The sequence below is a fragment of the Azolla caroliniana genome, unplaced genomic scaffold (genome assembly GCF_043228905.1).
Source record: "Azolla caroliniana isolate FFs.n. ecotype wild unplaced genomic scaffold, voAzoCaro1.0.p SCAF_20, whole genome shotgun sequence".
Taxonomy (NCBI): Eukaryota; Viridiplantae; Streptophyta; class Polypodiopsida; order Salviniales; family Salviniaceae; genus Azolla; species Azolla caroliniana.
In genome coordinates, this window is record NW_028230455.1 from 13,133,210 (window position 1) to 13,277,388 (window position 144,179).

The 144,179-nt window shown below is 38.3% G+C and overlaps 9 protein-coding genes, 1 long non-coding RNA gene and 1 pseudogene across 12 annotated transcripts; 6 read left to right on the plus strand and 5 right to left on the minus strand.

Moving 5' to 3' along the window:
* The first annotated feature begins 16,377 nt into the window (after positions 1-16,377).
* LOC147851104 (autophagy-related protein 18h-like) lies at positions 16,378-25,506 on the plus strand. 2 transcript variants are annotated; one of them, XM_087335929.1, is made up of 10 exons: positions 16,378-17,660; positions 18,637-19,101; positions 19,191-19,601; positions 19,697-19,942; positions 22,711-23,505; positions 23,586-23,749; positions 23,830-24,014; positions 24,194-24,694; positions 24,731-24,751; positions 24,956-25,506. In XM_087335929.1, the coding sequence occupies exons 1-10, from the start codon at positions 17,481-17,483 to the stop codon at positions 24,961-24,963; spliced, it is 2,976 nt and encodes a 991-aa protein (XP_087192055.1). In that variant the 5' UTR covers positions 16,378-17,480; the 3' UTR covers positions 24,964-25,506. The 2 variants fall into 2 exon arrangements, with proteins under 2 accessions (XP_087192055.1, XP_087192054.1); XM_087335928.1 differs by having other exon boundaries at positions 24,194-24,751.
* A 729-nt stretch (positions 25,507-26,235) lies between these two features.
* On the minus strand, positions 26,236-33,468 carry LOC147851105 (oxysterol-binding protein-related protein 1A-like). 2 transcript variants are annotated; one of them, XM_087335990.1, is made up of 10 exons: positions 32,295-33,468; positions 31,008-31,367; positions 30,158-30,251; positions 29,642-30,078; positions 29,396-29,551; positions 28,131-28,298; positions 27,816-27,956; positions 27,122-27,352; positions 26,879-26,992; positions 26,236-26,585 (listed from the first exon to the last, which is right to left on the minus strand). In XM_087335990.1, the coding sequence occupies exons 1-10, from the start codon at positions 32,985-32,987 to the stop codon at positions 26,412-26,414; spliced, it is 2,568 nt and encodes an 855-aa protein (XP_087192116.1). In that variant the 5' UTR covers positions 32,988-33,468; the 3' UTR covers positions 26,236-26,411. The 2 variants fall into 2 exon arrangements, with proteins under 2 accessions (XP_087192116.1, XP_087192115.1); XM_087335989.1 differs by having other exon boundaries at positions 29,642-30,081.
* Positions 33,469-47,715: 14,247 nt separating this feature from the next.
* On the minus strand, positions 47,716-51,644 carry LOC147851106 (pentatricopeptide repeat-containing protein At3g09040, mitochondrial-like). Its single transcript, XM_087335915.1, has one exon. The coding sequence runs from the start codon at positions 51,246-51,248 to the stop codon at positions 48,603-48,605; it is 2,646 nt and encodes an 881-aa protein (XP_087192041.1). The 5' UTR covers positions 51,249-51,644; the 3' UTR covers positions 47,716-48,602.
* A 1,614-nt stretch (positions 51,645-53,258) lies between these two features.
* On the plus strand, positions 53,259-59,890 carry LOC147851107 (large ribosomal subunit protein eL20z-like). The gene is made up of 4 exons (XM_087335778.1): positions 53,259-53,531; positions 54,664-54,739; positions 59,201-59,315; positions 59,431-59,890. The coding sequence occupies exons 1-4, from the start codon at positions 53,342-53,344 to the stop codon at positions 59,482-59,484; spliced, it is 435 nt and encodes a 144-aa protein (XP_087191904.1). The 5' UTR covers positions 53,259-53,341; the 3' UTR covers positions 59,485-59,890.
* Positions 59,891-61,626: 1,736 nt separating this feature from the next.
* LOC147851108 (UPF0481 protein At3g47200-like) lies at positions 61,627-63,436 on the plus strand. Its single transcript, XM_087336047.1, has one exon. It carries the CDS (start codon positions 61,908-61,910, stop codon positions 63,351-63,353), a length of 1,446 nt encoding a protein of 481 aa, XP_087192173.1. The 5' UTR covers positions 61,627-61,907; the 3' UTR covers positions 63,354-63,436.
* A 1,170-nt stretch (positions 63,437-64,606) lies between these two features.
* On the plus strand, positions 64,607-66,727 carry LOC147851109 (pentatricopeptide repeat-containing protein At2g13600 pseudogene; annotated as a pseudogene).
* A 3,586-nt stretch (positions 66,728-70,313) lies between these two features.
* LOC147851110 (putative protein S-acyltransferase 22) lies at positions 70,314-75,011 on the minus strand. Its single transcript, XM_087335709.1, has 10 exons — positions 74,880-75,011; positions 74,623-74,736; positions 73,371-73,556; positions 73,096-73,152; positions 72,932-73,000; positions 72,785-72,856; positions 72,350-72,478; positions 72,069-72,149; positions 71,789-71,980; positions 70,314-71,514 (listed from the first exon to the last, which is right to left on the minus strand). The coding sequence occupies exons 1-10, from the start codon at positions 74,919-74,921 to the stop codon at positions 70,465-70,467; spliced, it is 1,992 nt and encodes a 663-aa protein (XP_087191835.1). The 5' UTR covers positions 74,922-75,011; the 3' UTR covers positions 70,314-70,464.
* Positions 75,012-86,482: 11,471 nt separating this feature from the next.
* On the minus strand, positions 86,483-102,781 carry LOC147851111 (ADP-ribosylation factor GTPase-activating protein AGD3-like). Its single transcript, XM_087335423.1, has 19 exons — positions 102,666-102,781; positions 100,528-100,604; positions 99,250-99,350; positions 98,479-98,549; positions 96,281-96,343; positions 95,045-95,089; positions 94,872-94,937; positions 94,733-94,780; positions 94,560-94,655; positions 94,441-94,482; positions 94,146-94,361; positions 91,161-91,292; positions 90,787-91,005; positions 90,619-90,705; positions 90,183-90,536; positions 88,332-88,486; positions 87,669-87,747; positions 87,096-87,595; positions 86,483-86,795 (listed from the first exon to the last, which is right to left on the minus strand). The coding sequence occupies exons 1-19, from the start codon at positions 102,708-102,710 to the stop codon at positions 86,693-86,695; spliced, it is 2,499 nt and encodes an 832-aa protein (XP_087191549.1). The 5' UTR covers positions 102,711-102,781; the 3' UTR covers positions 86,483-86,692.
* Positions 87,899-88,179, plus strand: LOC147851112 (uncharacterized). Its single transcript, XR_015531579.1, has 2 exons — positions 87,899-87,975; positions 88,031-88,179. It is a non-coding gene; the product is annotated as an uncharacterized LOC147851112 (long non-coding RNA).
* An 8,095-nt stretch (positions 102,782-110,876) lies between the features above and the next one.
* On the minus strand, positions 110,877-121,708 carry LOC147851113 (chorismate mutase 1, chloroplastic-like). The gene is made up of 6 exons (XM_087335763.1): positions 121,580-121,708; positions 117,064-117,277; positions 112,599-112,685; positions 112,317-112,460; positions 111,481-111,573; positions 110,877-111,366 (listed from the first exon to the last, which is right to left on the minus strand). The coding sequence occupies exons 1-6, from the start codon at positions 121,654-121,656 to the stop codon at positions 111,133-111,135; spliced, it is 849 nt and encodes a 282-aa protein (XP_087191889.1). The 5' UTR covers positions 121,657-121,708; the 3' UTR covers positions 110,877-111,132.
* A 20,088-nt stretch (positions 121,709-141,796) lies between these two features.
* Positions 141,797-143,114, plus strand: LOC147851114 (uncharacterized). The gene is made up of 3 exons (XM_087335860.1): positions 141,797-142,201; positions 142,297-142,402; positions 142,513-143,114. The coding sequence occupies exons 1-3, from the start codon at positions 142,148-142,150 to the stop codon at positions 142,653-142,655; spliced, it is 303 nt and encodes a 100-aa protein (XP_087191986.1). The 5' UTR covers positions 141,797-142,147; the 3' UTR covers positions 142,656-143,114.
* Positions 143,115-144,179: the final 1,065 nt, after the last annotated feature.

The window sequence follows — 144,179 nt, forward strand, 5'->3', positions numbered from 1 at the left end:
TTTCTTCCATTTGGCTCGGCTCTGGTTTCGATAGCCGGTCTGGCCAACGAGGACCCCCTTACTTCTTTGACGGTCGCCAAGTCAGTTGTGAGACCGCGGTTGGTTTCAAGAAGAAGACCCATGCTTTCCCGGACGCGCGAGTCGAATGACGTGACGAAAAATAGGACTTTGCTCATTTTGAGCACGGTTCCGTCCAATCTAGAGAGCTGTGTGAACCGTGACTCGAACTCCTGGAAGAGCGCCGAAGCGTTCTAACCCTTGTCGGGACTGTTGACCCAATCCATAAAGTCCGTTCTCGATAGCCGGAGCGAGTCGTCATAGTTGTACCTTTCGAGAACTTCCTTCGCGAATTCCGCCCAATCGCGACAACCTGCTTGTATTTCGGCCATCTCCGTATGGATGTGTAGTGTCATGACCCGGGGAAACCCTGTCAGTCGTCTATCCTCATCTGCATTTCAGATTTGTAGGCCTCTAAGTAACTCGTGGCGTCTTTTCCATTGAACCGGCCTATCTTGTCGACCGTTGCTTCTATGGCCCTGTCGAGGGCACTCGCGCCCTCGCGAGCACTAACCAGGCATTCTACCGCCACCGCCATTGCTTCTGCAAGTTCGGTCCCTCTCATTTCCAGATTCCTTTGCCGCCCTTATTCACATCGGGTTCACCAAAGATGTCGAGGAAATCCTCGCGGATGCGTAGAAGTTGGGCAGGACCACGGGGGTCTTGTACCAAGGAATCAAGAAGCAAGGAGGAAGGGTCTGTGGTTTATGTAAGCCTTGAAGCCACGGTCAAACAGAGAAGGTTAGCGAGACGAGAGGAAGAGTGTAATAGGATCGTGTGTAGACACAGGCGTAGACAGAGATGTTGGGCACAACTTGCGCTAGGAAGGTATTTTTTTATTACTCAACACATGCGCGTGGTGTTGTGGGTGATTACAACCGAATCAGTGCCGGTGATGGAGCGTAGAGCTCTACAGTAGTTAAACACAAAGACACGGGCACGCAGAAGGTCGATCCCCTGGCTGGGAGCACTCGGGTGTCTAATGCGAGTAGGGGAAGCGCCTTCCGGTGTTCTGTCGTAGGACTCCCTGTATTCTTCTTTTTTCTTCTCCGTTTTCCTTCTCCTCTCTAAAATGACATCCTAGCAAACAGTCAAAGGTCGCCCCTTTTATAGCACAAGGAGCGACCGTTACAAAGCATTCATGACTTGTCGCTTTCCCTTCCTAGATTCTCCCCCCTGATTCGCTCTCCTCTTAACTCTCCCTACTTACGTGATGTCTGAATCCCTATTAATGCCTCAACTACCTAGTACACCTCCTTTTACCTATGCCTAGTACTTACACTATTTAATTCACTAGGGGTGTGCACTCGTGCACACTAGTGCTCCCACGCGTTTCACATTGTTTCCACCTATGGCCCGGAATCTTCACGACAACGAGCTCAAGACTCGGCTAAAGAACGACAGATGAGCGCAAGACTGAGATGCGTATACTCATTACAGAGAGAGAAATCGGATACAATGAAGACAAAATTAGATTTAACAAGAGAAGAATACAACGACTTCACCTTCCTATTCGGATCCGTATAGGGCGCACGGCCAAAACAGAGATAGATAGATTATATTATCGTCTTCAAAGGTCAAATATAACCTATGAGACCAAAAATATTATATTTCACGTGATATGTGTGAAGGTGAGTAGCGACTCTCGATGTTCAAGAACTTTACCAATGAATGTTGCAATCGAGAGTGCACATCGTGGTTGTGAGAGAGAGAGAGCAAAATAAAATGATGTGTTCGTAATAAAGGGTGCTTTATATATTTCTTGAGCATCATGACCATAAATTGTAGCACATTCAATGATCACCCAAGTAGTAGTTGCCAAGTGTTGGCCATGATCGTATAGTCGTATCGTCTATGTGATTGACTACTCAAGGCTATGGCATATGATGAGTGCAAGGGTGATCACAAGCCCAATTAGTCGACTATGCCATGCTAGTTGTTGGGGCTAAATGATAGGGACATGTCCATCCCATCATCTAGGGGTCATAGTGTTACGGGCATGACCATATAATATCCACGTGTATAGAATACTACGGTAAATTCTCACCACAGGATATTATATGGTCATGCACGTAACACTGTTAGAGACATGAACTAATGTAAGCATTAGATAAGGATAGAATATAGATCTAGATAGAAAGGAGAGAGAGAAAGAAGGGTGTCGATCCACCCGACCAAAGACGGACTCAAGCCTCGATTGGTGTCCCATACCACCGTCGTGGCGTCGAGTCGTACCTGGTGTTGGCGCACTCGCTACAAGAGTTGACCCACCACAAGACAGAGTCTCGACGTAGTCAACAAGATGATCAAATGAGGGTAGTTAGGCCTCTTATTTATAGCGATACCCAAGGCCCCCAACCATGTTCACACTTGGCCTAATGGGTTGTCTCAATCCTAAGGATTAAAAGCAATCCTTCCCTTCTTTACACTCTCGTTTAACTCTCACACTTATCCACGTGTATAGAATACTATGATAAATTCTCACCACGGGATATTATATGGTCATGCCCGTAACATACTCCCCCTCTTTAAAACATTGCACTCTTGCAATGGAAAGTTAGGGAAGTTAGTTCTGAGAGTATTTTCGCATTCCCATGTGGCATCTTTTATTGATTTATCCATCCATTTTATTTTAAATTCTTGGATTTTATTAGTACGTAATTTTTTTGTTTTAACATCGAAAATTCTTTCTAGTACATGTGGTTTAGAAGATAATTCTTCAGAAGTAACCAGAGTTTCAGTTGTAATTGTATTGTCGCCAGAACCTAGAAGTTCTTTTAGACGATTCACATGAAAAACCGGATGAATTTCAACACCATCGGGAAGAGCAAGACGATAGGCTGATGACCCAATGCATTTGAGGATTGTAAATGGTCCACAAAACCGTGGGGCTAACTTAGCGCACTTACCCGTAGACAATGTCTTAGAATTGTGAGGTACACGTAAAAATACCTTCTGTCCAGGGTTGTATACACGAGGTTGCCTATGATGATCAGCATAAAAACGCGCTCTATCTTGAGCTGTTTTTATATTATCTCGTGCAATATGCAACATATCTTGCATATCCCGAAAAAAGTTTTGCGTACTTTGCAACTCATCATGATGTATATTAACATCAATCGGGGCTCGTGGCTGAAAACCATACATCAACATAAAAGGACTATATCCCGTCGACGTATGCTTGGAGCTGTTATAAGCAAACTCCAAAATTGGGAGATAACGTTCCCATTTTGTTGGTTTTGCACCAACGTATGCTCGAAGCATGTCCTCAATAATTTGATTTACTCGTTCTGTCTGTCCATTAGACTGAGGATGATCCGTGGAGCTCATGCTCAATGTAGTTTCTAACTTCTTAAGGACTTGCGTCCAGAAGTCACTAGTAAACTTTGGATCTCAATCACTCACGATATCCATCGGTAACCCATAAAAACAAAATAACTCGTCAACGAATTGGTAAGCCAATTCAAAAGTTGTTACCGTGGTTTTAGTTGCAATAAATCTGGCCATTTTAGTTAGTCTGTCAACCACTACCCAGATGGCATCATGACCTTTTTGGGTGCAAGGAAGGCTAACAATAAAATCCATGGATATACTTTCCCACTTATTATTGGGAATGTCCAAGGGATGTAAAAGTCCTGCGGCTTTAAGTCGCTCGGCTTTGTTAACCTGACATTGGTGACATTTAGTCACATAGTTATGTATGTCATGACGCATCTTAGGCCAATAAAATTGAGTGGAGATGAGAACGAGTGTACAATGTATTCCAGGGTGCCCTGCTAAGGGTGCATCATGGCATTCAAAAAGAATTCTCTTTTTGACCTCAGGCAAATCTGGAACACAAACCTTCCCATTACAGTAGAGCAAACTGTTAGCAATGTGGAAGTATTCCTTCGAGGATGTGGTGGTGTCTATTCCAGACTCAACTCTTGCCCAATATTTTGCAAAATAACTGTCATCAGGATACTTTCCTCGAAGGTGATCATAAAGATCTGAGGATATTTCAGTGAAGCTAAGCATGTTAACTTCACGAATGCGACTTAGTGCATCAGCGACAGTGTTCATGGAACCTTTACGATATCGTATGGAAAAATCAAAGTCCTGGATGAGATCAGCCCATCGTGCCTTACGACCTTTCAGGTCTTGCCGGTCACAAAAATATTTCAAGGACTCGTGGTCCGTAGTTACCACAAAGCGATTTCCATAAAGATAATGGCGCCATATTTTGAGCGCATGTATAACTGCAAATAATTCCTTTTCTTGAACAGTATACCGACATTGAGCAGAATCAAGTTTCTTACTCTCGAATGCTATTGGTTTACCATCTTGATATAAGACAACACCTATAGCATAATTGCTTGCATCGGTTTCAACCTCAAAAGGTTTTGAAGGATCGGGTAAAAGAAGTGAAGGAGCCTTGCATACCGGGTCCTTGAGTTCCTTAAACGCGAGGTCTAGTGTAGCATTCCAGACAATAGGTTTTGTAGACTTACGCGTTTGACCTTTTAAAAGATCAGTAAACGACGTCGTCAATTGGGAGTAATTACGAAGGGATTTTCGCAAAAACCCGACAAAACCAAGGAATGATCGAACTTCTTGAATATTCCGAAGAGTGGGCCAAAGCTTGATTTTCTCGATGCGAGAAGGATCAATTTCAACTCTTCGTTTGGTTATGAGATGTCCAAGATAAGTAATTGATTTCTTAAAGAACTCACATTTTGAGATCTTCGCGTAAAACTGTTTGTCATGCAATGTTTGTAAAACAAAGCAAACATGTTTAGCATGTTCTTGTAATGTACGGCTATAAACTAAAAAAGAAAATAACGACAAATTTTCCAAGTTGTTCTCGAAAAATGTCATTCATTTCTTGTTGAAATGTAGCCGGAGCATTGGTCAAACCAAAAGGCATAACCAAAAACTCATAATGGCCATAGCGCGTACAAAATGTTGTTTTAGGAACATCATCCTCACTTATACGAATTTGATGGTAGCCAGTACGGAGATCAAGTTTCGTAAAATACCGAGCTCCCTGGAGACGGTGAATTAGATCGTCAACTCGGGGCAATGGATATGAATTCTTGATCGTCACTTTATTCAAGCGTCGGTAATTAATACACATACACCATGTGCCCTCTTTCTTTTTAACCAAGAGAACTGGTGCACCCCATGGAGATTTACTATAACGTATATAACCCATTCGTAAATAGTCCTTGAGTTGCTTAGATACCTCATCCTCTTCGGATCGACTTAAGCGATAAGGAGGTATACTTATTGATGCAACGCCAGGTACAATATCCATACAATGGTCTATATTACGTTTAGGAGGTAACCCATATGGTAGTTCACTCGGAAAAACATCACGAAAATCATTTAAGATTTCATCAAGTTGTTGTTGTTCAAAATATGTTAATTGAACCGAGACATTATCGATATTGTAAACGTGAATGTCTGGATCAAGTACACAATAAAATAGAGTAGAACAAGACAACTCGAATATTGATGGACACGAGGAAACAATCGAGAGGGATTGTTTTTTTACACATTGAATAAAATGAGTACAATCGTTCAGTACAAATGTAATTGAATGATGAACCCAATCAATAGATAAAGAAGAGTTTTTATTATAAAACCAGGGATAACCCAATATTACATCGGTGGTACAAAGATTCATTGCATGGAAGTCTACTTCCTCTATATAAGTATCAATAGAAATTCCTAATGAATGAATCACCCCGTTGATGTATTGTACTCTTCCATCAGCCAAGTGCATTGTTGTCGCGTTGTTACGCGCGTGCGTGGAGAAAGGCGGGACCACGGGGGTCTTGGACTAGGGAGTGATGGAGCGTAGGAAGTCGTGCTTCACTATTTCTGGGGCATCCCAGGAACACCCCGGAAGCAACCGAAGGGAGAGAGAGAGAGAGAGAGAGAGAGAGAGAGAGAGAGAGAGATGCTTAACACCGACTCGCGCGCACACATACGCACACACACGCACGCACGCACGCGCAGCTCACGCCCTCATGTACAGGAAACGCAGGAAAGGGGGGGAGCACCCGACACAAACAAAGACGCCAATATACACAGACAAACGCAAACATATATGTATATATATATAAGAAGAATACACTCCCGGCTTCGAGCCGGACTGAGGTAGGTTACAGTAGTCATCTGCTGCCAAGCCGCCGTCGGGGAGCTCACGGCCTCGTCGCGCCGAGCGGGGTCTTGCGCAGGAGATGAGCTGAAGCAAACCCTAAACAAACACGAAGGGGGGGAGAAGAAGAAGAAGAAACCTAACTCTAAACCTAACGGTATACCCTCGAATGCAAAATGGGCAACCCTTTTACAAAGGGCGCTCCCTTCCTTTTATAGAACAAGGAAAGGGAGGCATTACAATGCGGGACAAATCCCGACTTACATGGGATCGTCTGTCCCGACTTGACTACTCTTCGGCGCCATAAAGGCTCCCTCGACATTCACACTAAATGTACACGGGTGCGTACACACGCTGCACCCCGCCGATGTAGCCAATGTTTCCTGGTTTCCACCTTTGGCCGAAATTCTTCACGACACCGTGTAGGTGTGATCACTTACGCTGGGTTGGATTCCCCATATCTGAACCAAACGATCATTCACAAAGTTGTGAGAGCTTCCTGAATCAAACAAAAATTGTACGGGAGATCCATTGATATACTCATTTGCACGTAGTAAATCATTGGGACCCAATACATAGTGAGGGAAAGAACATTGACAATTACTTAAATGGTGTATAGACCTGAAGGACATTAGGAATCTTATCTTTATGGTCTGCAACTTTAGCTTTGTTGTCGTGCTCTTTCCGTTGGAGCTTTCGACATTGCTCTTTTGTATGACCCTTCTTTTTGCAGAATATGCAAAAAGGATGTTGTCGCTTACAATCGCGATCCATGAATTCGTTGGGTGTCTTGCGTTTCCTAACGAATTGCAACTGCTTAGTCTCGGGCGCTTCGTTGGGTTTATTGTGGTTCTTCTTCGAAGTGCGTTGATAGCGAAGAATTATTTCAACGGCCTCTTCGAAGGATTTTGGATCCTTATCGTGCACTATCCAGTGATAGTCCGAATTGGGGATGCCATTGACAAAACAAGCTATTAACCAGTTGTCCCCTTCTAGACCCGATTTTTGGATTTGGGTTCTAGCATGGTGGACATAATCTTCTAGCGAGGAAAATTTCCGACTAGAGAGGTTCATTAAAGCTTGTGTTGCCTCGGTTCGAGAGGGAGGTTGTAGAAATTGGTCCTTGAAAACTGTGACAAAATCTGTCCAGGTATCGGGCAATTTCCCCAAAGTACGGAGCCCACGGCACCAGGCGGCGGTCTTATCCCCTAGTTCTCGGCCGACATATGCAATCTTCGTGTCACGGACACAACAAGCGCAGACTAAGACAAAGCACGGATGATGAGGCTACGACGGAGCAATGATAGAATGACACAAGAGCATAAAGATAGAGATGAAGATTAAGGAGAGAAGATGGGTGAAACGATAATACTAGATTGATATGTCCATGACTGGCGTTGTTCACCTTGAATTCCTTCAAGGTGAACTCAACGATTTATACTAAGTGGCATGCATACCTATTGCATGCATGTGATACAATAGAGCATGTAGGCAGTAGGTACGCATGCATGTGCCAAGTGTAAATAATACAAGGGAGAAATTATGCACATGATGCTAGCTAAAACCTACAATGATGAAGTATATACATGATTATATGTTAGATGTGTGGTTAACACATAACACTCGATTATAACTTGGTCATGTCAAGAGTTCGAATCTTGACACTTCGTACTATCTGGCGTGGGATAGAGCTCAAAATGAGACTCCCATCGGCCCAACCACGCGCAAATTGCTTCTTCGGTTCTTTCCTTTCTTTCTCCCGTAAATGGCTTAACGACAAACGATGGTTCACCTTGTCACTCATCAGGTCTATTAGTCTCACGTTGTAAACAAATGACACGTGCCTCGAGAGCACTTTGAGATTGCCAAGTTCGGTCATTTGTTGAGCGATGAAACTAAGGTATTGGGTTATTTGCGAAAAGTACATCTCAATGGACATTTGTCCAAGAGGATTTCCTTGAGTTCCTTCCGCCTGAACGGATGACATCAAGTCATTATTTTGAGCCATTGAATGGTTATTTCTGGCAAAGAAATAGGATAAGGTCAGACAAATAGTCATAACATCATGTCGTGATGTAAACATATCATGGGCAAACATTAATCGATATCATGATCTCACGTCAATACCCCTCTAGACGTATGAGATGAAGTTCAAGATCAGGTTACTATGGTAACACAAAGGTGTTTTAAAAACCATGGGGGTGACAAATAAATGTCTTTCCCTGATCTCTATATCGATTTTTTCGTGGCGGCTCCCCAAGGCTCAACCATGTATGTTCGCGTCATGAATAGTTTATACACGAAAAAACTATGTTTCGGTGCCCACATATGTGGTTTCGGCTCTTTAAGTGCTATTACGAGGACCCGGAAGTGCACTTAGACCTTAAGTTTAAACATGTGTTATAGTCATATGTATCAATGATGTTGTATGGTCTTGGTCATATTTGAACTCGAGACCTCGAGAACAAATGCAATAAACACTTGAGCCAACCAAGTAGGTTGCTCTTCTTGAATGTTTAATGTTTCATGCATATAAGAGATATACAAGGCATGTGCCCATATATGTTTTTTTAAAAGAAACATATATGTCAAGAGTCTTTATTTCGCCCTCATTTACTACAACTATGTTGGTACGTTACCTAACCTCAAGTCTCGTAATTACGATGGCATACGCCAAAATGCAACCTAATGGTCAAGCCAAATGAGCCCTCTTTTTGTAGTAGGCCCACGTGGCCCATCACATGGTCACTTCATTACAAATGCCTCTTGTAAGAATGATCTCATGGTGGCATCGTATCCATGTAATGAGGGAAGGATGTTGGATATGTGTGTCATAGGAGCGACCTCACATGAAGTGGGTTAAGCCCTACGTACTCAACATCATTATGGCTATTGGCGTTTCTTTACGTAACGAAATATCGAAGTCACCAATGGGGATTTCAACAATAAAAAATTGTTGAAAAAAGGGATGGTGACAACGTTATTCTCACATAAATGTGAGGACGGCCACCGAGATCCTTTCCCCGAAAAGGAAAACATTCGATTTAAAATCATGTAATAACTTATATACGCATATGTATATTATCACATATATACGATCAACTACGTATACACGTGACAACATATACCTATATTAACAAATCGTTATATTTAATAGCAAAAAATGACATAATCGAGATACGTAATCGAGGCATATACCTCTACGCACACGAGACATCCAAAAATAAGGGTTAATCATAATACGCAATTGAGGTATTGACCTCTTACGCATACGAGACTAAACACATATCATTTACAACGAATCGAGGTATTGACCTCATACGCAAACGTAACATATGTTTGTGAACGTAATACGCAATTTGACGGGAACTCAACGCTCGTTATGCGCAACGCTCGGCCACAACCGAGCTTAGAATCATACACAAAAAACGGAAGATAAAACACGACACAAAGAAGAGGAAGATACATAGGACGTTTACGTGGAAAACCCCAAACTAGGGGGAAAAACCACGGCAGCCCACAGGCTGCAAACTGTCACTATGTAAGAATGTACAACAGTGAGTTCACTGAGGCACCGACCTCGTGCTCACGGATTTTCGCCACAGGCGGCGGTTACAACAGAGGCAACGACCTCTTTCTCTCTCTCTCTCTCTCTCTGTACAGTTACGCACACTAATCTCGTGCAAAAACCAAAAACAGACAACAACAACAGTGAGTATAAGTTTGCCCTAAGTCATATTTATACTAATATGACTTTTTGGCTATTTACAAATATAGCCTCGATGGACTCTCAGAAACATATTTACGAATATGTCTCTTCATCCGGTTCATACCGGGTCTGCACCATCCGGCTCTCCGTAGCCGGGTACTCCTCATCCGGTTCATACCGGGTCTGCACCATCCGGCTCTCCGTAGCCGGGTACTCCTCATCCGGTTCATACCGGGTCTGCACCATCCGGCTCTCCGTAGCCGGGTCCTCCTCATACGGTTTCGGCCTCGGCCGAGTTTGTTCATCGGCACTGTTCTTCTCCCTTCCCATCCGGAGGGACCTGTCTCCCAACACAATTGAGGTATTAACCTCGTGCACATACGACAGTCATCACATATTCAATATACGTCAAATGAGGTATTGACCTCGTGGACATATGTAAATGTTTTATATAACCAATTAATTACCACCACAACATCATTGAATCTATAAAAAAAATTACATATTAACCATACACATGATTAAATTAGGAGAAGAAAGAATAGAAAAAGAAAAATATTACCAAAGTTGTTTTGTTGATCGTTGTCTGGATCAAGGCCGACCGCACATCGATCGATCGCCATCATTCAAGAACACAAAAGACAACAAAAGAAACATTAGAAAATGAGCTCTGATACCAACTATTAGAGACATGAACTAATGTAAGCATTAGATAAGGATAGAATATAGATCTAGATAGAAAGGAGAGAGAGAAAGAAGGGTGTCGATCCACCCGACCACCCTCAAGCAAAGGGATCGAGACGGACTCGAGCCTCGATCGGAGTCCCATACCCCCGTCGTGGCGTTGAGTCGTACGTGGTGCTGACGCGCTCGCTACAAGAGTTGACCCACCACAAGACAGTCTCGACGTAGTCAACAAGATGATGAAATGAGGGTAGTTAGGCCCCTTATTTATAGCGATACCCAAGGCCCCCAGGCAAGTTTACACTTGGCCTAATGGGTTGTCTCAATCCCGAGGATTAAAAGTAATCCTTCCCTTCTTTACACTCTCGTTTAACCCTCACACTTATCCACGTGTATAGAATACTACGGTAAATTCTCACCACGGGATATTATATGGTCATGCTTGTAACACATAGGCTCTAGGTCATTAGGTAGTAGTGAATGGTTATCAAGGTAGTCACCAAATGTTAATAGGAAGTTTTTTACTCGGATGCCACAATTTGACATAGACTAAGAAATATATTTAGGAGTGATATTCATTTAATTCCTAAGAAAAGAATTAAGTAACCCCCTACTTATATGTTATTACAAATACTTGATTTATAGCCAACCCACCAAATGTAATGAAATAAGTGGTATTGTGTTAGATGTATGACAGAAAGTAGCCAAATCTTCCTACATTGATGTGATACAAGTGGAAATATCAACTTTGTTGATCATTCTCTTATTTAGGATGTGAACATGTGTTCTAGTTTATTGTTACAAAGATTACTTGGATCTAATGTTAGCTTCACAATATGTAAGGTCTTAATAACCTTGACAATTGGGATTGTTTTGGAGTTGAATTACTCTACATAAGCTAATATAGTTTGTTCAAGGACACAAACAACTTGAGTTTTGTATCAATTGACAATTCACAAGCCCAAATTATTAATTATTATAAAGCATGAGCTTAACCCATTGTCAACATACAACAATAGTTTGGGGATGATTCTTCAATGTACAATTAATGGTGTTATCTTTGAGTTTGGGAGGATTTATGCCCTCTATTGATTCATGTGTCAATGCTCTACAAGGGTATATGGTAGGACATGTTCATCCTACCCTTTGAAAATGCCCTTGTATGGGGATTTTAATAAGTCACCCAATATAAGTGATAATACAATTGACCTTTCACATACATTGTTAGAGTATTAATGTAATTGGGATATTATACCCAATCAGTTGGCTTGTGTAGACTTGTGGAAGGATTTGGGTATAAATGTACCAAGTATTACATTCCATCCATATACTCATTTGAACTACTATGCTCAATTGGATAAATGATATATAATATGTGCTAATCAGTTGGATGATGTCATATATAAAAGGTATGTGGATGATGCTTTTCAACTATCTTGATTATGTTTCCTTATGACTATAACTATATTATATCCCTCATTTTATTGATGTCCATCTTCCTCAAAAGCAAGTATTGGTCATCGAATATAGTTATCTCAAACATGTGCTATTCGTAGATATGGTATATTCAATCAAGCTCATGTAATACACGGAGATGCACTTTGATATTGATTTAACTTGGACAACACTCATTGGCGTATTACAAATACCATTCAAGAGTATGGTTGATTGGGTGTCTAATTCAACGTATAATTCTTTATGAAGAAAAATTAGGTTGTTAGTCATTGATATAAATATCACATAGTAGACCGATCTGTTGGAGAAGAGGATGTGTTTTGTAGGGCAAAACACACATTGTTAACTAGTTTGCAAAGAGTTTAGCAAAAGCTAGCCTTATTGGAAAATAACCACTTGGACATTACATGTCTCCTTTAAAGTAGTGCAATCAATATTGATGGCTTGCCTACAAAACTATTCACGCCCTATTAATTGGACCATTTACTCATGTCACTGCTTTTGTCGTCACAACAACAATTTGATTGGTAGTAAAATAGTGGTAACATAACTATCCCCATGAATGCAATATCAACTTGGTTTCAAGGGCATGGGAATTCTCCCTAGGAAATCACAAGATGAGAGAATGATGGAAGGCTAGCTTTGTCACACTTTGGAAACCAAGTTTTCCAATTAAAGCAAAGGTGTTATCGTGGCGATGCTCAATGGGTATACCTTTTGCTAGATCTACTTAGTGGATAAGTTGCACCTAAAATCATCCATAGTGCTAATTGATGTGGGCATTAATCTAGTTCCTTAAGAAACTCCTAACATAATATAATTCCTAAAGGAATTTGCTATTGTAAAATCTTATTAGCTAATAATTTATCATTGTCTACATTGACCTAAATTCAGTCTTGATGTTCAATACTTGGTTTTGAAAGGGCAAAGCATGTGATTTGAAACAAAATTCCGTGGCAAGAGACAAGTTAGAGTGTACTTGCCAATCCTTTAAGAGATCCCTTTGTTGGTTCCATCTTAATCATAGTTCTTGACAATGATGAACAATGGATTGTGTGACTATTTCTAGGAGAAACAAGCACAAGCTTGATTCATGGGTTTGCCACAAACAAGTGGTGGATCGTAGATGCAACCCTACATATACAAATTTCAATAAAATTATTTTTCTTATGTATTGGAATCTTGTGGAATGTGACCCTTATTTTTCTTGCCAATTTTGTGGAATGTAGGCCAAGCCTATGTATTTTGAAAATCAAAATATCTTTGGTGTTCTTCTTTAGTTAGCTAATTCTTTAATTTGATAGTTCAATTGCTTGGATTAATTTGATTGTGGATAAACACTTCTTTACCTATAACCATATGGATGCCAAATATATGCACGTATATGCTCTAATTGTGTTTTTAGGGAATGAGAAATCGGTTCTAGTATAAAATGTGGTATACATGTATGATGTAACCATAAACTTTAATTATTATGGATATATTGGATCAAGCTATTCAATGTGACCCTTATTCTCGTAATGACATAACTTTGAACTTCATTTCTCTCAATTGATTCTAGATTTAAATCATTATGTAAATGGGTGTCCATCTCATTAGAAATGATGATGGTATTCTATTTTAATTATTCTTATTTTTCTTGATTTCAGTTTTAGGCTAGTAAACTATCTTGGTTCATATAACTCCTTTGTAAAAACATACAAACTTCATATATGTTGACCAAGTTATATGCCAATCTTTGGGGGATCACATTTTTATTGATTTATAACAATTACATGCTTGAGCTACAATACATAATGTGCAATTTAGGATGCATTGGCAATTTAGGATCACACAATAGGAGCCATATTCTAAGGCTACATGATACTTAAACCACAATAATTGTTATGCCATTAATTGCTTAGTATCCTATTGTGAAATGCACATAAAAGGGATCCAAACCAACGTACTTACCTTATTACTTCTTGCTCAATTTATAGTCGATACAAAGGTACCCATTTGGGTTGGCTTAGCTACATGCATGCTACAAAGGGTGTGCTAAAAGGGTGGCACAAATTAACACATGCACACCACATTTCCCCCTAGAGAGAAACAAGGAGGTTTACGACATGGGGAAAGGATGAAGATCAGAAGATGGGCCTGGGGTGGCATAGGGCTTGATGCGCACGACATGGACGGAGGTGAATCGACCGTTGAAATTGCGTCGGAGCAAGTACGTAGTCGATTTGATGGCACGAATTATGGTGAATGAGTCGATCCATTGGTGCATGAGGGATTCACGGAGACTGCGTCGTTAGACTAGGAAGTAAACAAGGACTTTGGTACCATCAACATAAGTTGGGGTAATTCAACCTCGTAGTGCTGCTTCTGGCGCTGCTCTGCAACTTGTAGGTTTCAGGAGCTGGCTTGTCGAAGGAGGGGGAGCATCTGTTGGAGATAGAGCCCCCAAGCGGCACTATCCATGTTGGCAATTTTGCAATGGACATAAATGGACGATTTTGGTGGGAGGCGAGGGTCGCGCCCATAGAGTGCTTGAAAAAGGGTTGATCCAAGTTTACGCATGACGGATGTATTGTAGGCATGGGCGACGAAAGGTGAGATTTGATCCCAAGTTTAATGGCATGGATCGATGTAAGCGGGAATCTCCTGCTTGAGGGTCTTGTTGAGACGTTCGGTGAGGCCATTTGTTTGAGGATGGTATGGGGACGTAAACACTTGTTGGACACCTAGTCGAGCTGCAACGACGTTGAGGACATCCCCGGGGAACTGGAGGCCCTGATCAGATAATAGTTGGACGGGGTTAGTGATGGAAAACGAGCTATCAATTGGCGGATGGAGATCAATCGCTCCTGTGGACTGAGGGCACCTGGACTTGGCTAAGGTGGGGAACAGGGGGGCTACCGTGTAGGAGGGGGATCAAGGGAGCTAGTGGGACAAGAAGTTAGTGGGCAACAAAATCAATTATAGCATGATGCTTGAGGAACCAATTGCAACCTAAGGTGAGGGGGAAGAGTTGGTGGGGCAAGACATAAAAGTGGTGTGAGAAAGTGAGATTGCTTAAGGTAAGAGTGGTATAGATGTTGGTGTTCACAAAAAAGGACTTGGATGGAGTGTTGGATGTCAAGGGTCCTAATTGGTGAACAAAGGTGGCGCTAATGGAAGAGATACTACTACTAGAGTCTAACAAGCTGGTGTGGGTGGAGTGACTAATGGTGGCGAGAGCGGTGCATACATGCGAAGCGGAAGAGACGAACGGTTGGACGTGGGGGGAATTGGAGGCGAAGGGAGGGAATTGGGACACCATGAGCGAGGTGGTGGTGGCTAAAATTTTATCCCACTTCTCCACCAATTACGTGCAATGCACATAAAAGGAATCCAACCTAGCTTACTTAGCTTCTTACTTTTTATAGTCGATACAAAGGTATCCATTTGGGTTGGTTTAGCTACATGCATGCTAAAAGGGTGGCACAAAGGAACACATGCACACCACACTATTGAGGCCATTGATGTCTAAAACTTTTCCACCTCTATTTTGAGCCTATTGTTGATCTCAATATCCGAAAGCTTGCTAAGAATTATGCTTCTATCATGCTAGTTTCAAACTAATGTGATGACACAAACCAGAGTTAGTCATTACAAAGAGTACGGGGGCTTGTTTAGATTGGACAAAAGTTAGATCTAATGGGAAATTGAGCCATGTACCACCAACCAACCAATAGAGAGAGAGTTTGAATTTTTTACTTGTGGGAGAGGCATGAGGAGGAATGAGTAGCGTGTGGTGCCTTATAGGAATCGACAACGGCTCGGCTCAAGCCTGAACCGAATCGTTAAACCGTTTTAAATGATTTGGTGGTTTGGTTTAGGCTCGAGCTTCCTTAACCGGTTTGAGCTCGGTTTGAGGGGTGGCTCAAGCCGAACTGAACCGATTTGGGTGAGACCTGTTTCCAAACCGTTCAAGACTTAATCGGCTTGGCCAAACCTGTTCCAAGGCAAACCGGTTTAGGAACCAGTTCGGCTCCAAGTTTGGAAAATCCAAAATTGGTGAAGGGCTACCAAACCGGTTAAGCCAAAACCGAACCGTTGCCGATTCCTAGTGCCTCGGGTCGAGTCGAGTCTCTTTCTGCAGAAGAGAAAAGAGAAGTTTTGGTTGTGTGGAAAAGAGAGAGAAGAATTTGATACCAAGACGTCTGGTTTTTTCCTTCTTCTTTTTTTTGCGTGTGGCCCGTCTACCTGCGAAGCGGTTTGTGAAAACCGCTGGTTTTCCGAAACAGCGGTTTTCCTATTAACAGCCCTCTGTCTCTCTCTGTCTCTGTCTCTCTGTGTGTGTGTGTGGCGCCTCATCCTCATCCTCATCATCGCGTATCCTCTGCGTTACGTTTTCTCTGCGTTTTCCTTCTTCTTCCTAACCCTAACCCTAACCCTAACCCTAAGACTATCCCTATCGCTGTCCCTGAACCTGACCTAATTTTGTACCGCATCAGGATCACATCTGCGTATCTGCTCTTACGTATATTCTTCTTCTTCTTCTTCTTCGACGACGACGACGACCCTTCGCCGCAGGTTTTTCTGTACACCCTAATACGATCGCGAGTCCGTGTGCAGAGTAAGAGACATCCTACTCCCATCCGATGTTAATTTGTTATCTTCTTTCACACATCTACGCTACGCGATCTGAGCAGGAGAAAGCCACTAGGGTGTCTGCCGAAACCCATACTTATGAACAGGACACAAAGCTTAATACGTATAATTCTATTTTGTTGATTGGGTTCGGAAGTTCGGAAGAAGCTGTTGGGTGAGACAGAATAGCATCTATTTTGGAAGTTCGATTTCGTTTGTTCCGAAATGACAAATTAAGGCTGCTAATCCGCTTCGTAAAGATCCTATACAGATAATAGAACATGGAAAACTACTTTCCCTAATTGAATCTGTGAAGGGCTGTTTCTGGTATTAAAACGAAAGAAACAGCCTGAGTATGCAAAAGGGTTGTCATTGTAATCCATATATAAATTTAGTGGATTTTTCCGAGCTCGAGGTATAAATTCCCTGGTTTTCATCCTGGCTCGAAACGACATTCCTTTATGCTCAACACTGACTACCTGGCTTTGGTCGCACAAAGCAACCCTGATCAATGGCCTCTTTGTTGTTGGCAAAAGAAAAACAAATGGGTTTTGATGACACAAAGTGAGTGTCACTGTACATGACAAAACAACCCCGCCTTTTCAAGAAATTCAGTTTCTGGCTCCTGTTGGAACACGAAATAAGTCTTGTTCCTGGATGACAAAGACGACCATATTTTCTGATCAACAAACAACTCTTTTTTTCTGATTGGTTAACCATCTCTGTTTTCTGGTTGAAAAATATCCCTGTTCTCCGTCCAACAAAACAACCCTGATTTCGGGTTAAGAAAATAATCTAAGTTTTGGGTTGATCATGAATGATGGTGGTTTGCAAGCCTGTTCTCCTAGAGCAGGAAAAAGTGGCCGGTTCTTTCCTAGGTCTTTTAAAGCCATAATTCGAAGTGCTAGTAGCTTGGCTTCTACAGTGCGATCTGCTAGCTCTTCTGTTGTTTCCACCATTGCTTCTAATGATAAAGATCGACAATGTGAGCAGGTAATTCCCTACATATCGGAATTTATTACATCTAGCATTTTTTCTCTAGTTCTGTATTCAGTTTTTGAGTTCATGCTAGCAAACTGGTGTGTATGGTAATCATGATAGATGATTAGAATGTGTTTAATACCAAACTAGGGTGTAGGGTTGACCTTGTAGTGTGAAACCGCTACAGCTAACAGCCTAAATATGATCAAGAGCAGTGAAAGTTACAGGCTACCCTACTATTGTCGTGGGGCAATCTATGTAAGTCCATGTTTGTGAGGTGAAAGTTAGACATTTAACTGGCAATTCCATAACTCACTGTACAACCATTCTTTTTACGTTCTGATACATATTTATCTTTAATCAATGTGAAGAGAGCTAGTTGCAATAAGCAGGCAATCGTGAATGAAGATTGTTTGTTACATTGAGAGGTGTACCTAATTGTAAGCATTTGAAAAGCTTTAATTTGGACATTTAAACATACCTCTTAAGGTCATCTAACTTGCTCCACATTGGATTAACAATGTCTCCAAAAATAAAATGTATAGCCCATAGACAGCATCCGTTTTACTTCATTTATATTGTTTGTATATCGAGCCAATGTGAAGCAAGTTAAATTTATGTAAAGGAACAATGCTGAGTTAAGACTGTTTGGAACTGTATGAAACACTTTGAAATGAAGGCTTGTCTTACTTTAAAAAAGAGTCTCCATGTGATTGACGTTTTCAATCCTAATTTTTTTATCTCAGGCCATGGGATTAAGGATGCTTTCTAATTCATTCAGTTTGTCATTGACCTAGGGAAATTGAAATATTTGGCTTTTGAGCCATATATTTTTATGTAGTTTAGTGAGATATGTCAATTAAAACATTTCCTTTCAAGGCATCTGCTATAATGTGCTAGACAGTGCTAAGTCATTCAATTTATCATTTTTTTCCGCTGTACTGTTTAACTTGTTCCAGTCATTGAGAGTTTTTCGTTATGGTTACAGTTGCAATGGGCAGGATTTGATAGAATAGAATTAGGGCAAACAAACATTCGGCGTGTCCTATTGCTAACGTATCCTAATGGATTTCAAGTGTGGGATGTTGAAGATGCTGATGATGTATGGGAGCTTGTTTCCAAGAGAGATGGTCCAGTTGCTTTTTTACGGGTCCAACCACAGCCCTTTCCAGAAACATCGGATGGAAGCTTAAAGGCATCCAGACCCCTGCTACTAGTTGTGACTACAGAGGCCACACCTTGTCGGGGCAATGTTGTTCAGGGTGGACTTGCTAATGGATATGGGGCTGTTGTAGGGAGTTCCCTTACGCCGGGGGAGAATGATTTTGTTCCAACTCTGGTCAAATTCTACTCTTTAAGGAGCCATGCATATGTACATACTTTGAGATTTCGAACTGCTATATATGCTGTCCGATGCAGTTCTCGAGTTGTCGCAGTTGCACTTGTTGCTCAAGTATGTTTCCAGAAATTTTGAGTTCCATATATAGAGTTTAATCCAGGAGTTTCAGTAACAATGTGGTATTTTACATTTTTTTCTTGTAGCTATATTGTTTTGATGCAGCAACACTTCAGAGTACCTTCAGTGTGCTTACATATCCTTCCCCTCAGCCTGCACTCAATGGCCTGAATTTTGGGTATGGTGCTGTGGCTGTTGGGCCAAGGTGGTTGGCCTATGCTGCAAATCAACCTCTTGTCTCTAATACTGGACGAGTTTCTCCCCAACATCTCAATCCATCTCCTGTTGTTAGTCCATCCACTTCCCCTGCCAATGGAAGCTTTGTTACACATTATGCAAAGGAATCAAGCAAGCAAATTGCTGCTGGAATTGTGACATTGGGAGATCTTGGGTATAAAGCAATTTCAAAATATTACTCGGATGGTGTTGGATCACCAGTGCCAGGAAGTCCATTCCTTAAGGGAACTTCAAATGGCCACCCTGAACATGCAGGGACTGTAAGTCACACAAACTACATGCAGTTTTTACTTTTTTTAGCATATCATAGAATACAGAAATCGAATGGTTGACCCACTAAACTCATTTGCTATAGGTGACTGTACGTGATTTTGTTACCAAAGTCGTGATTGCACAATTCAGAGCTCACACGAGCCCCCTTTCTGCGCTGTGCTTCGATCCCACTGGCACTCTTTTAGTCACTGCCTCGATTCATGGGCATAACATAAATGTCTTCCGGATAATGCCAGCTACAAATATGAATGGAGCAAACACAGGCTTATATGATGCAAGCGCTTCACATGTACACCTCTACAAGCTTTCTCGTGGAATGACTAATGCGGTAAGATCCTCTACCTGAATACCTATCTGGGGGAATGTCTTAGATGATATGGTCCTCTAGGTGAGTGTCAGTAAGGTTTCTATTTATCCAGTTTAATAAAATTGTTTAGCTGGTTTCGACAATGTTGTTTCTGATTTTTGTAATATTTATTCATATACTTAACCGTAAGTTAACAAGAATGCTGAAAAAGGATCTTAAATTCATGTGTTTTCTGCTGCCTTAGTACAGTGTCTATTCCCTACCTAACCCAGGCTTTTGAAGTTTTTGAGTTCCATGTAGGCCTCTCACTAGCTTTATATTTTCTTCTTATTCACAGCTTAACTAGTTCTGTTCAACTTTGATTTGCATGAACTTAATGAAGAACCAAGGACGTACAGCTTGCAATGGCACATTTTTATCGTCATGCTGCTGCATGAAAATAGACACTACTGTTTCCTTGTGTAGGGAAAACCTCTTATCTGGACTTGTTTTATTTTCCTTTTGTCAAAGTAGCCTACTTGTCTATTTCAATTATGCATGAAAGATTGTGAGAAAAATGTAAGCTTTTTGGCGCATTGGACATCATTAGTGCAAGATCAAATAGACTGCTTTTTCAGGATTATCAGATAGATAGCTTTATAGTGGCTTCATTGTACTGGATTCTACATTTTGAGTACATATATGAAGTCTATTGTTTCCCCTTAAAACAGCCAGTGACCTTTTTTAAAAAAAATCCTGTAGATGAAGAGGAGTTGCTGATTTCTCCAATCCGTCCAGTGTTATTTCAGATAAATCATTGGGTACTAATAGAGCTATCGAAGGTTGTCTATTGAAGAAGCCACTCGCCTCTTAAGAGCAATGAGCATATCTTCTATATAGTGAATGAAAACTAAGGTTTTGCAGAATTATAATGAATATGTATTATGCATTCAGCATATAATGATGAAGCGAGAATACAAATTATTACTGTTTCAGTAGGATGTATCTAGCTTTCAAGTGGGAGCTTCTGAATGTCGTCTACTATTGTGGTCCTCCCATTGCTAATTGCCCATTTTCTAGCTCATGAAACGTAATTAGTCATCAAGAGGCGGAAATGCATTACTGAAGTTGCAAGGAGCAAAGTTCATTATGCTATGTCAACTTATCTTGTAACTTGTCTGATAACTCAATTCATATCCTTATTGGTATAGCACTCAAGAATGATGTGTTTCCTCTCTTCTCAGTGGAACATGGGTTTCCTAGATCAATGTGAGGAAGGACCTTTTCAATATTTGGGAAATAATCATCTTTTTTCTGAAGAGTCCACCTACCAGAAGATATTTACTATTGTATGTTATGTTCCATATGATCTCTTCAATGAGCTGTTGCTCCATTTATTCTCCAATTGCAATGAATTCTGCCTTTGCTACATGGATTTGTTCCTGAACTTATTGAATTGAGCTGACTAGCCTTCAAAGGAAGACAATCAACTTTGCCTCATATCTTTATGCTTATCCTTCTCCTCTGCTTTTGCTACATGGATTTGTTCTTGAATAGCCATTGAAGGAAGGCAATCAACTTTTAAGTTTATTGCTCTCCTCTGATAGTTTGATTTATATCAAATTGAAAATGGTCTCAAGCTTTGACTCAACATTAATTTGGTTGTTGTAGTGTGAGTGAACCTAAGAAACTCACTCATGGTGACTAAGGACGGTTAAGTTGCAAATGAGTTCATACACGTCAACATTGGTATGATGAGAGCACAGCATAAGATGTATTGTCATTTTAGTTAAAGAATGTTAAGTTGCAGAATGGTTCATGTCTATAAATGACTATGAAGATAAAACAGGCTCACTTCCACTGACCACTGATGGTGGTAAAGGCTTAGGTAATGCTCAACAAAGAAGGGTTAATGTGCAAAGGCAAATGGATTTACTTAAATATTAAGGATGACGTGATTGAAAAATGCAGAGGAAGAGGGAGTGCATGTGGAAAAGTAAGAACTGTGACTTACACCCACCCCCTCATTATTCATGTCGACAACCAATTATCATTCAAAAGTAGGCAATGGATGTTAAAGCCGTACTCAAGCATCAGTGTTGTGTAATTGCCTGGAGGGCAATGCTGTGCATGTCCATCTGGATATAACACCAACATGGGTATCCATTGGCGGTATTGAACTCAGGACTTCAGGATTTGGAGAAACGTGCTCTTTATAACTGAGAGGATCTCAATTATACTTGAGACGATCAAAGAAGCAAGCTCTGCCTCTTGGAAGACAAACCAAACATATATATTTTTCTCAACAGGACCAATATATTAAAAAAGATGCTATTCAATTTAAAAGATAGGGAAATGAGTCACTCTCCAAATTTAATCTGCACACCCTCCTTCGAGAAGAAAAACAAGTATTATCGAAATAAATGATGAGAATATTCTACTTGAGTTTGCAAATATGAAACAGTTTTCAGTAAAGTTATGCATAAAATGTGTTTTGAAGAGTATTGGATAAGCAACCAACAGTGTAAAGCATTTTTTTGAAATCTTATAAATGTTATACTCATTATTTGATGTGTCGTTTAATCTGTTTTTTAAATTTATTAAGTTATATATTTGTATCTATAAAATAGAAACAGTTGTGTATGCTTTTTTTTTGGGTAGTCTATTCACCTTTCATATTATCAACACTCAAGACATTAAAAGTATTCATAAACACTATAATTATATCTTATCTTAGGAAAGTAATTATGTTTATGCAAAAATCAAATCCCTTTTTCACATCAACATGTTGTATGGTGTGTTTTGAACAGGTCATACAGGACATAGCTTTCAGTGAGGATAGTCATTGGCTTGCAGTAAGCTCATCTAGGGGTACAAATCACTTGTTTGCTATATCACCTTTTGGGGGTACAGCAAAGCCATCCACAAATGGAACTGATCATGTATTCGGAGCAATGACACCATGGTGGTCAAATGTGGGTCTGATAAAATCTAGTCAGCAGGCTTCTTCACTTCCACCTCCAGCTACAGTAAATTCATCTGTCATTAGTAGAATAAAGAATGGGAATAATGGTTGGCGGGGTACAATGATGGATGCTGCTTCTACCACCTCCACAAGTGGGAGGACAACATCTTTTGGGGCAGCCGTTGCTGTCTCATTTCATGATGGGCAAGTTTACAAACTGGAAGTGGATGGTGTTCAAAATGGTTTAAAGGAACAGCTTTGGGTCCTTTCTCCTTCTGGGCACCTTATTCGGTATGGCCTTCGTTTTTTAGCTGATTCTGAAGGCTATACCGATAGTGCTCCATCGCAAATAACAACTGTAGAGGCATTGGATGTGAGAGTGGTGGTAGAACCATTGCAGAAATGGGATGTGTGCCGTCGACCAACCTGGGTTGAACGAGAAGAGAAAATAAATAACTCAGTCACTCATGATATTTGTCATGATGCCTCAAACTGTGGTAGCTTGGAATCCTGCTATAACAATGGTGGATCACTTGTTGACAGAGATGATCTAGCTTCAGGCGGGATGCATCAGTTGTTCCTCTCCAATGCTGAAGTGTATATGCACCATTTTCGGCCTCCTATATGGGCAAAATGTCAGGTATTGGTGCAATGAAGATTTGCATTTATGGACACAGATTTCATGTTGTATTCCTCACTTCTCTGCATTCTTGCTTTCAGATCTCCTTCCATATTTTTATGGATAATGGAATATCCGGGAAAGATAATTCTGGAGGAGAGGTTGAAATTGAAAAATTTGATACTCGAGTAGTGGAAGTGCGAAAGAGGGATCTGGTGCCTGTTTTGGACAGATTCAAGAACTACCAATTTGATGAGGATCTCAGGTAAAAGACTTCAGATAATATGCTGGAAAAGCCTTTATTTGCAATTCCTGTGATGCTTATTTTTCTTACATTTTTCTTAGAGACGACAATGTAACAAGTGTGAACAGTGTCCCTCTTCCACAAAGATTTTATTCAGGTATGCCGAATGGAACTGGTATAGATATCGGAGGGTTACAGATTCAACGTTCTTTTAGTGGAAGTAGTTGTGGCTCAAATGGAAGTGTGTATAGTTCGTCCAATGTCAATGCCCCTCTACATTATCCAGGTGCAGAGATTGTGTTTTTGCATTTGTTGAGACTTCTCATGCCTGAAGTATTTCAGCTTCCTCTTTATCATTGCTTTTATGTTCCTGGAATATTTCCCTTTTGTCTAGGCTTAGAGATTTGATCAAGATCTAGCTGCAAGGGCTAATAATAATTATGCTTGATTTAACTGTTTAAACAGATATTCCTTCAGAGGAAAGGACACAGCCTGTGCCAACTTCCCTTCAGCTGTCCCAGAAGAATCATTCCCATCCAGAGAATACCACATTACAGGATCCATATTTTCCAAGCCTCAACAATGGGAAAGAAAATTCCAAAGTATACCTCAATGGAGAGATGCATGACAACCAACTAAAAAGAGAACATGCAGTATTGACTTCTGAAGGAGATGGAGAGAGCAACACCCCTTTTCCTTCTACAAATCAGATAACAAGCAATGGAAATATTGCTGCTAACCAATACCTAACCAAAATGTCCAAGTCAACTGATAGCAATCAATTGGAGAAGAGTAGCCGTGGCGGCGCACCCAATGATGATGTCATGCTGAATTATGCTGATAGATTTGGCTTGCATGAATACAAGGCTCCAGCAGAGGAGGTTGAAAGTAATGATGGTAATAGCAAGAGTGAAGATTTTGGTGGAGAAGAAGAGGAAGAACATGGAGAGGATGGATGGGAAGGAGGTATAGGAGAACCTGGAGAGGATGGGTGGGAAGGAGCTCTGTTTCCTTTTGCTGAAGGTATGTGAATGAAAAGTTTCTGATTTTCTTTAGAGGAAAATTGAGTGGATCAAACAGCTGATTGGATACTTATTTTGCTTAAGAAGAATAATTAATTCAATGGATAGTGAATTTGCATAAGGATAGTTGAATGGGTACTTGGTTAAGGATCGTTGAATGAATACTGATTTGCGTTTTTCTTTCCTATTATATGAAAATGCACAGATTGCTGAAAGTTTTAGCTACATCAAATAGCAATGTAGTGAAGGCAGCGAAGAAAAGTTGGTTTTTGACTTGTTTCTGGTTTTTTAGTGCTCTTTCCGAATTTGGTTAAAACTACCATATCCGTTTTGCATCCTCTTGGTGGTTTTATCAGTAGTAGAATGCACGATGCCAAGATCTGATATACAAAATCTGAGCCGTATTACAAGCTACAGATTTCTGATCAATGAAAAAAGTCTTATGTGCTTTGCTCATATGGTATGATTCAATTTCGAGGGTGTACTGATTATACAAGATATCTGATAAAAAAGACATTTAGAAAGATTTAAAGAACGACGTATACTGTCAATTCATATGGCTATGTTAATCAATGTATATATATATCTGTATATCATTTGTAAATATTCCGGGAAAAAAGGCCGATATTTGGCTTCGATTGGCGTGTGTAGATTGGATCCGAAGGCTAGGGTCCTTGATTTGATTCTACAATAATATTTGTATCTTGTTCCCAATTGTTGTTTCAAACGTGTAATAAAATTAATCCATTTTTATTATGTGCAATTTAATTTTCTTCCTTTTTGCCTAAATTTACATATTTTTTTAAATTGACTTGTCTTATGTATTTAGTTGGAATTGTATCACATTATTGTGTGACCAATATTATTTAATAAATGCATTTGCTCAACAGGTTTGATATTAGATGGGCTCATTTCTATTTACGTTTCATTTTACAAATTCCATCAAAAAACAATTGTATATTCAACACTGTTGTGTTTAAAGAAATCAACTATGGGTCCCAACATCCAAAAGTTATTGAATAAAAATGACTATCTATGACCTATCAGCATAGAGGACTAGTTATTCTGTTGAACCACCTTGCAAAGTTTCATAACAGAAACATAGCAGAAATAACCAGAAAGTGTTCATCTACTAAAATACCAAAAATACTTATCAAAGAAAGATTTCTCTTTCCTAAACTGGCGTTATGTTCCAGTTCATACCTACAGGCTACAAGATTGTAGCAACATGCAGGTTCGTAGATAGTAAGGCACCATCGTGATGTTAAGGAACAAATATATGGAAAGTGTGTTTGAAGTACAATATTATAAGCATTACAAGCATTCCAACACTAGTGCACTATCCCATGTGGATAAAACTAATAGCATACATAACTTATCCTCAGCAAATAGTTTGTAGATTAAAATCTTTGGAAGTTCCTTTAGCATGAAAAAAAGGAAAAATAGATACCAAAATTAACCATTTGAAAGGGGCAACACAATTGATGTGGTATGCCACATGCACGGGTTCAATCCCGGACAGATTTATTAATGTAAAAATTATCATGTATTGGAATACAATGAAAGAGAGCATATATTTCCGACTTCCCTCAATGATTAACTGAAATTAACCAATGGAATTCAACTGTCGGTAATACAAATGATCATTTCTACCTTTTAATCTATTGTTTATCTTGTGGTATTTCAGGCAAGCCAGGGCCAAAAATATCTGGACAAAGAGACCAATTTCCTTCATTCCTTGCCTCCCAATAACCACCCACATATCTATAGGTGTCTTCGCCCTTGCCCTTGTGAAACCAGCGAGGTTGCCATCCTGTTTCTTGCAGTTTCCGAGCCTACAAAAAGAAAGACGAAACTTTTGCTCATGGACTCAACACAACCTGCTATGAGTATTCACGTAATCATACACTGAATAACTGATCAATTCATAAATTGCTCATAACACATACCAATAAAAAAGTCAAAACTAAATATTTTTTCCATTTTCCTAACCATGCGTTGTTTCTCTTCTAGCCGTAACTTCTCTTCATGCATGTAATCATACACTGAATAACTACTCATATCATAAACTTCTCATTACACGAACCCATAAGAAAGTCAAAAGCTAAATATTTTCTATTTTTCTAACCATGCGTTGTTTCTCTTCTAGCCGTAACTTCTCTTTATACGCCTCTTCATATTCACCATTTTCTAAATGACGTTGATCAGGTCGCAGCCTTGAATCTGTTGGAGGCAATTTCTCCTGGAAGGACGTTCATTCATTTATTCAGCATTCTAGGATAATTCTATAGGTATGATATTTCCAAAATGCATGACAAAGCATTACAGAAAAAACTATATGTAGTATACGAAAGAAAATTCCATGATGTACCTTTAGTCCTGGAGTAAGTTCGTTAAGTGTTATCGCAAAAGATGTCAAATTGTATCGTGTGGCAAACTGTGATGCCACATTACGCTCCCATAGTAGGACTGCTTCACCCATGGGATCGTAACCTTTGGGTTTTGTAGCTAGATCACCATTTATATAATACATGCTTTCATCCCACTTTCCAATCAGTGATGCTAGCTTTTGTCCACTCTTATCATGAACGAAGCCCTGAACCTGTCAAAACAACCAATAACATATTTGTTCATTCTTCCGACATGGACCAGTGTGGACTGTGTTAAATCGCTATGGTTGAGAGAAAGAATTTAGAAATATAAGATAATAAAATTCAGATGTTTTATGTTATCTATTGGGTTTTTATAGATGGTCATTACTGTACCATAAAGAAAGGTTTACCTGCAAAGATGACAGAATTGACTCATAACAGCAATACCCATTTTAGAAGATCTTAAGAGGACAGATACCTCCATCATACATCTTAACATTCCAAACATACAATAATTCGCTTTTGGGCATGTTCACTACTTTGCATTGCTTAGCAATATAACAAGCTATAACTATTTATCTTTCCATTGCATAAACAAGCATACTCGGATATTTATCACATACAAGTCATGGAGTTCGCACAATGTCAATTAACAAATAAATTAATTTTAAGTGATGGATTATCAGGAAGCACCTGGTGAGGATTTCGGTCAATGATTGACTGCTCTTTAAACTTAAGCTTACAACTAAGTTCCCGATTCCCCTGGATGCGCATTGTGCCATAATGATCACAGTATAGCTTGCCGAGAATAAGATTGTAGATTGTTGTGGTCACCTGCAGCCACAAATGTTCATGTTCCACAGTGTTACTGTTTCGTACATGATGCTAGCAATCATGAGCTTGACATACCCTTTTCATTTTTTAAAATATACTTAGGATCAAAAAATTATACTAATATTTCAAAAACAAACTTAATCTAGAATGAGGGGACAAGAATTTCACGCAAACCTTGCTCCATTGGAAGATTTCACCATCATCAAACTCCAATGTCAGAACGCCAACCGGATCCAATTGTATAGATTGACCCCAAAACTTACTTTTCACAGTGCTGTCACCACAAAATTTCCAGCCTCTTCCCTCACAGTAGCAAGCAACAATCATTGGATGATGGCTCACCTATAAAATTATGTATGAAAGAGAATGGAGATGCCCTCAAATTTGTCCAGAATTATAGAGAACATCTACCAATTATCATATTCAATGACCAACATTTTACACCAAACATGCATAACTCAGAAATGGCATTGATCATAAATAAATTGGACCCAATTGAAGTCAGTTATGTATTTTTTGAGGTTTCACGGGAATTTGGACGATCAATTACAGAATAGAGTGGGTTCAATTGTACTATTTACATCTTTACTGTTTCCCCCTTCTTGCCAATTGAATGGATAAATACTTCCCAAACATGGGGAGTATGACGAATTGACTTCATAATTAGGTCCTTCCTCACTTATCTAGGAGATGTATGTTGCATCCACTAGAAAGGTAAATATGTCACTCTCCACCAAGAGAGGTAAATATGCCAAAAATCAGAATAAATGACATTACAGTTATAGAGCCCTCCTCTTACATGGATGTGGCCATATACATTTTTCATAGAGGTGAGTCAAATCATCCACAGCTCCTATTCATCTGTCATGGCTGATGGATTGTTGAAGATGGATTGGCATCAAAACACATACATATGGGTATGGAAGTATGTTACCAGGCATTAGATTCAAACATATGTGACCGCATATACCATATGTAGTTTTGGGCAGGCATAATTACCATATAGTAAGCAATGATTCCTGAGGTTCCAATAATATCACTCTTCCTTCCGTGATAAAAGAATCTGCTTGACCAGCAGTCATCCAGCATTTCTTAACAATACTTGGTTTACTATCTCTGTATCACAAGTGAATGTTTCTCTACTTGACCCTAGAGTTAAGATTATTCCATACTCCAACATAAATAAGTCTCTACTTCAACATCTTGTGAATCAAGATTAAGAACTCTAGAAAATTAAATGTCAATGGCATAATCCTGCACGAATTTCTCAAACAATGTTTGTATATCAGAAACATGCCCTGAATACAATTGTTTATTATAAGTTTGAAGCAATTATTCTCCTACAACTAAGTATTCAACCATCATAACAAAAGTTTTAAAAAAAAAGATTTTCATTATCTGAAAACCTAGGAATCTTGAAATATGTAAATCAATCATACCTTCTCTGAACAAAAGCGTAAACCCTTATCCGGAAACTCTGCCTCATATGTCTCACCCAGAAGTGGATTAAAAGGCTTACAAATCCTTCCTTCAGTAGATGAATATCCAGAGACTGCAAATGCAGCAACATGCAGCAACCTCATTAGAGAATTACCCTGCAATGATGAGAACAAACGCAAAAGGATGAGCTTTACCAAGCTGTCGTACCTCTTTATTTTAAAATATAAAAGAGGGTGTAGAAATACCCGCTTTCCCCATTCAGAAGCTCGATCAAGAAGGTAAGAATACTCAAGATCTTCAAAGCATTTTTGCAAAGAGGAAATTGGTTCGTTAAAGCACACAGGAAGACACACTTTGGTTAGATCCGTACCAATATTGCCTTTGATCAATGACCACAAACTGGCTCGTTTTTCCACTTCCTTTGGCTCGGGTAAGCTTTTACGCCTCTTAACATGAGGATAGTTAAAACCAATAAGATCCATCCCAGGGTCCGTGCTGGCCTTTTTAGCCTTTGGAGATGTCTCTTCAGACTCGGATGTACTTGCAAAAGAATCTCCAAGGTTGTTGTGCCTGCGATATGCAAGGAATTCCTTTGTGTCAAAGAATACATCATCCTCCTCATCAGACTCTCCATCGACACCGTCATGCTTCTCGATGTCTTCATCCGATTCACTTGCACTTCCTTCTGTAATAGTAAAACTGATTGTTAACAATCTAAACAACACATATTTCAAGAAGATATTTCTAATTCCATAACCTACCACAATCTTTTGCTTGCAATTCCCTCGAGTAGTCGCTTTGCCCATGCTTTTGGCTTTCATCAACAACAGTATTCTCCAGCTCTACCTTCTCAGCCTGTACCAGATAACAATATATGTATATATTATTACCATATGAACTTACAAATATAGAACAAAATTAGTTCAAAACACAAAATACACAAAAAAAATCATCCCAAAGAGTATACATTGCATCAACAATGGCATCCATATCATGGATAAGATGCCATGGCATCCCTAGGCATATTTACAGATCCAAGGATAAGGCCAGAGTTTACATGTCAACATTCATATCAAATACATAGTGAGCGCCCTTATGGTAATGGATATAACAACATTCATATCACATCCTTATGGTAATGGATATAGATAAAATGCGAAAAATCATCATAATAATAAAAGTATCTGTGATGTACACAATTATGTATAAGCAAACTATATGCATATGTCCACAAACAAAAAAGAGTCAATATAGGAAAAGAAAGGTAAAAACAATGCAAATTGAACACTCAACTCAGTTGCATGCTAGTTCTAACTTCCACTTGTTTTTAAGCACCTTTGAAACTATTTGAATCTTTCAAATGTAAATGAAAACAGGATGGTTTGTTATACATGAAGCATTTAGATAAAATGGAGCAGCCAAAAAGAAGAGAACCATGATGTTATTTTGAGATATTAGACCAATTTTCTTATACTTTTTACAGTTCCATAACATACAAATTTCCCCATCCATTTATATTTAGGAAGTTCATAAGGATCCTTATATTTTTACCCTGGAGGGAAGCACAGCATGACAAAAAGAAAAGTGAGAAGAATGAGGCAGTATCTGCACCTCAAGCAACCTTAACCGGTCAATCAATGTGATGTGATTTTGTTGCAAGGCTTTTAATTGTTCCTGAAGCTCCATAAACTCGGACATCATTATCTCTTCGCAATCTTCCACCAACTTTCTACTTAAACCCACTTCTGTTAGATGAGATCTCAACTTGGTAGTGGAAATGGTGATTTCCTCAAATGGTAATATCAAGCCATGGGCAATAGGTATCTTCGGAAAGAGATCCTTTGCTGCCTGAAGAGAATCTAACCACACACTCCGATCTTCTCTATTCTCTGCTCGAAGATGCAATGTTTTTGTGCCAGTGAATATATATAACTTCTTATCATCTGATTTGCTTTTACGAATGGAAGAAATCTGAAAAAGCAGAATAAGTAAAGCTTCATAGAAGATGAACCAAGAAAACGACTACTCCATGGAAGATGCTATTTATTAATGAGCTGGATACAGTTCTGTCTAATTTGATATGGAAAAAGAAATTCGGTTGCATTGCTGATAAGGTTAACTTAAAGCGAGAAATGACTACTTTCTTACTACATGAATCCAGTCACAATGAGTTGCTTCAGTTGAATAAGATGGCATCCCAATGCATCAGTTACTTTAATTTATGAATCATAATGTTAAGTCGCGTCAAGTCATTGATTGACTTATTTAATGCAGAAGCAGAAGATTTAAAACAATAAAGAGTCAAGCTTAACAAAAGAGAGAACAAGAGAAGATGTGTCCAAAGAAAATACTCGTGTATTGAATCAAAATGTTCTGTACAGAGCTGAGACATGTTATGAGAAGAATTCACTTAAAGGGCAGAATGAGCAAGCGACTGAAAGAGGGGAGCCCCTGTCTATAGGAGCAGCACAGAATAGAGGGAACACAAAAAGACAACGGGTAAACATAACACCCAGCAAACATTTGATTATGCAAAACATGGGAAGGCAATCTCATATGACTTGTGAAAGAATTAAGAAATACAGAACTTAGAATCAGGCCATACGCCGGGCCAGCAAGAAACCAAAATCTACCATTATATGTTTACATTGGCTAGTCCCCCATCTAAGGATATGCACTCATTTAATGCAATGACGTTAATTCAAGTGACATTGTTTGTTTGAAATACTAAGTGAATTAGGTTAAGTCACAAGGCATTGTTTGCTTGAGTACATGAATGTTGAAGTTACATCACAAAAAGGCATTAGTTGTTTTATCTAACACATTAATCATGCGGTTAAAATTGAAAGGACAAAATGAATGTTATTAAGCAATAATACATGAATCTGGCTTACACACCTTCAAATGCAGCTCCCCAGATATCTTTGGATGTGAATCGTCATTGTTAGCATTCCTACACTTTTTCATATACCGAAGAGACTCATCTCCAACGACCCGGAATCCTTTTTGCCCTTCCTTCACCATGATCTTACCATGCCCATGTACCTTATAATAGGATAAGACTCCATCCTGCAAGACAAACCATCTTGGCCTCCATCCTTTGCCGAAATTAACCCATTTATACAAAAGTCCAGCTGCATTCGACCCAACAGTACATGTCATTGCGATCAAGGAGGAATCCCTCCGACTCTCCTTGCTTTCATGGAAGTGAGAAGAAGGCAAGGAAGCTCGAACTGAAGCATCAATTGTGTGGGTAGATTTCAATTCTTTAACTTCTTTGAGATCTTTAAGCTTTCCATTAGAGGATGAGTGGCTAGGGGAACGACGAAGAGTGAAATGATCGACAACTGAGGTCCTTGGGAAAACCTTGGTAATGGATCCTCCTTCAGATGATGAGTCAGTGACTGTGTGAATCCGAGACACGAATGATCGTGAAGGCAAGGAGGAGGAGGAGGAGGATGTCAAAGGTGATGTTTTTGAATGTGAGGCTGGAGGCAGAGGAGGAGGAGAATGGCTTATATTAGATTCTTCACCTCCTCCTCCGCCTCCTCCATCCCTAGGTATGGGAGCAATGCAACAAAGAGGATGCATTCAATCTGGAACGATATCTCGCCCAAAAGCAAATCAAACCAAAAAATCCTTTCAGCTTACTGTTACAGATGTTTCAAATCTTCCCTATTCCTGAACCTTCGTAGATTCATTCGAAGGTTCGCCCAAATCTTCGACAATCTACATGAAGATCCACTCGTATGCACCCCATCCAAGGGTTCAGGGACCCCGCCGACAGGAGGTGTAAAAATGTTTTAGCAGAGGAAAGATGGATTCCTCGAAAGAGAAAAAAAAATCATTCTGGGAGTTCATAAGACGTGATTCTTTATAGATATGGTCTCCTTTCTAACACCTTCTTCTTCTTCTTCTTCTTCTTCTTCTTCTTGTTACTCTTCTTCTTCTTCTTCTTCTTCTTCTTTGAAATGAAAACGAAGAAAAAGCAACAAATAGAGAAATACCTCAGAATCAGAGGATGTGGATCTGCAGAGAGAAATTGATGGGTTCTGCTTTCGTTCTTCCTTCCTGAAGAAGACGAGCAGAAGAAGAGTTTTTCCTTCTGTTTTCTTACTTTTCCTTTTTTTCCTTTTTTCTTTTTCTTTCTTTTCTTTTTTTCTTTTTCTTTTTTTTTTCCTTTTTCCTGTCTCATTTTTTCCATTTACACATTAATTCCATATATTTATTTCTTAATTAACTTTTCTGTACATATATATGTATTTCTTTACTGATTAATTTCTATATATTTATTTATTAATCGACATATATACATATGTATGTGTGTTATTGATTGATTAATTAGCTTCTTCTTTTTTCTTATTTATTTATTTATTTATTTATTTCTATACCTTTATTAATTAGTAGCTGATGCATTTATTTATCAGTTAATTTTCACATATTTATCTATTAATTAGTTTCTATTCACCTTCCTATCTAATTAATTTCTGTAATATTTTGTTTTATTTTTTTGTTTATTAATTTTAACACTTAATTCCATACATATATCTGTGCTTGTGTGTTTGTTTTTTACCCAAAAAATATTCTTCTTTGTTTTTTAATCTTTTGTTTATTGTTTTGTTTTTTTTAAATCTCATCTCTACAAAGCTTAGCTTTCCTAAACATGTATTAAGAGAAATTTACAAAAATAGCCTATAGTATTTCTTTTCATTCATCTTTATTATTTTTTACTACCCCATCACCCAATGTCAAAACAGTTTCTAGAGAATTCCTATCAAAATAGCTTTCATCGTATCGATGTCTTCAGCAGTTATGATCGTGACATGCTCATATTTCCCTCCGCTTATAAGCTATCTACGGAATCGGTACCGATCATATGACTTCATTAGCATGTATTCTAGAAGCATGGCATCTGACAATATACCGTATCGTGTGTTGCAGTTAGTGAATACCTTGTGTTGTGTTGAGCTACCCGACAGTTCCTTCTAGGCATGTCTTTTTTTAACATCTGAGCAGGTGAGGAGTGTTGTTAACAAAGACATAGGACAAAACATTCCCCCCTTGTGTAACCAAAATACTCCTTATGCCAACAATTGAGAAGCCAACCTTGGGTGCTCGATGGTTCACGTGGATTCATTTGGGGTTGCATTATTAGTCACGTGTCTTTCTTCCTAGATTTCAGTTTCTATTACAATGAATTCGTAATAGTATGGAAATGTTGAACTATCTCGATATCACATAACCACATACGTCATTCTTTGCATGATTGGCCTTTAGCCCCATGACCTTCCTCTAAACTAACCTTGCTTTAACCGATTCGTTTGAATTTGAATGTTGTTTATTTGCAACATGTTTAGGTTTTCTACCATTAGTAATAATCACTCATTTGTTCAAGATATTGTAAGTCTACTTCTCCGTCTTCCTTGCATGTATAAACCTCATCAAGTATACAACGTGGTAACAATTGTACATCGCACTTCTTGATTGAATATGTGTGTGCAAGGAATATTTCTCCCACCTACTTTCTAACGCACTACTTTTCTCCATGAGGCATTTTGTATGTCAACATTCATTGCGGGTTTTCACCCATGAATTGTATACAGCCAACCTAATAGTCCCATAGCTCAAAGAATTAAGGTGAACCATGATGAGGCGCACTCCACGAATGTCGTGTGAGAGAGAATGATCCTAAATCACCCCTTTGAGATTTCTCCACAAACTCTCTCTCGTGTTTGTTCCTATCCCTAATTGTCAAGGCTCTTCATCATCGCAGGTAAGTGTTTCAAGGATACGAGACTTTAGAATGTTGTCATGAATATTGTCTTTCACTACGGATCCTCACGTGCTCGGGTGAAACCATCAGTATTCTTGACAAAGGGATCATTGAATCAAGGAAATACATACATGAATTCATAAGCGAGAACGTGGACAATGGAAGAAATATATAGGTTGTAAATAGTATTAGAATTGTTTATATACAAATAGTGATAGTAGGGTAGTTACTAGAACCCAAATAGTATATTCTAATAATTGCAAACCCCCCCCCCCAAACATTAATTGCCCATATTCATACTTTTCTCCCATTGCTTAAGCTAGTATTGTTTTCTTTTCTCTCTAGCACTTTAAGTATTTTGCTTGAGAGTCCATTACAAGAAGTCAAGTAATACACTCAACACACATGGCGATCTAAAAGAGTAATGTTTTCATGGTGTTTTTTTATCCTAGGTCAACGAGGTCATATTAATATATTGTAATGTTTACAATTGTGGGTAATGTGCACACATGAGGTCTACTTAGAATGTCATATGTGACCTTAAACCACATTGTTTTAGTACTAGTTCACATTGTGTGTCTATAGAAACATGGCAACTTTAATGCCAAGAGGGAATAACAATTTCAAGTAGTTCCAACAATTTCATGATGGCAGATTTCACCATTTCTTCGAGTGTTGGCGTACATTGGGCATCCCTAATGAGGTGCTCATTCCCTTTTGGAAGGGTCTCTGGCGTCTCCACATGCCGGAAAAGATAAAGTTTTTTTGGTGGCAAATCGGTCATAATGTGGTTCCCGTTGGCGAATGGCTAGGTAAACCTGGCGGCCCGTTAGGCTGCCCACTTTGCCATTCACCTATTGAGACTCAAAGGCATTGTCTATGGGATTACCCTCAAACTCAAAAGGTATGGGATAGAGTGACTCGCCTCCTTGCGGCATGTGAAGTGGAAGGAACAACATCGTGGAGTGTTGTGGCATGGCTTGATCACTTCGTTGATAGGTGGACGGACGCCTTCAATGCGGATAGTTGGTGCTACGTATGCATGAGAGGCAAAATCGCCAAGATTAGATTTGAGAGAGCCTTGCAGTCTGCATCCCCTAGGTTCCCGGACATTTGGATGTTGATTGCAGGCTTCACCTTGTGGTATGTATGGAAAGCGCATTGCTTAAAGGTCTTTCCGGATCTGGTGTGGCCCTTGGAGGAAGTGATCATGGACATATGGTTTGCGCTTATCAAATGCAGTCCGCATCCCCTAGGTTCCCGAACATTTGGATGTTGATTACAGGCTTCACCTTGTGGTATGTATGGAAAGCGCGTTGCCTAAAGGTCTTTCCGGATCTGGTGCAGCCCCTGGAGGAAGTGATCATGGACATATGGTTTGCGCTTATCAGATGCCTGCGAGGGCAATTGGATGAGGTTTGCAGCCATTCCACTGACCGTTTGCGCTTTTGGCAGGAATGGCGGAACACGCCTATGGTGACACAAGGAGGAAGTGGCCCGAGGTGGAACTACCAGCCCCCACATTGGTTGTTTCCGTCTCACTTACCACCCTCCCTTCGCTGTCGACCCCAGGAGTTGTCTCGTACTAGCCATCTCTGAAGGGCATCGTTTTTAGCTATAGGTACTTACATTAAGTAGTTAGTTTGAAAGGCGATGTAACTAGTCTCATTTTCTTAAACTTGATCGGAGGGAGATTCCCCAATCTATGTATAAGCCTCCTTTGTATAGTCTCTTTGTAATAATCCTTCCTAACTAATGGGAAAGTAGCTTCATTTTGGAAGAAAAAAAAAAGTAGTTCCAACAAATGTGCAAATTATGGCATTCATCTTATTCAATATGGGTTGTAACTAAATAATTTGTTCTTTTTAAGGAATTTCTTACTTATACCGCACATGTTTAATGTTTCCATAAACCCATGTCAAGTTTTAGAAGGTATTGATTAGTAAGCAGAAGCACGACATGGAACATGAGCCTAGATGGACTCTATCTTATCTATCTCAAGACTTTGAATTTCAAGAAATATGGTTTAATTTATCTTTGGCGGCCCATGAATTCTTGGCCCAAACTAGTTTTCAATCATTTCTCTATTTATGATATATTATGATTGTCCAAGTTTTACGAACATGAATCTCTCCCCTAGGGCTTTGTATTGTCATTTTGTTTTAATATAGACATACTTTTATGATAATTTAGATAAACTAATTCAACTATTGTAATGGCAGGGTAAGCTGACTCATGTGAGAGCAAGGTGCATGTAAAAATCTTGGAGATATGGTGTACAAACATGTGTAGTTCTTGTATAGACACATCAAATCAACTATGGATGTGCGCACAATGGAGTCGGTTGGTATACTCCTTTATCCAACACAACTTTTGGATTTCTTATGATTTTATAATACCAAGGTGTATCTCTTTTAAAAAAAAAAAAAGGTTCCTATAAAGCAAAATTGTGAAAGTTGCCAAATCAACCTTCATGTTAGCCTATGTATTTGTTACAGTACTCGATGACGTTCATGAAACAAAAATATCTCTCTCAAGATGGAAGTACACCATATAACCCAATATTGAAGATAGTTAAACACAACCTTACATGGTGGGGAGAGTAGAGTTGTAACACCCTCAATGAAAACTCATGAAAAAGGTGATAATATGATCCCAACTAATGATGTACAATATTGGGACATAACCACCCAATTTGTTACGAGCATAATTGTATAAACCCCAGTCCTCTAACTTTAAGGTTAGAAGGAATATTCTAATTCATAAGGAATGAAGGCTAAAGATTGAGTTATTCCAATGCTTGACCACTCAGAATAAAGTAGTCAAGTGTGAAATAGACAAGGGCTTAGGGTTTAAGCATAAATAAGAAGGTTTGCTACCTTCATGAAGGGGATCATCTTTATTGCTTTTTATAGAGACTTTGAATGAGTGGCAAAGCTTTAGCTACAAACGCTTGCTCCTCTTGCTTCAAAGGAAGGTACATTCCACGTCGGAACTCGGTAGTATGGGACAATGATGGATATTTCTATCACATTCGTTAGGGGTGGTCAGGTGGTCTAGCACCAGTTTTCGTTATTTTCTCCTTAATTTTGCTAAATGTCAATTAAGATTCTTACACAAATGGCTCTAGCAATTAGGCATGTAATGAACATGTGTTTGGCACCTACATCAACCAATATACAAAAAAACATAAACCATCTAAATCATGTCTTCATTTTTAAGTCATTATCAAACACAATCCCCCACCATTGCACACTAAACAAACACCTTCAAATGGAATTGAGGATGAGATTACCATCATGCATAAAAAACTAAGCACCTCCATATTACACATTGGGTAATGTGCCATGTATCTGAGATTGTCTTCACTAACCAAGCTATGCCCTCAACCAACTTATGGTACATATCATTGGCGTGCATTATAAATTTCAAATTTTAACTATCAAGTGACCAGTTCCATGGCTCCTCTACCACCAACTTTAGAATAAGTGTCGCTAGAATAGGTAATCACAATATGGATTGCCAAATATATCGACCATGTCCAAGAGGTATATGAAATCTAGTTCACACTGTATGGGACAACTACAATTTGTTTGCATGACCCTAAATGAGTATTTTCCATAGTTACCAAGCCAAAATTTGTTATTCAATAGAACATTGACTTTACACCTTCTTTTCCATCCCAATGAATGTAATAGTTCCGACATGATTACCTATAGTGGTGATGTTATATTTTTTGCACATAGGGGGTTTGCTAGTTGAACAATTTCAAATTCTGTTGCCAAGAGAACAATAATTGTTGAGCCATAATATATATTGACCAAGAATTATTCAGAACATGCCACCACAAAGTTGTAATTCTCATTTTCCCATGGTACTATCAACCTTTTCCACAAACTCATAATTTATCTCTACCAAGGTTGACATACCAATACACATCATTTTATGGAATCTTTGAGCAACCATATGATCCTCCAAGTTTAATAGGATTGCTTCTCCTAAAGGCTTTGGGGTACATATATGGCTCCATGAAATGTAACTCGTGCCAACTAGTTTTGCCTCTTCCTTCCATAATGCATATTTTAGCGATGTGCCAAACGATAAAGTGAATTCGTTGTCCATGGTAACAACACACAAAAAATAAGAAATCATTTTATTGTTATTCCTTGTACCACTTTGAAACAAGTACCAAACGATCATGCTTAGGACTTCTAATGTACAATTGCACCCAATATCCAATTCAAACTTCAAGAGGGTGAGATGTTAACACTAATAAGGTAACTTACTTGGTGGCAAATCTTACATTGATCATGTCATCCAAGATAATAAAAATCTCTCTTAATGCATCATGTAAGCACAAACTTCCACATATTAATATATGATATTCGTGCCAATGCAAATACATTTCGCACTTTCGTGGGTTTAGCTATATTATCATGTAGATGATTGAGGAGCACAATGGACATATACCAATGCACAAGCTTTCACTTCTTCGTCTAGTTGTAGAGCAAGACCAACTATTTCCCACATTCTATGAATTCATGTATTTTAATCGAGTGTATAACACTATCAAAAAATAATGGGCTCAAGGGTCGTCCTTGTCAATGGTATTGCCTTAGCGAATCCAACCATTTAACATAACATGTGATACTACACCTAACCACAACATAAAAGTGAGACGAGAAATCGTTGTGCGAAAAAAACCCATATAAGACATAAGTTGGGCAACAAGGAACCAACTTACATGATCATAGGCCTTCTCTATACTTGTATCATTACAATTTCTTGCTTTCATTCCTTTGCATAATATACACGCATTTTCACATGTAAAATAGTATGAAGGATGTCCCTTTCCACAACAAACCCATATTGCATTAGATGGACAATAGACAATAACACCTATTGAAGCTAATTTGTTGCTAATTTGGCAAAAAATGTGTACAACCCATTAATAGTATTGAACTTTGACCAATGGACATGAAGGAGACCATTTTTGGGAGAAGCTTAATAAGACCAAATTTCCATGAATCAGGCATCTTACGAAAACTCCACTCTTCTTGTAACAATATTGCAAGAATGCCTTTAAGCTTTTCAACAAAAGCATTAAAAATATTATGTGATTACATTCTACAATTCAGGATTTCATCATTTGAAAGATGTGAAAGTACAAACTCGTCTTCCTTCATATCTTCCTCCGAGGTCATCATGACATGTCGCCCAAACTTGTCCTTGATTGATTCAACTAACATTTATTGTGATTGTCTAATCTCATAATTTCAGAAACATTCTTGATATAAATGAGTCTCGAAAGGTTGAATACAATGATCAATAATTACTCAAGGATTTGTTCTCAAATCACCGTCGATCTTTAGACGTGCCATTTTTAATCTAGCATGTGGGCCATGTGACTATTGAAAATATTGATGTGATTGACAATTTTGATCATATAATTATTGTTTCATGCCCATCATAGGGCAAACCTACTAGTTTGACTTATTCAAAATGAATTAGTGAGTTAAATTTGTTGTTGAAGGCAACCGATTCATATTTGCTTGCCAAAGAAACTCTCACAAATATGTAATTGAAGTTTGAAGTTATCATTTCGTATCCAATGTTAGACACCACCATGGACAGAATGAGTAAAATGTTATGCTCTATTTTAATTAGTAACCAATCTCTATATTCAATTAACTTATAATGGATATCATTGATGTGTGATTCATCATTTTGAAGTAATCCCAAGGAGTATTGTTTGTTATTATCAAATATACAATCTCTCCATGGTTCCTCTGCCACCAATGCCACGATAAAGCCCACAAAGTTAGGTGAACCAAATAGTCATAGTGAAATATATTCATGTTGAGAATGTATATGGAAGCTAGTTAACATAGTTACAAATCCAAGGATTTTTCTACTAGAGTTAAATAGCATTTTGTATGGTCATTGCCATACAATTCAATTCAACTTGAGAATTTCTTTTCCATGCCGCGCACACACACGCACTCTCTCTCTCTCTCTCTCTCTCTCTCTCTCTCTCTCTCTCTATCATGTCCAGCGAGGTTGAAAGCACATCTCACTCCAAAATTGACCATAATTTTATGGTTCCTCAAAATTTTAAGGTATGTAAGAACCCTTATTTAGAATCATCAAGGGAGTGTAAAAACAGTTGGTGGTTTAGACAGTATCATGCAATAACTTCCTAACCATCCTAACCAAAAACTTGGAGATTCATATGGTACAAGTTACAACATCCATATGATGCATTGGGACTACTATTATAGTCAATTAGGACTTAATGTAAAATAATCAATGACGTTCTTGAAGTAATGTTTTTTTGGTAAAAAAAAAACAATGACATTCTTTTTACAAGACCCATGAATAAAAAGCCTAAAGTTGTAGTTTCATGTAATTTGTTATTAATGAAATTGGTTTAAAATTTCATGTCCAAAATCAATTGAATTTCTCAAATTTGTGATGCAAGATAGGCTTACTATATATATCTCAAATAAATTTCACAATCATGGTGCCTTCATCTACCACATTCCACCCTTCCAATCAATGACATATATAACTCCAACTTCTAATGGTTCGCTCTATTGTACGTGTCCTTTTGGTTGGCAATTGACTTGTCTTTATATGTATGGGTCCCATGCACAATTACATTGCATTTTGGTCCTTCCTCACTATATGATGTATTTCCTTATAATCCAATCAAAACCGACACATGCATCAATATAGACAAGAACAAAGAGGAGGTTAGGTACACAAATTTCACGTGTTATGATTTGTTTCAAAATAAAATTCTTATGGAAATGAAACAAGATAGAGGCAATAACTTATTGTGGAGTGTACAATTATCTCCTCATGTTTTAATTTGCATTTGAGCAATATCTAGAACAACTATAAAGGGAAATAACTAACAAAAATATAGTGCATATGTGATTAATAATTTTGTTCTTATGTAGAGGTGCAAAGGTGCTTATTAATTCTAAAGTCAATGTTCATAATATTTTATGGTAGCTTCTCGAGGGCAAATTCCCAAGGAACAGGTATGACAATATATATTCATGAAAAGTTATGGCTTGATACCAATTCACAAACATTGAACAAAACCCCTTTAATTTTCAAAGATTCAAAGAGGCTTGTGTTTATATTGCAATCTCTAAAATACTCGGGCTATTTTTTGAGTATCTAAAATTCAATAGTTTCACGTTACTAATGTTTGATTGCCGACATGCTATGGTTGTCATTAGATGTGTCATATCGTGGTACAATACAAAAATAAAAAAGTTCTAAAGTCATTGGTGGTTCCTCATTTTCCTTTTTATGGTATGTACAATAAAACACTTTAGATGCTTCACAAGTACATGATCAAGGGCCCATGCATGTATTCAAAGATGGTCAAGACAACATTGAGTTCAAAGGTATGGATGTTGACAAAATCATTATGCAAAAGATAATCTTGACATGATATGTTGAAAAGGCTAAATGATATGAATAAAAACACCTTGCAATTAGGTTTTTTTTCCCTAAAAAATATCCTCCATTGGTATTAAAAGAGTCCACTATTACAATCATAGTATGAACCATACGTAGCATACGTGCATTCGCATTCATGAATGTTTCAATAATTCGCGCAAGAAAAACACCCTCAAAGAATGATAAATACCATACTTTTGGATTAACTATTTATTATGAGGTAAATAAGCCTAAAATTTGGAAAAAACAAAAAAAAACATTAAAAAAATGAGAAAAAAACAAAAAAAAAACACAAGAATGTTTGAATAACATTCACATTCGTTATCCAATGTAGGAAAACGAATGTTATGTTAGACGAACACGAATTTTACGTGTTATGATTACAATGAATATTGCATGTGAATGTGGTTGCATAAAGGCTTAGACTTTATTTCAGGATACATTTGGTTTAACATTGGACAACCATATATCCATCGTGGTTAATATTAAACCCTTTTATCATTGCATTCCAAGATGCAATGTCCCTTGTAGGCTACACAACATTTTGCATATAAGTCGACCAAACTGCGTCCAACAAAAAGATATTGCAAATAGGTTTTCTTATAGTGTCACTCAATAATGCTTGAAAATTACGCAAAGATGTCAAGGATGGCGGTCCTAAGGATGCATATGATCGAATGATATGCAATGACACAGGGTTAGTATATGATAATATAAGATGATTGTGCACATATATAGAAGTTAGGACCACTTTAAAACTACATATTCTCGAAATAGTTTGGGAGATGTATCACATCTCAATGACGTATGATTACTTGATACATAGGGAGAAAATGGCAAGGTCCATGGAGATTTATTGAACAAATCTTTCATCGATTAAAAAGGGTTTGTAATAAATTCTACTCCAAAAGGGATAAAATTTATGAAGGATATATCACATACAAGTTGGGAACCCATTAACACAATTCAAAACATTGCAAAGGGGTTATTCACATGTCCAAATGTATGTGTGTATTGTGTTAATATGATGGTACATCAAAATAACGTAATCCAAGGATTGAGAACTTCTGTAATATCGAATGAAAAGTTGTGTTTCATCTTTCTTTCCTTTGGTTTGAATAAAGGGCAACTATTCTTGTTACATATATTGTGTTGCAAATTTATTCTCATTATTTTTAGATGGACAATCATGAGATTGTTCGGTGCCGCATTGGAGGGTAGAAATTTGTGTTCCTCAACCGTGGTACTTAAACAATGTTGCTTTTCTCCATTGAAGGACAAAATAATGTGATGGTTTTGGTGACATGGAAGGCATTTATAATCCATACTTGGGCCCATCCGTTCTAAGCATAAATGCACATACAAACATAAATGCGTACCAACTACAAGTTGTCTCACACCAAGGATATTATCGACATTTGTTGCGTTTATCGAAGAAAATATGTTTCTAGGCACAATAACGTTTTAATCTCTATAAGCTCTTTATAATTATTTGATCAATCAGAAAGAGAGGAAGGGATTACAACTTTTTTAATAATTTATGCAACAATAATGTGCTTCTTGGTAGACATTAATGTACGACTCACGAGTAAGATCACTGGGTATTCAATTATGGTCATTTTGATAGTGAAAGCTTTCTAATCACTCATAGATTGTGAATTGTGTGCATCAAAAGAGTTTGCTTTGCTAGCTAATGCGAAGTAGTGTTTATTTGGAAAAAAAAAAGAGTTTGCAAATAAAGTCTAATTGTATCAAACAAGATTGGCAATATAATAAATATAATATAGTGAGTGTGTGTGACGAAAACTATTTCCTAACAATTACTACTCGATGGTCTATAGTGAGGCCATCCATAAAGAAGATGGAAAAACATTAATGAAGTGATGTTTTTTACACACCATACAAATATGGTAGATTACATCACATTTTTTCGATGTTTACTTTGTCTGCTTATAATTAATTTGATGACATTTAAGTCTTAATGAAAAACTGCAATTTGACACTAGATGTATTTGTATGTAGAGAAGCTCTTGAATGCCCTTTCACGATGCTACTTTCACCATACAAAGCAAAACATATATCCAGATCTTGCTCCTATATAAAAAACACTATATCGTACATAGCAAAATATATGCATTGATAAAACCAGAAATGCTTTAAATTTCAAGCATGGATGACGAGAAGGGCATTCTCAATTCTATTTTACTCGATCTTATTAAGTTGGACATAGTAATTCCTTGCTTTGGTATTTAATGGAAGCTCCAATGACATTTTATCCTCATACTAGTCCATATGTGTTATCCTGGGGAATGATTTTGTTTGGCCCATCAACATTGTTCTTGGTGCACTCTCTAGTGCTTCATCCAAGCTTTGTTCCAACACTCTATTTGTAGCCGAGCTTCTTATTTGAGTATTGGCATGAATATTGAACTTTTAGTTTGTGATTCTCTCTTTCCTCGAAAGCGGTGTTTTTGCCTGTTTGATTATTATTCGTTCCCTTCAAAAATGGGGATTTATTCTTTTGTCTTTGTTTTGCCGTCATGCCCGAGTTTGGTTATGCATGAGTAGGCCAACCTATTTTTGTAATTGCCAAGCCTTTTTGTCCTCGCACGAGCATTATTATTTCCTAGTACAATTCCTAAATCCTAAATTTTATTGATGTCTCTCCCTTACTATCTCAAACCTTCATGATTGTACCATGACCTCTTTATTAACTACAAAAACCTGAAAATTCAGCCATATTTAGCTTTGCTCTTTAGTTTATTTTCCCCCTTTGTGTTTATAGATGCTTTATCTAATTCTTTGTGGGCGTCTTGGTTTCCCTCGATACCTTTGTTTTGCCCTAAGGTTGGAACAGATAACAACATGTTATGCATGTAATAGATTAGTGATATTTGGTGTTTAACTTATGGCCGAAACTCCACAAATAGCGAACATGTGTTATGCTTAAGATCATTCTTTGGCTCTCTTTCTCTCTCTTGACAATATGCAATGGATGAGTATACAATCTCATTGCCAATAAGAGTATTGATTCTTGTAGCACACTCCTTCACACTCAATCATACAAACTAGGTATCAAAGTTGTGTCATGGCATCAAAATGTTTCAAATTTGTTTACGACATGTAAAGTATGTGGCGAAAGCCTACTAGAGGATGAATATCACTTTCTTTTTAAATGCTCAACATAAATTGTGATTGATGAAAGCTACAATGACATATTAAGAGGGGGTGGTCGCGTGAGTATCAAACATATCGTGTTAATTCATGAACTCTATGTTAGGGCCATTAGTATATGAGGACGAGAGATTGTGTTTTATTCTTCTTGATTTATGAATTGTCGGTCTTGTGGTTCTTGCACACCCTAGGTAGCTAATAACTATGTTTATGAAGACGATGGTTCACACCATGCTATCATGTTTCTTACATAATTATACTAAAAATGTTGTTCCCTTTCATTTTTATTAGATTCTTATTTTAAGTGACATTATGGTCATATAAGTTAATGATTGTGCTTTGCCATGTGTAGGGTATAAGTTCAAGTCTATCAACGAGGTTCAATGGTTTAGTCATGACTCATTATATAAATCATTATAATTCTAGTTTTCCATCGTGCACACTAACAATTTGCTTCTAGAAGTAGGGCTTCACAAATTTGTTCTCCAAAACGCAATCATAATGAATGACATCATCTGATTGATCAGATGTACTAGATTTTGTATCTTACAATAAGAAGTGAGATGAAATGTCTCCTTCTGCTTTTTCTAGGTAGAGTTTTCAAGTAATATACTAAGGTGCATCTTTCTTTTAATAAAAAACATTAAGAATGACATTGTGTTAATGAATTTAATGGCATCTATAAACAATTGTATATATTGGGGTGTGAACCATGCATAGAAAGCATGCTTCACATGGGAATTCTATTATACATGTAAAACATTTAAAGATTCATATCTTTGTTCAATTAAAATTTTGATTTTGGTTTGTGATAACCATTTTGGGGCAATGGATGTAGTATGTGATGAATGAGAAATTTAGAAAAACAACATTAAAATATATCACACTTCTTGTATGTGAAATCCAGAGTTCGTGCTACAATAACGGTTTTTTGTTTTTGAAGGGGGGGAGTAAAGAAATAATGACCCTACATTTACATTTCCAATTTTTCCATCTACATAAATTCTATTCAACTCAAAGTGCATGTTTTTTGTCAAACGAGGTAAAGGAATAATCATCCTATTTGTCAAGTAGCCTAATCATTGATTTGCACATGCAAAGGGCATCAAGCATTCGCGAAATTCATTTTTATTCCAATCTGTCATTTTATAATCTGGTCATTTAAAAAATAATCTACATTTTGAATATTTGAAAAACAGGTTTAGTTCATATCGCATAATGTCTTCAATTGATCAACGAGTGATGATATAAATCCTCATATATATAATACTATTTTCATGTAGACCCTCACTATGGGTTTACTTACGAAGTCTCATTGTGTAAAAGTGCCCTTTTATATACCTTCTAAAGCCATTATATATGTACCATTTTAAAACACAAGGTTCATTTTCTAATAGCATACTCGGCAATGTCAAACATAAAATCTTTCTTGTACAATTATTAAATGAGAAAATTCCAATCTAATGGGTAACATCATGTAAGCAAGATAATCTTAGGCTTTATTGGTGGACAATATCATTTTTATGTGCAAAGTAAGTAGAACTATAGGTGCAAGCTCATGTGTATTCAGTTTCTTTTATTTCTATTTGTGTTTAGTCTAATTGTGTGACCGTAACATGTCAAAGTTTCATTTGGAAATGGATGGCCTAGAATGTGTACTATCCTTGACCTTTTCCTAAAGCAATCAACACTTTTCATGACAAGAATGATGTATTCCATCAGCTAACAATGAATAATTGTTCCATGCAACCTAGCTGGACATGTCAAAGCATCCACAAATGATGATTTTAGGCTGAGATAGAAGAAGTTAATGGACAAACATGCATAAATGGCTATATGCCAAGAGAGAATTGTGTCCACAATGACTAATATTGAAGGAAGTTTTGTGGCTAACATAACTCCACATAATTGTATCATAGTGTCTTGTGTACATCATCTCATACATGGACTTGTGGCTATCGTAACTCGACTGAAAGAGTAAGCAACTACTATTGAGAATGGCAAGAACTGCTGCAATGAGATTATCGTATCCTCAAAGAGTGCAAATCATGCACAACTAAGAAAAGAATGAAAACAAACACAACCACTTCAACACTTGTATTTTGCTTGTGTAGTCACATGTTTTAAAATATGTGGCAATAATGAGAAAATGAATGGCAACAAGCAACAATCGTTTTCATACTCCTATAGAGGTTGGTAACACATCAAAGTTGTTTTCTTTATGAAGGAATATGTTGGCTCTCTTCCTTGAAATATATTGCCTCATTGCTATGTTATACAACATTGGGCATATGTGATGTCGATACTTTCAAAGTATATACATGGTTTTCCACAAAGGACTGTAAGAAGATGATTCTTACTATTGAAAGAGGCCAATCACTACAAAGGCAATCTATATTGTCATATTAATCACATGGCTACAGTTCACAGCTGCAAGGAATACCATATGATGTACATCATAGAATGATCTTCGTCATAGTGTTTATTTTAATTCTCAGAACCAATCTCAATATAGATTTCCCCTCCCCTCAATCTTTGAATTCTCCAAAGCCAATATGATCTTGGTTATGCATTAAATCTTGATCCTTAATAGCTTTCTATCTGAATCCTAATTTCAGTCTCAATCTGGATCTTGTATTTTCTCAAGCTTTGTATCCTTGAAGATTGCAATAGTTTGGTCTTGTCTCCAAATCTTGATCTTTAATGTTTGTCCAACCATTATGTGGAAATCAATGAAAAAAAAATTCAACTCCGTATTGAAACAATTGCTATACTTCCCCTCAAATTTCTTCCTCCATCACAACATTTTGTATGTCAAAATAAAGTTTCGACAAGCAAAGATATGCAGCCACTGCATCATTACCATCGACATGAATTGCATGTGCAAATGCTTGTCTTCCCAGTTCAATATCACCCCATTTTGTACAGGCAGTTAGTATACTATGCCACATTACATGATTAGGATGGAATGGCATCCCCTTGACCATAGCTATTGCATTCTGTAGTTGGCCAGCACGACCAAAGATATCAGCGAAGCAAACATGATGTTCTATACATGGCACGAAGCCATAGACTTCATGTATAGCCTGAAATATAAGAGCACCTGTATCTACTAAGCCTGCATGGCTACACACATTAAGAGCACTAATCAAAGTCACTTTGTCAAGCTCTTGATCATTTTGTAGCATTTCCTCTATGAGCCTAATAACTACTTCACTTGCCCCTAGTTGGGCATATCCCGAAATGAGTGCATTCCATGACACTAAATCTTGATTTGGAAGTTTATCTGACACTTCATGGGCTTCTGGCATGAAACCGCACTTAGCATACATATCGATGATTGAATTCCCAATGGATGGGTGTTTTTCTAGCATCCCTTTTTTTACAATTTCTATATGTAGATATTGGCCTTTCTGTGAAATACCCATGTTTCCACAAGCTTTTAAGACACAAACAAATGTTACTGAATTTGGAACTACGCCTTCAAATCGCATACATTCAAAATAGTTGGTTACATCATTAAAACATTCACATTTGATATATCCTGCCATTAATGACGTCCATGAAACCACATCTCTTACCCTTACATTATCAAACACTTCTAAGGCTTTGACGAGGACTCCACATGTCACATACATATCGACCAACATATTCCCGAGAATAAGATCAGTCTCAAGCAACCTTTCTTTCTCAATTTCGGCATGAATTCTTTGGCCCTTATCCACCCTTCCTATGGTTGCACAAGCTTGCAATACACAACCATATGAGATAGCATCAGGAGTAACGCCATCAAATTTCATTTGGAGAAAAATTGTCCATGTTTCCTCACCATATCCATGTCTAGCATATCCTCCCATCAAGGTGTTCCAAGATACTATACTGGGCTCTATAAGTCGACTGAATGCTTCATGCGCTCTTTTGAGTAGGCCACATTTAGCATACATATCAATTAACACATTTGTCAAGACATGATCGGCAGCCAATAAAGCCTGTGATTCAATCTCAAGATGTATCTTTTCACCTTTGTCCCTTGCCCTTATGTTACCACTTGCTTTCAAAATGGACGCATATGTGAAAGTGTTAGGAGAAACACCCTCAATTTGCATCTGTTGAAAACAATCTAAGGCTTCTTGATCAAGACCATATTTGACATATCCTCCAATTAATGCAGTCCATGACACAACGTTTCGAATATGAAGGGCATCAGACATATTTTGTGCTTCAGCAAGGAATCCACAATTTGCATACATATCAACTAATGTGTAGGCTACGAAAGGCTCCATTTCCATTCCTTTTATCGTGACATCTACAAGTAATTCTTTGCCATTATCTAAATCTTCTAGCTCACCACAAGCCTTGAGGATGCAAACGTATGTGATAGGATTTGGAGAAAACCCATCAACTTCCATTCTGACAAGGCAGCCTAGAGCTGCCAAATTATCACCACATTTAGCATATGCTCCAATTAAGGTATTCCAAGTTACAACATTCCTAACTGGAAGCCTTTCAAAGACTACACAGGCTTCTGAAAGCCAGCCACAATTAGCATACATATCAACCAGGGCGGTTCCGATGAAAATATCACATTCAAACCCTTTTCTCGTAATCTTAGAATGTAGTTCTTGACCCTTCTCTATGTTTGATGTTATGCCACAAGCTTTCACAACACAAGAAAATGTCGTGGGATTCTCCGAGATGCCATCAAGATGCAACTTCTCATAGAAATCTAATGCTTCATGACTGAGACCATGGTTCACATACCCGGTCATAAGTACATTCCAAGTGACCACATTCCGAACTGAAGAAAGTTTTTCAAAGACTTCTCGGGCTTTTCCAAACAACACAAAATTTGAATACATATCTACAAGATTAGTGCCAATGTGTACATCTTCTTCAAGTCTCCTTCTACATATTTCAGCATGTATTTCTCTACCCTTATCTATGGCTCCTATGCTTCCACAGGCTTTTAATCCACATAGAAAACTAGCTTGACTTGGGATTATACCTTCTGATACCATCTTCATATAGCAATCAATTGCCTCGATATCATACCCAAGGCTCATGTAACCACCCATTAACACATTCCATGAGACTACATCTTTCAAAGGTAGTTTATCGAAGGTTTCTCTTGCTTTGACAAGCAAACCACATTTAGCATACATGTCAATCAATGAGCTTCCAAGAAATTGGTCAGTTTCTAACCCTCTTTTTGCCATGTGAATGTGGAGTTCTGATCCTGCTTTGGCATCTTGTATCTCACTACAACCTTTGATCAAGACAAGGAATGTGCATTTACTGGCATAACGCCAACTGTCTCTCATTTCAAAGTATGTAATGAGAGCTCGTTTAGGATCACTATTCTTAACATACCCAATGATCATAGAATTCCATCGCTGAATAAGGTTTATTGAACACATGGTTATCATAGTATTTCATATCTTCTATGACGAATGGATAAAGATGGATATGCCGTCCACACCATCTTAACATATATAACATATATGAATGCATGTAGAAATATGCAATAAATAGGGTGTTTTTTACTCGCTACATCAATGCCAAATGTAGGAAAAGCTCTCAATTGAATGGAAAGATGCCATACAGACATACACATATATACATATATGTATATAAGTATGTGTATATATCTTAACACATTTAAGTGTATGAATAAAATACAGTAATACCCACAATAAACTCGAAAGGATCTTCTTGTTCTTCTCTCTTTGCTCTTTGGGTGCAGAGGATACCATCTCTGCACAAAGAGAGCTTTCATGGTGGGTGCTCTGTTTCTTTCGATATCTTTGTATCAAGAAAACTTAATAAAATGGTCTAATCATATTTCCGAAAATGATATATATATGGGTCTTGGATCAAAACTGTGACTCTCCTTGTCATATGCAAATATGCACATGTTTTTTTGAATTGCAGTCATAGTAGATGAAGATTAAGTACTCGTAATTAACCCTAATCCTGGCATTTGCGGTTACATACAATAACAATTTTCATTAATGAGAGATTCATTTTTTAATACTTGTGATATGATGTCTCATTAATAAACAATTAGCGATGATTTACTACCCAAGTTGATACGAGCATTATCGTGACCATAGTTTGGGCAAATTCATAAGGAATGAAGGGTGATACACACACTTCATTCGTTATCCCAAATCACAATTTGGCACACCTCCATTGTTGTTTCCTAGGTGCCTAATGGTGACAAGCTAGAAATAATTGTTTTTACTAAATGTTAAATTTACAAGAGTTTTTGTATGAATTGAACTCTCCACGGGTGTCTCAAATATTCTATACAATCCATTAACCTCCTTTCACTTAAAGGATGCATCGAGAAGCTATGTGTATGTTCTCTTGACTTGATCCTTTCCCACTAAGTCAAAAAAACAATGTACAAACGTCCATCCCTCATTAAGTGCATTTACACACTGCAAAAGGTTTGATGATGATACTTGAGGTGTAGTCATTGTTGATGTACACCCATCCCAACATATCTTAGGTTCTATTTTAGCATTTCAATTGATAGGGATTGGGGGGGGGGGAGATAAGAAGAGCAAAGAGAGTATGCATGAAATACTTATTTAATTGAATGTATTATTATTCATTTGTTTTTCCAATTAAATTTATCTACATGGTTAGGTTTAAAATAATCGTGGTTCAATGGTTTTGGTTGGGTTTCGACTTTTTCCTAAATGGTTTGGTTAAAATGGCTTGGGAGTTCATAAACAGTCTGGTTCCGTTTTTGTTTTCTATAAATGGTTTGGTTTGAGTCAGTTCAAATTTAAGGCAAAGGAAATGAACCGGGCCCATAGGTAGCACCCATATTGTAATGCATCTCATGCATGTTGTCCACGGTTTCTATCCAAAGCATGTCAATGTATCTCATTTTTGTAGTGCCACTAGAAGGGCCACCCGCCCGCAGACAAGAAGACCTAGGCAAGAAGAAAACACACATGATTTTATGTAGGGAATCCATGGCTAAATGTAGTGAAGGAGATGCCTCACCCCCAAACTAACAATTGGCAACAGTTCAGTTCAGTTTGAGAAGGTCAAAACCGAACCATTTAAAATTTTCGAAACTTGAACCGAACCAAACCGATAAACCGAACTGTTAAAACCTTGGTTCGGTTTCGGTTTTCAACTTAGGTCAAAATTTAAAATTCAAAATTTTCAAATTTTCAAATTTTCATTATTTTAAGTTTTCAAAATTTTTAAAGTGTTCCTAAAATGTAAGAATAAGGCCTGAAAACAAAAAGATTGTTTAAAAACAATTTAAAAGAAACAACACTTTTATAGTTTAAACCGTGGTTTCTAGCTGTTGAAACCGAACCGAACTATTAAAAAAACCCTGAACCGAACCGAACCGAACCGTTTAAACCGTTGAGCATTGCCCATTGTTACCCCAAACCCTTGTACCATGCTCATTTTTTTATCATATAAGAAAAGCCATGGAAAGCAGGTCCTCAAAGAGAGTCCTAGAAGAAGGAGAGGAAGGGAAGAAACCATGAAACAAGAGGATCAACCGCAGGTATATCCACCTCCACAATACTATTATCATAAGCAACAACAGCAGCAGCAGCACGAGGAAGGCCCACACCAACACTATGGAACCTTCCCACAACAAGGCTACCCTGCTCCCACTCGCCCTCAATACACTCAACAACCACAACTACCTTCCTACCATGCTGTCCCAGGTATTAGCGTGTTATCATTTGCAATTTCTTTTCTCTTTCTTTTTATACCATCAATGTGCATGTTGTATTTAATGTGTAATCTTGTGTATATATTGTTGGTTTATTGCATACAAGTATAGATAGATGTATCTATGTGCACTTCTTGATTGGTTACAACCTCACATGTATGTATAGATAGATGTATCTATGTGCACTTCTTGATTGGTTACAACCTCACATGTATGTATAGATAGATGTATGCATAAATTTTGGTGATTGGTTACCACATGTATAGTGGATTTATATACTTGGTTACCACATAACACATATTGATATATGTATGCATATGTTTGTTGGTTGATTACCACACGCAGATGTAACTAGATGTATGCATCTGTTAATTATTAATTGATCACCATGTAGCTAGATGTAGGCATATGTTAACTATTGTTTGATTATCATGTACGCATACAGAGAGGTGTGTACACATGTTTGTTCGTTGGTTACTGCACATATGTTGATTGTTGACAACGTACAGATGTATGCTCATGTTGATTGGTTACACCATACATGTGTAGATGTACGCACATGCTGATAGATTACAACATGTTGCTTGTTTTACCACATGCATCTAGGTGTATGCTCATGTTAATAGTATGCCACATGTATCTAGGTGTATGCTCATGTTGATTGGTCACCACATGTATCAAGATGTATGCCCATGTTTTATGTCAACGTGTTTAGGCTAGTGGTATCATGATGGCAGATATCTAGTGCACGGTATGCTTTTTTTGCATGCTGCTGTCCTTAATTTAGAGATTGAATGATGGCAATCTGCAAGAGATTTGGTTCAGATATATATGCATATATGAAATAGCTGGATGATTGATATTTGGAATAGATGTTGTTTAGATACATATGCATGGTCGAGAGTTTTTGATGATGGAATGCACATCAAGAGATGTGAAGTATATTGAACGTAGATTTCTATTTTCTCTTCATAGAGTGGCTTATTTGAATATTTTGCAAATGGACCTTCATTGCCCTATTCTTATTTTTCTATATTATATCTAGATTAGGACAACATATCATTATGTATAGTTATACCTTGCTATTCACAGTATGTCTCACTATGTGCTGTTATGTCATCTAGTATATCCCGTCTTGGAACCAAGCTCAGAAGACTATCCACCGCTACCATGTTGCGGATTTGGAATTGGCTGGTTTTTGTAAGTGATCAGAACTTTATCTTTCCGTTTATGTGAAAGTAACAAGGACGAAAGCAACGCAATATTTCATTTTGAACCTTCTCATGTTTTCAATTCCATATTTATTCATAAATGCCTTGCCTTGTATGTCCCATAAAGATTTCCATAATTGTCTGGTTTTTGTAAGTGATTAGAACTTTGACTTTCCTTTTATATAAAGGGGAAGAGGATGAAAGAAACATGATACTTACTTTCGAGCCTTGTTATATGTTCAATTCCACTTTATTCATGAATGCATTACCTTGTATTTTCAATGAAGGTGTCTATGATTCTCGTGTTGTACCACCTCAAATAAGAGCTATAAATATTATTGAGCATGAATTTTCATGTTTTTTGTCATATCCATCACTGGCATTCTAGACATTTTGACTAAGTTTCTATAACATAGCCAAAAATTCAGAGGGAGACAGTCACCCTAGAGCAATAACAAACATTAACGTGGATTTATCCAAACTTGGCACGATGATATAGAAAATGTTAGCCAATTTAAAGTTTCCCACTTTGAAAGAAATATTGACATAAAGTGAACTGTAAAAGCAAACTTTGTCCCTCCTAGTTTAGCTGACATTTTTCACTGTTGTCTGAATGCAGTCTAAGCCCCAATTTATTGTCCTCATTCAGATTCAGTTGATTTGTGGATTTCCATAAGAGTGTTCGACATTGTATTGCATGCTTGGCTCATGTGCCAACTATTAGTTATTGGAGTTAAAAGTAGATATGCAGTGGAGGATCTATGCACTATATCAGTTAGCGTTAGGAAAAATGTGAACACTAATTGGGTTTTCGGAGATTGTTGCTAGCATGATTGAAGCATAGTATGAACCATACGTACCATACGTGCATTCGCATTCGCGAATGATTAAATCATTCGCGAAAGAAAAACACCCTCAAAGAATGATAAATATCATACTTTTGGATTAACTATTTATTATGAGGTAGATAAGCGTAAAAATGAAAAAAAAACAAAAAAAAACATTAAAAAAATGGGAAAAAAACAAAAAAAAAACACAAGAATGTTAGGATAACATTCGCATTCGTTTTCCAACGTAGGAAAACGAATGTTATACTAGACGAACACGAATTTTACGTACTATGGATTGAAGTAAAACAAGGATGGCTACTATTTCCCAGTCTATTCAGTTTTTATATAGAGGAGATATCTAATTACATTGAGAAATTGGGTGGTTTTCAAGCATGGTTAGCAAGGGTAGCCATACTGATATTACTGTATGTCGATGACATCATGTTGATCTCTGATACTTTGGGTGGACTATAAAGGTTTCTAAATGCTTAAAGTCATTTTGTACAGATAAAGATTTGTCAGTAAACCTTCATAGTAGGTGATGGTGTATAACATCACTCAAACATGGGTAATGAGATCAGAATCGGAATGCTTGGGAGAGGAAAAGGTGGCATATATATGATCTTACACATATGGAAGGAGAATTCACATTGCCATGGTTCTTCCTACAGGTGGCTGCCTGTGCCCAATTTTCTTGTGAATATGCAGCCATTGGTGCCATTGAAGGATAAAATGCACATATACAGTTCCAAGAACCACAAACTAAATTGTGGTTGTTTGATATACGTTTAAAGTCAACTCTTTTCTACGGAGTAGAGATTTGGGAACCAAGCTTTCATAGGACACATAACTGGACAGATTTGGTAAGACTTTAGTCTTGATGTTCCCTCTAATCCAGTCACTTCCTGCTGGAGGTCTTCTATGATTGTCACAAGCAACCAGACTTTGAACTTCGGGCATAGATTCCTCAACCATGGTAATCAGAGTAATATCTTTTATACTCCTTCCTTGCTACTAGTCCTGCCATTACACTAGAATCCCTTTAGAAACCACTGTGGATGCTAGCATTCTGCTGTTCCCTCTAATCCACTTACTTGCTGCTAGATGTCTTTTATGATTGTCACAAGCAACCAGACTTTTAACATGGGGCATAGATCCAACATCTCTTATATTGCTAATGTACTCAATGTTGTTGGGCTCGTGGTAGTGATTCTTTATACACAGAGTGACTTGTTTAGGACTCCCTGCTGGAGGTCTTCTATGATTGTCATAAGCACGATAATCCTTGAGATAATTGGGGTAGAGATGGGAACAACCCCAATAATGACTGAAGCACTATTCTGATGAATGCCTAGTATCCAATGAAATCTGGAAGCTCCCAAAGCAAAGGTACTCAAGACTTGCACTTCTGTCATCAAAACTGTTGGCAGAACATGGAAATAATCATTGTTGACATGTTGAAATGCTAGAACGGTTCAAATCATATGGCACAAATATAAATGCACTACCCCACTTCCAATGTAGTTTGGATTCCCTGCTCTTGGACAGGACTGAAAGGAAAAAGAATAGAGTGATCTGAACTGATGTCGTTAAATTGGATAATGAAAGAACATGCTGGGAAGATGGCCTATTCTAAGGATGGCCTATTCTAAGGATCTCTTCTTATACATGCTGCAGGATGAATTTATCATTAGGCCATCTTATATGGATACACATCTATCTCTATGCAATGTAGTATGATAGGGTAACTTAGGACCCCTTCACATCAGTTAGCACTTGATACAGGCAGATATGCATGCAAAAATCTACTGAAGAACAGATTTGCCAATTGTGACATTGTGATGTAGAATTTGGCCTTTGTGTCTTTTCTTATCAAGTTATGGGATTTGAACAAGGCTTTAGCCCATTCCCGTAGATAATAGATTAGGTAGATGAGTGATTCTCGTAACCATCTCGCTAAGTATCAAGGGATTGAGAGAGTAGTGATCAGACAAAAGTATAACCACAAAACCTTATCAATGAAGCACCATCACAAATTTCTTTAACTCCAGAAGTTAATCAAGGGCTACACAAGTAGGGTCCTACTACAACATTTACAATTAGTTTTGTTTATTTTGGTTCCTTCTCAAAAATGAGACAACATTTTAAGATATAGTTTCTCATTTATTCTCACATGTCATTTTAGCCCTGTAAATTTGGGAAGTTATTGAGGGCTGTTGGTTGTTCCCCAAGTTCATGTCTGGTCACTCATGCCAAAGTGAACCAGTTCAGCCATAAACCTGAGGATGCTGTACGCGTTGCTTGTGTGCTTCTTCCCCAATGGGTGGATGCTCGGTTGCTGACCTGCAAGACTGGGCTGACCAAGGCTCAGAGTTAAGTTTTTGCTACTTGGTTATCAGACTTGATCCTGGGTCTTTCAATCTGAGGTGTCACTACCTCTTCACTGGGTGCCTCAAACTTGATCTTGTGCCCTTTCCCATACTCTGATGCCCTTGACTTGGTCCTGGCCATACTTGATCATGCGTCCTTCTGTAATTGCCCATCCAGTCCTGCCTAGATCCTGTCCTATCTTTTCTCTTTTGTTGGTGATCTTTCTTTTGCAACATCCTCAGTTGCCTACAGTAGAAGTATATCAGTTGTTGCTCTGCTCATTTGATCACAAGGCTCTTTTGTGCCAGCGTCTGCCTTGTACACGACCCAACCATCCTCAGCTGTGTAAAGGAAAATTTAACTTGCATGCATACACTGAAAGAAAGATAAGAAAGGAAAGAAAGAAAGACTCATGCCCCAAAACTTGATACAAGACTCTACACATGACTCCATTCTATTATCTATATTTCATCAATGGCCAAAATACAGGTAAATATGTGTATACATTGTCATGCTCATCCCTAGCTGTTAAGTCAGGATGTTGCCATATAATGCTTACAATTTCGAACAGGCAACACAATTTGAATATTAGCTGTGAGGGAATCGAGGGAGACTGTGTTAAAGAGTGACCCCAGCTGATTGCATGTGGACTTGTAAGCAAGTGCCAGTTTCTCTGGTGACTCAAAATGTGTTGATGGTAGATGGCCATACAACTGAGTGTTGAAGTTACCATTAGATATGATGATGATGAAGCACATATTTGTTTCAGGCGCTGACTTCAAAATGATAGTAAAAACTCGGGAAAGCATTGGTTGTGATCCTGATGAAATTACCTTTGGTCATTTTTTAAATTAATTGTCATCAGCTATGATATTTGAGAGTAGACTACAAAGTGAGAATGGCACGTAACTGTAACAGACCCAACTATAAACAGTCAGGAGATAATTACTGAAGCATCAAAGACAATAAATCCGTGCTTGTTCCTTGTTTACCTAAATGTCATCTTCCTCCTGCATCAAAAGTAACAATGAAAAATAATAATGGCTTACATACTAATATTCATTGTTTAGCCTAAATGATGAGCGTTGACTCTATTAAGCTACATATTTGCTCTAATATTTGTTCGTAGTTAACCTAATCGCCATCTTCTAGCAGTCTTTAGCTTGGGCTTTGTGTTTTCAAGTCAACTGGTTAACGATAGCACATGGAATTTGTTTTGGGTATTCATGTAATGACTTCTGATGTGACAGATTCATACTTGGGTTCTTTATTGCTTCTGTTCCGTGGTATGCTGGAGCCTTTCTACTTCTGTGTACGACTCCTGATCCTCGTGAACGTATTGGTCTTACCTGTTGTGCAATAGCTGTAAGTACTTCATTTTCATTCAGAAATTGAAATTTTCATATACAAACTTGAATTTCATAGAAAAACTTGCATTCTTTTTTTACTCTGAATATTTTGCTTATTCTTGATTTTTCAGGCAATTCTCTCCCTTATTGCAGCTATTGTCGGTGGTACGACTGCAGTCTTCTGAATGAATACATATGTACCCACAATATGCTATGTAAAAAACATATTTTGCCAAGAGAGTGTGTCTAGATTGAGTATTTGTATATATGCCACTTAGTGAAGGGCGAAAATCAGGTTGGTTTAGAATGGGAAGATGGATGAGACTAATAAGCAGGTGCATGCATTCCAATTTGTTCTTCAGTGGAATAGTTGATAAGAATATGGGTAGAAATCCACCATTAGTGTCTGAGTTTGTGGATGTATATTGCATCTGAGTGAGCCGTACAACAAATATCTTTGGATTTTAAGCTGACCTTAAAGAAGATCCACCATGAGTGCCAGATTTTGTGGATGTGTATTGCATCTTTGGATAAGCTGACTATACAGAAGTTCACCTCATGTTATTTAGGTTTGAAAGAGCATGTGAAGGTTCTGAGTAGTGTTCATTTTATTATGTGCCAAGTAAAAATTAGCAGAATATCTGAAGAAGATGCAGTTCAGTATGCTGTGTTTATTATTACTGAGTATTTTAAATTTAAAAAACTCCCATGTGTTCTACATGATGCTTAGCACTAGAAGTTGATGATGAAATGAAGTGTGCCTTCCTTGATATAACATCTATGTAATTAGAGCTAAATTTTGGTTAATGCTTCATGCTTTAAAATGGTACATTGTTATGATACTTCGATTATGTAGGAGCACTTTTGACATTGTTATGATACATTGTTATTTCTTTTATGCAGCTTTTGGAACTTTTTGGTTGTTTACCATGCTATTCTAAGAAGTCAATGCGAATGACTTTTTGGAATGTTAGTCATGTATTCAACAACAAACTCCATGACACTTCATTTAGATGTTTGCTAAGAGAACCCCCTATAAACAGCTCAAGGAGTTGGATCAAAAAAATGGGTTTCTGCTTAATCAAGGAATACTTAGTTAGGGCCCTTAATACTCAAACCATCTGAAAAGTACAATGAATTCTGTCTAATTGTGTAGTAGGCATAATTTTAGCTCAATCAAGAGACCAAAACCTCAAATTTCGTATCATGTTTGCTAATAGACGACATAACTATTTACTAATTATCATGCTTACTACTTGAAAGATTGATTTGAATTAATTGGATAATTGTATATATGTTTTTTGCATACTTTATGTAGAATAACATTCATCAATCATCATGAGAATGAGAGGAATAAATAGATCCTTAAACGTAGATTCTAATTTCTCACTCATTACGTAGTATAATAAATGCACAGCAAATCTCAAACTACATAGTATTTCCATGGTTGTATCTAACCAATACTAATGACCATTAGATCACTATTGGCCAACCTAACTAATCCTCATAGCAACCCTCATCATCATATCAAGTAGAGTTTAGATAACTTAGATATTGAGGTCTGTTACATTTGGAACATAAGAAATGGGTTCATGTTTGTTATATCCACAAATAACCACAATGGGTATGTAAGTTGAATGAACCATTGATTTGGCAATAATTGTGATTGAGCTCTTTGGCATTTTATCCTTAAGGGGTTACCATTGTTCTGCTTTAGTCGTTTACCTTGCAAGGAAAGTGTGTGAATTGAAGGCGAGGATTAGATAAAGCTTGATTAATAATGATGTGATTGTCATTAGCTACACTAGTTACATTGCTATGCTACTAGAACATCTTTTCAAAATAAAAAGGGGTGGATTTGATCTTATCCTTGATATGATAAGTATTTTTAATATTTTCTCCATTTTTTTATTAGAAAATTAGGCATAATAATCCTTAGACATCACGTGTATATGCCTATGTTTGCAAGAGATGTACATTAAAAGAATTTTAAATATATGAGTGGTTTATTCTCTTACAAACTATTATGTCCAAGGACCAAGATATGCATGAGGTGTGCACAAGGGGTAAAGTCTTCTTCAATACAATAAAATTTGTGCACTCAAAAAAACGCGCTATGTTAGTATTGGGAATTTTCCAATGTGTTGATTTAACAACAAAAATGCAAAACATTGAAGGTATTCGCTATTTAGTTTAATGCATTCATAGAGAATGTTTTGAAAAGTCACGGTGCACCGATCAACTAGACACCGACATGCACAAACATATAAAATTGACAAGTTAATATAAGGAAACAAGTATGTATAAAGGAATGCATCATATTATGATTGGTTTGGAAGGCATGCATTGATATTACCACTTAGTGTTGTTTATACTCAAAGTAGAAAGGACATTTAGAATCTATGATGTAAGCAAACCACTCTTCAAAATACTACACACATGTTTCATTATCTTATTGGTAGGTTTTGAGTAAGAGAGGGAGAAAGAGATGTAATAGACAAGCAAATAAGAAGTGGGTAAGGTTAATATAAGAGAGCTAAAATGGATGGAAAGTGTGAGGTTAGTATAGAAAGGCAAACTTCCAAGTGGGGAGTGGAGAGAGAGAAGTATGGATGGCTATGGTGATACAAAGCTTTTGATCTCAGAAGAAAGACATGATGGTCTTACACAAGAGGGGAGGAATTACCCTATCTTTAGAGTGCCCTCTATCTTGAGAAACAATGCTCCACACATGTTCTCCCCTAGAGTTGTGCCCATGGGCCCCCTCCATGACCCCGAATTTAACACAATCTTTTCATCAACTATCGCTCCCAATCTTATCTCAACGTACGATGAAATGAACACCCTCAAGCACCTCGCGGAGCAAGCCATCTTCCATGAAAATCCATCCGCAAAGCGCGATTTCAAAGCATTCTTGAATGAAAACAAAGAATCCATGATCTCTCATAGCTATGGAATATTCCTTGACCCCGAATATGTAGAGACAAAGTTTGTCCCCCGACTCGCCTCCGATGCGTGCTTTGTCGCGGCCATCCTTAACTCGTTATTCCTAGAGAATTTACAGTTCCTAAAGAGTAGTATGAATGAAACCGACCTCAGACTCCTAGAGCTCGCGAAATGTGCGCACACCGCGTCTTTTTTCCATCCTTTGTTCATTAAGAAAGTCTCTCGACCCGAGCAGAAGGCCATCCTAGAAGACATCGTGATGCTCGTCGAGAACCAAATCCCATTGGTCGCCGTCCGTTGTGTTGTCCGCATCGATTGCAAGTGTGGAAAGGATGAAGATGCGGAACGCCTCATCGAGCTCTATGTTGCCTCCTTGGCCCATCGAATCTTGCCCTTTAGCAAGTCTAAGAAAAATGTGTTTGGAAGTTTAAGAGATGTCACTCTAGGGGGTGAACACCTCCTTGACATCATGTATTCAATTGTTTGTATGCATACTAATTATTTACATCTTGCCCATGATGACCATGAGTCTACTTATGACCCCCATATTCGGGATATGCCCGGGGCAACTAGACTTTACATGAGTGGTGTGAGGTTTCACGGACATTGGGGTGGTTTGAATGAAATCACATTCAAGCGCGGACAATTGTCCTTACCCAAAGTCCATGTTGGCGATGACACTGAAATGTATTTCCGAAACCTCATCGCCTATGAGAGTGGATTCAAGATGGATCGCCTTGAAATCATCTCCTACCTTCATTTTATGGACTTCCTCATCGATTCTCCCAATGATGTCGAGTTATTGGTCGAGAACAAGATCATTACAGAGACAATCGGTAGCAATGAGAAGGTTGCGGAGATGTGGAACCGGCTTTGTAGGAATACAATGTGTGTGTTTTCGATCCAATACAAGGCCGTTGCCGAGGATTTGAAGAAGTATTGCAAGTCTCCTTTGAGGGTCATGTGGGCCGAGTTTTACCGTTCAAAGCTCTCGAGGCCATGGCTAGTCATTTCACTCCTTTCCGCCGCAGCTTTGCTCATTATGACCTTCTTCATCTTGTGGTACACCATCTTGCTTTATCGACATGACACCAATTCCCGTGAATGAACAAATCCTATTAAGTTATTATAAGTTGTCCTCTTTTAAGTTTCCTTTATACATGTTGGCATTACACTTACTCATTTACATTATAGTTTCTTCTTCATGTATTGATCAATTTAATTCTTCAATCATCCACGAAGCGATGATTTATTTATTATGTACATATGCAAGAACATAAATTACTATCCAAAATCCCCCTTTCCCATCTTGATAAGCATGAGTTTTAGTGATTGAAAAGGTAAACCAAACCGTTTAGGGAAAAAATTGGAACCAAACTGAACCATTTAATAAACAAATTGAACCTAATTATTTAAGTCAAACTAATTAAAAATCTAAATAAACAAAAATATATTAAATTAAATAAACTTTTTGATTAAAATTATTAAAACAATATAACGAACATTAATTAAACCATTAAATTAAATAAAAATTTAAGTTAAATTAATTAAATCAATAAAAAAACCATTTAATTAATAAACCATTAAGGGGGGGAAAAAAGTTAACCAAAATCCAATCAATCTTTAAACCGAACCATACGTACCATACGTGCAAACATCCGAGAATGGTAAACACCCTCGACGTATGGTAAATACCATACTTTTGTATTTGTTATATATTATGGGATAAAAAAAAAATTTATGGTGAGAAATTTAAGGTAAAAAGTGTAAACAAAAAAACATGAGAATGTTTTGCTAACATACACATTCTTTTGCATTCGTATGAACAAAGAATGTCTTTTTTTTTTCCAAAAAAATTCTACTTCCATTAGTTAAGAAAAAGTACATAGAATAATATACAACTCATATGTTACAAGCCACTTTGGAATGGCTACAAGAAAACATCATGTATAAATGAAGCAACAACGCCTCGTCACATAAATTACTCGACAGACTCCCATCAACATGAGCCTCACACAACCCACAACCCACCTGGAAAAAGAATGTTTTGCCAATGCATTTCAAGTATATGATGTGCTATGAACCGAACCATTTAACCTATAAACCGATAATGCCAAGTTTTGGAACCGAACCGAACCATTTATTAAAAATACAAACCATTAAATTTTTTGGAACCAAAATAAAATAGAGTGTTCAACCATGGCTTAATGGTTCGGTTCGGTTCGGTTTGAGCCGAAGCAGGGGCCCATAGAGCTCCTTTAAATAACTCATTTGGATCATGTTTAGAAAAAGAGATAGGACATTATAGAAAAGATTTTATTATACCTTTCCCTTGCCTTCAAAATTAGCATTTGGCCAGTCTTTTGGGGAGCCATTAGATAATCAAGAAGGAACAGATGATGCCAATGGCGATGGCGATGGCGATGGCGATGGCGATGATGATGATTGGCTCGCAGAAACTTGCCACAAAAGGACCGACCATTATCACATGAAGAAGCCTCATCATGGTAACCCTGCTCTTCTAGCTTTGCTTAAGTCTTGTGGAAAGAAAAAAGATCTAGTTAAGATTGATAGGATTCGAGCAGATCTTCTCCATAAGGGCTTGATCGAGAAAGACATATACATAGCCAACACTCTGATTAGTCTTTATGGGAAATGTGGTGAACTCAGAAAAGCAAAAGAAGTTTTCGATCGAATTCCAGCCCGAGATGTGGTCTCGTGGACTGCTCTTATCGCAGGATATGCTCAAAACGAATGCGATGAAGATGCATTAGAATGTTATAGGAGTATGAGAGCAGAAGGTCTCTCTCCGAATGTGGTGACTTTCGTTTGTACATTAAAATCTTGTGGTAGAATAAGGGCGATCGATAAAGGCCAAGAAATTCATCTTGAGGCCGAACGAGAAGGTTTTGTTGAGAACAATGTCTCACTTGGGACTGCATTGGTCGATATGTATGCTAGATGTGGTGCTATTTTGAAGGCACAAGAAGTGTTCGATGTGCTTCCAATTAGAAATGTGGTCTCGTGGACAGTTCTTATTGCAGGATACATCCAGTGCCAGAATGGAGAGGAAGCATTGAAATGTTTCGAAAGGATGAAATATGAGGGTCTCTCTCCAGATGCAGTTACTTTTCTGTCACTCTTGAAAGCATGTGGCACCATCGGCGCCGTTGATAAAGGTGAAGAAATACATGCCATGATTGTTAGAAATGGTTTGTCGCTTCATAAGAATGCGTTAATCGGCACTGCTTTGGTGGATATGTATGCAAAATGTGGAGCACTTGTGAAAGCTCAAGGAGTGTTTGATCGGATTAAAATCCGGAATATAGTCGCTTGGAATGCGCTAATTGCAGGATATGCTCAAGTAGGGAAAGATAACTCTGTCATTGACCTATTCAACAGAATGAGGGAAGATGGCATCAAACCTGACCTAGTTACATTCACAGTAGTTCTTAATGCATGTAGTCATTCGGGTCTAGTAGAGCAAGGGCAAATTTACTTTGACACAATGAGCTCATGTTATGGTATTGTTCCCACACTAGAGCATCGAACATGCATGGTTGATCTATTTGGCAGAGCTGGCCATTTTGATAGAGTAGTTTCAATGATCAAGAAGATGCCATCCTCAGATTACCTTCCAATATGGGCATCTCTATTGGGTTCCTGTCGAACATGGGGAAATGTAAAGCTTGGGAAACTAGCATTTGAACATGCTATACGATTAGACCCTAAACATGCACCAGCTTATGTGTCGATGAGAAATATCTACGCTGCTGCTGGCATGCAAGAAGAGGCGGATATGATCGATGATTTGAGGTTACGAAATGAAGCATGGCTTATTCCAATGGTGGATTCACATTAATAATGAATGTTCATTATTTTTCCAGATATATCATTTCCTGAAATCCAAGATGTTGTCACATCACGTAGAGAGACACAAGAACAATATTGGGATACCCAATGATAGAGCCTCTTTAGATGGTATTTCTTATAGAATATTCTATACCACATTGTTGCTGTCATAATGAGAGGTGGCCCCATCACATTTGTTTTGATCGATACACCTGAGGGACACATATTTATGTTGTCAAGAACACACGGGCTTGTCTTGATTGGCATTTGGCTCCTTTGCTTGCATCAAAACCATACTTGCCATCCAAGATGCTAGGCATTTCCATGGTTGGAAATTTCCAACCATGATTAATTGATCACGCATATAATAATGGGGTGTGCATTATAACCCTACATGTGACTCAATTTGATGAAGCCAAAGATATACTCCTATGAAGCATAATCCCAAATATTGATATAATTCCAATTTCCTTCTCTTTGTAATTTCACCACCATACCTTGCTAGAGCTGACATGGTTCTAGGAACAACTCTTCAAAAAGTTGTGACCTTAAGGTGCCTAGTGTTGGCTCATGCAAAAGCAATGAAACAATGTATAAGATTGTGGTTGGTTTGCAAAACACACATTCTTCGTGTTGCCATTTTCGTTATGTCAATATTGCATGTAAGATCAAATTGCAAAATTGAGTTGAAGTTGTCAAGATGATATAAACAAGTAATGCAAAATTGTAGCTTACAGCCATTTTTTTCCGTAACACTTTTATTACTAGTGGGAAACCTCAAAGTGAGGTGAAAACCCACAAAGAATAAATATATATATATATACAAGTGTCGATTAGACACTAAAGAACTTAAAAGCACTCAAAGTAAAGATTGTAAATTTGCAGTGTGATGTCTCTAAGTTGCAAACAATCAAATGGAGATTACCTGAGAGATTGCTTAAAGGCGCTAACTTCATGTAGTTGGATTCAAGCACATACCTTATTATTGCGGGTTGTCCAAATGGTCCAAAATGCCCAAAATTGTGTCCATGGGAGAAAATAGGTATTGTTGGATAGGGCGCACGGAATTTGGCCAAATAGCCAAAAGTGTTTCCCAAACCTTCGGCTAGGAAATCTGTGCGATAAAGAGACGCACTTAGTCTTTGTACAAATGTTGTAGTGAATGAGCAAGTCCATAATAAGTGTGGGACTGTTTCCAATCGTCCACCACATCTTGCACAATGCGGTAAGGCTATCGATCTCTTTTGAATATTTGACCCAGTTGGGAGCACACCCAATAGACATCTCCATAGGAATACATGTTGCTTAACTGGAAGACCAGAGCTCCATAAGCTTGTAAGCATGTTTTCCCACCAAGATTGTGTTTTGTGTACGTTACATAATGCATTTGCATGTTTGTGAAACTATGGGACAGGTTGCAACAATATATACACTAAATGTGTTGTAATGACAATATTCCCTTTTTGAAACATCCAATCCTAAATCTTGCGATCTCCATCTAGAGGTGGCACAGGTACTAAGGAAAGTACCAACTCTATGACTTGATTCCAGATAACACGATAATGTGGCCCAAGACTATAACAACATGTCATGGCATTGAAGTGCAATAAGTGACCTTGGTCATTTACCACATCTGCAATTTATTTCAACCCCTTCTTTGCTAAAAAGTTAGCTTTCCTAAGCCCTTGTTTAGCTAGTGACCGAGGGAATATAGCACTCCAATGTAAGCTTTCGAGGTATAAAAAGTTCCGTGATTCTGAATTCCTACCTCTCCATTTTATGTGGTGCAATGCTTCCTTCAAGTGCTTCAAAAGCTTTGAGCTAAACGAACAGTCTTTGATGTGCCCGTCAAGCTTTCCAAACACTACATCCCAATGGTTAGTATCCCATGAGCCAAATGACTTGGTTTTCAAATTATCAAACATATCAGATAGCATTATTGCCCAAGGCAATGTTTTTTCAACAAATTTTTGTAGTTAAGTAGCTTTTCTAGCCAACATATGCAACTGCAAATTAAGAATATTTAGCCCTCCACTCAATCGTGGAGTGCATATCTTCTCTAGTCATATGAGTCGTACCTCTATGTGACTGCTTAGAGCACCAAAAGTTGCTTATGATTTCTAAGTTAATCTTTTGTAGCATGTGTTTCGGGCAATCAATCATAATTGAGTAATATTGCATGTAAGCCATTAATATAGATTGCACTATCCTCAATCTGACATTGAGCGACCATGTTGCAATCTTCTAATAGCTCAGCTTTTGTCTCACTTTTTGCAGAACCCATGCAGCCTTTCTTTTCCGTGTTGCATTCCATCCCAATGGGTAGCCAAGATGTCTAACCATTTCATTTGGGCTAACAACTTGACCTGGCCACAAAAGTTGATGCCAACTATATGGTGTCAAGGGTAGGAGTTTGGACTTGTTGAAGTTAACATGCAATCCAACATGTAATCCATACAATTTATGCCATTGCATGCATATCAAAGAAACGAGAATGCAACAAAATAATCAATGCAACGAGGAACACCTTTTTATACTTCCAAAGCATGTGCATATTGTTTAATAAGTTAAAATGATTCTTCTTGTACGTCCACATTATTGTGGTCTTATAATGGTTTAAAATTCAGTGTGCAAACCTCCCTCGATAATAAGGATGGATTAACAGACAATCAAAGATTCCACCTATGAAATTTGTGGATTGACGGAGCATAAGTTCTACTCTCTATCTTACTCCATCTTGGTCTGTTATATCTAACTAAGTTTCGATTTGTTTCAATTGACATCCATCCCGCCTCATGTGAATATCATTATTGGTCTAAAGGTAAGTTGAATGTTGACAAAGAGTTTAAATCAATTAAATGGCCATGGGATACCTCCAGTACCTTTATTGTGTCCAGCAATGGCATGCTCACTAATGTTTATTGAGAAAAACCAATTTAGGTGTTTCCTAAGGGTCTATAAATTTGTTATTGAACTGATAAAAAAAACATGCCTACATGCTTGCTACATGGGTCATGAGTGGAACTAAGCTTCCGTTTGGGTATGCATTCTTGGATTGTTGTTAATACTCAGCTCCCATCGCAAGTGCTACCTCTACTTTCTTGACCCTAGAAGCAATAGTCTTATTATCTTATTAGGAGTTCATCCTAGGCAAACCCTTCGTGCATTACCAACCTGAGTTGAAACTAATAGATTTTCATGACATACTACAAATCAACAAGCTTACCAGCCTGGGGACCAAGTTGCGCACACAATTTGGCCATCAGATGGAAAACTCACAAGTATATTTTATTATTTTGTACTAGAGATATGCAATATGATGCAAATGTACAAACAAACTTATATCCAAGCTAAAAGAAAATGCAATAACAACCACCAATACATGTAGTTGAGATAGATGAGGTTCTTGGGTGCATAGAATATCAATTGTGTTCATCAACTATCTCCACAATAGCTTCCCACAAAGGTGCATTACATACATGCATTGTCATGACTCATCACCAATAACTACATATCATGTGTTCACCCAAAAAAAATAGGAATTCCAATTTGAAATGGGTTCCCCCAATGCCTTATCATCACCAATAAATACATACCATCAGTTCACCCAACCAAAAATACAAATCCCAATTTGAAATGGGTTCCCCCAACCACCCCCTTGTGTGTGTGTGTGTGTGTGTGTGGGAGAGAGAGAGAGAACCACTATGCTTTTAAAATCCACATATACATATATCCCATTGTAGGAATAAGAGGATAATTGTGACAAGATCAAATACTTATAAAACCAAGTTGCAAGCAACTAGATTCCAGTAATATATCAAAATGAATACCTTCAAACAGCATGAATTGATGGGCCCTCACTACAGAGAAAGCGGTATCATCATCTACAACTATATACAAATAGCTCTTGATCAATCATAAACTCCATCAAAGTTATTTCTTCTTTGGGCATATATCACATACACAAGACTGGAGCTGTCGTTATCTTTAACTATATATATATACAAGGTACTTGATCAATCATAAAATCCATTAGTTAATGTCTTCTTCTAATTTGTTAAGAAGTTACCATTCAGATATTTACATAGCACTAAAACGTTGTTCTTATGCATTTGCAAATATATTTGACAAAACACCTCTGGACTGAACAAGAAAATGAGAAGACATAAAGACCTTGATCATGCCAAAATATTGATGTAGAGAGCAACAAAGGAGCTTGAAATAACATTTCAACTTCATAATAATGGACAATAATATATACATGAACAGTTACCTCATCTACTAACATATAACCTCTGGATGAGCCAATGAACCAATCAATATTTTGTTTCTTTTTTAATCAAAATTTTTTTGAGTTAGTAGATTGTTCAAGGCAGCCTGCCCTCAGATTCAGTAGATGCAGAACTAGGGAGATCATATGAGTGATTAGTACCTACGGAGACAAGTTTTAAATCAGGAATACCAATCTCACCATAATCTATGTGGCTTCCTTCAAGTTTAGTCCCACCCACCGAGCTATTAGAGTCCATTGATTCATTGAGGATCATCGGATTCATCACCATCATGGCCGAAGACAGCATGCTTCCCCCAAGGATAGCATTCGGATTTCCATAGCCCTTCTCTGATACATCCGTTTTGTAAAGTCCACTATCACCCACACTGTAGTGAATCCTCTTTTCCATCTTCACGTGACCACCATGGAAGGATTGCAATCTCGGATAAGATGATTGCCTATCACTATCATCAGCACTTTCACCCCCTGAGGCTTCATATCCATCACTAGTACATCTTCTGAACCAAGCACCAGTTCCCACGCCATTTTCATTGTAACAGGGGACCTCCCGAGTTGTCTTTGAGTCATCACATGACAGCCTTATATCTGGAGACTCTGAACTACTCCTTGAAGATGAGCTACTTTGCGAGACCATATTGCTATTTCCACAAAAAGCATTGCGAGCTTCTAATTGCAAAGGAACCAATGATGCTGAAACTCGAGAAGGAGAGACTTGAGTTTGCACTAACCGTTTATTTCCATGTGAGGGCATTGTAAGTGGCATCAATGGAGCCTTACATTTGACTGGCCATGGAAACCCATCGTGGGCCTTGGGTGGGGACACAACACATGATGTAGTTCTGATGCTAGGAGATCCTCTCGTAACTTCATTGCTTGTATAATCATCACTGCTATCTGTCTCAACAATAGCACAACGTTCTGCCCTCCTCGGAATAGGTCTCAGCACAGATGAATTCTTCCTAGCTTCAGCGACAGCTCGAAAAGCATCTTCAGGGTTCAATCGGGCTAAAGCCCATGGGCTTATCTTCGCAGGAAACTTCTTCACTTTGTTATCTAAGTGTGGCTTCTTAAAAGTAGATTCAGAATTTATGCTTTTAATCCGTTCCAATTCGATGGGAGCTTGCTGTACATAAGAGAAGAACTTTGTCAAATTCTGAACATACAACTTTTGACTTTCGAAGGATAGAAAAGTTTTCGCTCAGAATTCCACGCTTAAATACTTTCAATCAGATTCCAGACTTACACACAAGATAAGTAGTAACGTCACTGAAATAGCCCACATAGAGATCTTCACTCAAATTCCAAGCTAGAAGTTTTTATTGAATTTCCCAGTTGAAACATATAATGAGGGTAATGGTCATTTTCATAACAAAATGAGTTAGAGTATGTATGTTTACCTCATGATCCACAAAGAGTCGAGGGGGAGTACACCAAGGAGCAGGGTGAAGTGTTCCCATTGAACTAGCACCGCTCATGGCTGTAGCAACAGAGCTTGCTGGCGATGCATATGGACTATGCAACCTCTCACCAGCCCCATTTAGTTGATCGCGTTCTCGCATGGCTAGTATATAGTCATATGTACTGATTCCCTTCATTTTTATGTGGTATTGAGCTGTCTTAATATGAAAGCCTCGATAAAAGCAATATGAGAGAAGACCAAATAATTGCATGCATTACCTTTTGTATAAGAAGGGCATGGAATAAACAGAGCTGACCCAATGGAAGAGTTGCAAAGGCAGCAAGAACAGTACACACCGCCTACAAGGAAAAGAAAAATTTCAGAGTGGAATAATTCAAAGTAGAGAAAAGAGAATATTGTATGGCTACTTCAGAAAATACAGGAATACAAAGCTATGTATGAACACATATTTATGCTTCAGGGATATGCTCCAAAATACAAAGCTATGTGCAATCATTAGAGGACACCACACTCAAATAGAAACATCAAAGAAACATACCACTACACAAAGAAAAGGAGCCACAGAGAAGCTGCTGCCAAGCTTTGACGATATATCCTCTTCAAATTGTCTCCGATCCAAGAAGCATCGCGCAATCACCCATACACCAACCGCCCACTGCACAATAAGCTGCCATAGCAAGCCCAGAATGTAAAACCCATGATGGATACCTGTCAATAATACAACAGAAATATCTTTATGTGCCTTCGAGGTTGACACACTTTCGCATCTACGGTTTTCTCATGATACATAGCACAATGCTATGCCTATCTCTACATCTTTGACTGTGTCTGCATCTGTGTGTAGGTCTTCTTCTAGGAGTAGGTCTATCTATTCTCCATCTACGCGTTCGCCTCTACATGTATGTTCATAGCTACCACTGTGTATGTTAACACGGTCCCAGCATGACCAAGAGGGGAAGGGGGGAGAACTCACCATGCATAATCCTGATATCATCAACGAAATGAATATCCTGTAGTTCCTTTTGCCAATGCAATTATTGAGCCACTATACAGAATCAAGTAAATGTAGTTAGTTGATGCACAGTGATACAGGCATATTAACACGTAGAGAAGCACATACCCTGCAATGATGATCGAAACAATCGACACATTTGTCACAAACCCTGCAATGTTTGCTACGCTTGTGGATCTGAATTACAAGAAAAAATAAACACCCATAAATAGGATCATCATTATGAAAACAAATACCACAAAGAAACAATTTCCAGTAACACTAGGATATACCTCCACTTCACACAAGCTACAATATAGCATGTCTTCTTCGCAATGAGCATGCTCAGACTACACGTAAAACAAAGAGAAGAGAACCCACATCAAAGGAACGTAAGTATAGCCATAAGAATCAAACCAGTATTCAAGAAACGCATTTCAAACAAATCTAAAACTGTTGTGCTCAAATCAGACTATATACCAATTAAAAGAATCAAGCAAGGATTAGCAGGTCCAACAAGCATTTTTTCTAATTTCTCCAAATTGTATTGTAAGGAACAAAAACTAACCTTAGAATGAGTCGAAGAAGGTTGTGTTGGTTCAGTGCTAGTTCTATCCTTTTCACCAGTGAAGCAAACTGATGGGGAAGTCGTTTTTGAAGCAGAAGACGCAAGATTCCTCTTCATTCTTAAGATTGCAGGGTCTGAAGGATCACAAGATGCACACCATATGTAGAGAATAAAGACAGACGCTATCTGCCAACCAATAGATAGTGACAAAATCTCCATTAGCCCCTAATTCTATTTCCATATGGATGTAAAACATTGTAAGCAGGGAATGCACGAAGGTACAACAACATGCATATTGTGTCAAAGAAGATACTATTACACTAGATGGATGGCAGAGTGAGAACCTATACAATGGCATATACAAACATATATGTGTATCAGAGTGTATGAGTGTGTATGATTGGAGGTCTTGTGGGGAAGTAAAGGATAACTCAGAGTGTGCGGAAGACTGTTCCCTACTATCAAGGATTGATCTTATAGTGTTTCATACATTGAACCATAGCTCATCAGACCAAGACTCAATTTTCATGTGCTTTGGATTTAAATGGAACTTGCGTTCAACTAATTCAATTTGTTCTTGTTACGGTTTCCTAGAATGAGCAAGATTCATTTAGTACCTCCATTAATTTGAGTTTGTGGTGTATAAATCTCGTTTCATCAGACTTGCTCTAGTTCGGGTTTGATGGAATTGACCACAACAAGTTAGCATTTATCAATGGGATCAACTCGAACTTATCCTAGCTAGAATATTAATAATCAGTTAGGGTCGATGAAATGTGATCAACCAATCTTGGTCTAGCTATAGATGAATGAGGAACATTTTACTGAAGCTAGCTAGTTCTGTGTAAATTAAGGTTTCATAGAAAAAGTATTTCTTACAAGAGGTAAAGTTTGTTTCGAAAAACCAAGAGTTCTTTCATGTTATGGGTTTCTTGATTGGATGAGTTAAGACTTGGTTGTAGGATTGTGAAAGACTGGGCATCAGCTCATTCACAACTGGATAGACCTGTATAAATTAGGGTTTCGGAGATAGAGAAGATTCCTTACCGTGAGAGTTAGGGTTGGATTGGAGGAACCACTAACGCTTTCCAGATAAGGTTTCATGATGGATTGAATCAAACATACTCTAATTAGGGTTTCGCGTAAATGAAAACCGGTTATTTAGCTTATCCTGGCTATGTTTTTGTGAGTCTACCTGTCATTACCGTGTAAATTTAGGGTTTCAGAGAGAGAGAGAGAGAAGATTTCTTACCAGAGGAGCATAGACTGAGCTAACGACGATCTCCATGACATGGCTTCCCACGAAAGGAAGGAAGAAAACAAAGAAAGCGAAGCCGAGGGCCAAGAAGACAGCGATGGCGACCACCTACGAGCACAGAAGAAAGGGATCAGGATATAAAGAGAAAGAAAAACAAATGAATAACTTCGGGGATAATAAGAGGTGAACAGGACCGAGAAGAATGCTAAAGAGAGAGAGATTATGAGAAGAAGGAAAGAAAGAAAACATGCCTGCAGAGGATGGTATGGAAGCTCCCAGCCATGGCGACGCATTTCTGAGCAACAGAAAGAAGATGAAGAAGCAGAATTGAAGAATGAAGGAAACGAGATAAGAAGAAGAATTGAAGAAGGAATGAAGAAAAAAGGAATAAGGTAATAAAAAAGATTATAGCAGGTTTTCTCCCAGAGAAAGGAAACAAAGAAAGATGGAGAAGAAGAAGAAGAAGAAGAAGAAGAAATTACTGTGACTAGATGACAGAGGCAACTGCATTTACTGTTAGGGTTTGTCTTTTTGAAGTACTATTTCCCTCTCTCAATCTCTCTCTCTCTCTCTCTCTCTCTGTCTTTATCTCTCTGAGTCATGTCGCCATATCGCCATAGCCAGAAGCTCGCTCAGGCGTCAGGCGGACCCATCATCATCATCATGACCCCTCCTCCATCACCTTGATGGATGGCTATGGATGTGGATGTGGATGTATGTATGTGCATCATCCATGCATGCATGCACACATACATACATACATACATACATTCAATACAATACATACATACATACATACATACATTCATCCAATACAATACATGTATGTATGTATGTGGATGTGGATGTGGATGTGGATGTGGATGTATGTATGTGTACGTATGTGCATCATCCATGCATACATGCACACATACATACATACATACATACATACATTCAATACAATACATACATACCTTCATTCATTCAATACAATACATGCATGTATGTGGAAGTGGATGTGGATGTATGTATGTGCATCATCCATGCATGCATGCACACATACATATTTACATACATTCATTCATTCAATAATATATGTACATTGCAATACATATATACTTACAAGTTACATACATACATACATTGCAATCCGTACATACCTACTATACATGTATTACATACACTATACATGCGTTGCATGCATACTATACATGTTATAATTTATATGTAAATACTATTACATACTATTCTTACATACATGCTGGATATATATCAATATGTATATTGTATACTATACCCTATACATACACGAGATACAAAATACACACATACAATACCTACATACATAGCCACCGCATTTACCAGACTTCTCCTTGTATCTATCGGTTGCAACTTGCTCCCCCCGTGTGTGCACGTTAAATATATATCTATCTAACTATCCTTGGCATGCTCTGCCACGCAAATGTCGACTGGAAGGTGCCCATTTCGTCTTCGTACTGCTTCTTGATGTGACTTTGCCCGCTCCAATGCTTCATGTCCCAATAAAGTCGTCGAGTCACGGGATCTGATCGTCTCTACTTGTGGCGATCGCCGTTCCCTCAGCGTACCCAACTTGGTCGTAATATTTTCAACAAGCGTGAGGTCATGATCAACACATGCACGATTCCTTGAGTAGTTACTATGCATGGATGTGTTGTATATAAATTCTTTACATCACTTCCATTCAATGACCAGTTGAGAGAGCCCCTTATGTGTGCCCTTTAGCAAACATTACCACTCCTAGCTTCCATCAATGAATACAATCTTTGAAAACCATATTAGGAATTATGGGTATGTCAAAGTTATATGTTCTCAGGAATTATGAGTATGTCAAAGTTATATGCTTTCGATGCATATACATACTATTACATTTACACGTATATCTGCAAAATGTCATGACAAATGATCAATGTCAATAGAAGCATTGACTACATTCAAGGCTCGAGTTAATCTATTGCCACTTAAAATACACAAGTTCGTTGAACCCTTTTCCTTTTCTCGACTCGGCTTTGTAGTTTAATGAGTTATAGGGCCCATAACATAGTAGATGTACAAACTAGGATGGCCCATTCAATTTCAATGATAGTGCGATTAGGTTTGTAGAAGTTATGATTTGTACAGTATATGCAAGTGGGTGTCTTACAAATTTGATTGCTTTTGTTCTATCATTCAGAACCACTACTACATAAAACTACTATTTTACCTGACATGAAAAGCTTACGATTTTTTTGTATCAACACATGCTTTAGGATCCTTAAATACTGGGTGTCAACATTTCCTTATTCGTGACTTTCCTTACTATATAGGCCAAATATGGGCATGCCATCCCGCCCACCTCTTAGTCTTCGCCTCTCGAGTGAATGACTATCGATAAATTCACATGGGTAACTTTCTCATGGTTTGCGTTTTGCTACCCAGTAGAAAATATTATTTACGCGAGGAGTGATAGAGAACGTGACATCAACGTCGAAACTCTTGATTCAAAAAACTAAACACGCCCAGTATCAGACAACGTATAAATCACATATAGTGAGCAATAATCGTAGAAGTATTAAATTTTCACAGTTGCATACCTCTCAAGCATTACCATCAGTTGAAGAATGTAAGCAATTTGCTTGACTGGAAATGTGATGTCCTTTTTCCCCTTTGTAACTCTACGTCAAACGAGATCCTCCACAAGATATTTATCACTCACATGCGTACGTGATGCATACATATACTCCATATGTAGTGCTCTCAAATGTTACATCATTATGACGAAAACATAGGGAACACCATATTGAGAGGAAAGCAAATATCCAAGACTTTCCGTGAAGAAAAATATACACATACATATCGGCGCAAACCAAAATGTTGAAAAGCCAATAAAATACCCAAGACTTCGGCAAAAGTGAAATATGACCCCACACACACAAATACAAATCATATTGTTTTGATTAGAAAGATTGTGGTCACAATGATGAGATGCCCCGACAACATGGGCAACAAACGTGGAAACTCACATAGCCAAGTAGACATGTGTGGACGGATGATGCACAAGAGATGTTATTTTTTTTGCCTTTCATGAATAAACTCTATGCACGGCATCAAAGAGATTGAGGAGAATGAACTAGCCAATGCCACGACAATGTTCAACATGTGTTCGTGTATGTCTGTACACATGTAAATACACACAAACATTCGCATGGACATACACATAGGCATAGACATAAACATAGACATAGAAAGAATGATATATTAACGTCTTCTACGACCAAAATTGGCCCATGAGACAATTGGTTTACAACAAAAATGGGGTATTTACCCGTTCATCAAACGTAAAAAAATAAAATAAAATAAAATAGAGCTTAACCTAAATACACATACACATACACATACACATACACATACACATACACATACACATACACATACACATACACATACACATACACATACACATACACATACACATACACATACACATACACATACACATACACATACACATACACATACACATACACATGCACATACACATTACACATCCACAAGCACATGCACATGCACATGCACATACACATACACATACATGCATGTGTTTGGACTGATGGTACATGTGACATGATGGTACAATTTGTTGTCCTCTTCCCTTTTTTTTTTTAATACAAAAGAAAAAGGAAAAGGAAAAAAACCAACAAAAGTATGCGGGTACGCATTAAATGCACCCTTCCCACATTAAAGGCTCCTCTTTTTTCGCATTAAATGCTTCGTTTTTTTTTTATCTATATATTTATATGGTTATTTGTTGTCCCAATAAAATATAAACATTGATTAATTTCATTAGTCTCCGAAATTAGTTTTGGTTTTTTAAATAAAAACAAGATTAGTGGAAATTCCCAATAATAGCCTTGACTCACACGTTTGGATAATCTCAGTGCTACCCCTACCCCTCCTCGCCTAAACACTAAGTAATTAGTTAACTACCTATTCGTCAATCACATCCTTACAATTTACTCATGAAACATGGACTAATAAAGCAATGAATGATCGGGGTCATTTACCCCGACAATATCATTCATGAACGTTATTTGTTTTCAATTTGGTTTGATTCTAGTTTCTGATAATGAAGCATCAAACTACTCATCCATTTCTTGACCACGTCCGACTCTGATTAATTATATAGGGAACTACAATCAATCAAAAGTTACGTTGAAAACATGTTCACGTCGATGACATAACATACATGGTACTTGTAATCTTTATCACGGTAGACTTTGTAGTGACATTGGTATATATTTTCGTTCATTCTTTCTTCTTTCATCTCGCTCTCTGTCTAGTTCTCTATCTCTAAAGTCACACAATCTTTCTAATGTGACAAGTCTCTCGCTTTCCACGATGTCGTCCTCTCCTTTACTCGCTAAAGTCAGAGTTGTCTTTCTCTCGTGAATGTCAAGCATGTAAATTGACGGTGAAGTAGACATAGTTGTGATCAAACTAAATTAATGTTGCTACCTTTTTTTCACAAGGGTAAATATGATCATTTGAATCTCTCAAGATAGGGGTAGAACTTGTGTGTCCCATTCATGCGAAGGGTATGCATGTTTTGATCTTTTCCACATTTCTACAGTAAAAATTTAAAACCAAAATTTCATGTTTGATAGTCAACTTTGTGTATACATGTCTCTAATTTAGTTTGCCACGTGTTCTTGTGCATCGACACTATTGCATATTCTATTCAACAATATATCGAATCGGCCTAAGGGCCTAATAGTAAGTAGTTTATTGATGCCTCTTCATAATGAACTAGTAAACTATTGAGACAATGGATGATCCAATAATCAACTTATTGTTTGACATAATTTTATTCGTAATTCATTTATCAAATTATCTAGTAAAAAAAGGAATCACAATCAAATCTACAAGAACCATGTCCAATGTCCCACTCCATCGTGATTATTTTGTTTCTTTAACGACATTTAAAATCTATTGAAACATTGCATGTTTTTATAATCTTGGAAGGTCTAAACCTTAGATTTTCATGAGTTTTTGGAAGGATTCTAAGATCATCCAATAAAGTTTCTCCCTGTTTTAGGCAAAAAAAGCATCTTTTACTATTTTAATTATTTTTCAATTATATAACTAGATGTAAAGAACCAAGTTTCAATATCTTCTTTCATAATGTTATTAAATCTTAGTGGGACGTGTAACTTTGTAAGATGCTCCAAATTCAACTCCTTAGCCAATGGAGGTAGCTAAAACTAGGCTGAAATACAAAGTGTTGATGAGCTTATAACGTCTCGTAAATTTAACCTGCACAAACATGTTACATAATGCTTGTTAGTAACAAAATGGCATGCAATCAATATCATCCATCGACTTATGAATATATGTAATATTTTACAAGCCAATATGAAATGAGCTTCGTGTGCATGTTACGGGAAAATATCGTGGTTTCGAAATTTATTTTCTATGTCTTGCGGTTTAGGGTTAGCGAGCCAACTCGAGTTTGAGAGTTGTTTATGAGGAGCATAGAAGTGCCAACTCTCATTCTGTCATACACACATTAAGTTGAAGCCAATTCACCACTTGATCAAGGAATGTTGTTTGCCCAAAAAATCATTTGGGAATTGAATTATTTCTCACATCCATTAGATAGATTATAGTTTTCCCGAGGTGATCTCCAAAAAGCTCATGATAATTACGAGGTCATGAAACCAAGAAATCCATTTCATTAGTTCCTACATAAGGACTTTGTCCATTTCCAATGACAAAGAAGTCCTCAAACTTGGGTGAAAACATATATGAAATATGTATATTTAAACTTTTTCAAACATGTCATCATTGATACATTGCTTGCACCATGTTCTCTTAGACTTTTGTCCTTGAATTCCTTTTCAAGTTATGTTAAAGGAGACTTTGCTTACATTGCAAACTTTTAGGGCTTAAATGTTTCCTAAGTGCGTTCAAAACGCCCTTTCCCATAAATCTATAAGCATGTGTTTTATCTATGTGCATTCTTTTAGCTACCATATGCTAGACGATCGATCACACACATATATCACACCTCTTCCCTTATTTACCTTCTTGCACCATTTTCACTTCAGTAAAAGAAAAAGAAAGCTCTTGAACTTATTGATATCAATGGCTAAGTTAATTTATGAGCCATGAAACCTTGAAAGTGTAAAGAATAATTTTCTTAAAGGATGTTCATCATCTAACTCCATTTGCTGCCAACAATTGGATATGGTTCTTCCTTCAAACTCAACCATCAAAAGTCCCCACATTAGACTACTCTAATAGGCACATTATTGCTATGTCAGTCACTTAATACCATACATATACTTATCAATTGAAATAAACCCTTGAAACTATAGAGAAAACAAATTTAAATTGTGATGGAAGGTGGAGCATTCCAATAAAGTTGCATATATGCAATCTCATAAACCTATTCAAGGCCAAATATGCACGGTTTATAGGTCTCATCATAACTTGTGCCTTGGCCCTCAATCTCACATCGAAGAGAATACAAACTAACTTTTATGGAAGCAATGGCATGGATAACGAACAAGGGGATAGACTCAACTATGTATGTGTGTATTGTATGGCAAAGAAGAATATGGTTTCGTTGTTGACATGTGTTTTCTCATGATTTTATGAATATCAATGCATACATATTGTGTACATGCATATTTTTTTTATAATGCTACTTTAAAAATGTTATCCGGAATCCCACTAATGCCCTAAAATTACTTGGGCTTGATGTCATGGGTTTAGATCTAATGAGTTCATTATTTGATGAGTTTCTATACGCATGTTCTAGATGAGTCCTTAACAAGTTATATCTTTTGTGGGACCCATACTACATCTTTGAATATATGTTCATAACATCGTATTTCACTTCCAAAGTTTGAAAGTAAGTAAACAATGCCTTCCTCAACACAATGCTTGTAAATTGTATGACACATGAGACATATGGACCATTGTAGATCTTCTAGTTGTTTCATTCAAGTAATATTGATGGATGTTGATGAGGAATAATAAAATCACGTAAACGCCACAAATCAACCAAGCGAACAAACTAATGATTTTAGAACTCCAATTTTTATGAGCAAGGGTTTAACACTCCCTTTGCTTGGGCAATGCAAATAGCCAAAATGGACTTGTTAAAAAGTGGTGGATCTTGTTGACATTACAATAAGGGTTACTTATGTCAAACAAAAGTCCAATACATACATGCACCCCTCAATTTTAGCACCTTGGGGTTTTTTATATTTGGGATATGTTAAAATAGGATCCGTGATCAAAATTTTAGCTTTGTTATGTTGTTCCTTTTAGGCGAAGCCTAAGAAGGCACGACTCTTACCACGATTACAATGTTGCAAAATCAAGACACTTATCTTTATTGGTTGCAATATATAAACAATTTCGTATACTTTTAAGGCCATCCAACATATGACTAAGGGGAACAAGCTCCAACATGTGCATTGCAATACGGGCCCCACTAAGTGCAACGCAAGTATGGCCATGCATGTCCATACACCATGTTCTTCAAGTGGTCAAGGGAAATTGGCCCCAATAGAATATTTTGGCAAAAATCCCTGACCTCCTTTTTGGTTGGTTGTTGAGGATACTTGTGAAGTACATATTTGTTTCGAAGTGAAAACCAATGGGAGAAGAGTACAACAATTATGAAGTTCATCAAGATGCAATGCATGTTTATGTTTAGGTGTTCATGTGTGTGCACATTCAATGTATAGAAAGCCTCAATAACCAATTGCATACAATACATCAAATATTAAAATCTACCATAAGGTAGATATGACAAAAATCTCCTCATGCGTTGCCTCCCCCTCTTGCCATCATAGTCCATTGAGAATGCTACCATGAGGGTGGGTGGGACCATGCACCGTCACGATCTTGAATTTTATACCACCACACACTCCACAATTGCTCATTTTTTATTAGTTTGAGTTGTCAACTTTTTCTCGTTACATATACTCAAAGAGGTTGGACGATTTGGCATTTATAAAACATAATGTCCTCGTCACTTCCCATATAAACATATATGGGATTTGAGTTCAAGTTGAGAGATCATGGTAGAAATACAAAAGCAAAGTTTTCATATCACAACATGTGTGAACAAGTATTGGTCAAGTTAAATTCGAGTTTACTTTTTTATCTATAAAGAGGTTTGAAGAGAATGAGATTTTAGAGATATTTGAAGGTCTTATTAAAAAAAATCCTAAGATAACTATGGAGAGATGGAAAGAACAGAGGTATAGGAAGATTTTATTGTGAATGAAGATATTGATAGTGAGTTAGATACCAAAAGAAGTTGAGATGTTGCATACGAACATTACAAGAGAGTTTTTTGAAGATAACACACAACTAAGTCATATTAGGGTGATTCTTTTAGAGTCATTATGCTTTAGTAAACATAGGTTGTCTATTTCTCGTAGTCTTTGTGAAATCCACCTTAAGATTGTAACTTAGTTTTAGACTTTCCCCCAACGACACAAACCTCTCATAAGCTAGGGGAAGTCAATCACAACAATGATGAACCTCAAACCTAGAGATGTGATTTTTTCAACTCCGAAAGGTTAAAACCCATAAAGGTTCTACTAATCTAATTTCCTAAGATTCACTATGTCGGAGGTTATTTGGCACATCCCTAATGATTTTTCTCAAGATAATGAGTGATTTGAATTTTATGGACATTTCTAGCTAGTCCATTGGTTTACTAATTTTCTTCTACCTCTATTTCACTTCCCTTTATTTGTCATTCCGAGAGGTATGTTGCTAATATTGCAAGTTTTGTGAACTTTATGAACATTTCTAAGTGGTTGTTTAGTAAAGTTACTTCTTTACAACTATATTTTAAATCCCTTTATCCCCCTTCCCCTAAAGTATGGTGTCAAGATAATGGATATTGTGAGCTTTATCACCATATATGCATTATTTGCTAATAAAGCAACCAACCATTGATAATGATGCCTTTCTAACTTCCTAAGGTTCAATACATCATGATGTTCTAGCTCACATTCCTATAAGGTGTGATCTCTTCACTCTACTCCTTCCATGGCACAATGTGTTCTCCATTATCTTTTTTGAAGGCACAACATTCCTTTGAGTGCTCCATTACACATATTCATATATTGATCAAGGCATCTATTTACTTGTTCGTCGCCAATGAGATTTGGAACCATTTTGGCAAGCATTTGAAACACATTCTCTATGCATTGGGTGGTGATCCATATATTACTCATGTGATATATATATATAATGACAACATCCATGGCCCATGCTCGACCAATGCATGTAATCTTGAATGTTGTCCCATTAAGATGGAAGGGAGAATAGATTTGTTGCATATAGGCCGTATCATGGAAAAATGTTGCCCAATAAGATGAGAGAGAGTTGATTTATTGCCCTTTTTTTTGTGGAATGAGAGAATTAGGGTATTGCCTATGTGATCCATCATGGGTTATGTTGTGATAAAGAGAAAAAGTTAGTTAGACTTAGATAGATATGTTGAATCTAAGGGGATTCAATATACAAGACTTTTAAGGGCTCCTAGTTACATGGAAGTTCATAACAAACTCATAACTAAGGAATTTAAAGTATGGACAACCTCAATCAACCTAAATATCATAACCACACGAACTCTAATAATATCAATTCATTTAACATCTAATCAACGTTGCTTCTTTAAACAACTATAAATTAATCCTTGTTTCTTGAACATTCATAATTAGTGCAAGAAAATTCTAATATTAAAAGAGTAGTTAATAAACAAATCTAACTTCTAATTCTTCTAGTTAGAGCAAGTTTATTTCTATGTAAAAACACAACCAACATATTAAACTTCTAAATTTGACCAACTAAGAGAGATCTAATTTATAGTTAGGAGCAATTGGTAAATATGATATTTGTAATGAACAAGATAACTTATTTATTCATTACGCACAATTATGTGCTCGACGGTTCACTTCTATGTGACAAATGTCAAAAGCTCACGCTGGTTTTAAATAGTCTTGTCAAAAGTTCTTTTACGATCAATATGTGATATTGTTGATAGGATAGATGCATAATAAATCATGTCATATACTTGGAAGTATGGGCTCGGTGGGGCTCAATTTCTTTGCCTGGAAACCAAACCAAACCAAACTAGATTGAACCATTTATAAATGAAAAAGGTCCAAACTGAACCGTTTATGAGCTCCCAAGCCATTTAACCAAACTGTTTAGACTTAAGCCATTAAAAAACCAAACCATTAAAGAAAAGGTGAACTGAACAAGTTAAAGAAAAGTTGAAACCCAACCAAGCCATTTAATTATGGATTTAAGACAAAACCATTTAAATCAAACTAATTAAATATTTAAATAACCAAAAATACATTTATTAAACCATTAAGTTATTAGGAAAATAAAAAGAGTTAACCAAAAACCAATAAACCAAGTCACATAAACCGATAAACTTGAGTTTTAGACTCAATAAACTGTTAAACCATGGCTAAATAATTCAGTTTGGTTTGAGCCGAAAGCGGACCCATAACGACACACACACACTTTTTTTTCTTCTTAACTCGTAATTAGCTCACCCTAGTGAAAATTAATCTACTAGATGCCATTGGGGAATGTAGGTTTGAACCCATGACCTTCTAGTCTCCATTAACCTTACCAATTCTCTTTTCTATCAAGATAGGTTCCATGTATGTGTCAATATTGGCCTCTATATGGTCGCTAAAAATATCTATCTATCTATCTCTATCCCTGTATAAATCTCTCTCTCTCTCTATCACTCTGTCTTTGCAAAGAGTAATATATTAGTTACAAAAGTCAAACTACAATAATAGATGAACTATGATATCCTATTAACTCAACACAAAATCAATAAAGGTTCTCATGATACCCCGCATCTCTATTTAAATACATCCTTACTTTTGGGGCTATGTAGTCACATGTGATAAAGAAGGCCAATGCAAATGACGGACATGATCCCTTGCCAACCTACATACATTGAGTATTAAAAGCAAACTCATTCCTTATCTGACAATCATGCATAATACCAACACCTTAGATACTGAAATAACACCTCTAGATGTGGAGAAGGCATTCTTAGCTGCATACAACCAGGAAACCCATTCGAAATAGAGATTTCACCACCCACTAATAGATAGAAGCTCATATTGTAGATATAAATTTCTACATAGCTCTTACCATTGACAACTGTTAAATCAATGGCAACTATGTTCCTCTAAATTTATGCAAAAGAAACAAATTCTAGATGCGATACTTTGCTTCCAAATAAATACCTTAGCTTTGAAAGGAAGATGAAATTGCCACCCCATTTGCTCTCTCTCTCTCGCTCTCAATCAACTAATTCAGTTCTTGACACATCAAACTACTACCATTGATTTAATATCACCCATAGACTAAGGCAACCATACGAGTAGATTAGCATGTTGCTCTACTGTTATTGTCCTTCAAACAATCAAGTCACATCATTATTTAGATTTTGTTCACAGTTTTGTTAGTATGTCTTAGTTTGCATCTTTTTTTTATAGACATAGGCATAAGATGCACTCAGTGGTTTCACCAAATTCGAGAGGAAATCAGACTGTTATTGATAACACTGAAATACCTAAGACTCCATCGGACTGTTTGATCTGTAAAACATGCAAAACCCATTTCCCCATTCATGATGAATGTCAGACATCTACTCAGTGAGATCTTGTGAGATTATCTTGACACTAATTCTAAATACATATTTGGAACTCGAAAGGGATGAAAATGATATTTTGACTAGACAAATTTAGTAACATGAGGGAATTACCAATGTCAATCACCTACACAAGGAAAATTGAATTTGACAAAATATTTAAATGAACAAGAGTCTCAGAACTTTACAATAATGCAGCTTTTATGATGGACAATCCACCAAATCGCATCATCCCCGGATATATTTTTATGAATCAGTCCTTTTCAGTGGCCACTTAGCTACACAATTCCCTTATGAAATGATAAAACTTTGGCAACAGATTTTGCTTTAGCATGATTGCTATGATAGTAGGGCAAGGAGTTCATTATCTCTGTTAGAATCCTCCATTGCTGCTTGAAGTGCTGTTTTACCCAGCTTATCTACAATTGTACTAGCTGCACCTCTGTAAAATCAACCAAAATTTTTAACCATCAGAAAACATTACCAGTGACTACTTTTAAGCACACAGATCATGGCTCTGAAACAGTAAACCCTAAAAATAACGGAGCAGTAAGCATAAAATTCAAACTTAAAATTGAAACTCATTAAGTGAAAAGGCTTGTGGTCAAGAAGAGTGAATCCCACTATTCAATCATTTACAATGTTAGAACGATCTTTGAAAACACTTTTCTAAAGTACACGCATTAGTTGAAAGAGATCTGAAAGCATGTGCATCAACATAACCAAGCTCAGAGTAACAGACCTTGAAAGCAGAAGCTTTGCACATGCAGTTCTTGCATGCAAAGCACATCGATGTAAGGGTGTTTGACCTGAACTATCAACAGCATTTACATGAGCTCCGTACTGAATTAGAAGTTCAACCATGGCTATATCGCCACTTTGGCATGCTAAATGAAGTAAAGTTGATCCGTCAACATCAGGGCTTGAGCTGTGATCTAATTTTAAAGAAGGGACTATTTCACCAGAATGAAATGACTTCTCATCTCTTATAGCAGCACTGGATGAACTGGAAAAACCTGATATTATTATTTCTTGAGTTCTTGAGATATTGTTAGACATATGAGCTGATGCATTTCCTTCCATTGCTCGGTCATATGTAGTATTTGCATCGGCACCAGAACATACAAGCAGGCGGTATACAAGCTTCTTGTTACACGTTTTAACTGCATTCCATATCTTACAAGGAGCTGCAGATAGATCAAATTCATTGTCTGATTTTGAAGTAAACAGTTTCTCCACATACTGCATGAAAATATAGTAATGTTCTTAATAATGCAGATATAGAGAATTTTGAAGGGAACAAACAATTTCGTACCTTGGATTGGATATATCGTTCCTTGACCACAAAGGAATCTCGTGGTACTGGCTTCCTTTTTAATATCAATGACTCAAATCTGCAGACATTGGACACTTCAAAAGCTAAATTTTCTACATCAAAGAGAATAGATATATGGCAGCACCATGTATTTCAATGATGCATTTCACAACATGTAAAGCATCACACAAACATGGTTTTCACATGAACAGGAATAGACAAATACACCAGCAAGTCTCAACCATGGACTTTTGCCAGTTATGTATGCAAGAGACATTTTGCGAAGTTCTCATTGGGATTTAGGAATGTGGTTTCGAGAAAACCCTGAAAGAGAATATGTTTCTTCATATATTATGGATCAGTCATTGCATGGAAAAGGACATTATACGCACTGCCCAGCTTGGGCTAAACCTGTGATACATTCAAGAAATAAGAATAAGAAAGTTCACAGATTTGTTCTAGACATCAGGCAACACCATGTCACTGTGATTCTTGTAAAAGTACAACTTGAGGGTTTACCTAAAATATAGGTACAAAAGGACTAAGAAAATATGAAAGAACCAAGTTTGCAAAAGGTATGCATCATTATTAATCTATTCTCATACGAAATTTTAGAATTGAATCTGTGTTTGTTGTTACCAATATTAGAATTTTGGAACTTACTCCACATCACCACAGTCATTCAGCGTTCTTGATTCATCTTGATGTTCAGAAATCAGCTCCTCCCAGACGGAATTGCAAAAATTGTTTCCAAGAGATTGAAAGAGGGATATGACTGATGACTCCCAAACCTTCACATCCAGAGTCAATGAGCGCACCTATAAACCATATGTTAACAAACAGAATTCAATTTATATATAATGTCAGTAAATCAGTAAGTGTTGAATGACCATACATTAATAAAAGGACATCTCTCACCAATAATCATCTTCATTAATGCAGTTATTCAAAGGCTGACCTAAATATGCACTAAACAAAGTTTCAGAATCTTAGGAGCATTTGCGTTTTTACATGATAAAAATAACGATCAAGATACACAAAGACTGATCGATCTCAACATGCACTAAATAAGGTTTCAGATCTTAGAAGTGTTTGCATTTTGTTGGAATAAAAATAATAATCTAGAAGTTTGTAAAAGGATATAATCCATCAAATATGAAGCTACAAGATTACAACATCAGCCTATAACTTCATTAACCATAAAAACATCATGAATACAAATTAGCAACCTCTGAAATTCTTGAAGTAGGTTATCTACAAAAATAAAATTCATGTAAAAAGTAAGCAACACCAAAACTGTCTGGCATGCTGCTTAGAGCTAGGAGGCAAGGTGACTTATGACACCAAAAGTTCCATCCATGTGAATATAAAAGAATGTATAGTAAAATAAAAATAAATTAAATTGTACCTAAACCATATAACTGCCCTACGTAACTAGGTAGTGGTTAAAGTACATTAAGAGGCCCACAACCTTCTCATAAATCATCAGAGATTTTATCAATATTTTTGTTGCCACAAAATTTACATCTTATAGAGATTCTCATTTCTAGGCTTGAGTGCACTAAAACCAGACCATTTTCCTTTATACATTGTTTCAGTTTTGGGCAGCCCCATCAGAGAATTACCACACCTTCCAAAGAGGTAGTTCCCATGCTCATCACACTCAAGCCTCTTACAGAAGCCAGCAACTAAGAAACGCTCCTTCAATGCTTTACATTCATTTTCCAGGCAAAATCTGGTCTCATCTTACGACCTTCTAGGCATTGTGTTAGATTTTACTAGCCTCTGTTTGGTCTATAAGGTCAACTTGTGCATGTAACTCGAGCACCAAACTTTGAATCCGGAATAGTTCAAATCTCTCCAGGTATGGACATATCAATGAGTCATCAAAGTCTCAAGTCAATAGTTCCACGGGAACCGCAATGAAGTCTTATTTGTGGTTTTTCCTCCAAAAGCTATAGTGCTTTCCCTATGGGGGAAGAACTGCACTCGGCTCTGGTTCCGCTGGAGAAAATATCGTAATGGTAGAGTATATCCTTGCCAAGGATGAAGTTGAGGGTTCGAGTCCATATTTCTGCTTGCAGAATTCCATTATCAGTCAAATTCCTAGCTTTGTCCTTGCTTCCAAATACAGCAGTCCATGAACCTCACCTACTCATAGGCTTCGGTCAAGTTACACATGCCTGCAGGCTGACCCATGTTATTCGACCCTATCCCATAAATCGTGTGGACTTTGAATGGACATGGAGGTAGCTACAAGATCCCAAATGTAACTTTTTTAGCCTCACACGCAACCAGTAGGTCTTTACCGCGGGATTAGGTTTTGACCAATCTGAGGCAAGCAATCTACAGAAGAACAGGTTATATCCAGTTAATAATAATTACTGGACAGTTACTTTTAAGTGGAGAAAAAACATTACCAGGATTAACATCTTCAGTTCATTATAATTTAGAGACCAAATTTCACATGTATCTTTCCATCATATCAATAATAAAAGGAGGATATAAATTTACCTTGGAAATATGAACCCCCAAATTACGATGAACACCAGAACACTCGATGCATAATAATATCCCCAGATTGAGGGATGCCCAATCTGGGTCAGATGAATTACAATCAGCACAAACTTCATTGCCGGGAACACATCTCAGTACATCTATGGGTCGTTCCACCTGTTCACCTGATGGGGGAAAAAGACCTCGTGTAGGCCTGTCACGGGGATTTCGAAAGTGAGGTCTAGGACCTCGTGATTCATCCCAAAATGTTGGATCTAATTCACATGAGCTACTAAGAGAACTGCAGTCACTCCCTGTACAGCGATAACTGCTTCTTACAGGACTATCTAGCAGCCTATTACTGTAACTTGTCTGCATAAATGTTCCTTCTTTATAAGATAGAAATAAATAAGAAAATATAGAATAATCAACATGGATAAAACTGTATTTGAACCTGGTCAGAACTCTGAGAATTCAATAAGGATGCAATGACTCCAGTTATTTTGTCTATCCAATCCATTCGATCAATAGCACTCTCAGCCTATTGTGTTGAGAAGTGATTGAAATTAGGAAAGATTAGTGCAAAATAATCAACTTACAAAAAACCAACAGGATAAAGTACCTGAAGGGAATAGTTCTTTGAAGGGGAAATAATTCTAAAGCAGAATCGTAAGTCTGTTTGTTCAGCATCAAGCTTGATGGTTGCAGTAAGCAAGTTGACAGTGTGATGTAACACAACCTTATCTGCCTGTGGGGACACGTGATGGGAAGAACGAAACCGACTCAGTATGCCGTTATGCTCAGGGCCGCGACTATGGCCTTTCTCTTGGGCTGCACCCCCCTGTAAAACATCTTTGATATCAGGAGACCACTCGTGAGTAAGTAAAACAGATAATCTCAAAAATGCATTCAAGGCCTATTTCCATTTTTCCTCTCAAAGAAAATCGTTTTTTTTTTATATTGGCAGAAATATTACAGAAGGAAATATTTACTCACCATCGAACTTCCCCAATGTTTGTGGTAGTAGTATAATCTTCCTCGACTGTCCAACACGAAAAACCTTCGCTTCCAGTCTCCACGCAAACTTGAAGAACGTTTCAAGAGGTAACCCTGCTTAATAGTTTGAACCTGTATTGCAGAGATCATAGATGTAATTTCTATCTGTTGAACAAGAGATCTTGTAAATCTACAGACCAAATGTTTTTAATATTTCTAAAAGAAAGAAACAGAGATTATAACAGTTTATTTAACGGAGAGAAAACATATTTGTACTCTAGCTTCCTGAAACTTAACAGTTTGAAAATGTGAGCATGAGTAACCGGCACCAATCAGGTTGGTGGTGCCTGAGTACAGGAATTTAAATTGTTGTGCTCTGAAATATTCATCATGGAATGATCCAATATGGAAAGGTTGATGTGAAGGAAGAGTGTCTATGATAATTAAATCATTAATTATGGTGTTACTTAGGTACACATATCTACATCAAAAAATCTGGAATTGTGGGAAGTACTTTTAACACTACAAAATCCAAAATCACATATCAGCACAATGCAGTCTAGAAGTTCTCATTCACCATAGCCTCTTTGAACAACCTCATTCAATTATGTGCTTTCGGAGAGTATTATCCAGCCACTCAGAAACACAATAATCTTAAATTTTATATAAAATAAAAGAAATGCAGCCGTCGCTTCAATTGTTCCTGAAAGAAGACTGTTTGGTTGTTTACAGTGAGGTCCAGAGCTAAAATAGGAAACACAATATCATTATGCATGGAAGGAATTCCATTTCAAGTGTGGTGTTATGCACGCATACATAGGTTACATGAATTGTATTAGTAGTTCACAGAAATTAACCATAAACAAGTTTTAAAAAATGGACATCCTGTATTTCACACAAACCCGAAACCTGAAGACACTAAAGGTGCTTCCGTTGCTTCGGAGACCTCTCTATTTCAGATCAGCTCATGTTGAAGATGTTTTGAAGGAAAATGTTTTAGTTCATTTTGAGTGCAGAATGCTAGGTGCCTATCTAACAACATTATCTGGTACCTTGGAAAGTTTCTTGTTCTCATAGGCCATTTTGTCCTCACAAAAAATGTTACTATCTGATTATATTGTGCTAATCTCTGATACTTCAGAAGGATTACAAAGACACCTAAATGCCTTAATAGTATTCACTACAGACAAAGGTTTTGTGACATAAACGTAAGCTAAAGTGATGGTGTTTAGCACCACACAAGCATGGTAAAAGAGATTAGAACCAGAGTTCTACTTGGAAGAGGAAAAGGAGGCATACAAATGATCCTACACATACCTACATACCTAAATGTAACATATCAGAGGATGGATTGATCAGGCCCTCTTACATGAACATACATCTATTGTACACATTGCGCAGTGTGATATCGCAGCTGCAAACTTCTTTACATCTGTTAGAGATTGAAGCTGGCAGATATGCACAAATACCTCTGGAAGGAAGAATTTGCCAATTGTGTCATCAAGGAGAGGAACCTGAAGAATACTATGTTGTTACTGTACTGCTTTTATGAAATAAGAGGGAGATACCATTGCCTCTTTGAGCAAGGATTTGTCTACCACACAAGGTAATGAAATGACGACCAAGGATGCATTGGGCTTTTCTTTCTAGAACTCTAAGAGACACTGGGAGAAGTTGTTGAAGGACAACAATACAGCCACACAAACTCATCAACAAAAAACAATCAGATGATTCCTTTGCCCCATTACTCCTAGTCATGCTACAAGTCAAGCAAGGGCTACACAAATGGGCTCTCAACCAGGACACTGCATAGCGGTTACAATAGATAGGGCAATAGTAATTTCCCATTCATGTATTCCCTGGCCTTGTGAACCACGTTCTCACCACCCTTCTCATTGACCAATAAAGGTCAGTATCTCCTGCCATTACAGATGCTTTCTTAGATTTGGAGACATCTCTATTCTCCATCAACCTATGCTAGAGAACTTTCGACGACAAAAAATTACAATCTATCTGACTTGAGAGTATCTTACATGTATAGATGACGAGACTCTTTAATCAAGTCTTATTCTATTTCTGTTTATACTTCTACTTACTTTTTTACTTAGTTACATTTATTTTGGAGACATCTCCATTCTCCATCAGAACTTTCGACGACAAAAAATTACAATCTATCTGACTTGAGAGTATCTTATATGTATAGATGATGAGATTCTTTAATCAAGTCTTATTCTATTTCTATTTATACTTCTAGTTACTTTTTTACTTGGTTCCATTTATTGTGGACACATCTCCATTCTCCATCAAGCTATGCTAGAGTATCTTACATGTATAGATGACAAGATTCTTTAATCAAGTCTTATTCTATTTCTATTTATACTTCTAGTACTTTTTTACTTAGTTACATTTATTTTGGTTGGTTGTTCTCAGAGACAAGAAAACATTTTAAGATGTACTCTCTTGTTTGGTCTTAGAGGCCATTTTGGCCTCTTAAAGACGCTAATATATTTGTTCTTGTATGTGTGCCTATATACAGACACACATGTACATCTGAAGGATGGCTGCAAACAATATTCCTGAATGTTATAAATATCCCAATTTTTATAGAGCATGGTTTGAAACAGTAGAACCTTTATCTATCATCTCTGTTATTTCCTTTGTGCATATAAGCCATATGTAATGGCAACCTATAGTTCAATAGTTGAGTGATCAATAAGTATAGCTTGACATAAATCCTACATCAATGAACCAAACAGACCATCAGCTATTACTGCAGATTGAATATTAGTTGATGATGGAAATGGTCAGATATATTTGCAATCTATAGAAAAACAGTTTAATGTAGATCTATAACTACCTCATACTGTAAGCCAAAATAAGGGGTACTAGACAAAAGAAACAGTCCTTCACTGGCTTTCAATATGAATTCTCCAGTTCAAATCAAAATTAACAAACGTGAATATGCCCTGTCAACAGAAGTATAACCTTTCCGTTGGATGTTGATTGCATTATAGCTTCAATCATTTTGTGGGAGCTTCTCCCAACTGCATGTATACCATCTCCACTAGGTGAAGCTTCTATGTCACTAAAAGACCTTTGATTGTCCCGTTCCATCTGCTGCCTAAAATCTTGCATTCGTTCTGCCAATGCTGCTTGCTCATATGTAGCTTGTTCTCGGCACTGTTGGGCATATGTTGAAACCTGTGGCCTAAAAGGATGAGTTGGTGCATTATGGAAGCACATTTATACAGTTCCATATACAACAAACATACCTACTGACCTCATGAATATACGGTTCCATCTGATGAAGTAGTTCATAGCCCTAACATATGACATTCACAAGATCATCATACTTGTGGAATAAAATGCTGAAAACTAATTAGCATGGGGGATCATAACCTGCTTAAAGTAACGTAGGTGAGCATCCATAGCTCCACTCACAGACTCCAAAAATTCAAACTTCTTTTTGGCTTCAATGTTTGATAAGCAAGTAACCTGCAGTTATTTAGTGAAGGAGAAATTAAACACAATTGATAAGTTCATGCATCGAAAAGCATAAAGGACCATCTTACTAGGTTGAATCTTGCTTGTTCAAATGCTGACCTAGAATTTCGGAGTTCCTAATTAAAAGATCATTATTAGGAAAATAGCACAAGGAAACTACACCAGAAACCATCCCAAGTTTAGGGCTTAAAATAACAATTGCACTACCTCCTCAATCTCTGAAACCACATCAACTTTTGTCCCTTTCTTCAGAGAGAGAAACTTCTCTCTTGACTGCAACAATTCAGGTATTCGTTTTCAATTATGGCATGTTAGTATTAGTTTTCTCAATATCAGACCATCCAAAGGTTTTGACTTGCACACATTTAGCATAGACAAACCTGATCATAATGCAAACTTGCTTTGTCAAATCGTTTACGAACTTCCTGTGAATTTCAAGTCCAGGCTTGAAAGCATGTTAAAAAGCAAAGTGAAATAATGACAAATTACGCTTGGAAGTCAAGTAAATGAGTTCATATCCATTGGCGCTTCAGGCCCATGTAAACAAAAGAAAGACAGAAAATATTTTGGACATAGCAATCATGCACACCCTGGAAAGGGACCCTCACACACACAATGTAAGTCCTGACAAGTGGCATGAGATTAATTCAAGATGTTGAAAAGATAAATACCAACGTTAAGAATAATATCGACATTAAGAATAAATCGCATTTTTAAGCCTTTGTTAAGTTCTAAATCCATAAAACACACTAGATGTTAAATTAAACAGCAAATATTGAGATAATTCTTGCAAATTACAGGAATACAACCACCAAAAAAGAAGGATGGAATATTTACATACAGCACCTCACAAATATCCTAGCATAATGTTTTCTGGAACCGTTTCTAGTATTTGAAACAAAATCACTAAGAGGGAGGCAACCTTTTCTGTTCTTGCTTCTCAAATCTATAAAAAATGGGATAGCCTACCAAGAAAACCTTTTACAGCATACTATAGCAGAGCAACTAGAAAACACCATTATCTATGAGTTCATTTTCAGTTTCAAATTATTTGAAGATAAAATATTGCTTTAATGACAAAACTTGTACTCCAAGTTGACAAGATAAATATCACCCATTCAAATAGTAGATCATACGTATTGGAAAAAAATGAGTAAGGTATGACAAATAAGTCACAGGTTGTCTTCTGTGGACACTTCAAACACATTCTTTGCACAACGAATAGGGGCTTTGCTCAACCTAATTTGTAAAAGCTAGTGATACTGTAGCAAATGGATACATAAGTTATGATTTTCCAGCATTATAACAACAAAATGTAACTGCTGGAGAAGAGAGGTAGAACTGTTCCATTGATGAAGCAGTCTAGGTGATTGTACCTCTCACCTCATTCATTAAATCAAATTTCAATGATGCAAATTCTAATAAAAGAGCAGCATTCATATTTAATAACTATGATAAGCAGCAGCAACATTATATACCCTTGATATTTAGGTCAGTTTACAAATTGATGAAGCAGTCCAGGTAATTGTAATTCTCAAAAATTCAATGATGCAAATACCAAAAAAGAGTTGCATTCATATTTAATGACTATTATTAGCAGAAACAACATGATATACCTTGATATCTTGAAGATCGATGCTTGCGAATTGAATCAACTGCTCATTAAGATTAAGCTCCACCTAAAAGTTGAGTCGTGTAAGTTGAAAGAATCATTTTGGCTTCATATGCCATGTAGTTTATAAAGCTATGATGGGTTAAACAAGAGATTTATAAATGCATCAACTTTTAGGCTCCATTTTCTATGGAACATAATAGTCTACTAGTAGAATAATAAACTTCACAAAACATTGGCTACGCCTATTGTTAGGACTTATCATGAAACACCCTAAAAAGCCATACACCATATGGATTGGAGATTAACTTTTCATGCCAATATGTGTCTCTTGTATCTTTTTACTGAGACCCTGGCTCTAGCTTTGCCCAGAAATCCAAAAGATTTGAGACACTAGCAGACAAAAAGTCTGTCATAATCAATTTCAACCTCTAGCATTAACATGATAGGTACGCTCAACAAATCTACTCTACATATCATGTTGTTGAAGATTTGATGTAGTGAAACACTCTATGATACTCTAGAAACCAATCTGAAACTTTTCCGACATCTCTGTCTACCATTTCAATTTCAAAACAAGCATTTCCATTTTCCAAGTTCATAACAACAGAAGTGAGGAAATTTTTTAAATGAACCAGACATAAAGTAGTTTTTGACACACTTCATGATGTGCACTAGAAAGCTCATTGCATTCTCTGCCCTCAATCTTTCTCTACAGATCCTTATATAGTTGTGACCACATTCCCATCCCACCAGCCCATTCATAAAGGGAGAACTCTAAACTCACTCTGCTTGTTGGTTTCCTGTCTACTTCTCTGAAATTCTTTCCCAGCCTCAACAGAAGCTGTACCTATCTACCTTCTCTGACCTTCTACGAATTAATTGTGCTCCATCTGATAAGTCTTCACATGTCCATCACAAGCAACTTTACAACTTACTGACTCCCTCAATAGTTCACAAACCGAAAAAACTAAAAGAAACAGGAGTGTCAAGGACTCTAAGAGACAACTAAAAGGATGAATCATAGACAACTAATGTCAAGGACTCTAAGAAACAACTCAAAGGAGCCAACATAGATGGAGGGAAACTCTTCCAGCAGCTGTACCTATCTACCTTCTCTGACCTTCTACGAATTAATTGTGCTCCATCTGATAAGTCTTCACATGTCCATCACAAGCAACTTTACAACTTACTGACTCCCTCAATAGTTCACAAACCGAAAAAACTAAAAGAAACAGGAGTGTCAAGGACTCTAAGAGACAACTAAAAGGATGAATCATAGACAACTAATGTCAAGGACTCTAAGAAACAACTCAAAGGAGCCAACATAGATGGAGGGAAACTCTTCCAGCAGCTGTACCTATCTACCTTCTCTGACCTTCTACGAATTAATTGTGCTCCATCTGATAAGTCTTCACATGTCCATCACAAGCAACTTTACAACTTACTGACTCCCTCAATAGTTCACAAACCGAAAAAACTAAAAGAAACAGGAGTGTCAAGGACTCTAAGAGACAACTAAAAGGATGAATCATAGACAACTAATGTCAAGGACTCTAAGAAACAACTCAAAGGAGCCAACATAGATGGAGGGAAACTCTTCCAGCACCAACAATCTTAGGGTGAGAATTGACAAAATTGAGTGTTCCACAAAATGAGCTCATTAAAATGACCTTTGAGAGCCAAGAAGAGACTGTGCATCTAAAAACGTTGTCTAGTCTACGAGAAAAATGAAATTCATCAATACGAACAAAAGACATATGTGGTGATCCCATTGGCCACCAAATACTGTGCTGATGTCCTAGTTGATGGGTCACAATGCTGGTAAGTAGGCTGACAAACTGAGCACTAGGTATAAGAATCAATGCACTCAGTGACAATGAATTTTCCATGGAGCTGATGGAGGACTAAGTTAAAAATAATTGTGTGACTGATTTGATAGTGTTTGAAATACTCGCGGGGAAATGTTGCATTCTAATGATTTGAAATCCATCCTCAAATTGCAATTGAATATCCTAAATGCATATCTCCATACAAAGAAGCCTCAACTAAAGTCTTCAATAGCATGATTATTTTAATTTCATCACACACTTTCTTAGCTAAAGGCTCAATAGGCTCATATAGGACATACCAACCAGATTTTAGTTTTGTTTATTCACATAACAAGTGATAAGTTTATGGTCATTAAATCTAGAACTGCACCTGTGAACGGAGAATTTCTTTGTACGTTGATATCTCCCTCAATGCAATAGCAAATTTTGTCGTCACGGACCCTGAGAGATGTTCCATTTCATTACAAACAGGAAACAATATGATATATAAAAATAAACTAATGGCAAGAACCAGAAAAATAGAAAAGAAAAGCAAATGCATCCCAGGCCCAACAAGGAGTTCAAATTTTTTATAAGCAACAACATAATTTCATGAAAGGATGGGTAGGTTAAGGAATAATAATAGACAATATAAGACTGCATTCAGCATCAGCAACTAGCATCATTATATTGAAAGGACAAGTGAAAACATTGATCATTCAACAAGCATACGGAATGCACACTCTAGAGACATCCATAACTCTGACCAATATCACCTCACTATGATAAGCATGTTTCCCCAAGTCTGGAACAAAAGGAATAGTTTCAAACGATTGCAGACATCAGTTGTCCACAATCTTAAACTCACAAGAATAATTCTCTAATACAGAATGATATCCACTCCACAATGTGATTACTGCTGCAAAAACATTTCTGCCATTCTCTTGCAAAAATGAACTGATAAACAACACTACTATCAACTATCTAACAAATCACACAAATCATGATAAGCTACATTGTTTCTAATATATAAGCCATGTAATGGTTTATGTGATCAAAGATGCACAGAAAATCTGAGACCTTCGACAAATAATTACAATAAAATTTTTAGAATGCATCAGTAATATGGAGATAAATTTGAAACTAACAACGAAATAGTTACCTCCAACAGCCGTGTATATAGGATCATCAAAACCTCCTCCAAAACTCTCCAAAGAACTTGCAAAGCCAATGTCCCCATCATAGGCTTCACCGAGACCCTCTCTGTGTAAGGCCAAAAAAGAACAATCTTTAGAAAAAAGATACAATGCATAGACTAAAACATTTCCCATAGATTTGTAATGCATGGTAAAGTTCAATTTAATTTACTTGCCAAAGAAGCAGCCAAGATTCACTTGCGAGAAACAACACTGAGTGAAATACAGGGATGTAAATAGTTCCCCTGTTTACAAAGGATTATTATGATTGCCATTATTCCCAAATTTTACTCAAGCCCAATCACATGACCAAGATAAAGGTGAATTCATGGATGCACATTTTGTAGTCATCCAACTTTCGAACAAAGCTACATAAGTGGTACCCCATCAATGTAATAATTTTGTTCGTAAGCTGTTGAAATCACTCTCATGTATACACAGAGGTCGTGACAGATTTGCTAGTATAATAGGAAACAGGGGAAACACATTCCAAGTTTGCAAGCTTAAGAAATGGTTCTAGTGGTAATTGCATAAAAATATATATCCATGATCACCTAAGATGCATATAAAACACATTACGAGTTAATTACTTCAAAGTAGTTTCCATTTAAGATGAAGCATGTATAAAATCTGACGATGAACGAAAAAGTGAAGAAGATAAGATAAATAACTACATGTCGAGTTAATTACTTCAAAGTAGTTTCCGTTAAAGATAAAGCATATATAAAGTATGATAATGAAAGACAAATAGCTACATGTCATCAAGAAACAATAGACATAAATAGTGGGAGGACTAGGTGATCAATAACAAAAGTGTATTAGAAATTTTACAGCCCATTTACAACAATATCTCATGTGCAAGCAGGTTTTATTTCCTTCTAAGATTCAAATGATTACGGAAAGCTTTAGCCTCATGCCCCATGAAACAAAAGTATGTAAGTGATACGGTGTCCTAGAAGCCAAGAAGTTATAAGGGGCTTGAGACAACATTAGAGTGTAGAGGTCTGTTCTCACGTGCTCATTTTAATAGCACCAACATACACTAGGCTAAATACACATTTTTGAGCCTTCAGAAGAGAGATGTATTTTTGGCATGGCCAGGTTAGGGTGGTCTTCAGACAGAAATGCCTGCATAAGATCATAGTTGACATGGGAATAGTTTGAAAATTAAACTTCCTACATAGAATAACACAGTACTTCATGAATTGGAGCTAATCAATAAAGTTTACAAGGTGTGCACATACGTATATTTCCGGCAACCTTTATAGAACTTCAGGCAGCGATCCTTCAATGAATCTGCAGTTTCCTCTAGAGCTTGAAGCTGAATATAAAGAAAACAAATCAATTCATGAAAAATGTAGTCTTTCTTGATCAAACGTACTGTAATAGTAAGCATAGAAAAGAAGTTGTGGAAACCTCTACTCATAATCTAACAAACAGCATGAGCCATGAGCTTCAGTCTTCAAGGCGTGAGTTTCCTTTATTATAAATGTGATGCAGTGAGGTCATTTTATTCAGATACAGCATTTTAATTTACGATGTTTGATCCAATTAACAACATTTTAAGAGTTTATTTATTAAAGATATTAATAATTTCCTCCTAAAATGAGTCTTTTGGGATCTCAATGACAAATGTATGCCTACTGCAATGGGCCTTCAGTGAGAGTGACGCCTCTACAGAAGATTGCCACCTAGAAGTAGAGTTGGGTCTATTTATTCTTTGAGTATTCCCAAAGTTGGAGGGGATGGCTTTGACAAACATGCTGAAGAAAAAAATCACTAGAAAGCCTACTGAACCTCGGAATTATTAAGTTCCTAGAGCTGAAGGCCGTACAATTAATTAAGGTTTGCACAATGGGTTAAGATATTTCAAAGTTTGGGCCACACTGAGTCATTGTAGACATGCAGACTGATTTTTAATGAATTTGGGATGATTGCATTCTATCATAATTACTGCTCTTCCTTTGTCACTTGACTTCCTATCACTGTTAACATGATACAAAATCCAGCTTCTTGGAGGCCTTGAACATTTCAAATTTTGTTTTCAATCTTTCATGCATCAGTGGATTCCGATTCATTCAGACGTGTAGTCATTTTGATGTCAGAGAATTCATCATCACAAATGACACACACATGGAAGTCTTGGCATAAGGTAGATGAAGGAATGAATTTCCCATTCCACATGCCATTAACCAAGCTGAATTAGGTAGAATGTTCCATAATCACACGAATGGAACAACCATCAAATGTGTCAGAATTCACTCTATCATGTTCTATACCTTGAAAGTCGTCACTGCAGTCATACAAATGCTAGAAGATGGATCTATCAAAATTTATCATACTCAGATGTGATGTTTAGTGGAGTTAAGATGCACTTCGATTAGAATGATAATTGTTCAATGTTTGCAAGGTCTAGCATTTGTGCATTTATGAAAAATGTTCCAAAATGAAGTGTGATTAGATACATTTCGGTGATGAATAACATAACAACAGAGTCTTTTATATGGCTAATTTGTATCTTCATCAAGAATGATAGAGAATGCAAAGCACACTTTGATGAGGAATAACAACAATTTTCCGACATTTGATAGGTCTAGTTTTTTTTTTTATAAAATAGCACATTCTGATAAAAATACAAACAAATTTTCAGATTTTCGATAAGCCTAGTATTTTTGTAAAAGTGACAACTTGTTGTGAGGATGACAAAGTCCGATGAATATTAACAGCAATGTTCTGCACCTTTCTGACGCTTGATTGGTCTAATCTTTATTAAAAGCACGCGTTATGATGGAAAATACCAACAATTTTGTAATATTTGATGAGTCTAGGATAAGCGACACTGTATGAGATGTTCCAAGTTTCTCCTCTGCCAACGAGGAATCCCATCAGAATCGTAGTACTGCATATAATACACATTCTGATGAAGAACAAATACAGTTTTCTGACATTTGAAAGGCCTGATATTCGTGAGAAGGACAAATTCTAACAAAGAATAACAATTTCACAACAATTTTATAGGGAAGACACGTTCTGACGAAGAATAACAACAATTCTCTGACGTTTGATAGGCCTAGCATTCATGGAATGGAGACATTCTGATCTAACAACAATTTGCGTGATACTTGATAGGTCTAGCATTCATGCAAAAGACACATTCTGGTGAAGAATGGCAACATTTGTCCCTGACATTTGATAGGTCATAGTATTTATGCAGAAAAAAACACATTCTGAAAAATAAAATAGCAGCAATTCGATGAAGTTCGACAGGTCTAGCAGCGTTCGTAACAAACAACTACGCATTCTGATGAAGAGCATAACAAAAGTCTCTCGCTCGCTCAAATTTTCCGAGGTACCAAATGAGAGGGGGAGAAGCAGATTGCACCTGTTTCCTGAACATGGGCGAGTCATCGAGCTTGGAGAAATGCATGGTGAGAAAGAAGTAGGGCAGCAGCAGCAGAAGAAGAAGAAGTGTAGATAGTCTAAGAGAAAAAAATGGCAATGTGAAGAAACGGTGAGAGAGAATCTGGTGATAAAGTTTAGAGGAGTGTTGTTCTGATTTTCCCCCTTTGTTTTCTTCTGCAGATTTTTTTTTTTGGGGGGGGGGGGGGGAAGTGAAGGCAGATCTGAATGAATGAAGTGAAGAAGAGCAAGGAAAAACACAGAGAAAGAGAGAGAGAGAGAGAGAGAGAGGGGAAGGAGACTTTCACATGGCCATGTTTAGAAACAGAGGAGAAGAGAGAGAGAAGAGAGAGAGGCAGGGGAGGCAGGGGAGCTCTTTCTTGTCTTTTTTGGCGCCTAGATTTTTGATGTTCTTTTGGGGGGTGAGGGGAATGATGTAGTAGTAGTAGTAGTAGTAGTAGTAGTAGAGGCCCCCATTCACATGCCTGCCTCTCTCGATCAATTCAATTCGCTAACTCATCTCAAGCTCGCGGATACGTATCTGTATCTGTATATGTATCTCTATCTCTATCTGTGTATCTTTATCTCTATCTCTATCTATCTGTATATGTATCTGTATCTGTGTATCTATGTATTTGTATTTGTATTTGCATCTGTGTATCTATATATGTATCTGTATCTATGTGTCTGTATCTATATTTGCATCTGTGTATGTGTATATGTATCTTGTATCTATGTATTTGTATCATTGTATATGTATGTAGATCGTTTTACATCTCATCCATTCGGGTCCTCTGGTTGGGTCTCGATAGATGCCTGCATACACTGAATTGCGTGTTGTAGACCTCATACATCTCAGAACGGGTTTTAACATATGGGTGGATCGATGTAACACTGGTTGTATGTATAATCAGGCATATGGTTGTGTGTATAATCAAGCATATGGTTGTGTGTATAATCAGGCATATGGTTGTATGTATAATCTGGCATATGGTTGTATGTATAATCTGGCATATGGTTGTTTGTATAATCTAGCTTTGCGCACAAGTTCCACTAGATGGATGGATGTAACACTAGTTGCATGTATATATTGGGAGATTGTTGTATGTATATCTAGCTCTGCGCAAGATTTCTACTAGATGCATTCACATGTATATATTGTTGGTTGTGTATTTACTGGCCTTTTTCAGTGGACATTCTGAACAATGCATCTCTATCTGGACTGCATTCCTTACATTGGATCTTGATGGATGGATCACATTGTCTCGTCCATTTTGGTCATTTTGGTTGGGTCTTAATGCTTGCATCCGTTGCATTGATTTGTTCATCTTAGGATGGGTTCTAACATATAGATGGATGGATGTAACATTGGTTGTTTGTATATTTGGCTCTCAGCACAATTTCTAGTAGATGCATTCGCATATATATCATGGATTGTGCATTTACTATTACTAGCCTTTTTCGGTGGGCATTCGAACAATGCATGCATGTTTCGTTGCTTCTACATCGGATCTATCTTTGAGCTAAAATTTAGATGGATGGATCTATTGTGGTTTCTATGTATTTCGGTCCTTTGTTGGGTTCTAATGGACGTGTTTCACAAATCATGTGTATATCTAGTTTTTGCTTGGGTTTTGTTGGATGGGCATATCACTTAGTTGCATCTATATTTGGTATTGAAATTGGTTTTGATGGATGGATGTATCATAGTCATATATGTAATTGGTCTTCGATTGGGTTATGATGGATGGGTGTACCATATATTGTATTTATATGCGGTCATTGGTTAAGTTTTGACAAATGGATGTATCACGAGTTGTATTTATATTTGGTCTTGAGGTGTATGCCTCATCTTAGGTAGGATTTGATGGATTTGTAACCACCAACTCGTGTTCACCTCGAACAAACATTCACAACTTACACATTTGAGCTAGATAGATATTAACATTCAATGTTAACATCTTACACCTATATTTCAATACCAATCATTCACATGGACGATTGAGATGAAGCATTGTGTATAAAAAAGACATTGTTTTGGATCTCCTAATTTTGCCTCTCAAGGCTTGCTACAAATTATTTTGAGTTTAGTCTTAAGGTAGATTGACGGATGAGGTGCAAATGTCCATGCTTCCCCATCGAGAATGAGCATCTTGCAATATTAATATTTTGAGACAAAAAAGTGTTTTGTTTTTTCCACCCAAGTTTCTTTCTTTGCATCATAATTGTGTCACGAATATCTATAGCCTTATTTTCTCTCAAGTTTGGTTACAAACTTACATGGATAGGGAATGAGAATGTATGCTTGTGTCTCAAACGTGCTTCTTTGAGTTTCAAAACAAATGTTGATATGGTTTTTGGGCCTTTTATCATCAAAATATTGTAATCATGTTTGTGGTTGTATCTTGGATGCCTAGTGTGTGCATTACACCTCACTCTAATCGATAGACTTACCCTTAAACTATGTGATTACCCACTTGTATTGGCCCTTTGCCCATAGGACATTTGAAGGTGTGGGCCAGGGCACATCACATGCATTGAACTCCTTTGTCTTTAAAGTTGGTTCGTTTTCCAATGCCTTGTGTGTCACAATTATGACATTGATGTGACGGTTGATTGGCATATTCTTAGTTGGGCCAATATGGATGGACGATATACATACATGTGGAGTTTTGACTCTTCCCTCTTGAATATGAACCTTGCAATCCTAGTAATTACTTGATACTCAAGAGGACTAATTTTATTTCCTAAGATTTCCCACATCATGTAACCTACTCTCGGAGTGGGTATTAGGGTTGGTTGATTTTGAGTCATGACTTTATTGGGTATGGTTTAGATAAATGAGATGCGTTTGGATGATTCCATATTAAAACCACGTGTTGTGATCCTAGTATTAACCAACGTGCTCCCCAATCATTGGAGAACGTTGCCGATATTAGAAAATGAATAAGAATGCGTACATGTTCAAGGCACTTGTCAAGATACGGGCAATAACCCAATAGTGCTGAGATTCAAGAAAATTTATTAACCCTTGTATCGAAGGAGGGGGGTCTTATCGCACTTTGGTAAAGGAGTGGATCATAAATTCTTAGCTCTTTATTTCCTTATTGACCCATTGAACATTAGACATTCAAACATTTCAAATTGATATATTGGAGTTTGTGTAACCATCTCTTTACCATGGATCCTTTAGTAACATTAATATTTTAATTTGATTTTAGGACTCTTGACATGAAAATTTTCAAATTCTACTACTGACAATATTTTTAAGCAAGATTTCAACTCTCAAATCCCCCAACATCGATGGGAAATACTGAAAATGGATTTTTTTGTTGAAGCCATTTTGAAAGCAGTTATTCAATATTAACACTGCAATCTTTTTTGTACTCATGGTAGACCAAACTCACCACCATTTATCAAGAACTTCAAATTACCCTCGAGGTTCCCTTTTTATTTCTTCAGATGTCCTTGGTCAACCCCTCATGGAGCATTTACATGTGCTATTTGGTGAATTATATGGTCAACAACAAAAACTTAGGGTATTTGGGGAAGTACAGAGGAGTGAACAGTATCACATAGCTAATTGTGTACAATTTACCAGTAAAGCATTACATTATGATAGTAATCTTTCATTTGTGAAGGAGAAGACAAAATTTTGTTTTACAGACACAATTAATGCCAGGAAATTGTAGATCATACATACACAGATCGCATATGGTTCTTTCATAAACACTCGTGGCTTTGATAACATTATGTTGTGCAATTTGAAACAACATTGATAAAATTGCAAACATTTTCAAGAAGCATATCACCGATGAAGGAATGACATTAGTAAAGCAAGCAGAATATACAACAAGCAATAAAAAGGCTGAGAAGAAGGTTGTAACTGGATTAGACCAGGCATTTGTATGGAATGTGTTTGAATTACATGATAAATATCTGCAATATGTGAGTAATGCTTTGTACATCATTCCCTCTTTCACAAGGCTCTAAAGGAAGCTTTTGAAGTCTTTTGTAACAAAGGTGTTGCTGGAAGCAGCAGCGCTGAGCTATTGGTTGTATTTTGTAATAGACATGCTTTTTAAAACTAATGGAAGGATATCTTGTTTAGAGAAAAAAACATTGATAAAATTGAGAAAAATACTCATTTTGTATACTTTGTACAACTATGGTTGAATTTGTGGGGGGGGGGGGGGGGGGGGGGAGGGTTGAAGCTTGGTTATGCATTGAATAATTAGAGATTGCATTTTGAATTCAATACATGAGATCAGAGAATGTAAGCTAAAAAAAGAGATGTAGTTTCTGAAATAAAGAATGAAACAATAAACTATATTCTAAAGTACAATGCTAACAAAGTAATGACAAATAAAATTAAAACAAATAACTACAAACAATAAATAAAATTAATACAAATACTTACAAACCATGATAGTGGAGTGATAACACGCACACTTTACAACTAAGGTTGTGGGTCGAAGTCCCAAAGCAATGATGGGTTTCATGTTGTATTTGTTTATAAAAACTTTGCACAACACAAAGAATGGAAACAACATCATTGCCCTTAAAAGACAATGCTAACAAAGTGGAGATTGGTTGGAGCAATATGTCCTTCAATGATTAGTATTTTCATCATAAGGTTATCTTTTGATGTGCATGCGCAAATCATTCATAAGATATTTGCTTCTACTTTAGAATATAAAATATCCATCAAAATGAGGAGAAAGAGTTTACATGTTTCTCCATGGTAAAAATGTTACATACCAACCATGATGTGTGATCTAGATCGAAATTTGCTATATCTAAAAGAGAAGTAGAAGAGAATAACAAGTTTGAGATTACCCTCTTACAAAAGAGCCACAAGTCACAACTCATGACATACAATACCAAAATATATTGATAAGTGGTGCGAATATGAGGAAGACATTTGAACTCACTAACATTAAAGGCAACGAAGAATACCAATAAAGTTAAATTTTGTCACATTCTTAAGGGGATGGAGGTACAAGTTTATACTTCAAGAAATTTACTTGAAGATTCCAATGTCGCAACTAAAATAAATGTACAAGGAAAAGAACATCCAAAATGCTTGAATATCTCCCTTCAACTCAGATGGTGGACTACCCAAATATATGTTGGTATATGTAATACAAATGTGGTATTAATATTTCCTATCCATTGCACACGTATTTCCCATGTCCATTCGAAATTTACACGTGGCATATGTGTTGACTATGTTACCTCGCACAAATGAACAAAGTGAAGGTGGAAATGGGTGAAAACTGGAAGCATACAGTTGATTCGATGCCTACAACCCAAACTACTCGCCAATTACAACTTTGAAATAGTCTACTTGATTTATCATAAGAGGTGCCTAAAACTCACAAGGTGATTATCTTTGTTGATTACAGAGGTTTTATGAGATTATTTGAGTCGTCTCACATATTCTATAAATGTCAAATAACCTCCAATAAAAGAGTATTGGATACCATTCTTAGTAGGGGTTTGACTCCTTGAGACAAAGAGAGGTATGGAATGTCAACTCCCAATACAATTGACTTCTATCGGAGGTGCCAAAAATTTGAAAAGTTTACTATGATCCTCAAACAAAAGCTACGAGGACAAAGCATGAGGTTGGTACATTGAGTTATAGAGGGTTGGAAATATTCTAATGGTGGTACATGCTTCACATAACGTTGGAGACTACTCTTTATCGATGGGCTCTTGGTTAGGGCATAGAGTACAATTGCTCTCTAGAATTCCATAGGCCCCATTAAACATTTGTGAGATCATGAATAATTTTTGTGGATACATGAATGCTCGAGGCAGAGATATAAAAGATATTTTTTGGAAAAAAAAAGATATAAAAAATATACATACATATGTACATTGTATATACATCACACCCCTCTCTTTTCTCCTCTCCTTGGGACAATGGACAAAAACCTTGAATGAAGTACATAAGTATAAACACAAAGTAATGTGACCATGCTATGACACTTAACTTTTGATGCTTTGAATCCATGACACGTATCTTTGAAGCAAGGTGATTAATTTGAAAGTTTTTATTTCCATAAAATCAAGGACAATGCATACATAATCTTTCCTTTCTTGAAGAATATATGATGTCATTTCTTTCTCTATTGCCTCATGCTATTTATTGTTTTGGTGAGACCTCAATCGTTCCAAACATATCTTAAATAGAAAAAGGACACAAACTTGGTTAAAATTTTGTCAATATAATGCCACATCAATGTCACTTCTATAAATATATAACAAGGATACTTACAAGATAGTCAATATTTTAGAATTACTATGATATACATCCTTCAATATTTACTTATGAATTGTGTTTCAATGTGTATCATGCAATCAAGCCTCAAATTTAGCATGTTAAAGATCCTCATCAATATCCATTTCTATTCACAACCAACATGCATCATCTAACGAAGAATGAACAACACACGCATTCCCATTATTTGATTCGACATACATATTTCAATTATAAATCTATATGATTGAATAGTCCTTAAAAGGATGTACATACTATTATTTCTGGTGTGAATTAATTATAACTCTATTCTAAGAGCAACTTTATGTCCAATTACCTAAATAATATTTGCATGATAATGTCATTGTGTATATTTTCTTACAATCCCGAGCATATAACATAGTTAAAAAACACAACACCAAATATTACAATCCTTTGGCTGTGGGCCATGTCACAAGAAGATTAGGGACATTTCTTTAAGATCCAAACAATAGGAAATAACTACTCAACAAAAGGATCACTTTTGTAATTCACACTCTTATGCACACCCCATCATGTTTTGTAGGTATTCATAAATGTAGGGCCATCTCAATTTTTATCGGGCAAACATAGGGCCACTGTGACTTTTGGTTTTCATTCATTACATCTCATATTACCAAGTTCATTTATTTCCTCCTGGAATAATCATTTTACTTTTTCGGTAAACCCACCGAATAGAAGTTTCAAGTGACTTGTTCCATGTACCTTATTTTCCTTGATCTTCATCAATATACAATACATTATGATATTTTTCTTGGATATATCACCCAAACAAAACGAATGACAATGCTGGTTTATTAATATTGTACTATCTGCAAACATATCAAGTTTTGACAAATATTTTACAATCATCGAGTTATTCTTTTAGTGGTTTGAGCCTACAGCAACACACCAATCCAAGGGGGGTAGACTCCAAAAAACCCTCACTAGATTGCTTTTATGAACTCAACCAAGTTCCACAAACAAATTTGGAAGGGACCTCTTTCCTCAAAGTCATAAAAAGGCATTTAGGTAAAAATTGAAGACTAGATATGATTGATTGCAAGCAGTATATATTTCTCCTTATTGAATTGTTCACAGATAAATATGACATCTAACTAACCATATCTCAAAACATGATGACCATTCTACTAGGTAATGTAGGATGATTGTAATAAGCATGATTTCAGTGATGTAAGATTCATAAATGTCTCAATGGCATTGTCACACACCAACACCAGTATCGTAATTAAACCCATCATGTATCTATTGAGATTGGCATATTTTTGGTTAATTGAATCCACATGTGAAGGGGATAATGAGAGCACCAAGTGTTGATGAGGCTTTCATGAGTGGCCATATTCTTGAGACCTCCCATTTGGTAACCCAGATTTTTCTTCCCAACTATCAAAGCATATTTATTTCATGTATAAAATATTGTACTATAGTGTAGACCCAACATGAAAACCAAGTTCTTTACACAGAATGAAATGCACAGGGTTTATGGTCTATCGAGACCTGCAAACAATATGAATTACTTTTATGATAACCTCCCTTTGCTTCATTCATTCTAGCGTGGTGAAACTAATGCCACTCATAGAGTAAAGGAGGAAACTCAAATGTTAAGTATCAAGGGTTTTTGCTAAATCAACATATGACATCATGTAGTTGTTCATATGTTTGAAAGTTAACAAAAGCAAAGAAAGAAAAAACAAGTGTACAGATAGACTTGATCCTAGTAGATGAGAAACTTGAAAGATCATTTCAAATCCCATATGATGCATTAAACATCATAAACTTCTGTCTATCCACTTTTATCCTTGAGGTGTTCTTGAACATTACTTTATGATTGTGTGTGAGAATTATGGCATTTTCTTATGAACTTCCTCAATATACCTTCAGAGTCAATAACCTCAACATATGTAATAAATTATAACAAAAAGAAAATGAAATTATCTTTTTGAGCTCTAAATGCATGATGATGATGCGGATTGTGGTATTTTCCTATGAATTCACTCTATACACATGTCACCATCAAGAACACTAATCCATTTTGTGACATAAAAAAACACTAATCCCATCTGTATCTATTTTGTACATTGAAAAAGCAATGTAGATTGTGCATATGCTCATTGTAACACATTTCCTCTGTAAAGAATTGCATTTACTCTTGTATGTATAAATCAAGTCGGTGAAGAAGATATTTTACCTGAACCATTTTTGTAAGTGGCATGATCCAATCTCTATACAACTGAGAGACCAGAGATGGATCTATCTTGAACTTAGAACCATTGGAATCTATTTCTTGCCCATATGTTCTTGCTTTTTCCTCAACTCGTTTTTGAACTTTCATCTCCACTTGTTCAAAGGTTATTATTTGCATCAGAGCTTCTTCATCCTACAAGCAAGTAACCAATTGAAGAATTTTATTTCTAGAATGTCCTAGAGGCAAACTTGTGGCAAAAACGTCCATCAATGAAGAGAAAAAACATCGTAGTATAGACGTATGCACCTGAAGTCGTATGGCGTCTTCAAATAGATCTGGAGATTCTCTAAATTTAGCCTCTGCGACAAACTTACCGTAATGGATCCTCTTTGAAATGGCCTGCAAGAGAAACCAAGAAGATATATCAACATTCCACATTGCAGAAATTTGAACCTTGAAAGTAGCACTCAAAAAGAAAGAACCAAGGAAGAAAGACAAATCATCATTCAGCATTGCACAGATTTGAACTTCCAATAGTGCCCAAAACAACACAATGCCGAATTTGAACTCCGAAAATAGCACCCGAAAAGAAAGAACCAATGAAAGAAAGATATAGCATCATTCAGCATTGAACAGATTTGAACTTCCAATAGCATCGAAAATGGCAGATTGCAGAAATTTGAACCTCCAAAATAGCACCCAAACGATATAACATCATCATTTGCCATTGCACAGATTTGAAATTCCAATAACACCCAACAAGAAACAAAGACGTATGACACTAATAAGAGGTTACAACTGCAAACACTAAAACAATTTCCACTCTACCCTCCAAAATAGCACCCAAACAATATAATATCATCATTTGCCATTGCACAGATTTGAACTTCCGATAACACCCAAAAAGAAACAAACAAAGACATATGACACTAATGAGAGGTTACAACTGCAAACACTAAAACAATTTCCACTCTAACCTCCAAAATAGCACCCAAACGATATAATATCATCATTTGCCATTGCACAGATTTGAACTTCCGATAACACCCAAAAAGAAACAAACAAAGACGTATCACACTAATAAGAGGTTACAACTGCAAACACTAAAACAATTTCCACTCTAAGCATACGATTAATTTTACCTGCAAACACAAGATATCACAAACTGCTGTAGAACCATAATTTCCATCATCTCCTTCAGAAGTAAGTTGTGGAAGAAGGTTGTCAAAATAGTGATTGCATATAAGTGAATTAATATTTATTGTTGTTGCACATGGATGCAAAATCTGTTATGACAGAAGTAAACTTCAATGATTAAATAACAGAAACAAATAATATACACGTGTATGCCATGTGCAATATAGTGAATCCAATCTTTTTGTGCTTTGGAGGATGTAAATACAATTGATGGAAAGCAATAATACCTGGGGAAATTTAATGGGCGGTAGTAGAGGATCTCGTAAATCTGTTGGAAAAAATGGATGCTCATCTGGACTGCAGTATCTCCGAACCTGTACAGAATATGGCTGTTCAAAATCCTTACAACTTTCTGATTAGTATTTTGAGAGACTCTGAAATACTAATTTTTTTCTTTATTTCCCCAAATGACCATATTCCCCAGATCAGTTCCATTCCCTTTCAAAGAGAGAAAAAGGGAATGAATCACCCATAGAATCGCTAAGATAGCACATTTAATTGATAAAAGGTGGTAATTCGACCATATAATTGCTCTTCCAGGACTTAACCAAGGACATATAGGGTAGTAAAGAAAAACACAGAGGCATTTCCTAGTCTTTCCTTTAAAATTTTTATTTTAATGAAGCAGCAAGCAAATGGAGAGATCTCCAAAGGCAAGAAAATGACCCCCAAAGCCTTTTCAAAATTCTATACATAACTCAGATGTTCTTTTCAGATTTGCATAGAGTCTCATAGACCTTCAGATTTTGTGATGGCTATTATCAGATGTGAGATGAAACAGCAATGATGAATGCACAAAAATTGTAAAAAAGGTGCAGCTTTCTATTATATATGTACAACACTTTTGAAATGCTCATCACAAAGTAAACCAAAACAATTTTAAATTACAATAAAAAAAATGAAAAAGGGAAGAAAAAAGGATTTTATATTTATATACAAGAAGAACAAGAACAGAAGTACACAGTTTAGCTGAAGACTGACGTTGAACTGGAATGATTTGAGAACCTTGGCGCTATAATCTTCCTAGTCTTATGCATGTCTAACATTAGACTGGCATTCATAACTATCAAATATTACAAATGAGATGTTGCAGTGTACATAGAGGAGGTCATGGGTTCAAATTTCCCCACAACACATGACTTTTTGGAAAACAAGTTTCAGGAGTTGCAATACAATGCATGAACTGGAACCAGGCTTACCCGAATACTTATGATAAAAATCTGCTATCAGAGTTGGCTTGGGATATAGCTTGTTATGCATGGCATTGGACTCCAAAATAGCAAGCTTCAACCATGTACTTTGGTCCATCAGCAAGCTGAACAAGACATGGGGGAGGAACGATGCAACGTGGAATGGAATTGGAAGCATATGGTTCCAAATGCAATACATGGAATATTGGGTGAATATGAATATGTGAAGGAGATCTAGAAGAAACACTACGTCATTGATCTAGCTGGAGATCACTAATGAACCAAGACATTGATAGTCTAACTTGTTACATGATCTGATGGTGTTCACATTATCGAAAAAACATGTGAATCCTGATACTTTGCCAGTAATTGACCTCACACTTTTGTGGATAAGAAGATGAGTACCTACCATTGCAAAAATTAACATTTTTATTGCATGATCTCCAAAGATGAAATGGTGATCTGATGGGATGCTAGATCCTACATTATTGAAATGAAGGACTTAGCAGCAAAGTTTTTTTAAGTTTTTTTAAGTTTTTTTTCCTTGCTTCCTCCGATCAATCTTTATATTATAGAGTTCAAGCCAAGGCAAATATAAAAAAATGAATGCTTGAATTAATGATCATGATGAAGGAAATTACACATGCCAAAACACCAAGAACTGGGTAAAACTCTTCAAAACTCTATCCCTCGACGAAGTAGGGCATCCTTCAATAACTGCTATAAATGTTGGACACCTAGATGCACCAAGCTTAACTTGTGTCGAAAAAACTTTGCCAAATCAATTTGATGAAATGGAACTCGTACTAGGAGCAAACTTTAAGATTGACCACTGGAATTTGCTCGTTTAACACATCTTCAAGTTGACTAAGACATTGGAGTTATTGAACTAGATAGGGTACCTAGGCCAACTAGGATTGCTAGAACTAACTTGCAAACTGGAAACAATTTCATCATTAGCGCTTAATTTGTTTAATTGATGTCTTGGTTTGTGAGGACAATACAGCACAATATTTTACAAGCTGCCAGATTAAAAACAAAGATAGTCAACCTCAGTAATTTTCACCCTCGACTAACAGTCGTCAACATTGTGCTGCCTCAATCTCCATTGCAGAGGGGCCATCTAAAGAATGGTGATAAGTTCTTGAATAGGGCCTGAAGTCGGGTTTATGACCACTAAGGCATAAGTTTGCGAGATATCTGTTGGCACTCAGAGTGCTGCTTGAATGATAGCCATTGTAGGTGGGATCTTCTCGAAAGATAAGAAGTAGATTTTTTACATTTTGGAGAAACCTAGATTGGAATGGATTGATTAATGGCTCATTATCTCAAGGAATACATTACAACAAACAAATTCAACATCATTGTTTTTCAACCTCAAGTAATGATGTCGTAAAGATTGTGGTTGTGTCAGAACCACCGGGGTTCTTTGACTCGTGGACAATTGGTATGACAAGGCGTAATCACGGATGGTACGATGGCAAGAGGACGAGACAGGTGCAAAGTTATTTAGGAAAGAAAATTGATTGATTAAAAAACACTTAACAATATTTGTTTGCCAAAAGCTATTTCGGCTTGAACCTAGGTTCTCTTTTGGAATAAAGGATTTTGTGGTAAACCACTTCAACCTTTCTCTTTCTCTATTTATTTTCCTTTCCTTTCTTTTATATTTACTATTTTTAACTTACAAAACTTGTTTACCAAAATAAACTACTTTAGAAAAACTTGAACTCGCGACCTCTCCTTGGGAAGGAGTGTTTGAGATAAAACACTTCGACACACCTCTTTTTGTTCTTTTCTTTTCTTTCCTCTAGTTTTTGTATTGTTTTCTGCAGGCTATTCACCCCCTACACATACTTGAGTGGCCTCATTGACGACGCGCCTTCTTCACCCTTGCGAGCTCCTTCACTCACTTTCTATTCCATGCCTTCACCCACCATGGGAGGTAGCAATGGGCCCGGTTTCGGCTCAAACTGAATCAACCAAAAAACTGTGGCTTAACAATTTATAGGTTCGAAGATAAATAAAAGGTTTGGTTTGGTTTCAAATGTTACTAATCGGTTTCGGTTCAGTTTGGTTTTGAATTTACCGGTTTAGCGTTTATCGGCTTATCGGTTTCTGTTTATGTGGTTCGGTTTAAAGGTTTATAGGTTAAAAAATACTCATAAATTTTCCCTATAGGCTCTAACTTTCAACTTTTAATTTTAAACTCTAGTTTTAACTTATTAAATTTTATATGCATTATATGTAGAGTCTGCTTTTCATTTATGATGATCAAATATGATGAGTATGATGATTAATATCAATAAAAAATGGTTTGGTTTGGTTTGGTTTTTATTTATGATAAACCGGTTTGGTTTCTCCTATTCTTTTAACGGTTCGGTTTAAATGGCTTCATAAATTTTAAACAGTTTGGTTTGGTTCAAGGCCAAGAAACCGAACCGGGCCCATTACTAATGGGAGGGGGCTTTTGTAGGAGACAAACCGCCTTTGCCACCCTCTTTGACGCAGTTTGTTTACCACATCACACATGGGCGGTTGCATTTTTTTTTTAATTTAAAAATTCAATTATAAAATTACACATTTTGAAAAATTACAAAATAGTCCTTATTTTATCTCAACCTCTCCCTCTGATATAATTACATTTTTGTCCTTAACAATCTTGAAGCTAACATGACTCTTCTGGAGGCTGTATCTTGGGCTTCCAAATTCTTATTCATGAACCATAAAATTGTACATGCTCCTTGTCACAAGCTCTAGATGGTAAAAGTCTTTCTCCAACTTTTGAACATTGTTTCAATATCATGAAGCCTCAGCTTCACGACAACGGCCCTTGACAATGTGCTGCCTCAATCTCCACTCGAGCAAGGCCGTCTAACAGATTGGTGAGAAGTGCTTGAATAGGGCCTATAGGCGGGGTTATTACCGCTAAGGTGTAAGTTTGCATGGCATCTATTGGCACTCAAAATGCTGCTCCATTAATAACCTTTGTAGGTGACCTAGGATTTTCTCAAAAGATGAGAAGTAGATCATATACATTTTTGTGAAGCCCCAATTGGAATGCCCCATGCAAGGTGGTGTATTGAGCATACAAACGGTCATACATTTGGAGAGATTAGAACTTATGTCCTTGTTTTTATGGTTGAAACCATAATGTTATAAGTTTTCATACAAAACATTTTGACGGTCACAATTTGCAATTTCAATTACAACAGTCATTAATAAAATTCTAGAACATCAAAAGTCACTACTAAATCCACACTTAGTGAGTGAAAATATTTCACTTTTGTTCTTGCTTGACAATGTGGAGAAAGCAAGCTTGAAGGTGAAACATTGTAATAGAGTGATATTCAGACTCACGAACTTGCTACAATAATCAAAATGTTTCCTCACATGTGCCCCGATCCCTGTCTCACATTGAAGATGTGCGCTGAGTCAAGTGGAAGTAATGGTGCAGATGGCAGAACAAAAGGGGGTAGGAGAGTGAGAGACAAATGCGCACCTTGGCCTGGAGACATTCGGTTTCTTTGAACATGAACTCAAAAAGAGAGCCTTGGAAACCAGAGACCGAAAACTTATTGGAATCATATGTTGGAGTATTGATCTTGTATTGTGCTCTTTCAATGAGGTTGAAGATAATGCTGTCCTCCTGTCGTATGAGAGAGTCCCGCACTCTATCTAAAGTCAACGCGCCCCTCTCATCAACAACTCCAGAGCTACAGTTTGTGCCACATAATACATGATAAAAATTAGGGTATATTGCACAAATGAAGAGAATATAGAAAGTACCACAAGAAGTCTTAATGGACTTCATTTTCCACATGTGCCCACAATCCCAGTCCTACGGTTTGTGGCAAATGCACATAAAAACATGCATCGATGTAAAGACTAGAGTTCATTGCACATACAATAAACAATCAAACGAAGAAGTCTAGGAGTGATACATATGTCACTCCCATTTACAACTTCAATGCTCTAGGGTTGGTGCTCCATACATAGAACAAAATGTAAAACCAGGGTTTATAACACAAACAAAGAGAAGATGAATATCAAAAGAATTATAAGAGAGTTTGTTTTTTCAACTCTCATACAACCTCAGCACTGGGGTTTGCGCCACATAAACTTCAGAGCATGTAAGTTCTAGTGCCATAGCAAATACAAAGACAAAATAAATGATATCCCATGAAGTTTCAGACATGTTAGTAATGATAATACTAGTGAATGAGAATATCAACAATCACAAGGATATTTAGACATCCTCGGATGAATGTCAATACCAGGGTTTATATCACATATAAAAAAGCGAAAATAAACAATTACAAAAAGATATAGATATTTTCGAATTACTGTCAATATGAGAGTTTATATCACATATATTAAAAGAATAAATACGCGGTATCACACAAAGTTTTCAACATTTCCACATGTTTCCTATAGGGATCAAGATTATACTTTTCCTACAGATATGTCCAGAAACTTTTTGTAAATTAAGAAATAAGATCTACAAGCACAAGAAAAAATAGAAAGTAAGGACTTAAGCACAAAAGTCCTACATATAACAAACAGAAATGAACAACAAAGGGCAACAATTTAGTTACTAAATTTTATAACACAAACGACGAGAAACCATAAGCTTAAGCAGTATAACAAGGATAACTGAGAGGGTACAATAATGTTCACTAAAATGGCTGCCAACAATATTTCTGCTGGAAAATATTTCTTAGGGAAGCAAAATCCTCGAGATTTATACCAGTTTTATACTCAATCCCCATATATTCGTGGTATTTTTTCCCATGAACATTTCACGAAGAAACAAATCTCAACTGATTAATGAAGTTCTTTTCCGAACAATGGTAAGCACTCTAACACAAACTTTTACATATGTTGGGATTAAAGACTCTTTAGATTTCTCTAACCAAACTAGAAAAACGAGTTTATATTCTTTAATATTTTCTAATTTTTATTAAAGTTGTACAGCTCGTTTTCAGAGCTGTGCTACAACTTCTAAAAGAATATTTTGTACTTTGAATGGTATCATTAGACAAGATTCCACTCAGCATTAAATAGGTATTTATGAGGCCATGACTTAGCTGTCCCATCAGCATTCAAAACTTTTCTTCTAAGAGCATATTCTATGTATCTTGGATAACATATATATATATGTGTGTGTGTGTGTGTGTGTGTGTGTGTGTGTGTGTGTGTGTGTGTGCACTCCTACCTTGTATATTTTTTTTAAGCGGTAGGCTTTTGTTTTGCATAACAACTTCTAGTTCTTTAATCCCTCGTATGTGTTAAACCCCATTATCGTTTTTAGTTTCTATATTTCTGCCTTTAGATATTTCAGAAAATTGACATTCTATATTCAACTTCCTTACAACTGGTATCAGAGCGAATGTTGCACCTCTCAGGATCTCCATTGCTTAGTCTTCCACTTTGAATAAGTGGGAATTTTGTCTCTTGTCTGTTTTGTATTCCTTCTTTCACCATGGCAAATACATCAGCCAATGTTGGGATAGAATTTAGGAAATTTAATGGCACTCGATTTGACTTATGGAAGGTTAGAATGGAAAGCCCACTTTACTTACAAGGATGTGCAGAAGCATTGGAGGAAAACAAATCAGCTGATATGGGTGATGCAACTTGGAAACTGCTCAATTATAAGACAGTTGCCCACATTTACATGGCAGTATCAAATGAAGTTTTAGGAAATATGAAGGGGCTGACTAGTGGTCATGAGGTATGGAGCAAATTGAAGACTATGTACGAGTAAACCATTGTAGTGAATCAAGTTCACTTGATGAGAAGGTTCATCCCTGCACTGAAGAGAGGGAGAAGGCAAATAGAGCCTCTGGAGTCATCATTGAAGAAAGTCTTGACACAAAGGACATATTGTGTGCTGCAGATATCAAAATTATTGATATAGCTACAGTAAATGTATTGTTAGTTGTACAAGATTCTGTCACATTGACTTGGATAATTGACTTTAGTGTTTTCTTTCATTGCGCTCCTACGGAGTGCTTTCTTTCATTTTCTGCAGGAAATTTTGGGAAGGTTTACATTGTCAATAACCATGTTTGCAACATCGAAGGACTTGGCATTGTTATAGTAGGCATGGAGAATGATCAAGAGCTAACACTAGACCAAGTTCGATTTGTTCCTGGATTAAGACGAGCTTGTTGTCTGTGGGACAGCTTGACTTACAAGGCTATTCAACAATCTTCACAGGTGGAGCATGGAAGATTGTATGTGGAACAAGACTCATTGCTCGAGAAAGCAAGAGAGGTACACTCTATTGCCTCTCAGGTCGAGCTATTCCTGGTTGACTCATCGTAGATGCGGAAGCAAAAGATAGAGTTGAGTTGTGGCACAAAAGATTAGGTCATATGAGCCAAAAGGGTTTGGACATTCTACTCCCTTCTAAAAAAGTTGGTGACCATAGGTAATAAGCTTAATTTTTGTAACGACTGCCTTTATGGAAAACAAGAAAAGAGTTCTTACAACACTGGTTCTTCAAGGAAACAACACCACTTGAGCTCATACACTTTGATTTATGTACTATGACAAATAAATCCTTACGACACTCTTTACATTTTGTAACTTTCATTGATGATTACATATTTGCTGAAGGATAAGACTGAAGTGTTCACTATTTTCATAAACGTTTATGCCTTTATCACTACTCAAAAATGTCTACGGACAAACAATGGAGGAGAATATAATAACGGCCGATTTATAGATTTTTGTGCAAAAAATGGAATCGAGAGAGAGCATATAGCTCCATACAATTGAACATCTAATGGAGTGGTTGAACGATATAATAGGACATTATGTGAAGGGTTCGACATATGTTGTCCATAGCTCATCTCCCTAATACATTTTGGGGAGAGGCTTTACAAATTGCAGTGCACATTATTAATCAATCCCAACACAATTCACTCAACGATGGCATACCGAAGGAGATTTGGTTTAACAAAATCAGCCTCGTATGATCATCTGCACATTTTCGGTTGTGAGGCTTTTGTGCATGTTAGACAAGAGCTAAGAAACAAGCTGGATGCAAAATCCATCAAAGGCATCTTTCTGGGATACAGTGCAGAAGGTTATATGGGTTACAAAATTTGGTTACCACATCTTCGTAAGGTAATCAGAAGTCGTGATGTTATATTCAATGAGGCAAAGTTGCTCAAAAGTAATTGTACCTCAACAAAAAGAGTGAAATTCCAGCAACAACCAACTGTTGCCTCAAGAATAACATCTCAAGGTGATGAACAAGTAGAGATCTACAAACCAGTTCTATTGCCAGAAGAAGATGGACAGTAAAATAGAGAAATTTTAGACCCTGAAGATGAAGATCAAATACAGCCACAACAAATGAAGAAATAATTGTTGCACTACAGCAGGAAGATATTCCATTAGATTTGGAACCAATTCCAAATAATGTAGGTCACTGGGTTAGGAGATGAACACGGTTTGAATGGGATCCTTGGACAAGATTCCACTCAGCATTAAATAGGTATTTATGAGGCCATGACTTAGCTGTCCCATTAGGATTCAAAACTCTTCTTCTAAGAGCAGGATTAGTGGCAACAAGACCCAAACCGAAAGACCTACTTTTATGAATTATGTTGAGGCAACTAAACAATTAGGTACCTGAAAACATAGCACAAACACGTGTGTGTGTGTGTGTGTGCACTCCTACCTTGACTTTTTTTTTTAAGCGTATGTATTAAACCCCATAATTACTTTGAGTGTCTTGAGATATTTCAGAAAACTGTCCTCCTATATCTACTTCCTTACAACATAGTGGACGGAAAAACCTAAGCACTATATAGCATGGTTCCAACACAGAGAAATGAAAAGTATAATCACAGTATCATATATCTACAAAGAAAAATCAGCAATCTGACGCACAATAAAATGGATTTGACAGGAGATAAAGGAAATTCTAGAATTAGATCAAAACAGCAAAAAAAGAAAAGCAGCAATCATTAACCAGAGAAAAGAAGAAGATTGGTAACCTTGTGGAGGGAGAAAGGACGGTACACCACGAAGGAGCTGTGTAGTTCTTCTTTGCATCGCGATCAGAATCGGCCATGGCGGAGGGAAAATCTCTGAGGAGCCGAAGCAACAGCAGAAGAAGAAGGAAGCTTTTGGACGCTATAGCTTTTTTTCGTTTTGCATAAAGAGAAAAGCAAACGCAATCGCACAAAAGCAAAAGCCAAAAAAGCTAAACTAAAACATGAAGAGCAAACGAATACATACATAATAGATAGTAGGGAAAAGTACCACGATACCCCGGAAGTTCGTCTATTTACCAGAATACCCCTGGAAGTTCCAAATTTACCAAACTACCCCTATGTCCCAAAAAATTACACTTTATAAAGTAGCTTGTAGATTTGAGTGTATAATTACTTTATAAAGTGTAATTTTTTGGACATAGGGGTAGTTTGGTAAATTTGGAACTTCCAGGAGCATTCTGGTAAATAGACGAACTTCCAGGGGTATCCTGGTACTTTTCCCTAGATAGTATCTATGATACATGGTTCTTTTGTTTTTTTAACCTTCTGGTTTATAAAATCCCGGAATTACCCCCGACTGAAGCTTTTCAGGAGCATTCTGGAAAATAGACGAACTTCCAGGGGTATCCTGGTACTTTTCCCTAGATAGTGTCTATGATACATGGTTCTTTTGTTTTTTTAACCTTCTGGTTTATAAAATCCTGGAAATACCCTCGGCAGAAGCTTTTCTCTTTGTTCTTTTCTCTGTCTCACAATCGCGAGTCCGGCACGAAGGATGTCCTGATGCTTCATGTTCACATGGAAATGATGCCAATGGGAAGTTGATGCTTGTCAACGTCAACAGTTCTGAAAAACTACACGTACGATCTTCTAATCATGGCATGAAGGCAATCTTGCAATCACATGTTCGATTCTAATTCCACCGTCATACAACAGGTGCAATGAACCTCTTTGTGCATGCTTCCAATCTACGTTGAGCTACTACGTTGAACCTAGTTGTCAAAGCCCACTTATTCAAAATAGCTTTGCTTCTTGTTACAAGTTTACTGCATCCAATGTGAGCGCATCACCAAGTTTTTACATGTATGATGATGTACAATGGTAGTTGTTGCATGGGCCGTGGGAATTCAAATTAAGGTATTCATTCACCTTGGCATTATATGATTTGATATTGTACTTGAGCAAACCTATTGTAATGCCCAATTCAAACATTATCTACAAATTGCGTACCTTTACCTTCATTTTGTTCGCCTTACCTTAGATAATATTGACATTCTTTGCTTGAATGTTGTTTGACAATTAGTCACATGTGTCACAATGTTGGTAGTACTCAAGCATGCGAGGCCCTTTTCTAATTACTCGTTAAATCACCCTTCAACATAGATGATCAACGACTTCCCGTTGGCATCATTTCCAAGCCCATCGACAATTTAAAGTCAAAGAATAAGGTATAACCACTACCTCCATTAATATTTTATTCTATATGTATGCAATGTAATTAAGTCCATCATTGTATGTCAAAAGTAACCATAATTGGAATCACTAGATTGTTGCTACAACATAATTTTTCTGTGTGTGATTGAGAGGAGTACGTACGATGAACTTATCGAGCATGCTACCACTTGTAATGTAAGAAGTGTCTGATGAGGTTGGCTCTTTAACATGCCTTGTGTTTTATGAGAGGAACACTCTTAGTGTTGAAGAAGATATCCCACTAAAGAAAGTCGTTATGAGCATAAGTGCAACCTTAGTTGTGGGCCAATTCATAAGGAATGAAGGGTGAGGGTTAAGTTATCTCCCACAAGCATAATTACAACCATATTTGTGGTCTAATTCACAAGGAATGAAAGGTGGGGATTAAATTATCTCAATCCCATGGTGGGAGATAACTTTAGAGTGTTTCATCACTCGACTACTCTTTATAAAAAAAAGTAACCAAGTGAAACACACACAAGGGCCTATATAAGAAGGCTGGCTATCTTCACGATTGAATAGCTTTTTCCTTTATTATTTTGAGATAGACACCCTGAAAGTGTGCTAAAGCTCTAGCTTCATACACATGTGTCACATTCTCTTCAGACCCAAATTATAATCCATATCCATATTCGTGCACAATGGTATGGGACACTGCTAGGGGACTTGGATCTTTCTCTCATCTTTGCTAAGGGGTGGTTTGGTGGATTGGCGCCCTTTTTTTCCTTATTTTTCTCTTTATTTTTTCTTAACATTAATTAAGATTCTCCCAAAAGCTCCACATCATTACAGTGATTGAGGGGAATCCACATGAGATCTATCAAGACGTTAAAGGAAATAATATCATATTAATTAGTTTTAACAACCCGATGAGGCCCGATATTTTTAATTTAAAATATTAGTCATAAGCCAAATATATTTAAGAAACGTGACATATTGTAATTTGTGAGGAACCACCCTTAATTAGGTAGAATTGGTCTATGGTTGATGGGCTTGTGACGTGAAAGGGACCCTTTAGGGCTTCCAGCTGATATAAAGGGGCAAGAGCTCTCATGTAAGAAAGGTAATTGAGTACCCCAAATTCAGGGGTACCATTTGGTCTTTATACACTCTCCATTGCCTTTCATAAGAGCCACTTTCCTTGGTGTAGCTTTTCCACATTAATTAATTGAGATATACATATTTTTTACTTTGTAATGATCTATTTAATTAAGATAATGATATTTCTTAATCAGTGTAGTGATTAGGTGTGTGTTAATCTTATATAACTTACAAAGTCGTCAAGGTTTATGCAATTGCATGGAGTGGAGAGATAAGTGGTTTTATGTGTTGATGTATGACATGGTCTTTGTGATTGGTGAGCGACGACCCCCAATCCTTGGGTTAACCCATCAAGATGAAGGCGACTTCTTAAGACTTTGTAATGACCCTTGGAAGTGCAACACTCTAAGGTATGAATCATGTTGGTCCCTCCAAGAAAATGTGATTAAAGAGGAGGGTCATTTGTTAAGCGTTGATACAATTCTATAAACCTGAGACACACATAAATAAACGATTCAAATTGCAACGGATGAGAGAGAAACATACAAAACATTTTAATGTTGAAATCATCACATGGATATTAGAATAGTCGAAACAAGAAATAGAATTCCGTATATTTCATAATAATAATAAAAAGAGTACTTTACCTAACATCATTATCCTTTGGTGGACCCAAAAACATGAGAGTAAAGTACAATAAAGAGATTTGAAATTTAATGAAAAAAGGTTGTTAAAAGGAATAAGTTCAACCTTTCACCTTAAGGTTTAGAGTTGGAGCACAAATACACTCTAGAAGAAGTGTTGAACAATAGAACAATTACAAGCAAAAAAAAGTTTTTTTGTTAGGCATAATGATAGAAGAATCCAGGCGAAATTAAAATTCTTACTTGATTGCTCAGTGTACATGTCATGAAAAAGTGGTCGTCATTTGAATAATAAAAGAGTGGACATATGTTTTCGATGGAACAAATGTGAGAAACAAGTTAATGATTGGGTGAATATTTTGATGCATGTACATATGTAGTAGAGCTTTTTAGTGCATTGTAGAACCGTTATTCTCAAACTTAACCCTATTAAAGCAATGCAACTACATTGCAATGTAGCTTCAAACCATGAATATTGAAAATGAAACATTGAATCTTCTATAACTTTAAACATTCCAAATATACCAAAAGGGATCAAGAGTTGGGGTAAAGCTAGGCCATTTGACACTCATACACTTACAAAATGAATGTTGAACATTAGGGCAGAGGGAGCTATGCCATATGACTTATATTAGGATTTGACCTTCTATTAGCAATTTCTATATAGAACCAATTAAAAACTTGAGAGAAATAAGTTTGTCGGGTGAAGTAGCAGGCTCTACATCACTTTGGTAGTAGGCTCTATATGTTGTTGTCATCGGCAAAGTTTTATTCAAATTGTAGGGAGTTCTAAAGGTAGCTGATTTTGTATGCATGTTAGAGAGATGTAACCTGTTTTTGTGAACCTTGGAAGTAGGGCCGAGGCATGCTTTGGAGAAGCTAGCTAATCAAAATTAGTAATCATCCATTGTCCGTAGGAGGCATTATGTGAGATGGAGAATGCCATATGATGCTATCAAACTGCATCAAATTAGAAGGAATGTTCAGCAATATATGGTACAACACATATTTTTGTGGCCCTTATTAAAGCTTGTTCGCAACTTGAGGGAGTGTCTTCGAATGCGATAATAGTTTCTTTGGATTTCAAGTTTGCAGTGGAATAGACTCTAGTGATAAAGGCCAAAAATCCATATTCAGCTTGTAAAAAGAGGGGGTTTTTGAACCCAGTGTTGGTGGTGGTAATTCACTGCTTGATATGGATGCTAAATGTGGATGGATTGCTGGAGCTACATGAGTGTTCAATAGTTTTCTTGTTAAATATGGTGCAATATTCTTTGTAATAGTGGACTGTTTTGTATATTGCCTTTGGCCACTTTATGTTTAATACCAATGGAGGATATTTTTTATGGGAAGTTTGTCGGGTGAAGTAAAAGCATATAAAGACAAACATTTGATGTGCTAGGTGCATGCATGTAGAGAGAATGCAAATAATGGAGGGTAGAGGGAAAACATGACTTTATAGACCGTGCATGCATATTTAAGCATTCAAATGTGCCAAAGATGACCTTACACGTACAACTCTATCTTTTCTCAGGCCTTATAAGCAATTATAGAATTTGATGTACACCCTGGAATTTCATGATATTAGCTTTTAGGCTATATAGCCCTAATGGCAAAGATTTTTCTTAACTCAATAGGCTACCGACACATGTAAAGTATTATCAAATGTCCTCAAAGAATATAACTAAAATAAAATGATTCATAATTAGCTCACATTCAGAAGACAACTTTGTAAACAAAATGAAAAAATGATTATCAATGTTAATGAAGACCGCCGAGCTTATAAAAAAATATTGTTAACAACATGCATAGACACTTAATGCTCAAACCCAATAGCAACCACAATCATGATTTTTGTTGCACCAAAAGAAGACCATGCTCAAGCCATGGAAATAAAACACATGTTTATTGCTGAACCAAGAAAGCCCAAAGCACAAGAACGTTCAATAATGTCATATTTTTCTCACTTGTAGAATTAACATATTCTTGACGTTTTCCCAAGCTTCAAGGCGATTATCCTACAATACTTCACCAACCAACAACCAGGATTTGGTGGTGTGGTCTAGCCAACAAACCTCAATAAACTGAAACTCTTGAGTGGAAGCTAGTTTCTTTTAAACATGCTATGGACGAGAGTGCTGAAACTTCATTTTCGTGGAAGCAAATGCCCCCATTCTTCATGATATTCGTGCCTGATACATATGCTTGCCTTTAAAACAATTTGTTAAAGTGACGAAGATCTTTTCTTTGCAATCCTCTTCTTTTCATTGTCTAATATGATAACATGTTTAGGTTACAACTTACACATTCTATGTCATAACCTCTAACTTTGGTTTATACCTTAATTGTACTAGTTATTTGTGATAGTCTAACATATAGAGATTGCAATCTTGACCACATCAAATGCTCTATAGACTATAACTATACCTCAAAAACTGGCTATATTTTAGATATATAATTATAACATAAATTCTATTGTGGACCTTCACTTTATGAAGTTGCTAATCTATTGACATTAATTACAAAAAAGACAATTTTATCATCCACAAACCAATTTCAACCTTCCCATTTTGCTGCAACTTATATTCTTCTTTGTTTACGTGTCAAGGGACATTTTTGAATACCTTTTGACTGGTGAACAACTAGCAAATCTATCATTTCTAAGTCCCAATCTACTATTCATCCTTACACAATTCGTCCACTAGTTGGCCCTATTAATGTCCTTCATTAGGGGTGAGATGTCTTCTTTTAGGGGAAAACTTCTTTGTGCACATGCTTGCTTTTTGTGTGCTTGGAGAATGGAACATGGAATGTATAACAACTTGCCCATTCCCTAGTACTGAACAAATTTTATCAAGCTTTCTACCGACCAATCATGAGTACGTTTTAAACAACATACAAATGTAAAGTGTTATGTAGACCCCAATATTATACACATTGAAGTCGTATTAAGCGCCCCAAATATCATGCATGTTGATTCATGATCAATTTAAGAGATCATTCCCAATGCTTCATATCAATATATTTGTACATTCTAATAATATTGATTTGTTCCCATATATTTGAGAAATTTATCAACGTTCCATAAGCAAACTAGGAGCATGTTCTAACTAAAATACACATGTAACGTGCTATGTAAACTTCAAAATTATATACAAATACAAACTAACAAACCTCAAATATGGCAATTGGTAAGTAGTATTACAATTTGGCATATTTGGAAGGCTCGATGTTTGAAGGTATTTCAAAATGTGACTGAAAGACCTGCCCAAATAATTTCGGGAATTTGGATAGAGATTGTGCATAATCTCATAGGGTTGTTGGATAGTATAAAAGGTAATATGCACCAAGCGGAGTTTAAGCGTTTGGAGTTTCATGCCATCTGGGACATAGATATATTTTATTGACGGCTTTTTGATAAGGTGGAGTGATTTTACTCAACACCAAAGTATTTATTTAAGCCGATGGTTAGAATTCAGAAAAATAGAGGGGATCGGTGGATAGCTTGTATGTTTAGCCTTGTGGCGTTTTTTAATACTAATGTAGTATCTTTTTGTGGGAAATAAAAAATAAAAAATTATATACATAGAAGTGTGTTTTGCATTGTTGCATGTGCAAGTTTAAGAATGTCAGATGCACCCGTTTGATAGAAGTCCACCATTTCAATATGTTCTCATCAATAAAAACTATGATAAACTCCTTGTTCTCAAAAAGGAAAACATCATGTGCTTGATCAATGAAAAAATGAAAGATAAGGATGCTTGCATCCTGAGGATAATTAGTTTAGGTTACGTTAGGTGCTTTTTTACCATGGAACCTCAGTACACAAGTTTTCTTGATGTGTGTCTCTTGTCTAAGAAGGGATATTCATTCTTCCACGCACAATACTCTTGATGCATAAATTGTAGAAAGGAAGATGTATTATTTATATTGTATTACCGATTACCAATGTTCACACATTCTCACTAGCAAAGCATTTTGAAAACCTAAAAAGTATCAATGTACAACTAGGTTGAGCACTATTGAGAGTGCATTTGTAAGGGTGCCAAAGGCACTGGCCTAGTAAATGTGAAGTTCATCCAATAAGAATTGTAATAAACTCTTTGCATTCAAAAGGTAAAGACCATAGGAGAGACCAAAACCTGGAATCAATGTAAGACAATGACAGTGATGGATGCAATCCAACAATAATTGTATATGTAGGATGTATGGAATTCATGGACTCTAAGCAATAATCGTGGAAGGAACACAGACTAACACGAAGGGCAAAACAAACCCATCTAAACATCATCTCAATCACGAGAGGTTAACAAAGTTTATGAAAGAGCTTGCAATGCAACAATGTGACTAAAAGGGCTAGAATGAATAGTAAAACATTGTCACAAGGAAGATGATGAAGGAAGGTAAGATTAGAGAGAAAGTTTGTCATATTAGTGATGAATTGTAGCATGTTGTAAGGGTTAAATCCCCCATTATGATAAGAATCTACTATGTACACCATGATTAGCGTTGGGCACATATACAAATAATAACGTGATGAGCTTGGTTACTTTGTCATGTAACCATTAGGACAAGACATATTTATTGATATGTATATCTCGTCATTCGCATGATCATATAGATAGATATAAATGCAAATTGTGCAAGAAAACGTGTTGCAATTGTCTCCTTGAATATTACGTGATTATTCTTATAAATCTTCCGTTAAACCTTCGTGATTAGAATTTATGTCATAGAGAAACATGTCAACGTTAGAGTGAATAATAAGACAAATAATACATTCTGTGAAGCAAATACGATAAAGTTTTTGAGATATTCTTTAATACATGATACTGTGATATTGAAATCGGTGTTAATGGTGCTAAGCTCGATGTACTAAAATACATTTGCTTCTTAAGTTTCTCAATACTTTGTATTGGAGTTCCAAGTTTACATTAGGACATGGATGCTAAAACAATTAAAGAGGTCATTGATCATGAAACTAGTCTATTTTGTAATGTTTTGGAAATGAAGGCATGTGAACATTAACTTACCAACATGGACCAAATATTATGCTCGAGACATATTCTATGTAAATTGATGTAAAGTTGTTTTTCTCGACCATTTGTGGTTTTAATTTGTAGCTCATATTAAAATTTAGTTGTCTACCTTGGGTTTAGTTGTTAATTTCAGTGATCAATTTATAAGTAGGGATCAACTTTTTTTTTTCCCAAAATGAAGCTACTTTCCCATTAGTTAGGAAGAATTATTACAAAGAGAATGTACAAGGAGGCTTATACATAGATTGGGGAATCTCCATCCGATCAAGCTCAAGAAAATGAGACTAGTTACATAGCCTTTCAGACTGACTACTTAATGTAAGTACCTATAGCTAAAAACGGTGCCCTTCAGTGTTGGCTAGTACGAGACAACTCCTGGGGTCTACAACGAAGGGAGGGTGGTAAGTGAGTTGGAAAAAACCCGCGTGGGGGCTGGTAGTTCCACCCCGGGCCACTTCCTCCTTGTGTCACCATAGGCGTGTTTCGCCATTTCTGCCAAAAGCGCAAACGGGCAATGACCACGTCATTGGAATGGTTGCAAACCTCCTCCAATTGCTCTCGTACGCAGTTGATAAGCGCAAACCATATGTCCATGATCACTTCCTCCGGGGGCCACACCAAATCCTGAAAGACCTTTAAGCAACGTTGTGGGGTTTGCTACGCCCTTGCGTGCAGAAAGGAGGAGGGACCACGGGGGTCTTGGACCGAAGAGCAAGAGAGAGAGGAGTAAGAGAGAGAGACCCGATTACACAGAACCGAAGATTGCATAGGGACACGGCCCAACAAACAGAGATCACAAATAAACGCCGACGCAGATGGACGCAACAACGAAAGATATGTACTTATGAATGCAAGAAAATAACAGACTAAAGTATTACAACCCACGGTGGGGCACGAAATAGATACTAACGAAAACGAACAGGGCGGCGAACAGATGCCGACCCCTGTATGTCGCGACGCACAGAAAGGGAAAACAGGTCGGAGGTGCTGCAGGACGCGCTCGGGGCGTTCCACGGAACAGCGCAAGCCTCCTCGAAACCTGCACAGGTACGCGATGGAGCAGAAGACAGAGAAGGCAGGAGTGAGAGAGAAGCTCCGAAATCGGTTCGGCAGCACTTCGTCCTCTCCGCGCGAGATACCCCACTTCTAGTCTTCCTCCTCCTTTTATAGCCCGTCAAGAGGCCGTTTGGCATTAACTGCATACCAACCGAATCTACCCACCTAGGATCCTCGTATGTACCTACTTCGACCTTAGGTACTTCTTGGCGCGCGTGTGTGTGTAGAGCCGTTTCCCACGCCTTGTTCCTCCGATTCCTCTTGTGGGCGGTTTTCTTCACGAGAATCAGGAGAATCAGGTCGGGTTCGTCGTCGTGCCGCTTCTTGAAAGCTTTGATCCTCTTCCCGGCCACGGGTATCGCTATTCTCGTACCGTCGAGTTCCGCCAGATGATACGTCCCGTTGTCGTTGGCGCTTTGTACCGTGTACGGCCCGAACCATCTCCGTGCGAACTTCCGCGTTGCTCGGTGCTGGTTGTCGAGGCTGCTGTCGTAGACGAGCACCCAGTCACCTTGTTCGATCTTCTTCGGTCGGAGTCGGTGCGTTCGGTCGAACCTGGCTTTGTTCTTTATCCTCGCCACTCGGATCCTTTCTGCAGCCGTCTCCACGTCCTCCGGTCTCCGTTCGAGTTGTCGTATACGCGCTGCCAACAACTCCTCCCGGCTCATCTCGTCCCTCCAGTCGACCGTTGCCCATGAGGAGATTGTTCGTTCCATCGGCATGATCGGCCCCTGGCCGAACATGAGCTCTGTCGGCATGTACCCGGTTACCGAACTGTGCGTAGTCCGGTCGGCCCACAAAGCATAAGGTAGAAGTCGCGGCCAGTTACCGACTTGGCCTCCGCATGCCCGAACCAGCGCTTTAACGATCGGCCCGTGTCCGCGCTCCACCTTTCCATTCGCCTCCGGGTTGTACGCAGTGGTGAGCGAGAGTTTGACTCCCAGCCGATCGAACAGCTCCGCGGCTTCCTCGGCGTCCAACTCCCCTCGGTCAGCCACGATCTTCCCGACGCACCCGTACCGGCATATCACGTCCTCGATCAGGAACCGACACACGGCCGCGGTCGTCTTGTTCTGAAGGGCTCGGCCTTCCACCTGGTTCGTCAGGTCTTCCCGCGCTAGGACCAGATACCGCATCTGTCCTACCCCCATCGGCATCGTCACCAGATCTACCATCCATTTGAAATGGATGGCCGGAGGGTACGTAGGGTGAAGCTCGTCTCGATGTCGGACTATGGAGTGCATCTGGCAGCTCTCGCAAGTTGTCACGAACCGATGCACGTCCTGGTACAATCCCGGCCACCAGTACTTCCCCTTCAGCTTCTCAAATGTCGCCCACGTTCCACGGTGTCCAGCCCAAGGGCTGTCGTGGTAGGCCGCCAGTAGCTCCTCCTGTTCTTCCTTCATCGCCACCACCCGGAGCGGGACGCCGTTCCTCTTCTTCGGGTGCTTCCACAAATGCCCATCTCGGAGAAAGAATCGATATGCTTTCTTCCGGATCCGGTTGGCCTCGTCCTTCGTCCATGACGCATCGGGCGTCATTGTCTTCAAAAACCCGCCGATCTGCAGCCACTCCCCGTCGTACTTGCTCGCGTCGAACTCATTAAGCGCCGGAGTGCTCATCCCGTCGGTCGTTATGTATGCCGCCTCGAAGAAATCCACGCCGACTTCTTCGTCTTCCGAAACCATGCCGCCCTCGTCGTCGAACCTCGCCCTCGAAAGCATGTCGGCCATGGCGTTGTCTTTCCCGGAAATGTGTCGTATTTCCGGGTCCAGGGACTTGATGTACGCTATCCACCTGAGCATCGCCAGGTCCGGAGTCGCGCATCCGGAAACCATACCGAGAATCGGCAGGCAATCCGTCTCGATGATCACTTCTGTCCCTATCAGGTAGTCTTTGTCGGCCTTAACCGCCGAAACAATACCCCAGAGTTCGCGTTTAACCTGGGCGTATCCTTGCTGCCGTTCACTGAGGACTTTCGCGCCGAATCGGATCGGAAACCGATTGCCGTCCTCGTCTTCCTGGTTCACGACCCATCCGATCCCGGTCGGACTGGTATCCACCGTTATGAATACCGGGGTACCCTTCCCGTATACCGCCTTCCGGAGTGCCGGTGCCGCTGCAAGGGCCTCTTTCAGCTTCCGGACCGATTCCGCGTGCTCGTCTAGCCATTCAAACCTTCGCCCCTTTTTCAGCAACCCGTACAGTGGCTCCGCGACGTGTGCGTAATGCGGGATCCATATGTGGTAGAACGCGCATGCCCCCAGGAATCTCCGTACTTCCGTGACCGAGCTGCAGTCGGGCTTCATCGCGGAGATGGCTTCTACCTTTGCCGGAGACGGTTTCCGGCCATATGGTCCGCACAGGTGTCCGACCACCATGATTTCTGACTGCCCGAAGGCCGACTTCTCCCCGGAGAAGGTGAGTCTCGCATCCTCTAGCCTTTGCAGCACCTTCTCGCAGTCGTCGATGTGCGCCGCCACGAATCGCCGGCATCCGTCCGGCCCGATCGTCTCGTCCTTTTCTTCCACCGGGCATCCCTTGATCGGGATGTCGTCCAGAAACGGCATGGTGATGTCCGGGATACAGTCCCTCAGAACCTTGTTCATCGCATTCACCATGTGGGCCACCGAGTTGGTCCCTCCTTGCGGCAGTGTACACATCCGAACTAGGCCGAGGGGAGTTCGCATCGTCGTAATGTCTCTGCTCTCCACGGCTAGCTGGAACTGGTCGTACCCTGAGTATAGATCCCCGACCGAGTAAATTGACCTTCCGGCGAAGGCCTCCGCGAACTCGTCTATGGTCGGTCCGATCCCTGCGTTCCGAATGGTCACTCGATTGACCGGCTGCAGGTCCTGGATGAAGCGCAACGAACCGTTTTTCTTCGGTACGGTAAACCATCGATTCGAATATGGGGCGCTCGACGGCTCGAGAATTCCCATATCAACTTTCTGCCTCAGCAGCTCCATCAACTTCGGGATGTGAGCTCTCGGAACCGGGATTGGCTTGAGATTCCATGGTACATGCGGTACCGTGAATATCACCATCGGCTCCACGATCGTCGGGTCAACGCACCCGATTTCCTCCGGCGAGAATGCGAAGGCTTTCCCGTGCCTTCCGAGCATTCTCCGAAACCGGTCTTCCTCCGCCGGCAGTAGGAACCCGCCCCCACCGATTTTGAGCTCTCGGAGCGTCTCGTCGGTGAAGGTGTGTCCTATGCAGGCCGGATCTCGTAGACTAGGGTCCGATGCAACCCCTTTGATTCTCGACGCGCTGTCCTCCGGTAAGGGTGCCGCGACTGGCCTTACCTTCCGGTCCACAGTCTTGTACTTGGTGCTTACGTGGGCCGTCCGAACCGACTCGAGCCCTCGACCGAAGTCCGCGATGACTTCGTACATCTCCTCGGAACACACCGGTATCGTCCGGTCTTCGTTAAGGCCTTCTTCGACTACCTTTCCCAGCATTCCCAAGGTGTCGTCGAATGAGACCGCCTCCACGGCTCCGTTGATTTCCTCGTCAGGGCCGAGAACTCCGCACGCTCGAAGTCTCCCCTCCGCCTTTGTCTTCTCTCGGCCGCCGATGCCGGCTATCGTACACGCTCCGCTGCCGGAGAACAAAAATTCCCTACCTATGGTACAAGGTTTCTTCGGTTTTATCGTACAGGTGTGGGGTTTTCCCGGGGTGTCCGGACTGTCGCGGCCCCACGCCTTGGCAGCCCTCTCTAAAAATCCTCTCGGTTATCGGAACCGAGGGAGTCGCGGTTACGCTCGTGGTTCGGCGTAACCGTCAAAAACTGGACCGAATGGCGCCCGTCCTGGCTCTTGACCCGCGCATAGGCCGAACCATTGTCCAGCACCTTGGTCTCCATTCGCGCCGCCGTGATGTACGGCTCTCCCAGTATGACCGGATGCGAGGACGTCTCCTGCACGAAGAAGTGCTGGTCAATCTCGACGTCGCCGATCTTGACTCGCACATTCGGACAGGCCCCGTGCAGTTCCTCGGTGGCGCGCGTTGCTGCCCTTATTTTCCACCCGTGCTTGGTGTTGATCGGCCATTTGCCCTTCTTATAGAAGTCCATGGACATCAAATTGATCTCCGATCCGTGGTCTACCAAAGCTATCACCGGTTCCTGGACATCGCCGATCTTCACCGGGGTTTCCGTGGTCGCTCGGGCCCAGTGCGGTCTCGAATAGTGGCTTTCCGCCCACTCGTCTCCCAGCGCCATGTCGTCTAGGTGCGTCGTCCGTACTTCCACCGGTCTTTCCGGTTCTGTCTCCGTTGACAGCCTCTTCCGTTTCACCAAGTCCACGATGGAGTCGTGGAACTCCTTCTTGGCGATTCCCAGCTCCTCCCGTAGCGACAGCTCCACCTTGCTGTCGAGGATCCGTTCCTCCAGGACCTTTCGTAAGTCCGTGGTTCTTTCTATCTCCGTCCCCAGACGGTACCCGCCCTTCTGGGGTTTATCTTGCGTACCGGCCCCGCCGGCTTCGTCCCGTCGTGGCCCGGACCGGGTCTCGTATCGTTGTGAGGGCCCGGTCGTCCCGGGTTTCCCCACCCGCTTCTCTTCTACTAGAGCCTCGTAGTTCCGGCAAGCGGCTTCCACGAAGCCCGTCTTTTCCTCGACCGGGTCGCTCCACCCGGTCATCTCCCGTACCCGTTTCTCCGCACGGTCCGATTCCTCCCTCTTCATCCTCGTATCGGCAAGGCCTTCCAGCACCGTCGGCCAGAATCCGGCTTTGCTTCCTCTTCGGGCCTCGTTGCCCCCGACTCGAATACCGGCCGACGCCGAGTAGTGGACGGTTTCCGCATGTCGGGCCGCCGCCTCTTCCATCAACCTCTTCATTCCGCCTCGCCCGTCGTTTCGGTTTAGGGCCCTTCTCGTGTCGTTGGCGTGAACCCGGCCTTCCCATAGGTATACCACCCGGTTCTTCAGCGCCTCTGCGAAATCGCCGCAGTCTTTTCGGATGTGGCCGACCCCGTCGCACCACATGCACCTGTTCCCCGCCGCCGGCCGTCGGTCACGAGCAGGTCCTCCGCCTTCTCTGCGGGCTTGTGCGATTTGGAGGTCTTTTATCGCCCTCGTCAGTTCCTCCAACGCAGCTCCTCCAGTCGTGCCTCTGATCACGCCGGTCGGAGCTGAACCGGATTCCAGCCACTCCCGAGTCTCTTCCCTTCGCACCGGCTGCGCCGGCTCGAGTATCCTCGCCGCGACTGAGCCCGACCCGGTTGCTCTGTCATCCTCCCATTCTCGCCGTTTGTCGAAACGGCCGCAGGCTCTCTTGACCGCCGCCCAGTCGGCTGTCAGCCCGTCTTCGGTTTCTAGCAGGGCGCCCACGTGACTCCGATCCCTCTCGTCAACCGATTTGACGAACAGCAGGACCCGGCTTGTATCCAGGACCATCCTGTCAAGCGCCGAAAGGCGCGCGAAGTTCTCCTCGAACTCCCGGAGGAGTGCCGACGCATTCCTTCCTTTCCCGGGAGACTCCACCCACTCCATGAAGCTTCGCTTCGAAAGCCGGAGCGCGTCGTCCAGTCCGTATTTTTCCAGGAGCCGACCTTCGAACTCCTCCCAGGTACGGCTCTCCGCCCGCACCTCGAGCACCTCCGCGTGGATGCTCGGCATCGCCACTCGGGGAAAACCGGCAAGACGCCTGTCTTCCGGAATGTCCCGCATTAACATTTCCGCACCGTAGGACGCCAGGTACTTCGTGGCATCTTTTCCGGTGAATCGACCGATCGTTCCGACGACCGCCTCAATAGCTCTATCGAGGGCGCCGGTGCCCTCGCGCGCGCTTACTATCCGATCCACGGCCGAAGCCATGGCCTCTGCAAGATCCGCCCCCTTCATTTCCTACTCTTCTGCCGCCTCTTTCACGTCGGGTTCACCAAGATGTGGGGTTTGCTACGCCCTTGCGTGCAGAAAGGAGGAGGGACCACGGGGGTCTTGGACCGAAGAGCAAGAGAGAGAGGAGTAAGAGAGAGAGACCCGATTACACAGAACCGAAGATTGCATAGGGACACGGCCCAACAAACAGAGATCACAAATAAACGCCGACGCAGATGGACGCAACAACGAAAGATATGTACTTATGAATGCAAGAAAATAACAGACTAAAGTATTACAACCCACGGTGGGGCACGAAATAGATACTAACGAAAACGAACAGGGCGGCGAACAGATGCCGACCCCTGTATGTCGCGACGCACAGAAAGGGAAAACAGGTCGGAGGTGCTGCAGGACGCGCTCGGGGCGTTCCACGGAACAGCGCAAGCCTCCTCGAAACCTGCACAGGTACGCGATGGAGCAGAAGACAGAGAAGGCAGGAGTGAGAGAGAAGCTCCGAAATCGGTTCGGCAGCACTTCGTCCTCTCCGCGCGAGATACCCCACTTCTAGTCTTCCTCCTCCTTTTATAGCCCGTCAAGAGGCCGTTTGGCATTAACTGCATACCAACCGAATCTACCCACCTAGGATCCTCGTATGTACCTACTTCGACCTTAGGTACTTCTTGGCGCGCGTGTGTGTGTAGAGCCGTTTCCCACGCCTTGTTCCTCCGATTCCTCTTGTGGGCGGTTTTCTTCACGACAACGTGCTTTCCATACATACCACAGGGTGAAGCTTGCGATTAGCATCCAAATTTCCGGGAACCTAGGGGATGCGGATTGCAAGCCTCTCTCAAAATGAATCTTGCCGATTTTGCCTCTCATGCATACGTAGCACCAACTATCTGCATTGAAGGCGTCTGTCCACCTATCAACGGAGTGATCAATCCATGTCGTAGCACTCCACGATGTTGTTCCTTCCACTTCACATGTCTCAAGGAGGCGAGTCACTCTATCCCATATCTTTTGAGCTTGAGGGCAATCCCACAGATAGTGCCTCAGAGTCTCAATAGGTGAATGGTAAAGTGGGCAGCCTAACCGGCCGCCACGTTTATCTAGCCATTCGCCAACAGGAAACACATTATGACCGATTTGCCACCAAAAAAACTTTATCTTTTCCGGCATGTGGAGACACCAGAGACCCTTCCAAAAGGTAATGAGCACCTCATCAGGGATGCCCAATGTACACAAACCATTGCGTAAGGGGCCATCTAGTTGCAGTTGAAAAGTCCGGTCCAGTTTAGTGTTGTACTCAAAGAAATGGCGAAATTTGTCATCATGTTTCCACCTGAAATCCCCTAGGTCCCATTCTAATTCGACAAGGGGACGACAACCATATACCCATAACTTCCAATGGGGTTCCACCTTAGCAACATCCGCGTCTGTCTTCCAGATGTTATCAACCTACGCCACCATGCGGATTGGGTGCCAAGAGCCCCTACTCTGACTCTCCCCAAAAATTGTATGTCTTCCTGATCCTCTCACGCCCTTCAACAACTTAACCATTCCAGCCTAATCAAAGAGCTCGAACCAAGCATCTTCTCTCACCTCCCCCATTGGAACCCTATCAACTGCCTCAACTATCAATCTCTGCATTTTCATGGCTCCCTTGAGGGGAGGGAATGGGACCTCCTGGGCTCCTCCTAAAGCCACCGCGCATCTCCAATCATCTATAGAGTGGAGCCCTGTTTGCGCCAGCTTTCCCCGTGCTAGGCCCTTAAGCTGCTCTAACATCATGTCGTCACCTGTTTGCACCTGAGGGTTCCAGAATAATGGTTGTCTAGACCACTTGATGAGTGTCTCCGACGTGTGCTTGACCAAGTAGGGATCAACTATTGATTGAATTAGCACGAGCACGGTGTGAAGAAGAACGTAATGCAAACAACACTTAAGTATGTGTTTCTATATTGATTGGTCGAGTTAAATCCCTTTGTTTTTTTCTATTCCATTAGAAAGCTTTTTCCAAGACCTCACATATATAGTGTGGTAAAACGTATGTGCAAATATGCTAGTTCTTGCATGAATGTGTTTATGTGCATTTAGATTAATGAGAAAACAAATAATGAAAAAGTAAGGAAATAGTTCTAGTTAACTAAGGGCTTCATATTGATATTAACCACAATTAGCATAACGATAATGAAAAAGTAAGTGAAGACTTTTAGTTAACTAAGGGCTTCATATTAACCATAATTAGCATAATGATAATGCAAAAGTAAGCAAATACTTCTAGTTAACTAGAGGCTTCATATTAACTACAATTATAATGAAAAAGTAAGCAAATACGTCTAGTTAACTAAGGGCTTCATGTTAACCACAATTAGCATAATGATAATTTTATAAAACACGTTAACTATTCTCTTGTAGTAGAGGTCTTGGCCCTTGGGTTAAAAGGTAAAAACTTGTGTCATATAGTGTATCTTCATTATTTATTGGTATGTTAACACGAAATTTCTCATGTTGTATGTTGTGTATCTTTTGCAAATTTTAAAGTGATCACATGTTTGGAAATACATATATACTCATCGTTCCTTTAGCTTGTCTATATTCAACATTGGTGATACGTCGACTTACCTTTTCCTTCAGCTAAAGTGGATCACTTATCTTATTCCAAGTCACGCCATTTGGTGCATGAGTAATCTCATTAGTGAATGTTGCGCACCAGAAAGGGTGGGCTAGCTTTTATTTCCGCAACTAACCAAGACATTCACTTCAATGAGAAGTACAATGATGAGGCAAAAGTATAATGTACAAGTGTAGCAGGTCATGCCTAGAGACATGTGAACATCGATGAATCATCAACAAGGCGAGAGTAGTGATGCAAGGGCCCATATGGCGGCAAGATAGATACATCTAGCTACCCACGGCTGTTTTTTATAACAATGAGTAGAAGTGAATTGGGATTTAGGTTCATCATGGAAAGTTAACATCCTTTTGTATCATGTATGCATGTGTGTGGCGAGGGGTGGTGATGTAGGAGGCCATGTAAGTGATTTGACACACATACATCTACAAATAGCTTTGCAAGGAAAGGTGAGTTGTTGGCCGAAAAATAATATTAACATTGTGTTTTGTCTCGTCTTGTGTGTAGCTTGTGCAAGACATTTGCGTGGCGGTGGATATCGTGTTATGTACACAACACACACACACATATACCATAAATACACAAAAATACATAGATACATAGATACATGGATACATAGATACATGGATACATAGATACATAAATAGAGACATACATACATACATACATACATATAGACACACATGCTTGATGCATATAGACATACATAAACAAATAGATACTTAGATACATACATACATGATACACAGACAGACAGACAGGCAGACGCGCGCGCGCACGCACACACACGCACGCATGCACATACATACATACATACATACATACATACATACATATAGACACACATACTTGATGCATATAGGCATACATAAACACATGGATACATAGATACATGCTTTAAAGAATGATGCGGAAAATTAGAGACACTGTGAAATAATTTAGGGACCTAAAAAAGCTTCAGTTTTTTATTATTTCGTTTTCGTCTTTCCTATTTAATTAATTATTTTAATAAGACAAGAAGGCAAAAAAAGAAAAAAGAAAAACGAAACGAAAAAGCAGATAAATAAGAAAAAGAAGAAATCGCGTGGGAACGTGGCCGCCACGCTTGCCAATCAAATAGCGGAGAAGCGGCGTGGCGTGGAGTCTCTCATCCTCACGCCGCCACGTGGTGGTCGTCACCTCCCACGTGTCGATCTCCCATTGGAGCACAGACCGGTCGAGGCCCCACGTGGCACCTTCCGATTCGCCCCCACCGCAGGCGGCTCTATCACGAGAGGAAAGCATTTTCCCTGCAGCGCGCTGACGTGTGCGGCGCTGGTTCGCATTCTCTGAAAAGGAGGCGGGAATTTGGAAGGATGACGTGGCGGCCGATGATTGGCGGCCCCGCGCGGGCTTTCTATCCCCCTGCTGATGACGTGGACAGGAGGCGTAACATTATATATACATATATAAGTGGCCACGCTGCACTTTCTCTCTCCTCTCTCTTCTTCTTGATCCGCCATCGCCACACTCAGACAAAGCTTCCCTCAGAAGCTTCCCCGATCGCCATCGCCACACTCAGACAAAAGCTTCTCTCAGAAGCTTCCCCGATCGCCATCGCCACTCTCAGCCAAAAGCTTCTTGCAGAAGCTTCCCCCCCCTCATCGTCTCCATTCCTCTCAGAAGAAGCTTTACCATCAATTCTCATCCGCCGCGATCTGACGAATCTTCTGCCAGGAAGCTTCTTGTAAGGTCCATCTCCATCTCCATCGGCCGCAATCCTCCCTCTCCGAAGCTTTCCTTTTCCATCGCCACAGCACCGAAGAAACTTCTCTCCTGCGCGTTGCATAATCTCTCTCCATCGCCACCGGAAAGGAAAGGAGAAGGTTTCTCTCAGAAGCTTTTCCATCATTCCTACCCCTCCACAATCAAAATCCTTATAGCAGAAGCTTTGCGTAATTCCCATTGCCACAAGAAGAAGCTCCCCCCTCAGAAGCTTTTCCCAATGTTTCCATCGCCACAGACAGAAGAGAATTTCCTCCAAGTTTTTGTTTCCTTGCACAAAGAAAACTTCATTCAAAAGCTTTGCTGCCGTCTCCTCCTTATTCACTGAGTCGAGGGAGCTTACCCCAAAAGCTTTCGTTTTCCTTTCATCGCCAGAACATCAGCAAGTTTCCCTGCCATTGCCACAACGTCGGAAGCTTCGTCATATCCAAAACCGAAGAACATTATTTTCTAAGAAACTATTTTGCACCGGTGTCGCAGAAACTTGCCAAAGCATTTCCGGCATCGGAACTACAAAGCTTTCCTGCAGTCGACACAGCAGACATGATTTGTTAGAAGCTTTCTTGCATTTTCACCGCCTCGACAGAAGCTTTCTTGCCATCTTGTCCATGTTCAAAATCTTTTGTTTAACGGAGCTTCTCAAAACACAATCTTTCTTTATCGCAGCTTCCGAAAGGGAAGCTTTCCTTCATGGCAGCTTCCAAATAGAAGCTAACTTCTCGGTTCTGTCAATGCCAAAGCAGCCTTTTCTAAAATTATTTTTGCGGCCATTGCTTGTACACAGCAGAAACTTCGCTCAGAAGTAGTTTTCCCCCTTTATCACAATATACACATTCGTTGCTATTGAAACTGCATATCCGCCGACGCTACCAGATGGTGGCTATTTAATTGGTCATCGGAAGCCATTGTCAAAGAAAGTTTTTCTTGCTCCATAGATTCCATATAAGCCACGGAAGTCTTCCTCTTATTTCAAGGCTAACCAACTCGCTACCTCTAATCCAGCTCAAACACCACAGCCAGTACAAAAGATTTTTTCACCAGAATAGTAAATAGACGGGAGACGTCTCTCTCTCTCTCTCTCTCTTAGTCATGGCTTTCCCTAACTCTAAACCTGATGCAAATCCTGCTGCATACGTTCACATGGTGAAGCACCTGATCTAATATTCGTTTCTTCCTTTCTCTCTATCATTTCTTTCGTAACAAGGCGTTAATTCTTTTTCCCTAAATCATTTGTGCAGGTTCATAATCTCATCGAGCAGTGCCTTGTTCTTTTCATGAATCGAGAAGAGTGCATGGCTGCCCTAGCGGAACATGCTCATGTCAAACCTCTCATCACGTCCACAGGCAAGCCTCCATTTCAATAGACTTTGTTTATTTCTTGCAGCTATATCGTATCTTTCTGTTTGGTGTATGTGTGGCGCATGAACATTGAAACTATATGTTTTCTTCTACAGTCTGGGACGAGCTCGAGAAGACTAACAGAGCTTTTTTTGTTGACTACAATGATCGAATTCGAGGCCGTCCGCAGCATTCAAAAGGCAGACTGCAGTCTCTCAAATTGTCTCGCAGTGATGAGAACGCAGAGAATCGTCAGTGATGCAGTTTAAGTCCAAAGTTCAAATCCGTTCAGAAGTTTTTAGTAGCGATCACATTGAAGAATGAAAGATTGGATACATAAATCTGTCAGCTCTTTGCCTCTCTATTTGGCATTGTGTACTTCTGATTGGAAAGTCCCTAAATAAATAAATAAATATATATACAGATGAAAAATAAACAAGTTTCAATATGGCTTGTTGCCGTCATATGAATAATTTTTTGTGTTTCTCACCTTACAAAATTGAGATAGATGATATTCCTAATACAGTGTAGCATCTTAAGATTTGTGGTTTATAAGCTCTTTATTAGGATATGGACACATTTCACACTGTAATCATGAAGATTGCATGTGGATTGATCATGTGCAAGTTTGAGAGCTTGACCCTGATCAATTGTACTCATATGGACATTGATGGAGAAGGGGAGGTTGTTCAGACAAAATTCAAATGTTGTTGCCCCTGTCAAGTGTATTTTCAAGTTTTCTTCTTAATGCTGTCTTACTTCTGATGGAAATTAAAGTTAGGGTATAACATCATTATATTTTTGGTTTGAGCTTCTTCTAAAGTTTATGAAAACTCATGACATTCTGCATCGGTTGCACATAAGTTGTTGATCTCTTGCTGAACTTGAACTAGATTCTAAACACTAGAAGCACCATTATTTTCAGAATGTTGCGCACTTAATTCGCAACACATGCATCCTGATATATCATACATCTAGGAATAAGAAATTCACATGCCTTTGAACGACGGACAAATTAGACATGATTAGTGCAAAAAACGAAAGGTTAAATAAATTAATTTGCAGAACTCGTTTGTTGTAGGGAGAAATTAGAGCATACAAAAGCCAGGTTAGAGGTATACCATATATGGCGTTAAACTCTTTTGGTTAAGGCTACTTCCCGTTACTTCGAAGAAGTAACTCCTCTATAAAGTCTACCCATGACATTTGGTCTCCTTTTTTAATACATAGTTTATGACTGGACAAACCCCCGCGAATACCTTGTCTGAGGGATGGGTATAAACAAATTCAGTTCAGTCCTACCTCTTTTCTCTGTCGAGATTATCTTCTTTGTCTGTTTCATTTTGTAAGCAACAGCAATAAATATAATTGATGAATGGTCCATGACATTTTGGCCTCCTTTTTATTAATAATTTTGTATTTCCGACAGAAGGTGTGAAAACACATCAGAAATGAGGGTAAAGGCATTTATTTATTTCGTTTAAATGTACCGATTTATTAAAGGCAACGCCTTTGTTATTTCGCTTGAAAGTCACTTCATCATATATCGGGATGAGCACAAACTTAATTAGATAGTTCTACGTCAAAGAGAATAATCACACCGCTTGTTAGTTTATGGCGTGACTGAACATATTGATCCATATACATATCACAGATATGAAGGATGTGGGTTCGCAATCTGTTGGTGCAAAAATGGAAGAAGATAGATGGCAAGGGCCTAAGAAAGAAACATCTTGTAATGCAAAATCTGGTCTTTTTCTATTGTTTAGCGTGTAGGGCTTTT

Bases quoted from the DNA above. Each gene is read 5' to 3' on its own strand.
- LOC147851104 (XM_087335928.1), top strand. From the start codon at position 17,481: ATGAATGATGGTGGTTTGCAAGCCTGTTCTCCTAGAGCAGGAAAAAGT. The intron at 19,102-19,190 runs GTATGTTTCCAG...TTTTTCTTGTAG, and splicing joins CAGTTGCACTTGTTGCTCAA to CTATATTGTTTTGATGCAGC. The intron at 19,943-22,710 runs GTAAGATCCTCT...TGTTTTGAACAG, and splicing joins CTCGTGGAATGACTAATGCG to GTCATACAGGACATAGCTTT.
- LOC147851105 (XM_087335989.1), bottom strand. From the start codon at position 32,987: ATGCATCCTCTTTGTTGCATTGCTCCCATACCTAGGGATGGAGGAGGC. The intron at 27,957-28,130 runs GTTTGCGTGAAA...TTGTGGCTGCAG, and splicing joins AAATCTTCCAATGGAGCAAG to GTGACCACAACAATCTACAA. The intron at 26,586-26,878 runs GTTAGAAAAATA...TTCTTTTTGTAG, and splicing joins TAGAAGAGAAACAACGCATG to GCTCGGAAACTGCAAGAAAC.
- LOC147851106 (XM_087335915.1), bottom strand. From the start codon at position 51,248: ATGATAACCATGTGTTCAATAAACCTTATTCAGCGATGGAATTCTATG.
- LOC147851107 (XM_087335778.1), top strand. From the start codon at position 53,342: ATGAAACAAGAGGATCAACCGCAGGTATATCCACCTCCACAATACTAT. The intron at 54,740-59,200 runs GTAAGTGATCAG...CTGATGTGACAG, and splicing joins TTTGGAATTGGCTGGTTTTT to ATTCATACTTGGGTTCTTTA. The intron at 59,316-59,430 runs GTAAGTACTTCA...TTGATTTTTCAG, and splicing joins TTACCTGTTGTGCAATAGCT to GCAATTCTCTCCCTTATTGC.
- LOC147851108 (XM_087336047.1), top strand. From the start codon at position 61,908: ATGGATGGCTATGGTGATACAAAGCTTTTGATCTCAGAAGAAAGACAT.
- LOC147851110 (XM_087335709.1), bottom strand. From the start codon at position 74,921: ATGCGTCGCCATGGCTGGGAGCTTCCATACCATCCTCTGCAG. The intron at 72,857-72,931 runs GTATGTGCTTCT...GATTCTGTATAG, and splicing joins GTTTCGATCATCATTGCAGG to TGGCTCAATAATTGCATTGG. The intron at 71,515-71,788 runs GTAAACATACAT...TCTTATGTACAG, and splicing joins GACTCTTTGTGGATCATGAG to CAAGCTCCCATCGAATTGGA.
- LOC147851111 (XM_087335423.1), bottom strand. From the start codon at position 102,710: ATGCATTTCTCCAAGCTCGATGACTCGCCCATGTTCAGGAAACAG. The intron at 99,351-100,527 runs GTATGTGCACAC...GGCCTTACACAG, and splicing joins AAAGGTTGCCGGAAATATAC to AGAGGGTCTCGGTGAAGCCT. The intron at 90,706-90,786 runs GTACTTTATCCT...TCAACACAATAG, and splicing joins CAAAGAACTATTCCCTTCAG to GCTGAGAGTGCTATTGATCG.
- LOC147851113 (XM_087335763.1), bottom strand. From the start codon at position 121,656: ATGGCCGATTCTGATCGCGATGCAAAGAAGAACTACACAGCTCCTTCG. The intron at 112,686-117,063 runs GTGCGCATTTGT...TATTCTGTACAG, and splicing joins CCGAATGTCTCCAGGCCAAG to GTTCGGAGATACTGCAGTCC. The intron at 112,461-112,598 runs GTATTATTGCTT...CTGTCATAACAG, and splicing joins CGCCCATTAAATTTCCCCAG to ATTTTGCATCCATGTGCAAC.
- LOC147851114 (XM_087335860.1), top strand. From the start codon at position 142,148: ATGGCTTTCCCTAACTCTAAACCTGATGCAAATCCTGCTGCATACGTT. The intron at 142,202-142,296 runs GTGAAGCACCTG...TCATTTGTGCAG, and splicing joins CTGCTGCATACGTTCACATG to GTTCATAATCTCATCGAGCA. The intron at 142,403-142,512 runs GCAAGCCTCCAT...TTTCTTCTACAG, and splicing joins ACCTCTCATCACGTCCACAG to TCTGGGACGAGCTCGAGAAG.